The sequence below is a fragment of the Lepisosteus platostomus genome, chromosome 21 (genome assembly GCF_059453375.1).
Source record: "Lepisosteus platostomus isolate fLepPlt1 chromosome 21, fLepPlt1.hap1, whole genome shotgun sequence".
In the NCBI taxonomy this organism is placed as follows: Eukaryota; Metazoa; Chordata; class Actinopteri; order Semionotiformes; family Lepisosteidae; genus Lepisosteus; species Lepisosteus platostomus.
In genome coordinates this window covers 2,586,959-2,713,106 of record NC_142631.1, presented here as the reverse complement: position 1 = coordinate 2,713,106, position 126,148 = coordinate 2,586,959, and the positions used below count along the sequence as shown (strand labels likewise).

General features: G+C 52.2%; 4 long non-coding RNA genes across 4 annotated transcripts; 3 read left to right on the top strand and 1 right to left on the bottom strand.

The window, feature by feature from the left end:
* Positions 1-15,410: 15,410 nt before the first annotated feature.
* On the top strand, positions 15,411-22,625 carry LOC148643861 (uncharacterized). Its single transcript, XR_015928855.1, has 2 exons — positions 15,411-16,170; positions 22,447-22,625. It is a non-coding gene; the product is annotated as an uncharacterized LOC148643861 (long non-coding RNA).
* An 11,293-nt stretch (positions 22,626-33,918) lies between these two features.
* Positions 33,919-117,918, bottom strand: LOC148643859 (uncharacterized). The gene is made up of 5 exons (XR_015928848.1): positions 117,788-117,918; positions 70,262-70,400; positions 68,221-68,346; positions 47,984-48,107; positions 33,919-35,599 (listed from the first exon to the last, which is right to left on the bottom strand). It is a non-coding gene; the product is annotated as an uncharacterized LOC148643859 (long non-coding RNA).
* On the top strand, positions 86,390-91,494 carry LOC148643860 (uncharacterized). The gene is made up of 2 exons (XR_015928892.1): positions 86,390-86,584; positions 89,733-91,494. It is a non-coding gene; the product is annotated as an uncharacterized LOC148643860 (long non-coding RNA).
* Positions 117,919-123,689: 5,771 nt separating the features above from the next.
* LOC148643858 (uncharacterized) lies at positions 123,690-125,845 on the top strand. The gene is made up of 2 exons (XR_015928852.1): positions 123,690-123,817; positions 123,902-125,845. It is a non-coding gene; the product is annotated as an uncharacterized LOC148643858 (long non-coding RNA).
* Positions 125,846-126,148: the final 303 nt, after the last annotated feature.

The window sequence follows — 126,148 nt, the reverse complement described above, 5'->3', positions numbered from 1 at the left end:
TTTTGTTTTTTTTACACAGAACAGCAGTTAAGGGAAACTAATGAAGCCCAAAAGCACTTCAACTTACAAATGTTATTTTTTTCATCCAGCAAATTTTACAACAAGAGCTGTGTTTTCTTTTTTGTGTTTTAAACTGACTTTTGAATGAAATGCACCTCATATTTTAAAAAAATAGAACAAAAGTAGTTAGGTCATCATTTTGTTTCTGTGTCGTTTCCCAAATGCTGCTTCTGCGCTAACAGCTGTGTTTTTTCTCCTTCTGAACTCAATCTCACTCTGACACACACACACACGCTCTCACAAACACACACTCACTGTCCCACTCACACAACCATACAACCTCATACAGTCTCTCTCACACACACACTCTCACACTGATTAACACACTCTCGCAGACACACAGTTACTCTCACACACACAGACCCACACTCTCACACACACTGATTAACACACACACACCTCACAGAACCTCACAGATGCACACACAGTCACAGTCTCACACACTGATTAATACACTCTTGCTGACACACACAGTCACGCACACACTCTTGCAGACACACACACTCTCACAAAAACACAGATTAACACACACTCTTGCAGACACACACACTCACACACACACTGATTAACACACACTCTTGCAGACACACACACTCACACACACTGATTAACACACACTCTTGCAGACACACACACTCACAAACACACTGATTAACACACTCTTGCAGACACACACACACTGATTAACACACTCTTGCAGACACACACACTCTCACAAACACACTGATTAACACTCTTGCAGACACACACACTCTCACACACTGATTAACACACTCTTGCAGACACACACACACTCTCACAAACACACTGATTAACACACTCTTGCAGACACACACACTCTCACACACACACTGATTAACACACTCTTGCAGACACACACACTCTCACACACACTGATTAACACTCTTGCAGACACACACTCACACACACACACTGATTAACACTCTTGCAGACACACACTCACACACACACACACTGATTAACATACTCATACAGACACACACACACTCATTAATACACACTCCTGCAGTCACACACACACACTAACACACACTCTTGCAGACACACACAGCAGTCTCTCACACACACTCATTAACACACACTCCTGCAGTCATGCACACACACCAGTCTCTCACACACACACACAGCAGTCACACACACAGCAGTCTCTCTCACACACACACAGCAGTCACACACACACACACATTCAACTCCATCGCTCTCTTCACCTCCTCCTCGCGCTCGGCTTCTATAATTCAAATCCTGTCAGGACCGTTGCAGACTGCTGGCGCCAGCCTCTCTCTCCGGGAGGAAAACACCGCCGGGAGAGAGAGAGAGAGCCGGCAGAGCCACACACAGGCACAGGCGCGGGCAGCCTGAGCCCAGACGGGGAGAGATTTGTTTCTTTCAGAAAAGGACAAGCCGCTCTCTCTCTCTCTCCTTGCCCCTGCGTTCGCTCTTTTCTGTCTTCAACCCCCTTTTTAAAAAAAAAACAACAACCCAACGTGTACTGTCTCCCTTTCGCCTCATGTTATAATAATTAATGACGTTTAAAGCCTTTGAAATACGCAGCGCTAACCTTCGCTAACGTATAAAAACCGGGAAACCGGTCCACCTTGAGGATTTAAAAGTAGAGTATATCTGTGGGATTTTAACAAAGTTTTGTATTCCGATACACGTCTGCTCAGACCGTGGGGCTCAGTTATTTACTAATCGGAAGGTGTCGACCAGGCGCAGTTACCTCACCTTGGCGTTTCAGTTCGTGTTTTTGTGCGGCATTCAGCCCAAATGTTTGACGTTTGTTTGTTTGTTTTTCTCGGAGAAGAAGGAACAAACCGAGTTGTTAACAACTTTTAGTTTTTATATCTCGGTAGCCATTTTTTAATTAGCGCGGCGTCTTTCGTTCGGGGTCGATTGTTTTGCTCCTAATTATGTTTTTTAAATGCGAAACAAATTCATACACTCTCCCCGTGTTTCTTCTTGTTTTTTTTAACCGAACACAAAGAACACCACCTTACTTGTTATGACAGAAACACTATAAATATTCATTACATTTTTGATGATGAAGATGATAATAATAATAATAATAACAACAACAACAGTGGCAACAACCTTTTTATACCAACTAGAAAGCACATCAAGTTACAATTTTAAAACAAACGAACTCTAATCATTTGGGCACTTTTTAATTTGATACATTTCTGAGCCAGAAATAGAAAAGGGTTATCTTGTTTTACACAGAGGTAATTTCTCTCCAACTTTTTTGAACGTGCTATAAATTCACTAGCACACAGGGGATATCTGTAGGTCCTAACCAGGTGTCTGTGTCCCTATGTGTGTTTGTTAGTATGGGGTACTTTTCAATGAAGTGGTGACCCCAGTTTCCTTCCTCTTTGGGCCTAGACAGGGTCAGATCCTACACCGTAGAAGTACAAGCAGCACGCTTGAAACTGCCCTACCAAAAGTTTAGAAAATACACCTGGGCAACGTGTTCCAACAGGTTTATCCATCTCCAGATCTGATCACAGCTACAATACGTATGAACATCTATTGCACTAGATTCAGGGATCTCCGAATCCGAAGGGATCTGGGAGATGCAGGAGAGCAGTATTTGTAGGATACCATGAAATCACCAGTTTCTATGGCATGAAACGATTCCACCGTGATCTGTTACACAGGTGATTTGCTACACGGAGACATTTAGAGATCACACAGAACTAAAATCTTGAGTACTCTTGCTACCAATGTTTAAAAACTGACGATTTACAAGACCCGCCTTACCTTGAGGTACGAAGGTGTTCATGGGCGATATGGAGCAGCTCTGTGGTCTTCCCGCAGGATGTGGGAATTTGTCGTCTCTTACTTTGGTTCCGTAGTTTCCTGCAGCCCGAATTATCCTTCCTGGTTTGGTTGGCTACATCTCATGGCTCCTCTCTGTCAGGAGTAGCTGTGTGGCCTCCTTCAATCTGGAACCAGACAAAGCTTTAATTAAAAGATGCAGCCGGTGTTTTTTTGTTTAATCTGGCAACCGCTGCCTGTAAACACTGTAAACGCTAGAGATCATCTGAAGTCACACATTAGCCAGGTCTGCTGCTGCCTTGGACCACAGACTAGAGGCACGTGCACCAACAGTCACGTTCTTTTGCGAGGTCACTTTACACCAGCTTTCTTTCCCCATCGCTCACCAGATTGAGAAAAAGGCCTCGTCTGCTACTACTAAATAGTCTCGGAATTGTAGGGATGTAGCTTGTGGTGGCTTATTCTCACTGCTTTGGGCAAGAGGGGTCACCCCATTTTGCAATTTTATCAGGGAAGCATATGTCATCATCATCGTCATCGCTGTCATCATCGGCAGCTGGAGAATGAAGGGACTTTACCCATTTTCCGGGTGTTTTCCTTGACCCTGGGATCGTGCCTTCTCCTTCCAGAGTGCTCTCCCCTGTTCCTCCCCCATTTCCTCGCTCAGCAGTGGTTTTACGTGCTCATGCTTGCGAACCCATTCATGCAAGGAACAGGCGTCTCGTCCAGCCTTGTCCCAGAATTCCCGGACGGGCACCCTTTCCAGGAATCAGACTTTCTGACCACAGAGGGGTGAACAGATATCTATCAGAAAGCTGGACACCTTTTAGGACACTGGTTCGAGTACACAGGGGGGCACAGGAGGTCAGAAGAGTTGATATTGAAATGATAAGATAATACTTTACGGGCTTGATTTTTCTTTTTTTAGAAATTTGTCTTGCATTAAAGCAGCTATGCTCTACATACAAACAGTGCAAATGATCTTTACATTCCAAATAAATCTAACATTACATAACAGACATTTACCCATTCGTGTTCATTTCACACCTCTCCTACAGGAATCCACACAGTTACACCAGAACCCTGCAAATTCTCTCGCTCCACAATTACAGTAAGCCCATAGAATTACACATTACCCCATACTTTTGCACATAATCCACTCATAAGTCTCCAGAACCTTCACAACATTAAGTCTGATTTTCCACTCTCCTATTTCCTTCATAAAGTGTCAAGTGGTTGATCCATTTTTTGGGGGGGAATTTGTTTCTGTTGTTCACACAACGTTGCCAGGTATGATTTACGCAATCGCAAAACTGGCCGAACACAATCGGCTTCACCTGTAATCGCCAAGTATCTGGTGGATGGTATGAAAAGCTGCAGACTGTATATGTGTGGTCACTGGCAGCTGGGAGGAGAGCTGTTTCTTAAAGCTACAAAGCTGATTGCAGGAACATCCAAAGCCCATGCCAACTTGCCAGTCAAAAGCTGTATTTAACGAGAGTCTCAGTGAGGACAAACTCTCATATCCCGTGGTGATCATGCAAAGAGACTGACACGAATGCCGAAGCAGCGAAGGTATGACAGTGCACTTCAGAATCAAGACAAGCACCATGTAATTAAAGCCGTTATGGGGTCATTCCCAGTAAATCAGACATATAAACAAAACAAAACCTCTGAAGTGCCTCGAGTACAAATGTCTGTTATCGATGATGCTTATATCCCGCAGCTAAAAAGGTTTTGCTGAACAATTTTTGTTTAATCCACAGAAACAGAAGTCAGTTTACAAGTCGGTGTTGCAGGAGGGACTGAAAAGGTGTTAATTGCAGGCTTGTAATGGCTGCAGAGAAACAGTACAGCCAACAGTTAAGGCAGGAGTTCCAAGCCAGATTAGGTCCGTTTTTCTCTTAGGTCAGAATTTGATGGCCAGATAGCAGGTACTGTAGCCAGCAATTTGCCTTTGTTTGGATTAGACAAAGGTCAACGACCTTCTGTTTGACTGACTGACCACTTTTTTTTTTGCTACTGTTGCTTATTAGTCCAGAGAGGAGGAATTAGATACATTCCTGGTCTTAAGGGGACCACCTGCAGTCTTTTGTTGGAGGTGACGCATTCAAAAAAAAAAAAGAGAGATCCCCCCGAACTCCGAAAGAGGATGGGCACCCTAGTTCTGGTGCTGCGAAACCTTGGGTCCCCCCCAGTTTTGAACGGACAGGAGGCAAAACTGGAGGCAGAACTAGGGTGCACACTGGCAGACACCATGAAACATGCTAAGGGTGGCACAGCGACCTGATGGTGGGGGCTACTGCCTCACAGCAGTTAGGCCTGACCTTGGGCAGCAGTCTGTGTGGGGCTTGCATGTTCTGCCTGTCACTCCCTGAACTGCAGTCTGCACCTCAGGACATGCACGACACATTTGACTGCCTGATGTGAAACGACCCCACCCCACCCTGCCCCCAGGTGCTCAGTCCCCGTCAGGAAGGGAGGTGGGCGGCCCCACCTTATTATCCAGCGACTGCGGTGCCTCTCTCCGTCTGGCATCAGGTGCAGGTTGCACAGAAAGGTTCAGCACTTTGAAACCTGCTCACGTTACTAAAAAAAAACAACAACCCCTGATGTCACAAATGTGAACGAGTCTCTCCGCATTAGGAGGGAAGAGGGGCCGATTTGTACAACGCCAGAACACAGAGGCGGGCAGGAAGGATTGCTGATGACCCCACCCACCCAGGTCATCACCTGTTTCACCTCGAGGAGCATACACTGAGTTTCGTCAGCTTCCCTCAGGAAGATACTACAGGTCTATTAAAACCAGAAGCATATGGTATTTAAACAGCTTCTCTGCTCGTGCTGTCTTGTTGCTTAGTTCAAGTTCATTGTCATTATACTCATACACAGGTATATGGTGTAACAAAATGCTATTTAGCTAGCTCTCAGACGGTTAAGAGTACAGTAAAACAACAATACAACTGTATAAGAAAAGAAAGACAGAGACAACAGGCAATTTGGAAAACAACAACAGGGAACAGATAATGTGCAAAACAACATCAGCTGTGCACAATCATACGTCAACAGAATGAAATAAGGATACAAAATTATGGGGAGTGAACTTCTTGACCTGTGAGGTAGAGGTAGATTTCAATGTGTGTTTGAGTTTTGATAAAGAGAGAAGGCACTGTGAGGGTTCAGATCGTAGGTGAGAGAGGCTGGGAGTCTAATAGTTTGATAGTGCGGGAGATTAGTGTGAGGAATTACTATTATCATCAGAATTCCTAGTTGTATGTGCGCTGTCTTAATGAAGTCCACTGCCTTCTGTGTGGGATATACAGAAGTACACATGAGCAGATTCCCTGACTGCTGCAGGAGACTGTCTTTTGGCAGACCGAGGGGGTACGCACGAAAGCCCCCCGATTTTGCTGCCATCCGGTGTGTGACTCTCCCCTCTCTCCTGAGAATAAACTGGGGCAGACCCCCCCCCCTCCACACACACACACACACACAGAGGGACTACTGACTCTATGGTGGCAAGCAGGCGCCTGGAGAGTAATGGCAACATAATAGAACATTTTCTGTTCCCAAGTCTGTTCCATTGCCCTTGTCACCCTCCAAACAGCTCCAAAATAGCCCTCAATTGCATGAAATACTACGGGTTTCGGGTCTTTTTTGTTCCTGCCCTTTTCTTTTCATCTTCACCGGCAAACTGATTGATTGCCTGAGCCGTCTGTGCACAAATAAAGCACCAGTTACCCTCAATAAGCGCTCTGTGGAAACATGTTTATTTTCTAGCGGTTCTGGAAATAAAAACTCTATTTCGACGCACGAGCCCAAGAATGGAACAGACCCACGCGCCACGGGCTGGTAACGTTTTGGATTTTTGGAATTTTTTTCCCCCTCTGCTTCCAGACAATTTATACCATCTTGGATGACATGTTTTACTGTATTTGAGAGGAAAAAAAAAAGTCTCACAACCTCCTTATGAAGAAGCAGAAACAGGATTTTATTACAGCTCATGCAAAGATCTGCTGTTTCTCGTCTGACTGTTTGCTTATTTATTTATTCTGATTTTAGAGGACACTCTGCTATTTCAGTCAAGCTCAGCAAAAAAATGTTTGTCTGCAATTTCAACGATCCAAAAAGGTCTCTGTGACATATTTGTGGGGCAATCAATTCAAAACCAGGAAGAAAGCTTTACAGAAACATCAAAAAAGCAAGTCGTTATAGGTTTTATTAATTTCTGCCACAAACTAGCCACTGTAGAGGTTAATTTGGGGCAGAAAGCAAAAAGGTCTTGGCGCTTTAGAACCACTTTTGTTAGACTGAAAGGACTACTAGAAAAAAAAAACAAGCACATTTAAAACAGAACAGTAGGGCACTGCTTTACACATAGGGTTGTGGGTGTCTGGCACAAGCTCTCCAGCTATGCTGTGAAAGGCAATACCCTGGGTTTCTTACCCCGGATCAATCAGCTACCCACAGCAAAACGAGTTCCTGCTGCTTGTACTTTTTTTTTGTGTTTTTATCAAGAGAAACTGTAACATTGAAAATATTACAAAAATATTATCCTAAAATATTGAAAATATGGAATACAGTGAATAACTATACTACATGACACAACCTCCAGCACTAAAACAAACAAAGTTTCCGACATACTGCATACATATCACTGCTCTAGACCCAAGATGCTACTGGCTCACTTATTAACCGGAACACACAGTGCTTGTAATTCAACTGAACATTCGTTCACCACACCAAGAGGAAGTTAAGATTTGCTTATAAAGTGGTGCCCAACTCTAGCAGATTTTCCCATTAATCCATGGACAGCTTAAGGGGAGAAGGGTTAGATGGATCCAGCTGAACCTCAATTGCCCTAATTAAACCCTTCTCCCAGTTGTAAAAGAGGCAGCAAGAATACCTGCTGGATCCAGGAGCTGGAGACTAGTCAATTAGTGATGTATAAGTGTCTGAACCCCCATATGCACAGGAAGTGTTATGAGCGCCTGTAAATGGATACTGGAGCACCAGAGGGGAAAGTACCAGACTCAGCTCAGGGGCTCAGGAGCTCAGGAAAACAGAGTGGGGAATGGCCTGCTCTCGTCGGTACCCCCCCCTGCTGACGAGTGGAAAGGGAGTAGGCTAGACGAGCAGTCCAGAGTACTTGCTGTTCCTTGCCTACAAATATATCTGGCCAGAGCTTCTGTAAACAGACAGGGCTTAGCAAAGAAGGATTATGCAACGTAGTGTCCACAGCGCACGGACAGGAAGGGAGAGAGTTCCCGTTTATCGCCTCTAAATAGACATTTGAAATGTTCGGCTCTCCCGAACTTTGCCTTTCCCTTCACCCTAAGCCTAAGCCTCTTTGCAGATGAGCTAAAGAGACGGTCTCTGCTACTGAAGGGTAAAAGAAACAAAAAAGGAAGGGGGGGAGGGGGGGAGTCTCCTCACCCGCACCCCCCCAGTTTGAGATGCGGACGGACTGGCGAGGGGAGGGGGAGGGGGTAGATGGGGGCTCAGCCATGCGTCTCCTTCATCAAACCAAAACCTGACCTCGTGCCTCTTCCAGGAGGAGCACGCGCGCCGGCGCTAGGGTGTGCGCCCCCACCCCCACCCCACTGCCAGCGCAGACGGTGACAGGAGCAGCGCGAGAGATTTGCTCCGAGCCCACGCTCCTCCGCCGAGACGCTCGCATTTGCATACGGGGCCCTCCCTGGGTCACTTCACCCATCAGAGGCGGCCAGGAGAGAGGCCCCGTCCTGCCAGGGGGATATCTTCACCGGGGCTGGCAGCCCCACACCCCCTCCGTCTCGTCCCGCTGGTCTTCCCTTGCTCCTGCCTCTTGCTTTCTTCCGGCGGGGAGTGCACCGGCCTGCCTTCGGGCAGGACCCAGGCAAGCCGGAGCCTGCAGACCAGACAGGCTCCGGAGAGCTGAAGTCACCCAGCCCACCGAGGGGTGACCAGCTGGAGGGGGGGGGGTACCCCATTTCCCCCACTTCTCGGGGTCCGCCCCCCCCCGTGATGGTCCGGCGCGGCGTTGAAACGCTGGACGACTCAACACACCGTGGTAGCGAGGAATCAGAAAGTATCCGACCATCAGGGTACGATTATAATCCCGACTTCTTCCCCATTCCACTGCTGGTCTTCCAGACAATGGGAATCTTAGTGACGCAGCTGAATTCATTCCGCACCAATCGGGCGATGAGCGGACTGGCTGCCACAATCCTGCAGAGGAAAGGCGGGAAAGGCCTGGATTGTCCACTAAAATGGGAATATCTTTGGGAAAAGCGCAGCAGGCCCAGGGGGATGTATTAGGTGCGTCCTGAGCTTTCGGGGTGACCTCACCCCTTCTCTGACTGCCCATGTCCTGCCAGCCTGCCCACGCCGGGAGATTTTAGAGAACGAGAGAACAAAAAGAAACTGGAAAAAAATCTCCTTTTCTTCCTTTTCCCCGACTCCATCTTGCTGGCTGCCGGAAGACACACCACAGGGATGAACTGCGAGCTGTGCTGATGGCGCGTGCCGTGCGGTTGTGTGTTTTTAGAAGCGATTTTATTATTGATCTCGCCCGCGAGCTGCTTCTCCGCCCACTCCTCCCCATCTGTGTGCCCCTGGAAGTGCTCGCCCACGGGCTGAAGCAGGCGGGGTCGAGCGCAGGTCACAGTCGCTGCTCCCCGGCCCGGCGCAGGCCACAGTCCTGGGTTTAGAGTACGGCACCACTCCGGCTCGCCCGGTCCCCGTCTTCCGCGGAGCTCGCTTCAGACAAAAGAGGCGCCCAGAAAAAACAGTGAGCCCCATCTGGGTCTTTCCAAGTCTCCTGGAGGCAGCCACCACCACAGACGAGGGAAAAGCTGGCAAACTGGAGCAACTGAGGTGCTAATGGGCAGATCGGGACCGGGACTGGATTAACTTTAACTTTCCTTCCCAGCATCCACTGGTCAAGACCACACCCCCATCGATGCCCGTACAGGGAGGGATCGGCCATGGTTCCAGTTATGGCAAATCCCCTGGTCCAAGGGATTTCCTTAAATTCTCCTTGAATTCCTTGAATTATTTCCTTCAGCTCTCAATGACTCAACCCTCAAATGCAGTGACTGTTGGAAGTGCTCTCTGCGTGCACTGAATTAATCGTAATCGTCATCACTGTCATCCTCACCCCCACTTGGATCTCAGATCCTGGGCAGCTGGGGTACAGGAGATTTGGGGCTATTATTAAGGCACACAGTTCTACACGTCTGTGGTCAGACACTGCTCCCACATTCCAGATCATCTGGCCCATTGCTTGAGAGGCAACCCCAGCGCAGGTCTAGGGCTTCAATCCGCGACAGGCACCCTCATCTCCTGCAGGCTCTGGCAGTGTGGAGCGTTGATCCGACTAATAACTTAATCGCGTAATTAAACCTTAATTCCTTAATTGGCATTCAATTGCTGCATTGATCCTACCTCTGAGGCTCAAGGCGTGAACAGTTAAAGGTGACTTGGAAGGAAAGCTCTCACTGGAGAGACACTGGAGCGTCAAGGCTGCCCCACAACGAGGGGCTTTTCTTTTTAAACTAAAAAAAAAGACGGATCTGAACAGTAGGGTAAAATTATGATGCTACTTTCCTTCCACAATCCCTCAACGGCAAGCCAGTTAGTTTCCTTGGAGCAATCCCATTACTGAATATAATAACTTTAGAGGAGTTCCACACGAGGGGGGTGGGGGTCATTCGACCCATCTAGCTCGCCTGCTGCTTAGGAGCCGATTGATCCGAGTATCTCATCCAGCTGCTTCTGGAAGGAATCCGGGGAATCTGGTTCAACAGCGTGGAGGGGCAGTTCACCCCAGGCTCCCACAACCCTTTGGCGCTTTCCGAGGCCAATCCTAAATGCGCTCCCAAATCTGAAAAATATATTTGTGCACTGGGAAAAGAGCTGCTTTCCCTCCCAACATTTCTTCCCCAACGACTTAAATCGTTACCTTGATTTCTGTTTTCGTCATGAGAATTAAGTCAAACGATGAACCAGCTTTTGTAGAAATCTTCACTGTACCAAAAGAGAGCTACAAGTATTGGATACATTTACGGAAATGTGTCCATTTAATTAAACTGCAAAAGACTGTCACTAATTAGGGGGTCTTAAGTACTACAGAGATACCGAAGTGCTCAGTAGGCCAAGCACACTGCATTACCGGCCAACTGGGATGAATTGTAAAAGCGTTTTTTAAGCACTGACCGTTTTTAAACCGCATGTCCAGGAAGGTTACGACACAGCTCATCCATGTATGAAAGGACCGACACCATTCTGGTCAAGTTGAACAGAAATACACATATTATTTTGACCCCCCCCAAAAAAGTTAACACAACCCAAGTTTAAAGCAAGACTTTGTTCCGCTTTGCAGCATTAGCCCTTGTATTGTGTTGAAAAATGGTTACATCCAGAATATTGTGCGTCAAATCAACCCCCGCACAGTTTCAACCTAGTGAAAAAACAGTCAAATAAGCCAAAAAATAGTGCAAAGGTTTATTTTTATTGTGGCTTAATATGGCCACTCGCGAATTTTTATTTCAAACGCCGAACCTAATAACTGGGAAGCATTTTTGGGAAACAATTTTGATGCCATGCTTTCCAGGCTTCTGCCTGAAAGGACAGCGTCCTCTGAATGGAACAGGGCGTTTTGTGCCAGGACAGTACACGAGAGGCAGGGTCCTGAGCCACTGACCGCACACATCTCTGACGGCAGTCAGCTTGTCTCCTTTGCACCGAGCAGGTCTGGTATCGCGGCTCTCGAAACGAATCGCCCTAGAGACGACGCGAAATGATTCCAGTGACGTGGCTGCTGGGGGGGAAAAAATTGTCCCTTCTGCTCTCTGTACACTCCAGAGACTAGCAGGTGCTTCTACCTTTGATGGCCAAGCACCAGCTAACAGCAGCCAACCTATGTATGGCAAACAAGTGGGTCCAGTCCGTCCCAGTGACTTCCAGTCCTCTCGAAACACGTGCCTCCCCTCCAAACTGGTTGCGTCCTGTACAATCCTCACTGGCGCTTGAGGTCTAAAGAGTTCAAGTGCTGATTATAGGTTGCAAATCTTGTAGGGCCTGGTACCATTCGGATGAAATTGGAAGCTGCCAGTGCGCCTTCGCTCGGTTGTGGTGATCCAGACCACTCTGCATTCCCATCTGGAGAGTTCCACACCCCTTCCCTTGAGGATGGTTGCGTTGGCCCGATGTCTCATTTGAGGAAGGCACAGCCACGGGAGAGACTCCTCATCCGAAGGAGACACACAGTCGGGAGCATCAGCACCACCTATGACTTCTGTCTCTGAAATGTCCTCCATCCCTGAAAACTCCTCCCCCGGAGGTCACCCAGAAGCTCACTTTCGAGAGTCTCTGTTTGACCCCTGCCGATGCCATAATGAGTACGAGACAGCTCAGGAAAGCTCTTTTTATACAGACAATTTCTGAAGGAGTGCAATCGTTTATTTTGGATATTTCTTTGAACGTTTATACACCCACGAAGGGCTGTGGGTCAAAATGACCCACAGGACCATCTTTGTACAGACACCCCAAAACACATCAGAGTCCAAACACTCCACAGGAGCCTATGACCCCAAATGAGGAAAAAAGAGATTCAGTTGTACAGAGAAACAAAGAGATTAACTAGTAACACTGTCAACTCCTGCAATAGAATACAAGAGTTAAACTAAATTGCAAAAGAGCCTCACTGGTTAGAAGTCTTAAACAGCACAATGAGAAGTGTTCACCAGGCTTGGCCAAGCACATTGCGTCGCTGCAAACCGGCAGTAAAAACTTTTTTTTCTCCACGTTGACTATTTTCAAACGAGGGAGGGTTATCACACAGCCCGGGCAGCTCAGCACCGGGATCCACGCCGTTCTGTTCCGATCGCGCAGTGAGACACAAATAAAGTCGGGTTCCCCCCCGCCACCAGCAAGGAAGAAAAAAAAAGGAACATAACCCTCGTTTAATTTCAGTCAAGGCCCGCTTTTAATGACTTTCCGCTTTGCAAAATTAAAAACACCCCTCTCTCCCTCCGCAGCTGGAGTGTGCGTTTTCACTGAGAGCTGGTGGTGGCGGTACTGGGGGGGGGGGGGGAATATTATGCAAATTCAAAAGGCAAGCGTGGAGGGGTGGACAGGGAACACAACAAAAATTAAAGGCAGATTAAAGCAATACTGAGCGCTGGGAGAAACGCCACCAACACCTCGGCTCCTTGTTTGCTTTATTTCCCCCACAATCTCTCCTTGCCTTCTCTCCTCTCTTCCCGGCGAACTGGGGGGGGAGGAGGAGGGGGAGTGGAAAAAAAACCCCCATGCTGCACAAAAGCGAGAGCTCTCCATCGCTGCCTCACTAATCGACCTCTTTGTTGTGCTCTATGCATGCCTGTCCCCGTCACATGACCGCGTTGCCATGGCGACCGAGCTCTGAGTAATCATTTGCGCAATGACCTTTATTCCCTGGAGGGAAGAGGAGGGGGAGAGAGAGGGAGGGGGAGAGCAGAATGAAAGCAGGAGCAGCAGCAGAAGAAGAAGAACAAGGGAGGGAGAGGAGGGAGAGGGATGAGAGGGGGAGAGGAGGGGTGGCGGTGGGGCTGGAGGGACCCAGACGAGAATGTGGAGACTTTTTTTGTTGTTGCACAGTTAACGAATAGCGCTGGCAAAATATATATATATAATAATAATAATATAGTAACAAGCCTGGCGCAAGTGAAGAAAATGTAAAAAAAAACCCAACAGACGCGTCCACAGACGTTTCTCGCTGGGAGTCTGAAGCGAGGCACGGTGCCGGCGGGGCGGGTAGAGGCGTTTCCTTCACCGGGCAGCTCGGACAGAGCCGGTGCGGTAAAAAAATAAACAAAATAAATCACAGGACTGGTGACTCGAGCGGGTTTTTGAAGAGCCACTGGAGTCTTTTCAGCGTCCCACCGCCCCAGTGAACGCGCAAATACTTTAGAACAGGGAGGAGGGGAAAGTCATCGCCTCACCTAATTCAAGCAGCCTCGATGAGCCGGGTCCACCTGCTCTTCCGAGGGCGGCCGACGTGTCCCCCCGCCCGGTAGCGCCTCCACCTGTCCAGGCTGTGAACGCACACCGGAAACGCCGGGCTGACCTCGAGAGCCCTCGCCCCGGAAGTGAAAAACAGCGAGGAGGCCCCGCCCCCTCCCCCACAATGAGAGAAATATGGCATCCCTTGTCCTGGAGCAGTGCAGTCCCCGCAGTCTATGTGCTCAGCACCCTGACCCTGGCAGGGGGGTCTTGGAGTGTTAAGGAGTGATTTTGCAGCCAGTGGCCAGTTTTGCCTCTGTCACCACCGCCCCCATGCCAGTCATCCCAGCTGTCTGCAGGAGCGTCTGCGTCCGGCCCGGCTGCTGGGTGCCAAGCTGGTGAGCCCCTTAGAGGTCTATCATAATACAGGAGGGCTCTGTGCTCATTTTTCCCTCTTAAAACGTTTGAGACGAGCACCGGGTCAGCTACAGCACGCATTGGAACCCTCTATTATAATGATAATGGACAAAACCCTCCACATGTTTTTTATGGGTCTTTCTTCCATGGTGGTAAAGCTGCCCTGTAGCTGATCTTCCAGAAGTCATGGTATTGGCTTCAACTACTTGTCTGGGTTGCTCGTTCCCCACTTCCGCAACCCTTTGTGTAAAGAAGTGCCCTGAGACCCCCCCCCCCCTTCAAGACATTAGTCAAAAACAGAAAGTTCTGTGTCTCTCATCGCCAACCTGCCTTCACTCCAGTAACAAACTTTCGTGGCCGGACTGCGGACGCAGTGGCCTGGCGGCTGTCTGTCGAATGACGCCCCTGCTCTGCAGATCTACGCAGCGCCTGTTCACATGCGGGGCGAGTAGCCGCTGCTAGGAGCGAAGGGCAGCTGTTGAAGCAAGCTTTAAAATGTAGAAACATAAACAGCGGGCAAAACGGAACGTGTCTTCTGAGTCATATTTCAAGTCCTTTCTCAGCGCAGCACGCTGAACACGACATGAACAAACTGAAACCGGTTCCTCCACAGAGACAGCGGCGCGCAGTCGAGCTGAAAGATTACTGTACTTTTAAACTTAAATCTCATGAATGGGGGATCGCTTTTTCTCGTCATCCAGTGTTATCCGGACAGAAGAGCCATGTTCATTTAGCTAGAAGACCATCAGGGAATGCTAAACACATCTAAAAAAAACCCAATAACTTTCCTGAGCTGCATCCTCCTTCACACAAACCCACAAACAATTAAGGCCAAATTACTGCTCATTCCACTGGAGCTGGAGAAAATCACGTCCTAATAGGGCTCCGTTATTGACTAACAGCTTGAAGGACTGTGAAAAAGGCAAATGAAGGATTTCTGTGCTTTTTTTTTTCCAGATGAGCTTCTTTTTTTCTTGTTCTGTTTGTCCACAGGGTGCGGGAGGAGCGCAGAGGAAGAGCGGGAGATTCTGTCCTCTTCATCGATTGGGGTACCAGCTGTTATTTCGCCGACCGATTTCCGGCGTCTCTTTTCCGGGTCGATTTCGGTGCTTCTTCGTCGTTCCTGCTCCGGCGTGGCCCGGGCCTCCACGGAACCCGGAATTAGTAGCTAATTAAACCAAGGATCTCAGACAGACATGTTTTGAAAGAAGACAAGGTTTTTGTTTGAACGGCACAGCTGGGTCAACTGCTCCCCGCTCCCACCCCCCTTTGCGTAAAGAAAAGAGGCCCCCCACCTCCCCTATTTCAAATACTCTTCCTTGTGGTTTCCATTCGGGCCCTCTCACTCACGTTTCAGTGTTGGGAGGGCCCCTTCGAAGTCATCAACATGTTTGCTTCGGAAGGGGAAAGAGAGCAGTGTGTGTTATGGATTGTGTGTCTCACCCCCTCCGCTGCGAGTTCACACTTCTCTGTGTCCCCCAGGCGCGATACTAACAGACACAGGAAATCTTTCAGTCCCACTGCAAGATCTCCTTCAAACGATGTATCATAACTATCTTCTCCCTTTAACCATAACCCTGTCGCACAGACTTCTTGGCTGGAAAGATCTCATCTGTCACTGAGTTGCGACGTCGGGAGAGTGCTGTAAAACACCTTTCCCCAATGGGACGATAAAGCTGGAACTGGATTTTTTCCAGTCGGCTCATCTGTCGCCCGTGAACAGCGCGACGGCAGGGCGAGGAGGAGGGGGCTACGCCCTCAAAGACGAATGGGCTAGTTACCCACAATGCCGAGGGGGCATCCGCCACACACGCACAACGTTGACGGCACAGCGCTCCAACTCTGAGGTCATCAACGGAGAAGAGGAGGCAGCTGGGGTGCCAGACAGCTCCAGAGCCCGGAGACCGACGCTGCTCAGAGCCTGAGGTGAGAAAGTAAAGAATTTGCAGGTACCAAATAATAATAGTAGCGCCAAAGGCCAACAGTGCCCATCCTTCTTTGCAGTACAGACACATGGCTAAGATATAAAATGAGACCGAATTAAGAACATAAGAAAGGGAACTAACGAGAGGAGGACATTCCAGGCATCCTGATGACTTGGCCTCCGGTATCCGATTAATCCCAGGCTGCCTGCTTCAGCTAATGGGCTAGACGGGCTCCTCTCGTTCGGAATTGATCCGCCACTCCCACATTTCCAAATCCTTGTCCGCGCTCCTCGCGGGGCAGCAGCCGAAGCGATCGCCCGGCGAGCACCACAGGCCCCCCGCCCCTGTCGCTCGTGCCGCCTCGAACCCTCCTCCGAATCCTGCTCTGCGCTGCCCCCTGCTGTCACCACACCCGCCTCTGCACAAGCCTCTGAAAGGCACAGGGCGTTGAGATCCCACCCCCCCACCTACACACACACACAAACACACAAACACACACACACACACACACACACACACACACACACACACACACACACACTCTCGGGTCAGTGTGTGTGTGTGTGTGTGTGTGGGGGGGTCAGAGCTTGTGTGAGCCGCCCCTCTCCGACTGACAGATCAGACACCAGACAGCTGAGCGTCGGGGTGAGAGAGGGAGGATGAGACAGCGCTGAAGACAGGATCTGCCCAGAGGTCCCCGCTCTCTCTAGCCAGAGCGCAGCTGTTCAATCCTCCCTGCTCCCCCTCCCTCCGCCGCCCGGCTCAATCAAATCAAGGCGGCTGCTACCGCCACGTGCCTGTTCAATACTGCCTCCTGCTCCCCCGACAGATGACAGGACCCCCCGCGCCAGGGAGATTAACCCCTGCGCCGCCAGTGGCTCTGGCAGCCCCCTCCCTGCTTACCGCCGGACGATCGAAGCTGCGAGGCTGCGAGGCGGAAAGACGAGACGACAGAGGGGGTTCGGGGAGAGGGCGGGACCGCGCCGCCGCTCTCTCGGGGTGAACGGACAGGGCCAGGCGCGGGCTGGACAAGCGGGCAACGACAGATAAGATAGATAAGATCAGATAATTTTATTGGCCCTATACAATTTCTCGCATTAGGAATGTGTCTTTTCGCAGACCCCAGCTTGCTCTCCATGAGACACACAGACAGGGAGAGAAGCTGGGGGTCAGAGCGCAGGGTCAGCCCTTTATATGGGGCCCCTGGAGCAGGTGGGGTGAAGGGCCTGGCTCAGGGGCCCAACGGAGTAGGATTCCTCTGCCGGCCGCGGGATACGAACCGGCAACCTTCCAGCCACAGGAGCAGATCCCGAGCCACAGAGCCACCGCAGAGCCGGAGCTCAGGAAGATCCTAGAGATTCCTGGCTCGGCCTCCGGGTCCCGGGGAGGAAGCACGCAGCCTCCCAGTTGTTCCCAAATTACCGTGAAATCGCGCTTTAACAGACGATTAAGATCATCAAGCCGCAAATCGGCGAGAGACAAATAAACAGGGCATTAGACTCTATTTACACATTATTAATCCCCACGAGAAGGCCTTAATAAAGTCCACATGTAGAAAGAGCTCTCCTCATTCCGCCACAGAGCTCTCCTAGGGAAGACTCGAGCCGGGACAACAGAACGGCGTGGGGAACTCTGGCACTGTGACACAGGGTAAGGGATGATCCGTGCTGGACGGGCCAGACGCCCTGCGGTTTTTCCCACACCTTTTTTATGTTCCGACAGCGTTCCTAATCCACAGGGCGCACCTTGGGGCGTCACTCGTCCCGACACGTGAGCCTCTCGGTCTTTTCTTCGCTTTATTCCGCACCCCAGCGACCCCCCACCCTCCCCACACTGGATTTCGGAATTCTGCAGAACTGCGGGTGCCATGTGCCCGCTGGGGGGTGGAAGTGACACAGCAGCACGTATTCCAGAGCACGCGGCCACAGTGATTCCCGAAGGGACCTGCTGGCCGGACAGGGGGAAAGGCCACTGCATCTCTTCGGTCCTGAGCCAAGAGGATCACGAGGCGATCCGATTAAAAAGACCCCGAGCCCTGACAGGTACTGCGGATGAAATGAACCAGGGGGCGCCACCCTTCCGAGCTCAGCCGTCAGACACGGGCACAGAGTCACTGCTGGGAATTAACAGCAGGGCCCCCCCGAGGACTGGCAACAGGAGGCGGGCCCCTACACAGAGAGCAGCGGGGGTCTGGAACAAACGACTCAGCCTCTTCGGGATTCATCCAGAACATCAGGGGGGGGGGGGGGGAGGATGTGGGAGGGAGCAGGACCCAATCAAATGAGCTGGACAGACTGACGGACCTCCTTGTGCTTCATCCTTCTTCACCTGAGCTCTTCTCCTGGTAGCAGGCTGTGAGACAGATCACTGCATGAGCCTCTTGCCTCCCTCTCTTTCAACCCCGCTTAGAAAGCAACGCAGATGCAGGATTGTGCACACAGCCGACGCCATGTGTAGATCGGCCTTCTGTCTGCTTCCCATTTCGAACAGAAATAAACGTGCATCGTTTCTTTAAAAATTCTTCTTTTTTTCTCCTCCTCCTTCTACCTGAAACGGCGCCAGTTTCTTGAGAGGCAAAAAAGTGGCCAGTCACCGTACAGACCCTTCCCGGGAGGGAATGAAGTCTGTTTCGGGGTTCGGGGGGGGGGGGGCGAGAAGAAGACATGTCTCTCAGGCTGACAGGCCAGGCAGCTCAGCCAGGAAGAGCAAAGAGAAAGAGAGAGGAGACGGAGACTCGCCTTCGAGCACAGAAATCCACCCCCGACCGGGAGAAAGATGTCTCAGATGTTTCGAAAAGAACAGACCTGGGAGAAATGTCCCAGCAGGCTCTGGAGCCCCAGACAACACGGGAGCTCAGGAAGAGAGTCAAATTAGTCCAACTTCTACCCCCGTCACTGGTCCAGATGAGCCGGTGACCTGCTGGAGCAGGCTGGGCAACCCTGGAACTCAGACCATTAAGGAGAAAATTGTTGGGGCGGAGTGGTGGCTCTGTGGCTCAGGATCTGCGCCTGTGGCTGGGAGGTTGCTGGTTCGTATCCCGCAGGCGGCAGAGGAATCCTACTCCGCTGGGCCCCTGAGCCAGGCCCTTCACCCCAGCTGCGCCAGGGGCGCCGTGTAAATGGCTGACCCTGTGCTCTGACCCCCAGCTTCTCTCCCTGTCTGTGTGTCTCATGGAGAGCAAGCTGGGGTCTGCAAAAAGACACATTCCTAATGCAAGAAATTGTATAGGGCCAATAAAGTGATCTGATCATATTTATAAAAAAGACACTGAAGGTTCTGATGCATCATTTTAAAATGATCTCTACCAAGAGTCGCTGCTCTCAAGGCGTCCTCTTGTCCTCTGCAATAACTGCAGGACACCGACCTCCAGCTGGGAGACGGGGGACAGCCAGGTGCAGTCCAGCCCCCCCCCCCCCCCCGCCCCCGCACAGAGGACAGGAAGCGTCCAGACGTGGCGGCCGCGCCCGGTTCTCACGCAGGCTATTTGAGCAAGCCCAGATCGGGACTGGTCCGGCCTCCGTGAAGTTAACGAGGGCTACTGGCACAGAACCCCCCCAACATAACACAGCACGAAAAAAAAAGAGAAACCGCAAAACAAGGGAAACTTTCTTGAAAACAGTACACGCGCGGCGCTTTGATTCTGCGCTCTTCCTCAGCGAGCGCCGCACCTCCTGTGGAAGAGATACTAATTGGAGCGCGCGGATGGAAAGGAATATGGCATGTATCTTTAATGAGGGCCTCGGTCTGCCTCCCCCCCCCTCCCCTCCCCTCCGCCTTCTCTCTCGCTGGCTGCTGTTCTCCTGGAGGGAGCACTGCGCTGCAGCACTACTGCAGGCCTCAGCAAAACCAGATTCTATTTTCTGCCGTTTCCTGTTCCTCCTTGCCACGTTGCCATGGCGACCGCGCGGGCCCATGGAGGTCTGTTTCCTGTCTTAGCCACAGAACCCCGGCCAGATTCATCTCGCCGCCTCTCTCGTTATTTCTCTCCCTTTTCTTTTCTTTTTTTAACTTTTCCCCTTCTTTTTTTTTCCTCCTTTTTCTTCGCTGCCTCTTTCCGCGATTTAATTTCTGTTTTTCCCAGAGAAAGAAAGAAAACGGCGCTTCTTAACGATTCCCTCCAAAGCCGATCCCCCCTGGCGCTGAGCGGCTTTGTCTTTTTAAAGCGCTAGAGGAGCCGCAGTCGTTCAGCTGTTTGGAGAAACTTTGCCCTTTTTTTTTTTTTGTTTTGGGCCGACGAAGCCCGTGCTTTCAAAGGGTCAAATTCCAGATGTGCTGTGGAACACCTGCAGCACGGTACCCCAGAAACAGCCCGTCAAATAAACGTGGCTGAGTACTGCTGGGATCCCCAGCTAAATTACGGCTGTAGGAGACCCTTCCCAAAAACAGCTCTGGGACTGGAGCGGTCCTCCAGCTTTTTCGGCGATTTGCTCCACCCCTGGTTCCTGGAAGAGACCATTCGGTCATTCTTCAAGGTCACCTCTTCCTTCTGATTGGCCTCGCCTGTCCGTCACTGTCCAGATCAAGCAAGCGGCCCGTTCTGTGAAGAGAGCTCTGGTCCCGGAGGGCTGAAAGGGGCTTAAGATTTTAGTCCTCAGTCCTCTTTACCCGAGTTCATTTAGCGAATCAAGACTTTAGAAACTGGCGATTTCATGGTGACCTAAAAAAACCTGGCGGATTTGGGGCTCTCCAGGACCTGGTGGCTCCCTGGAGATCCCCGACTCCTGAAGGTGCTTACCGTTAAAATCAAGAAGACTGTGGCCCTCGGGGTAGTTCCTGTGACATCCCGGGAATCATGACTTCGATCTCCCCGATTTGAAGTTCCTCAAACCAAGATGGGCGCGCGAGCTCCCTAAAAAAATAAAACAAAAAACACTCCAGCAAAATCGTGGGCAGAAACACAAGAGGAACGCAGGAGCAGGAGCAAGGAGTGTGAGTGAATCAGGTCACCGAGCGTCTCCTGTTAAGCCACAGATCCAGCACAACCCGGACAACACATTTATTGTGCTGGTTGCTGTTATTTCTTGTGCCTGTAATGCACTGTCTGCATCGTGTGGTGCTGTCAGGCGCGCTGTGTCGCATGTGCGTCCCGAGAGATCGGCGAGAGAATAAGGATTCCAGTGGACACGTACATATGGCGATGAACATCACTCCTCCACTGCCCTCGGTGGAAAGACCACAGGCACTGATTTTAGGATCAACGCTAAACCCCGGTGTCTGTGGCTCGTCCCCGACCTGACCTGGTTCTGACTGGCCGGCGCTGCTCCACTGCTTGGGGTTTTGGGGTTGGAACGTCAATAAAGGCGCCGGGATGAAGGGGCCAGGCCAGGCCGAGGCTGACGTTTCGGGACGGGAGTGAGACGCATTCCCTCCGGCACCGGGACCCGATCGGGAAAGGAGGGGCGAAGGAGAGGAAGGGAACGGGAGAGGGGGATACAGGACGTCCCTTCTGTGGAAGCGCGCAGATCCCCCATCCCTGTCCATGCTGCCCCGTCTTGAGCCAGGCAGGAAGGGACTGGGAGAGAGGGGGAGGGGGGGGGGGGTTCCCCCTTTCTGCATCTTGGTTTAATTTTTGACTTAAACTCACCAAAACAGCCTCCAGGCCCGGCCCAGCCGTGACTCAGCAGGAGAAAGAGCCAGGTCATGCGGTGGCCCAGCTCCGGGGGGGGGGGCGTGGCGTTCCCGGTAGAGCGCATTATCGGAACAGGCCGTCCGGCCCCCTCGGAGCGCTCTGCTTTTCCCCCGTACAGGATGTCAAGGGCAGGCATTCTTGGCTTTTCCATTCCAATCCATTCCAAGTCATTATTTCCGCAACTCCTTAATCACTGAAGTGCTCTATTAAGCAGCGGGGTCAGTTGAAGTAGCTAAAGATCAATTAAATAATTAAATGAAGCACAGAGGGCCGTCACGTATCCGCCCCCCCCGTGGGACCGGAGTGCAGGTGGGCGACTGACTGATGGGACACGTGGGATCTCAGCTGCCATCAAGACTGTTTGAACCGTGTTTCGGGAGGGACCTCTGCGCACGACTCCAGCCCAGAGACGTCGCCCGCGCGAGCTGAGAGAGTCCGCTCGCTGATCAGGGAGACGAAGCAAACTGGGAGCACTAGACGGAAACTCGCTGGAACTGAATACGCAGCAGCGCCACCTTGTACTGACCAGTATAGACAGCGTGTTGCCTCTTCCTGTGCTGTTTAAAGGTCTACTGTAGCAGACTCTGTCCCCGACGATGTCGTGCTTTAATCTGAGGCCTGGCGGACCCTTGTCCTCATGCTCCTCAGGTGGGAAGCCGGACCGAGCAGAAGGTCGGACACGCTGGACACTGATGGGTGATGGATGACCAGTGGAACCAGAGAGTCCAGACTAGGACTCCGAAGGATCCTAAAGTCCTACTCTCTGCAACACGGCTCAGCAACTAATTACATGCATGAACAGCCCTCAGAATAAAACGACAACAAAGCTTCTGGTCTCTCTTTCTACTTCACACCATCTGGGTACAGAACCCAGTCTGAGCATGTTTGTGTGTGTGTGTGTGTGTCTTTACATCCTGCGTGCTGACCTTAATCAGAAAGCACCTCAAGACCCAAGACCTCCTGCTGAAGCCAATACCCCGGCTTCTCTCAAGAAACAGCTGGAGGAGACAAAGACCTCTGGGCGTCAAGCTTCTGTATGAAAGCAGCCGACTTTAGACTAATTAGGCAAAGAATCGGTCCAATCCAGCCACGCGGAGCTCAGCGGCAGCACAGACCAGCAGATCCAGTAGCTATCCTGCCCCCGGGCTATGTGATAAGATCAGAGGAGATCCACTGATCTCCAGTGCTCCTCCAGGTCCAGCCTTCAGAGAGGATTCCAGGTCACAGGGGGAAACTGGAAAGCTGCATTCTCTAAATCGAGTCCCCCGAGGGCTGGCAGAGGGCTCAGATGGGGCCCTTCTCGTTTATTGATGAGGCCGGGGTGTGCGTGTGGGCGTGATGGTGGGGGGGGGGGGTCTGATCTCCGGGATCGGACAGAGGATCACAGCTGCACAGCGAATTTAGGGCCTCTGGTCGGTTTGGGTCTGACATTTTTTTGTTCCCCAAAGCACACGATCTGGGTTTGGAGTTTGGTTACACGGCAGAATTTGCAGCTCACGCGCGGGTTTTTGTTTTAATCATTTTTCAAATTATTTTGCAGCAATTTAAAACGTCTTAATCAACATAATTCAACAGTCTGCTACAAAATGGTACCTTTATCTTGCAGGTATAAATGCACAATAGTTCCAACTATTGTTGGCCGAACCGAAGTCAAACCTGCTTTCGTATTGGAAAAAATAACAGCTTGTACTTGCCTGCATTCTTCAGTGAAGTGACTATACTGTACTCGTGAGCAGTCACAGTGAGTGGAGAGCTCCCCTAAACAGCAAAGGGAAACCTTTGATAAATATAATACATTTGCACAAGTAAGCTCTTATTAATAATTAATATAACAGTATCTTCTCTTCTTCGTGTGCGAAGCTGTACAGTAATGCAAATGAGTCCATCTGAGCCCATGCTGAGCTTTTGTTTCCACTGCTTTTAAAACTCCGAATGTAAACAGATTAAACAGATTTCATTAAACGGAATAATATATGAAATTAAATTTTCGACTACCGGCCCCAGACGTCTTCAGAGCGCGGCCGAGGCGTCAAAGTGGGACCTGGCGCACGCGGCGCGTCCCGTTCCAGCGGGACGGCGGTAAGGTCGGGCGCGCGGCCTTCACACAGCGGCTTCTGCAGGCTCACGATTCCACTCTGGGGTCACGCTCTGCCCCCTGTTGGCAGACGGCAAGGCACAGACATGATGAAAGCCACAGCCCGTTATAAGAAATAAAACGTGTTCTCTTGGCCGCATAACGCGCGAGGTTTGCAAACCGTACACAACTCGTCCCACAGAGAAATCGCAAATCCCCGCCAGGCGACTGAGCTGGAGAACTACACCAAATGTGACAACCAGTGAACACACTGGGTGCTGACCGGCTGTTGCCAGTCTGGCACTGGTCTCCCACTGGCAGGCATGGCAATGGTACATGACCCAGGTGGGCGTGTCAGAGGAGTCCTGTCACATGACCCATGTGGGCGTGTCAGAGGAGCCCTGTCACATGACCCATGTGGGAGAGTCAGAGGAGCACTGTCACATGACCCATGTGGGCGTGTCAGAGGAGCCCTGTCACATGACCCTATGTGGGCGTGTCAGAGGAGCCCTGTCACATGACCCATGTGGGTGTCAGAGGAGCACTGTCACGTGACCCATGTGGGTGTGTCAGAGGAGCACTGTCACATGACCCATGTGGGTGTGTCAGAGGAGCAGTCCCATGACCCGAGAGGGCATGTCAGAGGCGCAGTCACATGACCCAAGAGGGTGCGTCAGAGGCGCAGTCACATGACCCAAGAGGGTGCGTCAGAGGCGCAGTCCCATGACCCAAGAGGGTGCGTCAGAGGCGCAGTCACATGACCAACGTGGGCGTGTCAGGGGAGTGAATGTACCTGCTTTCCCTCTGCGTCGCAGGGTTTACAGTGGAAAAGACACTGGCTGGTTAACAACTAACACATCCAAATCTGAACGGATTCCAACAGAAAATAACTACAGATTCACATTTTCAGGAAAAAAAACCCCAGCAAAAAAAGGGAGTGAAATATTCCTACCGCCAGACTACAGCTTCACTGACAGCACAGCTGGAGATGAGCATGGGCTGTGCATGAGCTGCACGTCCACTCAACTCACCACTCCCACGCGAGCAGCTCTGGATTCCTGTTCCCTCCCCAGCTGACAGGGCCTTATTTATTCACCTCCAACATCTCTGTAGCCTCTGGAGAAACAAAATCAGGAGATCAGACCCGAAGAGGCTCAAAGGTTCGAAGTTTATTTATCCAGTGTACATCGGTACAGCGGTACAGCAGTATTTGCTGGCGATGAAATGTTTCTTTCCGCCAGCACACCGGAGGAAATAGAATAAAAATGACACGAGGCAAAAGTTACAATATAAAATGACATCATACAACCGGGGGTTCAGTATCTGTGGGGCTGATTCTAACAGCCCCTACAATCGAACCGCAGCAGGGCTGACCAACAGGCAGGTGGATCACCGAGCTTCCGCACGCGGCCCGGCGGGGGAGGGTCTGGACCCCAGAGCTCCAGCCGCCCGGCCAAGCCAGCAGACAAGCGGGCAAAGCAGCCCTCGCCCTCCAGCGCTCCGCCGGGCCCTCAAGCCACGCCTTTCATCGCCCGCCACAAGGCCCGCTTCCGGAGACCTCGGGCCGAGAGCCCAGAGCACCTGCTGCGCTCCCTACGCCCTGCGGGAGGGGTCGCACGGCGAGGGGTCTGTCTTGGCACCAAACTGTACACAACTTGCACTTGTGCGGGTGTCCGTCCCACAGAGGAATCGCGAATCCCCGAGCTGAGCTGGAGAACCACACCAAATGTGACAACCAGTGAACACACTGGGTGCTGACCGGCTGTTGCCAGTCTGGCACTGGTCTCCCACTGGCAGGCATGGCAATGGTACATGACCCAGGTGGGCGTGTCAGAGGAGCCCTGTCACATGACCCATGTGGGTGTCAGAGGAGCCCTGTCACATGACCCATGTGGGTGTGTCAGAGGAGCACTGTCACATGACCCATGTGGGTGTCAGAGGAGCACTGTCACATGACCCATGTGGGTGTCAGAGGAGCCCTGTCACATGACCCATGTGGGTGTCAGAGGAGCCCTGTCACATGACCCAGGTGGGTGTCAGAGGAGCACTGTCACATGACCCATGTGGGTGTCAGAGGAGCACTGTCACACACACACACTCACACACGCCGGCGAGCCCAATGGCAGCGCTGCCGGTCCACGAGGAGGGAAGAGCCGTCTCAGGGCCGGCAGGGCTGCCATCAATCTGAGCGCTGGGGGCTGCTGGGAGCTCCCCTCTGAAGGTTATTGTTGCAGCGGTAATAGATATCCTTCGGTGTCTGACATTCCCCCCCCCCACACTGCCCTCCCCCTGCCCTCTCCCAGCCTGCCTCGCTCACAGCTGGTGCGGTGAGGCCAGGGTGCGAGCCCGACCCCCCTTCCCCCTCGATACCACCACTACCACCCCCCCCCCCACCTCCACCTTGCTCACGGCACTTATTTCACACATCCCACCCCCGGGGGGTCTCCATCCAGGGGCGCAGGGGGGGCACTCTTGGGCCGACCCCCAGGGGGGAGCGCGGAGACCCCCAAGGTGCTTCCAGCGGGCCCGCGGTTTTCCGCGGTCGAGGGTTGTGGCATCTACGCGTGTGAGCGGCTTCTTTTAAAGTTGACCTCCGCGCACGCTTCGTTTCAGCATCTCGGACAACAGCAGCAGCAACAACGGCAACAGCAGCAACAGCAGCAGCAACAACGGCAACAGCAGCAACAGCAGCAGCAACAACGGCAACAGCAGCAACAGCAGCAGCAACAACGGCAACAGCAACAACTGCAACAGCAGCAACAGCAACAACTGCAACGGCAACAGCCCTGTTTATATCTCAGGCAGGCTTTGGAAAGCAGAAAGAACCGTGGAAACAGGGCAGACCGAGGCGCCACACACAGGCCAGAGGAGCTGAATCTCACTCAGTTCAAACAGTGGGGAGTATCTCAGGATGTGGCAAATGTGCACTGTCCTGCTTCTTTGGCTGTTTGTGCACCTTAATTGCCCAAGAACCCCAGCCAAGCTTCCTCCTGAAAGGCCCCAGCAAGTCAGTTTCTACGGCCCCGCTGCTCGGCTTGTTCCAGACACCCACCACTCTTGGAGCAAAGGGGAGCCCCTTCTCGTCACCAGCCTGAAAGCACCTCCTTCCAGACGTCCACTCGTGCCCTGCAGGTCCCTGCCTCACTGCCGAGCTTGACGGAGCCCACTGGGATGACTTAGTCTGTACTTCTCAGGATTTTAAATACTGGTACGAGGTCCTGCTCTGATGCAGTATTCCAAAGGAGGTTGAACTCATCTGCTGTTTAATTTTGGCTCAACCAGGACACAAGGCATTGAGCTGGATCAGAGCTAATAGACTTCTCCCGCTACTCCCCAGCTGGAAATCCTGAAAAAAAAAAACCTGAATCGAAGTCTTAAAACTCTAGAGCGATCAATGCATTATTCATGCTTTAGTTCTAACTTAAGAGTTCAGATAGGAGAAGCGTGGAGGCTGTTTTAATTAGGATAAACTCTTCTCCACGCGTTCCGCGCTGGAATAGTATGGCCTACAGCCTTCATTAAAATGGATTTGCACGGGAGGCAGAATAAAGATTATTTATTTATAAGCTAATGCGCCATGCAGAGTTCTGCCAGCAAACCTGGGCTGTACCTGCCTCTGCGCGGTGAAGGTTCGGAGAGAGCAGAGGGGGACACCCTCTCTCCTGAAACGCCTCTTTTCTCCTTTCATTTTGCTCGTCCGTCCGATGATGCTGCAGCTCGCACCCGAGTGGGGAGGAGGGGATGGGGGGGGGGGGTGGGAGGCACGGGAGACAAAGGAGTGGGAGCGAGCTTGGAGAGAACATGCGAACTCCACACGGACAGTAGCCCCCAGGGACGGAACCAAGCACAGGACCGTGGTGCTCTGTATGGGAGACCAGACCGTGACACCGCCAGCCCAGCCTGCGTGTCTTGTACAGTGGGAACATGAGGCAGGCAGCCCGGATCCTTGTGGAAGTACATGTGCTCACAGGCCAGGGCCCGTTCCAGCCGACAACAGCTGCTTTCTTACAGCTGGAGCTCGATGACACTCGACTGGCATCCCTGCGGCTCAAGTCAGGTGCGGGTAGCAATAACTATTTTTGCCCTGCGACTCCGTGCTGAAGCCGGCAGGGAGAAGCTGGAGGATTGAGCGTGCGCCGGATGTCACACAGCGGCGCCGGAGGCGGTCCGCGGTCCTGCTACCAGACACGGGCCGACAGACAGAGCTCCGCTCCATCCCCCCCAGCGTCTCCCGGGAGCCGGCCTGCCCTGGCTGCGTCTCCCGGAATGGGGGCAAAACTTTCCGCCGAGAACGAGCCGGGAAAGGGACACGGGGCTGTAATTTTCCAGGAGCTGAGCCCTCACAAGGCCTGGCCTCTCCATGACGTCAGTCTGGGCCCCTGGCCTCAGCCTCTCCTTATAAGGCTGGGCTGAGGGCGCCAGCGAGGCAGGGCTCGGGGCCTTGTCAGCGGGGCTCTCTGAGCAGAGCGCGGCAGCGGCCGTGACAGGGACTGGGAACGTGGAGCCAGCGAGCAGGGGGGACGCTGGGAGAGAGCCCAGGGCTTAGCTGAGCAACCAGAGCAATCTCACATTCGCCCGCTGTTGTAGGGGTTGATTCTTTAGGCTGTCCGCACCCTGCAAAGGCAGGTCACCTCAGAGCTGTGACTGCTGGGGGAAATCTAATCCCTTCTGCTTTCGCAAGACTAATGTGTTTCATACTCCCAGCAAAGGGCACGTCTTAGCCGGACAAAAACCTGTCACACTGTCCCGGCCTCCTCTGCGTAGCGTCTTGCATTAAAGAAAAAAAAAAACAGCAACAGCATCACAAACGGCAAAGCTCCACTACCAGCTTCTGAAAGCACACAACTCATTCCGGTGCCCGCAGAGCGGACTTCTACATTCCTTCCAGCGGCCAGGCCACGCGTGGGGACCCTCACCCCTTCATTTTCCTTCTTCCCAGTGTTGTCATTTTCACGCCGGACTTTTAGCTGTGCCAAGTTTTGCCTTGGCGCCGGGCGAAGTCCGAGCTGCGTACGTAAGGGTGCGTTTCTGCTGAGGCACGAACCCCTGAACCCCTGACTCCTCCGGACAGGCCCGGGGGAACCACAGGAAGTCAGGGCTCGGCATTGGAGGCGGGGTGGGTTAGGCGATACAAGCCAGGCGCCGGCACAGGGGGGGCGCTCTCCGCAGAAGACCCCGGCCGGGCGGAGAGGGGTAACACCGGGGGTCTCGTTCCCAGGGTCTGGCGGGGCCCCCGGGGGCCCCCTCTTTGCGGCGGCGGTGGCGGCGGCGGAGAGATTCTCGGGCACGCGTGCGCTCGGGGCGCCGAGCCGAGATGAAAGAGCCCGCGCCGCGCTCCCCTTCTCCCCTGCGCGGCAGCGGCGGGTATGCAAATACCCCCCTTCCCCCCCTCCCACCCAGCACATCTGAAACATTCTTTAATTTGACGGATTTCAATACATCGGCCCGCATCGCACCTCGCTGCGGAGGAGAAAAACACCGGCAAGCGCTCCCACAGTCGCTCTCGCTATAAATTTTAAATAAGCCTTTGCACACACAGAGGAAGGGGGGAAAAAAACAGACGACGTTTCTCCAAAGCTGGCCCCCTTATTTCAATATTAAAAATAATATCCGCACTGAACTGTTATAAAGACGTTCTCTCTCCACCCCCCCTCTCTGAGAAATCTGCATAATTTCCTTAAACATATTCTGATGTATGCTTGTGAATAATAAGGCTGATGGGCGCGCGCGCGCGTGTGTGCTGATGGGCGCGCGCGCGCGTGTGTGTGTCGCTGCTCGTTACCGTGGCGTCGGCGAGGCCGGGGGTTCTCGTTAGCCATGCCGAACGGGACGGAGCTCGGCCCCGGACACTCCGAGCCCCGGCCCGGCCGAGCTCGCCGTCCACGCGACACCCCGCGGGGGGGGTAGAGAGCCCGCAGCGGGGCTGATTATTCCCCAATTATTCAATCAATCAATCAAGCCATCAGTGAGGCCTGGAGAGGTCTCTGCTGGGAGCGTGGCTGAGCAAGGTCACCATGCCTGGGACTTACAAAGGATCTCCGTCAAGACCAGCAGGAGCTGAGGGCTTCCTCATGCTCACTTATGCATCGTCGGCGGCCCTGGGGTCACGTTCAGGGGCTGCTGGTCAGGCAGACCGTGTTTCCTAAAGGCAGACCCCTTCACTGCAGTCTCAATATAACCTCCATCACCTACCGGCACCTGCAGCGCACATAACGTCTACCAGTATGCCCCTCGCCCACACGCCAGGCGCGCTCCGCTCTGCTCTGGGGGGCTGCAAGAAAAAGAACGGGGGTCCTGCCCGGCATGACAAGCTGTCCGAAAGCACCGTCTCGGGATGAACTGCTGCAGGAATGGCAGGAATGGGGGGGTATTTTCGTGCGAGCTTGTACGCAGAAGACAAAGGGCCCGTCTCTGCTGTCTGCACAGAAGACGGCTCTCTGACCCCTGCAGGAGAAATCAATTCAAACGCAGTTAGCGTCTGGGAAGCCTACGATTTCTACAGTCAAGACAAAACAAAAAGACTTTCTCCAGCCCCGCGATTTGTTATTGTGACGAACCCCCCCCCCCGTAACAAGGCAGGATGAATATTCCTCTTGAGGGGGTGTCCGCAGACCTGCAGTGACCAAACCCCAAATTCCTTGGCCTTTTGGTGTCAGCGGTGTGCTCCATGTGCTGTCGCTGTTGAGGACGACCGCGTTTTTTTGGGGAATTTGGCAGCTCGAACCTGTGGCCGACGGACGGGGAGCGGGGGGGCTCCTGACCTCATTTCCCCCACGGACGGAATGTTGCTTTTGCTCACAATCTTTCCCCAGAGACCGCAGGTCTCCCTCCGAAGCGGCTCGCCTCCCGCTGGTCCAGGACCAAATGGCTGGACCTTCCTGCAGCCTGTGAAGGGTTGGGGAGCCCCTCTGGGGGGTAGGACACCCGCGGGGTGAGAGGAGGAGGTGTGTGCCCTCTGGCTGGGCGACCTCTGTGGCGTGCCCGATCTCGCCCTCCCCCCACCCCAGCCCGAGCCCCCCTGCTTGTTTACTCTGGCCTTCTGCGGCCGAGCCCACCCTCTGCAGACAGATGGTGCCGAGAGATCAGAGCCCTCACCGTTTGCTCAGCCCTGCACCGGAACACCAGCGGCTTCGCACTCCTTCTGGGGAAATCCCAGGCATCCCGGGAAAAAAGGCAGATCCATTCTCCAAAGCCAATGGGAGCCAATGCCGGAGTCTCAAGGAAGTCCTGTGTCAAACCCGTCTCAAATGAAAATCTGATTTTGCAGTGAAAGCCCCAGCCTGGTCCGAGTGTTTTTCAAATTCTCATCGCGCAGCCGGCTGGTTGAAGTCAGACCTAGGAGGTTTATCTCATCTGTAATGCCCTAGTTATCACAATTTATTAACAATTTAAGGTGCTGCATAGAGAACACAGCAGTCAGTCCCTGTGTATGAGGCCTTTAGAAAGTTCTACAGTTTACTTTGAGGGCAGCACAGTGTACTGGTCAATATTCTTAATTCCTGCCCAGAAGGTGATGGGTTTGAGTGCCTGTTGAGGGACTTGAATAAGGCACTTCACCCCCCAATCATTGCAGTCCCCCCAAAACCTCCCAGCTGTACAAATGGGCAAGAGGGCTGCCAGGTCATGGGTACGAGCTTCATTATCGATCCCTTAACATTTACATGATTATCAATTATATCATTAATCCCAGCCTGATGGCAGATGTCACCGGTTCCTGTTCATGTATGTGCACGCTTAGACTGAGGCCATGCTGGGGAGAGTCAACCTGTAAAAATATTCTCTTACAGTTTCAGGTCAGTGTGAAAGACATTCCCATGTAAAATGTACAGCAAACAGCGAGGGGGGGTAACATTGAAAAGGAATTAGTTTCAGTGATCTATATAGTTTGTGTACAGTACAGTATGAAATAATACATCACCCCTAAATGAGTTTCTCCACTACTTTCCAAGACAGCAGTGTGTTACATAAGCAGCTCATAACTGGGATGCGTTAGTCTTAGAAGGTAACGTTCTCCAGCCCACATCTGTCTCTCTGACCCGGGAGGAAGGCACACAGAAACGGCGGCGGGCTCGTCTCCCATCCAGGGGGAGGGGTCACAGTTTCACGAGCCGGAGGGCCTCTGTTAAGCCGCTGGCCGCTGGCTCAAACCCTCCAGCACAGCCTCCACACGGCTGGTCCCTGACAGAGGAATCAGCACCGCGGGACGGGGGGCAGGCAGGTCGGGCCGGGAGCCCCCCCGTTTCAGCAGCAGCTTCTGCCCCCAGGGATCAGCGATCTGAATTTCGAAATATAACTTATTTATCGACGCTCAATTCACTGTTTTTGCACCGGGACCGTTCAGTTGCACTATGTTTTCTTTGGCTTGACCAAAGGGATAGTGCTTTCTTTCCTGTTCTGTTCAAACGCAGCACACTGACTCTCGCGAGACATTTGGAGTCGCCACTCCTTCTGGCTGTGGCCGCCCGCCAGTTGTGCGCGTTCTGAAGGTGTCGGCTCGCAGCCGCCAGCCCCAGAACTGCAGGCGAGAGGGCAGGCTGGCCCCGCCCACCTTCTGTACACGTGAGAGACGACACCGGCTCGGACCCGGGCCCGGGTGGTAACAGAGCTCAGCCTGGCGGTCCAGATGCAACAGTCGAGCGACAGAGAAGTTCAGACACTCTCTGCGAAACATTCACATGAACCTGGTGCCTTAATCACAGTCCCCCCAGGACAAAAGGAGCCACCATTTTACTAGAATCACAGGAGCTGTGACTGACTGACTGCCCGACTGATCGACTGCCCGACTGATCGACTGATCGACTGCCCGACTGATCGACTGCCCGACTGATCGACTTGATTGACGAGAATCGTTTCCCCGTCACAAAGAGGCTGCCCACGGACAGTTTCAGGAAGTGCGTCTCCGTCCCCCCCGTGAGCATCAGGCCACACGACGGACCCCCAGGCCTCCCTAGAGCGCCGGACGCCGCCCTGAACGAGACCCCGCGGTCCCCCTCAATCACTGCCAAGTGGTAACTCCCGAAGCGGGGCGCCCTTTTGTCTTTCGGGGGTGCACAGACCCCCTGCCCTGAGCCCGGACCAGCCATCGGGAAACAAGACGCAAACTATCTTCCTGCTCTTGCCCACTCCCTCTCTTCCTCTCCTCCACTCCCTCTCTTCCTCTCTTCCTTCATCTCCCTCACTCCCTCTCTTCCTCTCTTCCTCTCCTCCTTCATCTCCCCCTCCTGCTCCCCTCCCACCCTCCCCTCTCTCGCTCTCTCTCCCCCCCCCTCCCTCTCTCCCTCTCTCTCTGCCTGTGTCCCTGTCTTTGCGCTTGCATCCCTCTCTTCCCATATCCCTCTCTTCCCCTCTCTCTCTCGGCTGCTGTCAGCGAGCGCGCAGAGCCGCGGGGACCCGTGGGAACGTCGCCATGGCAACGCCTGCCACTCAATCCCATCTCGGATGTAAATGACCTCGGATTTTATTAGCGCACAATTTCAAGAGATCCCTACAGTTCTTTTTTTCCATCCCTCTTTATAACACCACCTATCATTATCTCTTTTTTTTTGCACCCACCGCCATACCCCCCCCCCAGCTCCTGGTTTTTGGAGATCCAGAATTTGTTTTAACATAAGCGGAATATCTTGCAATCTGCATGTTTTTACATATTCATTCCTTTCTTTTGTTATGGTGGAGGGAAAAATAATGATTTGCATGTGCTCAGAGTCACACTGGCAATCCAAGCAGCAGCTTGTATAAAGAGAGGATCAGGAGCTGATGCTTGCACACGTATGGTCACACAAGCTCCGCACACGTGTGGGCACACAAGCTCCGCACACGTATGGACACACAAGCTCCGCACACGTATGGGCACACAAGCTCCGCACACGCATCGGCACACAAGCTCCGCACACGTATGGGCACACAAGCTCCGCACACGTATGGTCACACAAGTACCGCACACGTATGGGCACACAAGCTCCGCACACGTATGGGCACACAAGCTCCGCACACGCATCGGCACACAAGCTCCGCACACGTATGGGCACACAAGCTCCGCACACGTATGGGCACACAAGCTCCGCACACGTATGGGCACACAAGCTCCGCACACGTATGGGCACACAAGCTCCACACACGTATGGGCACACAAGCTCCGCACACGTATGGGCACACAAGCTCCACACACGTATGGGCACACAAGCACCGCACACGTATGGACACACAAGCACCGCACACGTATGGACACACAAGCTCCGCACACGTATGGACAAGCACTGTACACAGACGCAACAAACTCGTCTGGACAAAAATGCATCCTTAAATATGGGCCAGCGCAGACTTTGCAAAAGACGAAAGCAACATTTTTGCAGTTAAAATGCCTTCATGAAGGTAAACAAACTCATTATTTCCTTTTTAAACAGTGAGAAATAAGAAGAGCCTGAGGAGCTCTTGGAAACACAAGCATTGTTCTGGGTATCTGCTGGTCACTCCCTGGCCGGACTGGAGCTGGGCGGACAGCCCGTGGTTTCAAGCTCAATGAGCAGCCTTTTCTGCAAGAAGAGCTGGAACAATGCTTATTTGAAAGAAGATTCAAGCAACACGAGGAACATATTAGCGGAACAACATAACCACCCGAACTGCACAACTGATACTACTGTGACTTCATGCATTGTGTGTCCGTGGTGCACAGCACTCTTATCATCACCCTTGTGTTGTACAAGCTCTCACACATTGCGCTTCCTTGTCCTTGTGAATTCTGGCCAAGACATGAATTAATTACCCACTACAGCAGAGCAACTCAACTCCCAGCCTCTGAAACACTCCTCTGCAGAGCTGTGCTCCAACCAGCCCCTTAACTGGTGAACTGACAGACAGCAGGAGGAGTGTACCAGTAAATGCCCTTGGTGTGTCAGAGTGATGAGGGGTGGAGGGACCTCACTTGAGTAACATTGGACGTCACTTACAGCTCGAGACGCGTGTTTTCCAAAACGGGGACAGTTCATGTTTATTGGTGACACTGGAACAAGAAAAGCCCTTAGAGATGAGGTTAAGGTGCATGAGACGGCCATCTTTTGAATCGAAAAAGAACTTAAAAGTCATTCTAAGTGACTTTGTAAGGGCTTTTTTGAGCAGTTGGGCTGATAAGGAGGTCTCTGAAGTGCAGGCGCATACTCGCCAGAAAGGACTGGCATCCTGGGTGAAAGACGAGTTATCAGAGCCAGCAGGGAGTGTCTCAGGGTGTCCGGCCGGCCGGCGGTGAGGTGGGAAACCCTGTCTCCCTTCCAGCCGGAGAGTCTCCCCCCTGCAGGTTTGATCCTAAACCTGCTCCTCTCCTCTCCAAGCACAAGGAGCCACCGAGAGCGATTACAGCTCGGGACATCAGGACGGAGGTGATCAACCCCAGCAGGGGGTCCCCGACTCTGGCCCCGGGGACCCCCACGCCTGCTGGTTTTGATCCTCCTGAGCACCCCATCAAACACTTCAACCCTTGACAGGCTCGTGCCCAGTCCCTAAACGCGCAGGAAGTCACCTTTTAACTCCGATGCTTCATACGTAACCCAAGATCTCCCGCCTCCGAGGAGAAAACATACTTCCCAAGGTTCCAACTAAGCCTGGTGTCTGAGTTAGGGGCTTACTTCAACAAAGAGCTCGGCTCCGATGGAATCCAGCAGAGGTGTGGATCTTTAGGACCAGGGTCACTGGGTCCTGCAGGTTCTACGGATACTATCCAGCTTCCGATCTTCAGACCTAAAAAAAAAACAACATAGAGGCTGATTCCCTATCAAGACAATTAACGAGTTTAAGTAATTAAGTTCAGAGGTGGAAAAAACACCAGGGGTCTGTAATCCTCGTGTTCCCACTCCCAGATTCTGGAATCAAGACACTGAGAGGTCAAAACAGCCTGGTGAGGTAACAGTGGCTGAGGGGCTCCGTTTCGGTTGTTACTGAGCCTACAAACACGATCACCCCTGACTCGCTTTCTTTTTAAAAAAAAAAACTTTTCAGAACCTCACCTCAAGGGTATCGGGTTCTAAAGGCAGCTCCGAAACCGGATACTTTAATTCTGGGCTCCGATGACTAAGCTCTTTTGAAAAGAGAAACTTCTGCGCCCCTGTCCTGCTCCCTGAAAACCGCACACGTCTCGGAAATCTGTTCAAAATCCTCTACAGAAAAATCCCTGCGAGAGGCATCTAGCATCGAGGAGAGCTGGGGCTTTGTAATGGAACCATTTAGTGCTTTGATCCCCACGCAACACGTTAAACACCCCACCCAGACACCTCAGAGAGGGTCCCGCCACACCAGGGCACCTTCAGCAGTGTCACGGGCCACTTCTGGAGCAGCAGAGGTGTTTGACCTGGTTACATTCGAGTTTCTGTAAATAAAACCCAGGGCAGGCCGATTTAACCTGCGAGCTGACAGAACACCAGGCTAAGCACATGCAGGGTGCTGGTTTAATACTGCAGCATTCGGGACTCAAGCCACCTCTCTCACGCACTATTTTTAACACACTGTCAACACACAGTGCCTTAACACACACTGTACAGATCCATTCCTTTTTTAAATAACCAGGCACTGAGAGCTAGTCAAATTCCTCATTTATCAGGAAGAAGAGGTTCATTTTATTTTTTCAGATAATCGGCTCGTCCTGTACCGCAGGAGAACAATGCGTTGAAGTTACACCCTAACAGATTATTTTCTGGTGGTGTCACAAAAGTGTTTTTTTTGTGTGTGTGTGCTGTATTTAACCACCTTCTTCATATTTCCATCTCCAAGTTTAAGCGCCGCAGACTGAAGATATCGGTGACGAAGTGCTGCCCTGCTGGGGAGGAATTCTGCTTTGTAGCTAGCTGGGCAGGAAATGTGTTTACTGATTGGGGGGGGGGGGGGAACTTTAACACTTTGCCAGTATGGAAGACAAAATTATTTAATAGATACACTCTACATTTGTATGTCCACCTGCTTGCCTTAACAAAGCAACTGCTCGTTGCTCGTTAGTCGCTGCTGGAGGAAGTGAATTTCGATGGCCAGCTGGATGGCCAGTGTGTTGCGGAACATGGGGAGGATGTTTGTGGCCGTGAACACCAGGGAAACATCGTGGCTGGCCACCGGAACAGGACCTCAGAGAGTCAGGATACAGAAAGGGGCCATCCCTTCATTCCCGGTACTGCTGCTATCTGCACCTCCCCGCCTGGATCTGGGAACTCCCGGGGGGGGGGGGCACGGGGGACTCTGGTGTGGTCTGAGCTCGTTTCATCACGTCTTCTGAGCTTGACCTCTCGGTCAACCTTGGTATTTTTCCACAGTCCAAAATAACCGTATCGAGAGACCAGACTAGTCCTGTTCCAGACTAAAGAGATTCAGTTCCCCTTGCCTGTGCGGGACTTTAAGGCTGGGCACTAACAACTTCTTCCTTCTCCGCAAAGATTCCAGGGCAACCCAATCCCTCTTCGCATTGGGACCCCAAAACGAATCCGATAACTCCAAAACCATATCCGATAAGGAATCGCACTAGAGCTTTGTGTAATGGAACTTTTCCCTACTCTCTCGCACAGTGGGCATCTCTTAGGCCGAGCAACGCTGTCACGGCTGGGTCTATATGGTTCTATGGACCAGAGTGCAGACTCCGGTCCTGACTGGGTTCCAGCCAAACTCTTAACTGCTGAACTGATCTCTGATTCTTGGATGAATCCGCCCAGTTCAAGGCCCTAACTCCACGCCGTTGTGTGCTGGAGGAGATATAAAGAGAGAAGAGGTGGGGGGGGGGGCTGTTGGACCCCACCCCTCCATGACCAGACCCGCGCAGCTCCGCTCCACAATGGCGGACCGGAGACCAGACCCGCGCGCGGAGCGGCGGCCTCCTTTCCTAGCAAATACTCCGCCCCGGCCGCGCGGATATTTCCCCCAACACGGACACGAGGCAGAGACTGCAGCGGATAACAAGGGACGGAACTGAAAAGGCCAAAGCCCACTGCGACAGAGCCTGTCCAAAGAGCAGATGGCTTTTTGTAGCTGGAATGGATTTGTTTAGAGGGTCAGATTAACACAGGCTAAATACAGAGCACGCACACACAAGCAGGCACAGACAAAAACCCACGAGCTCAGATTCCTCTGTCAACACTACGGCTTCTCCTAGTATTGTGGAGCACTGGTATTCAGACTGGTAGCAGTGGTATTGTAATACTAGGGGTAGTTCTATTTCTATTGATCTGTTGCACTGATGTTGGGCAAATAATAGTAAAACAGTAAAAACTATTCATTAAAAGAACAAAGAACACAGAATGGAGATATAAAGTGGGCCACAGAAATCTGATCTTCCACATGTTCTCTTGAACTGGCAGTGACTTCAATCAAATTCAAAGCACAGTCTATCCTGCTTTCCCATATGATTCATGTACATTCAAGCACTGCAGCACAATCATCTTCATGATTGCGATGCATCGATTAAGGATGAAGTTAGCGATGCTAACAAAACGTTTATGCTTGCCAACGAGGTGGCAGGTCTCCCTGCGGAAGGTGTGCATGTTCGCTCTTCTCCGCCCAGGCTGGTCTGCGGCTCAGACGTGTGCGCGCAGATCCCAAAACACACACCTGGAGGAGTCACGCCCCCGCGGGATTCAGTCATCCGGGACAAAAAAAAAGAAATTCCCCTTGAACGCGCGAAATGTGCTGTTTTTCAAAGGATCTCACTGGAGTGCCCCGCGGTAGGCTTTTCACGGGCTTGCAAATTCCATGTGCCCGATTTACCAGCATGCCGGGGCAGTGTTTGGATGCTGGGGGTCGGCAGGAGCAGGCTCTAGCCCAGAGAGAGAATGGGAATTGTGCTTCCAGTTCCACGCGGCTCCCAGTAACCTTATTCAGGGACACCGGACCATGAGACAGCCAATCCCGGCCTCTGCAGGGCCATTAACCAGCTGATGCCTTATCCTTTCTGTGATCTTCTTTATAGCTGCAGGGTCAATTAAGTCACTGAGACTATATTAAGGAACTGAGGACCAATTAAGCGACAGGAGGGCTGGCTGGCTGGAAGTCCTGCGATGCTGCGGCGTCAGCGAGCAGACACGGGTTTCATTGCCCTGGACTTTTCAAGAGCGCTACGAGAAACCAGCCCTGCGTGCCCGAGATCCAAGCCTGAATTCCTGGTCTGTCTGCCCGCGCTCCCCTCCTCAGGCCTTTGGTCTGTGATCAACCTGGAAGGGGGACCGGCCGGTTCAAGCAGGGGGGGGTGGGTGGATTGTCCGCTACGCCACCTGCACTGCTGCAAACCAGAAACGGGAATATAGCGTCTTTTGTTCCGGCCCGCCCTTTCACGGAGCACCTGTCTGGCGTCCCCCCCCCCCCCCGATCTCCCTGCAGGCTGGCTCTCGCGTGTGCACGCAGGCGGGGGACTGGGGCAGTCTGGGGAGCGGAGGGGCAGACGGGGCAGGCCGTGCAGAGATCGGGTTACTGCAGCTGCTCGGGGGGGGAGGAGCCGGCAGCAGCAGCAGAGAGGGGAAGAGGCAAAGGGCGCGCTGGGGGAGAAAAAAGACCAAGGAGAGGAGGAAAAATAAAGGAGAACGACAAAGAGTGACAGGCATTTCAAAAAAGGGGGCATTTAGGATTCGAAAGAATTTTAAAAAAGTAACTGCGTACCGAATAAAGCCAAAACCGAACGAATGCGAAGGGTTAAACCCAGATAGGAGGGCTTGTGGAAACATGGGGGAGATGGGAGGGGGGCAGGGCGGAACGCCGGCCTCGGACCCGGGCCTGTCCCTCCACGCCCGGTCCCGGTCCGGGACACAGTCCCCCGCTCACAGCGAAAGGTTGGAGAGGAAGAGACACCCGTCCCAGGGAGGATCTGCGCTTCCCCTGCTCGCTGACACACACCCAGGCCATTAGAGGAGCGCTGCACTGACAATTTATAGCCGGCCTGATATAAATAGATCCATCACTGGATCTTCCCCTCGGCCCGCGCGCAGAGAGGCTGTCAGAAGCACTCAGCTCAGCCGAGCAGGCGAGGCACAGGAGAGCAGCATCTAGTGAGGGAAGGAGACAAAAACAGACACTCTCCCCCTCCCTCCTCCCTCCTCACTGACGGGCACTGCTGCAGAGCTGCCTGCAAACTTCCTCGCCTCTCTCTCCCTCCTCTGCCTCCCCTTCGCGCGCAGCCCAGTGAGTTGCAATTAAAAACCTCGCGAAACTTCAGAAAGAGGGGCTGTCGAGGCTCGACGCGCTGCAAGCCCGCGCCGGCACGCAGGACGATCCGTTGGGTTAAAACGGAATGAAAAAACCCAGCTCTGGTAAAACCACTGCGTTTGAACAAGAGAATTCATCACGATGGTTCTCGTGCTTTTTGTCTGTGGGTGCTGGTCAGTTGACGTTTCGGCCACCTGACTTGTTCCTGGACCAAGGATCCCTTCGAATTCAAATGCTCCATCATGAATAATACAGTACATGGCAATTGCTTAAAAACTACAAGAGCATTTATTTTGCCATATAATATTTCTGGAGCCCTGCCACACTGAACTGAGCTCCCGCAAGCTTCTGGCTTTCCCATGATGCTTTTCGGCCTGAGCTCCTGCTTCAGGCCCTACATTACACACAGGCCTCTGCGCGGAGCTGTGGGTTTCTGTCTGATCGCTTTTGTGCTTGCAGTTGTGTCAAGGACATTGCTGCAGTAGAGACAGCACAGACAAAAATGACTAATTCCTACCCAGGAAGGAATGCCTTTCTCAGATAGGAAGGCGAAGTCCATTTTCAGGCCTACCAGCTCATTAAGCGAAAATAATCCTGTGGTGTTAAGTGACCTGAGAGAAGAGTCCTCCCGGATGAGATGCTGAACAGTTATTCGGATACCCCTAGCATGGCTGGCACTGTTTCACACAGCTGGGCGTACTGCAGAAACTGGGAAGAAACTGAACAGTGCACAGTAGCACTCCTTGAATCCATCCATCGGCCTCTCTCCGGGGAGAGACAGCCATGGTGCCGAATGTTTTAGAAACGGTCCTAAACGGCCAGAGAGCAGAGATCTGGAAGTACTGTACGTCAGCCCATCCTAGTTGAGCAACTGATTGCTCCAAGTAACGCACTCGGGGCTCAGCAGGAAGGAAAGGCAGCAGTGGGACCCCCGGTCCCTCTCCAGCGTGCAGACTCATGGCTGCTCACGAGGAGCGCTAGGTATTGACAGCGAGCATACGGAGACTCCGACATCCACACGTCAGGCCAAGGCAACAACCTCTAGCAGACCAGGGAAGCCCTCGGATCTGCCACCTGATTATGTCTGCATTTTAATTCTCCCCTTTATCGAACAAGCCAGGGCTTATACTGACTCTCCCCTAAGAGTCAATTAGAGCAGAGAGAGAGAGCTGGGAAGACAGGGGTCCTGAGCGGATGAGAGGTACAGAGCAGCAGAACACGGGAGGGAGAGGCAGAGAGAGAGAGAGAAACAGAAACACAGTCCAGAGAGGGAGGGAGGAAGGCGCGCAGACCCTGAGAGTGGGGGGGAGGGCGTGTTGCCCTGACTGGGTCAAGGCTCCAGCCTCTGCAGCTGCTGGGAATTCAAACACCACCTCGCCTGGAGAGGAGACAGAGCTGCACTGGGGCTGGAGGAAGCCCAGTCTCACTCTCGCACACTTCTACACACTGACACTCGTGCACACACACTCACACACACACTTCTACACACTGACACTCGTGCACACACACTTCTACACACTCACACACACTTCTACACACTAACACTCGTACACACACACTCCTACACACTAACACTCGTGCACACACTCACACACACACTTCTACACACTAACACTCGTACACACACACTCACACACACACTCCTACACACTAACACTCGTGCACACACTCACACACACACTTCTACACACTAACACTCGTACACACACACTCACACACACACTCCTACACACTAACACTCGTGCACACACACTCACACACACACTTCTACACACTAACACTCGTACACACACACTCACACACACACTCGTACACACACTTCTACACACCAACACTCGTACACACACTCTCCTGGGGCCACATTCGTGACGCGAAGGCAGGACGCCGCCGTTAGCGTTCAGTGTACCGACTTGGAAAACCGGAGTGAGGAGGAGATGTTCTTTAGATTTGAAACTGCTCTCTTCGTCTCCGCGTTTCCTTCTCTAAATTCCAGCGGCAGAACATAGCACCGGAGGAGAAAAGCCTTCAGAAAGCTCAGGCTGTCTCTACGTGCCATTCTGCAGGTGCTGCTCTGTGCAACCAGGCGTCAGTGCGGCCTGACACCTGCCCCTGGCTTTAATCCACTACCCCTGTGCCAGTCAGGTCCGTTCCTCACGGAGAAGAACGTTATTTGGCGGCCTTTTCATCCTAACCCCCAGAGACACAGAACCAGATCAATACTCCCCGTCTCCGCGCGCACACACGCACACCAGCTACAAAAGAAGTGACCAGAACTGCTAGCCTGCTCGGCCTTTTCCACTCTCCTTTTGCGTGCACGCACCAATCAATCCGTTTCCCCCCCCCTCCATCTCCCATCCGCGCGGTAATTAAGCGGCGCTGGTCGCTGCCTTCCTCTCGTTCGCCCAGTGAAAAAAATAAACGCGCAGCGAGGGGGGCCGGTCGAGCTGTCAAAGAGTTGGGAGCGCGCGTGTCCCCGCTGGAGGTGCCCGCATGTGTTACACGGCTTTTAAAAACCCGGGGGTCCCAGGGCGGGCGGGCGCGTCACTATGGCCGCGCTGCCCTTCGGGCATCTCCGCCGCCGCGTCAGGTGGGAAATGCGTTCACATGTGCACATCTTTCCCAAGCGAGGGACACCGCCCCACCTGTGTGTCTCACAGTGCCTCTGCTCAAGGCTCCAGGGAAAGCCCAGAACAGACTCCTGCCAGGAACCAAACCGACAAACAAAGGCTTTCATCAAGCCCTCTCCCTGCTCCCGGCTGCGTTTCTGCCCCTCTCCTCCTACTGTGGGGAAATTACAATCTCCCATCTCCAGACCTCCCTCGTGGTCGCGGGAGCACCCCTGCTACAGCCCCCAGACGGTAAACACAAAGCGAGACAAGCCAGGCAGAGACCGGTCGAGTTGAGCCCCTGTCCGTCCTACGCGGGAAGGATCGGACCTGAGTGGGTGTCCCAACGACTTCAGCCCGTCAGGGGCATGAATAGGGAGTTCAGCTTTTCACTCCAGTGGAGCTTCTTACTGAAGAGCCAGAAGTAATCATTTACCTGCTCCAGTAAGGCGCAGAAACAGGTAGGACTGTATCGGCCCAGAATACTGAAGCTGAGGACCCCTGGGCTGGGATACCTGCAGAACATCACTTCCATTAACTTTAGCATGAGCAGCCAGGTGAGGCTGAGCCTGATAACTGACCTGCTGAAAGACGGACCGAGCGCAGCTGTGCTGCAGTAGAGAAGCACTGTCTAACGTGGGGATTCAGTTCCCTGGGTCTGTGACCTGTTGTCCCTCCAGTCAGACCTGTGCCTCTGCCCCAGTGGTCTCACTTGCATTAGCACGGAGATTCATCTCTCCGATCCCAGCTGCCTCTGTGGCCAGTCGGACTCGCCGCGGGTTTGCTTTCTTACGGACTCGGAGCAGAACTCCAAACCTGCAGCGGCTCGGGCTTTCCGCCTCTAGCCGATCTTTTTTCTAGCGACAGAGCGGCTCAGGGAGGACCCCTCGGCGTGCCGGTCTCACCTCCCGCCCCGCGGTGACAAGCCCGACCGAGGGAAAAAAAACGCTGTTTCCGTTCCGGCGCCTGGTCGCCTGGTCTGTGGCCTGGGGTTCCTGGGCACCAGCTGGGGCTGGTTTCAGCCCCCACTCCGCACCGCCTGGGGCAGGGCTGGAGACCGGAATTCCTGCCGCGGGCTCGCGGTGATAAAGAAGCGGTCTGACCCAGACGGACTGCCAGCCCCCCTCGCTGAGGCACAGCGAGCCAGGCGGATTTGCGGACATCAGGCTGTGAGATGACCCTCTGACTTTTACCTCCCAGGGAGCTGCTGGAGGGGCACAGACAGGGCGAGGGGGCGAGGGATGCACGATCCTGTTGCACGAGGTGACAGGGGTGCGAGTATAAGACCAGATCACTTTACTGGCCCTATACAATTTCTCGCATTAGGAATGTGTCTTTTCGCAGACCCCAGCTTGCTCTCCATGAGACACACAGACAGGGGGAGAAGCTGGGGGTCAGAGCGCAGGGTCTGCCATTGTACAGCGCCCCTGGAGCAGTTGGGGTGAAGGAAGTTAACAGAGTAGGATTCCTCCGCCGGCTGCGGGATTTGAACCGGCAACCTCCCAGCCAGAGGTGCAGATCCTGAGCCAGCGGGTTCGAGGAGGTCAGGCTGTTTCTATTTGCACCTCCCCTCAGTGCCTCACGGACTGCCCCCCCCCCCCAGCGGTGAGGGTGAATGTCAGCGCTAGCAGGCCAACGGGGTTACCCACCCCCTCCTACAGACCCACACAGGCAGCCAGCGCCCAGGAACACCTGCAGCAGATCGGGGGGTTTGGCAGCAAGACGCCGGCTGCCCCCGCAGACGTTTGAATACTCCGGAGGGAAAGGAACAAGTTGAAGGTTTATTCCCTGCTGAAAAGACAGGAAAGGAAACACGTTACAGCTGTGTAGCTGCTCACACCGGGAGAAGGCTCCACAGCCGAAACGTTGCGTTTTCTCTCTTCTGTCCTCAATAGGGAATAAACCTTTAACTTGTTCCTTTGCAGCCTACGCGTGCTGACGCAGCTGTGCGTCTCGGCCAACGCCTGCACCGCGGTCCCAAACCAGACGACAGGTCCCGGTCTGAGAAGCACGGTGGGCGACTTCTCCAAATGAGCGTTGGACATTGTAGAAGAAGAAAAAAAAAGATAAAAGACGCGCATTTCCGGCCCGAACGAAACATGCGTTTGTTTGTTTTTCCCCTGCTGGTGCTAAAAGAATAAGGAGCGTGTGTTTAGATTTAAGGGTAGGGAGGGTCAGGGCTTCATTACGGTGTGTGCTAAAAGTGGGGGGTGGGGGGGTCGTCTCATTGAAACCCGTGCTCGATTTATTTATTTTTTAAAAGAGAGAAAGAAAAAAAAACACCCTCTTCCTTAGCACCGCGGCTCGCCTCGACATGAGCGTGTTCTCGAAATCGCTTCCAGTGTCCAGCCGGCCCAGTGTCCAGCCGGCCCGAGCAGACGGGCGGCTCGGCTCCCATCAATGGCCCATTAATCACCTCGCGCGTACACGGGCCTGAAAGCTCTTTCCGCGGCGCAGCCAATCCGCGACGCGTTGCCCAGGAAACAACCTCTACCCTTGAGAGGTTTTTCATGGATTTTCCCCCCCTCCCCTTTCCCTCCTCTGTTGTGGATGTTCCCTCGGCTTTTTCGTTCCCGGAATCGGTTGGCAGCCGGGTTTTTTTTTTTTTGCGTTCGTGTGTGTGTGTGTGCGTGCTGAAGAGATTGCGAGTGGGAGAGAGGGAGAGAGAGAGAGAGAGATGGCAAAAAGCAAAAGCAAAAAAAAAAAAGACGACACAGGAGGAGAGGAGAGAAGGAAAAGGAGAGGGAGAGAAACTTAAAAAATGAAAGCCAAGCTTGGCCGGAACGGCGGCAGTCTCCTAACCCCGCTAGCAGAAGCGGCGTCGCTTCATAAAATGCGCCTTCCTAAACTCCGGCACAAGACAGACTGTGCAGTCGTTTCCCCGAGCCCCCCCTGCTTTTCCCAAAGACGAGAAGCAGGAAGAGCCGACATGCAGGCCGCTGGGCTGACGGCTACGGCTACGGCTACTCCTACTCCTCAGGCTCGAACCCAGGGCCAAGCGGTGACGCACGTCCCCCTGCTGTCCAGCCCCCAGCGCGGCGCGGCGGGGCCCCTGCCTAATTTCACACGTTTTTGCCTGCCCGTGCGTGCGAGAGGAGCGCCAGCCGCTCTCCTCCGGACAGCTTCAACAGTTGCGCCTGGTCTTTGGCAGCTCCCCGACTTGTCGAGGCGTCTCGATCTGCGGGGCTCGACTTCCGCCTGTGCTGTAAACAGACGCTTTTTCAAGTCCGGATCACAGCGCCTCGGTGATGTTTCTGCAACTGCGCGTAACCGTCCCGTATATGATCATGAATTATCTTTCTATCTATATTTCACGACTATTATGTCAGCTTTTGTTTTGTTTTTGTATTGTTTTTTTAAAAAAAAAAACAGCTTTCTGCTGTCGTGTGAAAAACTTGAAACCCTGAGTTCACTGCTGAGCTTGGTCCGTTTAAGGGAGCGTCGAGCAATTCCGACTCTCCGGTAAAAGTGAAGGGCTCCCCCCCCCCCCCCCCGCGATGCAATCGACATTTTCGGAAACAGAATTAAAGTGATTCTTTGAGAATTCACCCTATGTTAATACGCAATAATAAAAAACAACAACAACACAACTAATCAGGGCGCTAGTCTTTCCTTAACACGACTGGCTTCACGTTCAAACACGTAGCAGCGCGTCTGCGCAGTGACAGCTGGGCTTGTTCTCAACTGCCCTGGCACAGCGGCCCACACGAATCCCAGCGCGGTCTCTGACCTGCGAGGGACAACTACACGCTTTCACTTGACTGTACCACACCTGGGTGCCCGGCCATGATAGGACATTTCAGGCTTAACTGCCCTTTCTGGGAAAAAAACACGAACGGCCTTAATTATAATAATAATAATTGCTTACACTTATATAGCACTTTTCTGGACACTCAACTCAAAGCGCTTTACAGGTAATGGGGATCCCCTCCACCACCACCAGTGTGCAGCCCCACCTGGATGATGCGACGGCAGCCATAGTGCGCCAGAACGCTCCCCACACACCAGCTCTCAGTGGGGAGGAGAGCAGAGTGATGGAGCCAATTTATAGATGGGGATTATTAGGAGGCCATGATTGGTAAGGACCAATGGGAAATTTGGCCAGGACACCGGGGTTACACCCCTACTCTTTTTGAGAAGCGCCCTGGGATTTTTAATGACCACAGAGAGTCAGGACCTCGGTTTTACGTCTCATCCGAAGGACGGCGCCTGTTTACAGTATAGTGTCCCCGTCACTATACTGGGGCATTAGGACCCACATGGACCACAGGGTGAGCGCCCCCTGCTGGCTCCACTAACACCTCTTCCAGCAGCAGCCTTTATAACACACCTTTTCATAAACTAGCACCCGACTCCAGGCTCTCTCTCCCCCTGGTCACCCCGAGGAGGATGGGAGAAGAGCCGCAGAGGGGTGGGCAGGGCCACTGTGAAGACCTGCAGCGTCCGTGTCCACCCCTGGGGGGGTCACAGGCCTTGACCGGACCTGACGGAGGGAGGGTGATCTGGGAAGGGGCCCAGGGATTGGAGCCCCAGCCGGGTCAGGACCCTGTCTTATGTGCTGGTGTTGTTAAGGCACTTCCCAGCCCCACCCCAGCGAAGCACGGTTGTCGTGAGGGAGTGACGCAGGCAGGAAGACGTAAGAAACTCAGGGAAGGGAAATGGTTCGATTGCAACGCGTGCAGGGTCACGTGTGTGTCGTGTCTTCCTACACACATCAGCGTTGAGAGGCAGTACACAGCCGCCTGCGTTTCCAGACACGAAGAGGAGGGTCAGCCTGAACGGGCCCGGCCCGCTGGGGCCGCCAGCTGGGAGGACACACTCCCACACTGGGCGGCTGGTCCATCGCCTGGACATCTGGGGGTGCGGGGCGCAGGACGGGGAGTACCAGTCAGAGGCCGGGCCTGCCCCGTCCCGACTCTGCAGAGCCGCACTGTGCCATAACACTGTGCCAGCTATCACCAGAACCGAACCCTTCTTCTGTCCCGCCTCCCGGCCATCGAACGCACCTGCCCCGCCCGCCCACCCGGCACCGGCACCGGCACTTCATCTGTGCTCGGCGATTCATAGCGCTGCCCACCTTTCTGTGCCGCTTACTGGATCGCCGTTCTGTTAAAGAGCGACTCCCACCATTCTGTCATACGGTAGCTGCTAATATACAGCTCCTCCTGGTGCCTACAATTAACGCTTTGATTTTTTTCTGGGTTATATTAGTTGTGGACGTGGCTTAGGCACAGACAAAGAGACTGAAAGCTTATATAACTTGTGTTCTGGGAGCCTTAAAAAATGTTATTTTACCATTGGAAGTAACAGAATAGCTTATATGAAGACTAAGTAATGAGTGATTTCTATTTACCTTACTGGTTTCCATTCTGCTACACTTTGTTTGACTGGGATGGACTGGCGTCCCGTCCAGGGCGTACCCTGCCCTGCGCCCCGTTGCTTGCTGGGATAGGCTCCGGCTCCCTCAGGGCCCTGTGCTGGATGAAGCAGCGAGACAGTGGGTGGGAGGATGGACGGATATGCTTTGCTTGACGACAGTCAGACAATGTTACACTGTATGAAACTCTGCTCTGTCTACTGATCAGGCGCCCGAGCCCAAGGAGAGGGAGATTCAGCCGCGCTCCTCTGGCATGAGGGGTAAGCTGAGAGAACTCGAAAGGAATTTTGTTCAATAAGGAGGGGAAAAAAAAAGGGAACAGAAAGGCCAATGTCTGGATATGTTCTGCTGAGAAAGAGCTGTGCTGTTGGAACAGGACATTTGCAGGAATTAAATTAGCTGGGAAGCTGCAAAACCCACAAGACCGTTAACCCTCTCTGTGGTGTAGCTGCACAGGTAACAGGTCTGGAAACAGCTGCGATTGGCTCTTCCATGCCTGGTCTTGTTTCAGCCTCACCTGCTTGCTTACGTTCGGTTTCATATCATGCCCAGTGCCCCTCGCACCCTGTACTTTGAGCGACTCCGCACACACCTTCGTTATGGATTTTGCATTTCAGATCACGCACTTAAAAAAAAAACAACAGGTCGTTCAGGCACTAGTTCAATGACCAGCATCTGAAGTTGTGCATTCAGGGTTTCAGATTATTTGTGGTCTTTCCTCAAGGCAGTGGCAGAGACGTGCAAAAAAAAAATGACAGTAAAGATTGTCATGAATGAATGTGAGGAGAGCCTGTGCCAGAGAGCTGTGTCCAGTGGTTTAGTCTTCACGCTGTTGACCCAGATCTCCCTGCCTGTGGGCAAGCAGGTATCTCCTCTCCACAGACTCGCCTACTGCCACCGTCAAAGGGTTCAGGACACAGTGAGGCTTCATTCCATCTCTAGGTGTAGAAGAGCTTGGGTCTGTGTGACCAGAAGCCTGAGGCTAGATTGAGGGACCCCCTCCCCTGTTGAATGTGCTCCAGCAAGACTCTGCCAGATTCCCATCCCAGAGCTCCGCTACCCTCACCAGAGGCGGCTCGGCTGCAATACAGCGCAGTACAGACCGCTCCATGCGTGATCCCTTCGCCACCAGCTCTTCAGAAACTCCCGCCAGCTCCAGGTCACGCTGGGCTTAGAGACACGCTACTCAAGGCTCTGGTTTAAGTCAGGGGGCAGGCCCATAATTTGCATCCCTGGAGAAGTCGGGAATCTCCCAAGGTCTCCGAATTCACGGCGAGGGAGAGGGTGTACAATGAAAGCAGAGCCACCAGAGACCAGTGCCCGGACTGCACAGGACACATGCAGCAGGGCCCCAGGCCAGTGAGTGTGGCAAACCGCAGACAAGTCACAACAGTGCCCCAGAGTGCCAGCAAAGTGGATTTCACAGCGAAATGAACTTCAGAGCAGCGATCAACCACAGACCCCGAGTGTAAAAAGAGAAACAATGCAACGTACTGTACAAACACACAGGGTGAAGCAACACAAGTGCTTGATCACACAGGCGGAAGACCAGACTGCAGCGGATACCTGGTGGGATGGGCTTGCCGTGTTTGACAGGGCAGCAGACTGCTTTGGAGACGGTAGTGTTCGGTCATAACCAGGGATTGACAGCTCTGCTCAGATTCAGCCTGTTATTGACAGAATTGTATTCTACTGCACAGGTACCGTACGCAAACATACACCTTGAACACTTTGTGTTCCTTTAAAAAATACCCTAAACATATAAGAGAATATTAAGGCACCATAGAAGAAATATACTAGATGCAGAACAAGGAGAGAAGCTAAACAGGGCTGGGCTTGGTCAGCACTAGAATGGCTGATCTCTAACGAAACCAAGCTGATGCTGTAAGTGGTGCTGGTGGACCAGTAGGGGGCGCTCTTCCCCCCCCCAGGCCAGACTTTCTAAGCCTGCGCCCCAGTATGGCAACTGTAGACACTGTGCCATAGGAAGTGCCGGCCTTCAGATGAGACATTAAACCGGGGTTCCCCTGCTGGCTGCAGCAGTTTCTCCCCCCGGTCGGTCAGGGGGGCTGCCGTGTGTCACCCAGGTGGGGTGAAGTGGGTCCCCCCCCGTGTGCAAAGCACTCTGGGATCCTTCGGGATGAGAAGAGCCACATGAATGTGATGAATTATTACTACATACATCGATGGCACCTGTACCGTATTTCAAAGGTACTGTTAGGAACTTCGATTCCCCCTCATGCGCGATCTACCACGTTGTCAGAGCGTGCCACATTCATCTTCCTCCTTTGAGGCGAGAGGCTGAGACGCGTTCCTGTTGGAAGCAAGTAAGACAAAGGCAGGAAGGAGAGAGTGGAAGGGAGCGTGCGGAGAGACAGCTCAGGATGGCTCGCGGGACGCGCATCTCCCCGATGGCGCGCAAGCGATTTTCAGCTCCAGTCGTCTGTGCCTATCTCGGCTCCCCAAATTCCAGTCCCCACCCAGCCCCTCTCCCGCACGGCGCTGGGAGGGGGCGCGCGCGGGTCTGCTGCGAGTTACTGGCAGGGACAGAGCCCCCCGTAAACACAAACACTCTTCACACCGGCTGACTGCTGGAAACCAGGCAATTAAGGGATGGAAGACTCTGCATTTGCATACATATTAAAGTGAAGCCTTAAAAAAAAAAAAAAAGAGGGTGAAAGAAAGCACGGATCTCTCTCTCTCATCAGAAATACAGGACCCGGCGCTGCCGAGGCAGAAATCTGCATGACTTTACCACCACGCACGCCCCAAATCAGGGAGCAGGAGAGGGTGCCGACAGCACGGGGCTAGGAACGGTGGGACTGTTCGCCAGGTCACTTCCTGTCCAGATCAGACTGGATGTGAGCATCGTGAGTGTAAGACCGGACCCCCAGCAGGGCTTGTGCCGACACCAGCAAAGGGTCCCTCGCGCCAGAGCCGAGGCGAAACTGAAAGGGGCGCCCCCGGGAGGGATCGGGGAGACCCCCCCCCTCGTGCCCGCCAGCGCTAGGGCCGGGAGACCACGGCGGCGCCACCAGCAACCCAGCGGTCGCTCCGCATGGGGTCACTGGGGTCCTCCGGCGGCCGTGAGGCCCCCCCCGAGCCCCGCGCAGCGCAGTGCAGCGCAGGCGGCCACTGCTCTCCACCGATGAACCCGGGCGTTGAAGGTCAAGGGTCGAGGGTCAAGAAAAAAGGCAGTTGCTTAAGTTAAAAAAATGGGGGGGGTGCCGCACGTGCACGATCACGCCCCAAACAAAAGACGCAAAAACTGGAGACAGAGGCGATCACTGCCAGGACTGCATAAATCAAATTCAAATATATTTATATATTAAACCTAATGAGTCCTTCCCAACAGTAGCGTTGTAATCAGGGGTCACGTCTGTACGAGTGTCACTGTCGCCCCGCGTCGGCAAGCGGGTAACAAGCGGGAGAAGAGCTACGGGAGAAGAGCGGGAGAAGAGCGGGAGAAGAGCTACGGGAGAAGAGCGGGAGAAGAGCTACGGGAGAAGAGTGGGAGAAGGCGGCCAGCAGGAGCCCCCGAGCTGCAGGAGGAAGGAAAGCCGGGGCGGGAGGTTAACGAGAGGATCTGGGCTCAGCCCTGACAGGAGCAACCAGCTGGGCCACTCCTGCTGCCACCTCCTCCAGCTCCGCACGTTCCTGCACAGCCTCGGGGAGGCAGAGAGAGAGAGGCAGAGGGACAGAGCGATGGGGGTGTGAGGGAGGCAACACCGAGACAGAGATGGGGGTGGAAAAAGAAAGGAGGAAGCAAGAAAGAGAAGCGCCAAGAAAGAAAGACAGCAGGCAGAAGAGTGGGTGCAGTAGACAGGCGGAGAGCTCTCACACGGAGAGGAAGCGCTGCACACACAGGAGACACTCCCTCCTCACACAGAGCCTTGTAACAATACTGGGTGGTTTCAATCAAGGGCTTTTTCACTCCTCTTGCATCCACTGTAAAACAAGGAGCTCGGTTTTACCTGTGGGACAAACGGGTGATCAGCCCCGCTGCACCACTGTCACACTGTATAGGGGCACAGCACTCAGATGGCACACGGGGTGTCTCGAGTTCAGCGGAGACAGAAAGCAGAGGACTGACCCTGGCTTGACCACAGGCTGTCCACCTGGAGCTAGCGGAGCCTAGAACGTGAACTGAAACAGAAACCTCACTACTTCTCATCTGAGTATGTACAGAGCCCCCTTCCCCAAGGCACACTTGCATAAACATCAACACACATCTACACACTGATACACACTGTAACCCTGTGCACAACACTGTTACACACTGTAACCCTGTGCACAACACTGTTACACACTGTAACCCTGTGCACAACACTGTTACACACTGTAACCCTGTGCACAACACTGTTACACACCATAACACTATACACACACTGTTACACACCGTAACCCTGTACACACACTGTTACACATAGTAACTCTGTAGACACAGTTACACACCATAACCCTGCACACACACTGTTACACACTGTAACACAAAACATACACAAGCAATGAGGCAGTGAGTCAGAGACAAACAGACATCAGTGAGGCAGTGAGGCAGAGACACACACAGACTCTGCGTGAGAGACACAGACTCTGACTGCAAAAGCATTTCCTGCCACAGGAGTTGAAACTGGAGCCTCTCCAGCTGTAAAAGTCTGTAGGCTGCATACAGAGTTACCGAAAACACTGGGGCTGGGAGGAGGATTTCAAATTAGGAATGAGTCGTCTGGCCCCAAGCAAGGTCTGCTCAGTGCGGCAGGAAACAGCAGGGCCTGCTCCTTCTCAGGGTAGGAGAAGGACACAGCTGGAGCCGGGGGGGAGAGGGGGCCGACCAGCCCCTCCTGCGCAGGCAGCTGCGAGCAGCCTGCTGGTCCCACACGCTCTTCCAATGACACTGCGCAGGACCTGCCTCCAGAGCAGCCTCGGCCCGGCTCACACCCTGTCACCCACAGCCCTCCGCCTGGCTCGGCCCCAGAACCGACACAGCAGAGGCAACTGCACTACTGTCTACTCGACTGCACTATGTCCACCTCTCCCCACGGCACGCTTCCATAGAGATCAACACACTGTTACACACAGTAACCCTGTACACTCTATTAGACACTGTAACACTACACACACTGTTACACACAGCAACCCTCTACACTCTATTAGGCACAGTAACCCTGTGCACAACACTGTTACACAGAGTAACCCTGTGCACACAGTTACACTATGCAGTTACACACAGTAACCCTGTACACACAGTTACACTATGCAGTTCCACACAGTAACCCTGTACACACAGTTACACTATACAGTTCCACACAGTAACCCTGTACACACAGTTACACTATACAGTTACAGACAGTAACCCTGTGCACACAGTTACACTATACAGTTCCACACAGTAACCCAGTACACACACAGCTACACGCAGTGACACAGAGGGTCTGCCTTGGTTCGGGAGCCTGGATACGAGCGAGCCATCCTGCTGGCTGGGGGGGTCCTGTACTGGACTGGAATAATCCCAACGATCTCGTCCTTTCACAGCCGTGTAACCAGAGCACAGGAAACACACTGGACTAAACAATGGGGCTAATTTTAGAACATGAGCCACTGAAGTATGATACATTTCTCTGGAAGAACCTGTCACAAAACCGTTCTGCTGGAACTTGCCGAATGTGTTGGAAGGGTTGAAGTTGCGCTGTGTGCCAGGCAGAGGCACAGTGCGAGTTCCCACCCCCTGCCCGCCATCACCCGCACGCAGTGAGGAAGGAGCTCAGCCCGACCGGTCAGCAGGCTGCGGACTGTGATCTGGAATCTCCCTCCTTCGGCATCCAGCTGACGTTAATCCTGTTTCCAATGTGGGCCTTCAGCCAGCGGGACCAGGTCAACACCCCCCCAACTCACTGCATTATAGCTGGCCTGAACCACAGAGCTGCACGTCCTTGGCGTTCATTCATTCTCATCTCATCTCTGACGCCATCACCTCCGTCTCCGACTGGCTCATTATCAACGTTATCAGTTCAGACGTGTTTCAAGGGTTTCCAAAGTGACGCACAAAGCGCCAGGGACTGAACGCTGGCAGCTGGCGCATCAGGGCCGTTTACAATACTGCGAGTCCCGCGGCACAGCTGGGACATGAACTAGGAATCTCCTAGCGAAGCGAAGACACGAGGAAGATTATTTCAGACTGAGAGCAGGTGGCCCTCGTTTACACAAAGGATTGTGGGAGTTTGGAAGAAGCTACCAAGGCCTGTTGGCGAAGGCTTCCTTCGAGAAAAGACTAGTTGATATCCTCCGATCAATTAACTACGAATTGATAAGATTCTTGGTGCTCTTGATGACAGCAGTCCTGAAGTTATTGCTGGTCTGAAGGTTGACACAGAGCCCCAAAGCCAACCTGATCTGAGCTCAGTGTGCCAGGGACAGGACCCAGGGTCGAACCCTGGGCCATGGACCTCAATCACTTCCCTCCCCTCACAGATCATTACTACAAAGCATCAGAAAAAACGAATTATTTTAAACTCCTCATGCTCACCTACAAGGCTCTGCATGGCTTAGCACCTCAGTACCTGTCTGAACTATTATCGCCCTGCTCCCCACCTCGCAACCTTCACTCTTTTAATTCTGCTCTCCTGTCTGTCCCCCAAGCCCGTCTACATTCGATGGGTGACAGGGCCTTCTCCTGTTATGCCCCCAAGCTCTGGAACTCTCTCCCCAAGAGTCACCTTCTCTAAACTCCTTCAAATCCAGACTCAAAACCCTCTTCTTCAGAAAAGCCTTTACTGAACTGGTTCCATTCTTCACCCCTCTGCTTTTCTTAGTACCACCATCCACGGTCTGTATATTGTTATTGTGTTTTATCTTGTGTATTCTTCTTATTTATTGTTGTTGTCATCCTGTAAAGCTCTTTGAGAAGCCACCTTTAAAGGCGCTATATCAAATAAAGATTATTATTATTATTATTATTATTATTATTATTATTATTATTATTAAAATCCGACCCCAATTTGTTTAAGGTCGCTTTCCATCGCTGAGACACGCTGACCAGCAGATTGCGAACAGAAACCATGAAAGAATAATACTGGACAAAGAAATAAACAATATAGGAGAAAGACATGAAAATAATTCAAGCACACATTCTTACCGACGAGTGAAAATGACAGGATGAAAGTCAACCCGGCACTCAAAAAATTCATTTCAGTAACTTACATTTCCCCTCAAGCTTTCAAAACCACGTGGCAGAGAGGCCGTGCGGCTCATTATGAACACTAAACACTTTAATTTCCTTCACACAAAACTAGAAGTAAACAATATTACACAACATTTAAGATGAGGGTGGTTGTAAGCTGTTGGGTGGATAAGAAACAAAATCAGTTTCAGGTGTTAAACAGCAATAGTGCAGAGAGTTTTCCTTTAAATCTGACACAATGCTCTGTAATCTTGATAATTAAGTATCAAGAGCTTTCAAGTGGTCAAATAGCTGTAACTTCTCTAAGCAACTGAATATGCAGCGATGCACCTGAGTCAGTGGATATCCATTATTACAGTATTCATATTTTTAATTTATTCACAGACATTTGCAGAGGTTGCAAAAACTGTTTTTTCCCCACACAGAAATGTTGGTGCCAGCGCAGACAGTTTATAGATACGGCTTTGCTGGGGCAGTAAGGGGAAAGAGTCTGTCTCTAGGGTTACAGCACTGTGCCCCACTCAGGATTTGAACCTGCAACTCCCCCGGCCTGGTAAACACAGCTATTACCACTACGCCACAGGAAAGCAGGCTGGGACTTTTATTTCTGATACTGCCTACAGAATTGCTGCTATTAACACTGTATGCATGATAGCACCACAGGCACCGCCTCTCCCATTTTACACAAATCTATACCCTTGATTTTGCTTCCTATGCTTTCAACTGTGCCACAGCAACATCATATCAAATAAGTATTTTAAGGGTGGCATGGTGGCACATGGCTAGCACTGCTGTCTCGCAGCACTGGGGCCCCGGGTTCGATTCCAGACTGGGGCTGCTGTCTGCGTGGAGTTTGCATGTTCTCCCTGTGTTCACATGGACTTCCTCTGGGTGCACCGGTTTCCTCCCCCTGCAGGAAACTGGCTCCTTCGTGGGGTTAATTGGCTCCTGGGAAAACTGGCCCTGGTGTGAGTGTGTGCATGCCTGCGCCTATGTGTGCCCTGCGATGGACTGGCCTGTCCAGGGCGTATTCTGCCTTGCCAAGACAGGCTCCGGCTCTCCTGAGACCCTGTACTCCTATACTGGATGGATGGATTTTCACTTAATACATAACAGCTTCCAGAGTTCATTGAGTTCACTTGCACAGACTGATACACAGCTCACAGCCCAGTTACTGCCACAGCTGATGTGTTGGGCTGAGTCCTTTCTGGTGCTTTCTGGGCTCCTACACCCGTTGTCCAAAGGATCAAGACCCCGGGACGAAAGAATACGCCTCTCTGCGGAAGGGAACGCGTGGTTACCCCCAGGAGCAAAAGATGGGACTTTTCCCCTCCCCTTCTCCCAGCCGGAGCCATCCCCAGTTCTGTCTGATGGAAAATGGAAAGAACTGGCACAACGCGCAATTCAATCCCATAAAAACAGGATGGGAAGGGGCTGTGACTATTTCAGCTCCTGGTGGAATACAGGTCACATCCTGATTAAGGTGCCCCTGCTGCTCACAGAGGTCCAGCACCAGCACGCTTTGTGCCTTGATCATCACCAGTGAGCTTTGTAGGGCAGTAAGCAGGAGACCCAATAAGGGAGGGGTTGTGTGGATCTATGGGACTTCTGCTGCAGGCATTAGAGGGTTAATTAAAGGAGTAGCCAGCCCAATATGGGCTCTGTCTGGCTGCCTCTCAGACACTACGACTTGAGTCACACCACTCGAATGCGCACCACACAATGGGGGGATTCATAAAGACCCCGTGATGCTAACAGCTCGCCTCTCTGTCTTTTCAACTCCGAGGCTCGTAATGCAACAGCAGGCAGACTATTTTGTTTATGCATTTTTATGGAATAGAGAAAGGAATCTACCAATCCAATGGAACGTCTTCTTGGCTTACGTGTCTGCATGCAGCCATCCAGAAAATCCGAGCTGGATTCCCACCCGGAATGATCCAAACACTCTGTTGTTTCACAGGAGATCCCGATCGGAACCCAGGACTCCAGAGTGTTGCCCAGCTTCCGAAACAGAAGCTTGGATGATCCCTGGGACTCTTTCTGTTGTCTAAACTATTGTTGACAAGACAGAGGACAAAACCTCTAGCCCGTAGACTAGTCCCAGGGGCCGGCCTGCTGCCAGGGCTCTGCAGGTGAGGCGCTGGCTCTCCTCCTGTCCACGCAAGCAGTCTGGACCTGCAGGGTGGCAGCGCAGCTCTGAGAATAAAACCACTATTGCCATGAGGTGAAGCACTTCACCTCAAGCCCCCCCCCCCCATGTAACCCGACATTGAAATGGGTCTGGAAATCCTACCCGTGCCACCCACTGCACAGATGCCCCATGACATGGGCCTCATTCATCGCCGTAAGCCTTCAGCAAACTTTGCATCCTGCCATCACCTACAAATGCCCTACCATTGCCCTAAGGTCACCCTGACATCACTTTACCATCACCATTCATCACCCTTACATCACCCTTATGACAGCAAATCCAGAATGAAGACGCTGGGGTAAAGAGACCCTGGCAAAACACAGTCAGCGCACAGAGCGAGCAAGTTCACACCAAGAGGAAAAATCGGGCAGAGGCGGCATATTTCAAGCGGTCAGCTCCCTTCTTTTTCAAAAAAGTTTAGGAGTTTTTCGAAAAGTTTTCGTCGGTGTCAAGTTGGTATTGAGCATCATGGTTCTCCTGGAGGACTAGAAGCGCGATGACACCCACTGCCATCGAGCCAGGGAGGGAGTCAGCCCTCTGACCAGGGAGTGTGGCCCCACTTGGAAGATTGTTCCCAGTTTGTCGTTGCCATCTTATCTACAAGCAGATGGATCCCAAAGTCAATTAGAAGAGTCAGACTCACGGGCTGGAGCCAGAAGTCTGTAAGTAGATGTACTGTAGATCCAATTAAAGGAAGCATTCCTTCATACTTCAGCACATGCACGCCTGTTCAGAGCCTACACACCGTCATGTGATCTTCAGTCATGCAAGAGCCCTGCTGTCACAAATTACTGTGTAACTCGACGAGATGGGGCTCCTCACAGTTGGTTAGCTGTCTGTGACGCGCAGGAGGAAATAGTATATCGTTTGCATACTGTACTGTCCCCAGCTTGAACCATTAGCACAGACCACATGAATCACACCATTGACGTAAAACAAATGCACAGGTCACTGACGCGTCCTCTGCTTTAAAACAAAACCAGAAAAGTGGTGGACGCAGCTCTGTCCGTCAGGTGTCGGTGGAACAAACGAGACGAGACCATTTAGCCCATATTGTTACTGATTAATTAGCTTGATTGGTAGTTACCAGCTAATTGATCCAACTGATCTTGTCCAGCCATTTCTTGAAGGATACCTTCAACAGCAAGCCTGGGTTGCTTGTTTCATATACCCACAACCCTTTGTGAAGTTTAGAACTTCTTACTTCCTTAACACTCGTGTCCCTGTTTTGTTTCACTGTTGATTCTGAAGTCCACAGGAGTGGGTTTATCGAGGTCTTTGAGGGTTTTGAATACTTGATTCGGGTCCCCTCCTAATTTTCTCTGTTCAGTCCCTTCAGCCCTGGAATTGCTCTATTTGCTCTTCTCTGGATGGATTCCAGACTGGCAATATCTTTTCTATAACATGGTGACCAAAATTATACGTCATATTCTAAATGAGGCCTTACTAGTGCCTTATACAGTTTTATCATAACATTTCACTACAGTACATGTCCTAACACTTCATCTCTTTTACTGCTTCCCCAAAGTGTTTAGAAGATGTAAATGATGTGTTCACATAAACTCCTAAGTCTTTTTTCATAAGCAGTTTCTTCAAGCTCAGCCATTTCCCACTTTGTATTTATAGTTTATGATTTTGCTGCCTGCCTGTAAAACCCCACACTTGTCTATATTAAACATCATCTGCCAGGTGTTTGCCCACTCTTGAATTTGATCTAAAGCTGTGAATTACGTGTGTTGCTTGTAATTTGTTAATCCTTTTCATTTGGTAGCTTCTGCAAACCCGACTAGTCTGCTAACCATACCATAATGTAGATCATTAATATAAATTAGAAACAGCAGTGGTCCTAGTACAGACCCCTGTGGCACTCCACTAATTACATTACTCCAAAACACAACGATCCCAGCTCGCCACATGTCATACTCTATATTATATTAACTACTAATCTGTCTGATTTTTATCTAAAGATAGATTGCTAAGGAGCATTGACCCAGCCGGGATTTTAAACACAAGACCTTCCAGTTACCAGTCCAGAACCCAGACCATTCCTCTAAACAGCCTGCTGGCCCACAGGAACCTTAGGAGTGACAGGGGTCCCTTCTGCACACAGCTGGTTGGGGAGCTCTCTTTACAAAGGGGATTGGTAGAACGGCGGCACCCTGATTGGCCAGCAGATGTTCCAGGCAAGGTCAGAAGGTCAGAGTAGCGGGCCGCTTCTCTGCACCTGAGAGAAAGGGCCATCCCCAGTGCTGTCGTTTCTCATTTGTGTGCAGGGATCAGGAAGAGACAATACCCGGTGCAGACCATTCAGGCTTCATTGCTTCAGTAACAGAATGACACGAGTCTCACGTCAGGCCTGAGGTCCCTTAAGAATAGGGAACTGCTGCACTCGGGCTCTTTGCTCTAGGAAGCAAACCCAATCGCGCGCCCCCCTGACCCCAGCGCCTGCAAGTGTTCGTTTCAGCTGAGCTCTCAAGGACTTAATCGACTCCATAATTGAAGCACAGCCCACTTAGTTCACCCCCTCAAGATTGTTTTCAGCCCTTAATCCGCTGGCCATTCCCCCTGAACTATACGACCGCGCGGGGCATGGGAAACCTGCCTGCCTTCAGCCGCTGAGAGATCGACGCAGAAGGTGTCATTAAGAAAATCGTTAGTTCAATTAAGGGATCAAGGAGAGCTCGGCCATAACAAGGACCGGTAGGAACCAGGGGCGAGGTGATGGAGGGGGTGATGGCTCAGGGGTAGACCAGGCACATGGCACGCCTGGCGACACGCTGAACAGTGTGCAGTGTTCGGCCACCAGCGGGCTTCCGACAATATCCCCGGATCCAACGTGCATTTTCCAAAGAGCTGGACCGCTCTCTCCCTCAGCGAGAGGCGTCGCCGTCATGGGGAGGGCCACGGCCTGCAGGGGTTTCCACGGCCCGAGATGGGCTCGGCCGCTGGGGCTCCCAGCTGGAAGAAGCTGGGAAAAGACGCGGGACTTCGGCAAGCGGCACTGGCGGGATGCATTGGAAAAAGCCCGGAAAAGAAAAGACTGCTCAGCTTTCCAGCACGTGCAGACATGTGACTGAACAAAATGAACAGAGATAAATAACTTTGTCCCTGCCTCTCAGTGCTTTTTTTTTTTCTGGAGCACCTCAAGCTACTTGCAGAACTTACATGCATTGCCTTTCATCAACAACAAGAAGAAGAAGAAAGAAACACATTTAAAAAAAGGAATATCATGTCAACGCCAAGCTGGTTTTAATTTAGCATCGGAGCTCGAGTCGGTTTTCATACAGAGACTCTGAACGGATAGTCCTGGAACGCCAGCAAGATTATCTAGTGTCACATCCACGGAAGATCAACTTCTGATTTCGGCCTGGAGAGGAGGTCCGCACAGGATGACCCACAAAGCGCACCGCGTCGTAGATCTAACGCGCACGGCGCACGATTACCACTCTGCGCTGCAGAGGCGTCAGGTGTGGCTTTGGAGACTCGAGGGCTGCCGCTGGGATAGCGGCAGAGTCAGAGTCTGGGGGGAGAGAGAGCTCTGGAGCAGAAGCGCCCACAGGCCCCAGCTGTTGTTCTACCTGCTTTTGTAACCACAGGGGTCGCGGTGTGCAGTAGTGGGCAGGGTTCCGGACTCCTCTGAAACTCATTGGGAGGTTGCGGGTTCCAGTTCCAAATGGGGCACAGCTGTGGAACCCCCGAGCAAGGTTCTTCCCTTCCGATGGCTCCCGCGACAGGCCCCCCACTGTTTAAATGGGGGGGGGGTGGGAGACGCGAGTCACCCTGGATAAAAGCGTCAGCAGGGTAAATTAATGACCCGTACGTGTGCCAACTTCCACTTTATCGCCTTTCCCAGTGTCCTCGGCGGAAAAGGTTCTCGCCACGCCCAAACCCGAGCGGCGCCGCCTTTCACCGCCCTTTCGAACCGGCGGCCTGCGGATCCCACGCCGTGTCTGTCCGGCCTGTCCCGCGGATAAACACCTCCGCTCAGGAGTCTAGAACAGGCCCGCTTGTCTGCTAAACCCTCGGTAAAATCGCCAGCAGATCTGCACGACAGTTCTACAGCCCTTCGCTGGCAGGAGGTGGGGGGCTATACTGGCAGCTCTGCTATCACCTCTTCCTGGGTGGTTATGTGCCCGTTGAAGAGAGCAGGCTCTGGGGGGACACTGCTCAGCCACGGGCCTGGAAGCTCTGCGCCACACTAATTGGCCGCCGTGACTCCCAGCACTTCTGGGGGAGGAGGAGGGATTTTAGCTGGAACAGCTGCCAATGGCGGATAACATAAAACAGAGCTAATCAAAGCCGGAGCAGGACTGAACAGCGCCGCCCGGGATCCTGCTGATGGCTTCACCCACCCATGTGATTTTAATGAAAGTCGTCTCTTTTGATTGGTAATGAGACTCTGCTTTCCCAGAGATAAACCCAGCAATACCTTCAGACCTTTACCTTGATTAATCACCTTTGGTAATTAAAAAAGGAAGACTCGTCTCTTTCACCCTGCGTGGAAAAGTTCAGACTTGGGTTTTTGAGAGAGGACATTGTAGAGTGCGAGAGGCCTTGGATGGGAATTCTCATACATTTAGATATTCAACCAAAATCTACACATACTGCATGGCAGAAAACAAATAACAGTACAATAATAGAGAAAATAAATGCATACTTGCATCAATCTGATGTCGAAACACATGCAGGAAAAATGCAGTGGTATCCTGTAAATTTAAAAGAGTTTATTTAACTTAAAAAACATGTGTCACCCCTTGCATGGGAGAAGAAGAGACCAAGAAACTCAGATAAGGGAAATAAAATAAACACACAGTTTTATAGACAATATCTATCAGACTTAATAAATGGCCAAATAACCCTGAGCACTTTTGCCTGCTAAATATACTCTGATATCAAAGTCAAATAAATGAAAGTTAAATGAAAGTTAATGTATTTGAAAGTGAAAACTACGAAAGGGTTAAAAATAACATCGGGCACTTGTTCTTTTTCTCCTTTTATTGACTGGGGTTTGAAAATCACTGTGTGGCATGGGGAGAGGGTTACCGGTTGAATTAAGTTAAACAAATCCTGAAATAAAGACTGAAGAAGGAGCTAAACGAAGGGAGGGGGGGTTAAAGTTACCCCCCAAAAAAGAGAACAAAATAAGCAAAGCGGAGCAAGAAAGGAGGGAGAAAGAGCAAGGGACCCATGAGCTGAACCAGGAACAGAGAGAGGCACAGCAGGGCCTTCGGCCCTCGATTTTAATGTTTTGTTTTTTTTCCCCAAGAAAAAAAAAAATTGCAATGAAATTGGCCGAAAGGGCTTTTTTTTTTAGAAAAAAAAGTTCTTGTTCTCTAGCAAAGCGTTTTTTTTTTATTTGTATTTTTTTTAATTCGGTCCCTCCTGCTGTCTGTAATAAATCTGCATGTTGAGTGTTTAAAGATTAATGCATCATCCTTCTCTCTCTCTCGCAGAGCAGTACCCTCACGTCTGCATATGTAAATGCAGGCTTGAGCTCTGTGGAAGTAATTGTATTGCATTTCTTCCTGGCAAATCCGCTGACAGATCGGCAGAGATTGTCTCTGTTCTTTTTTTTTATTTTTAGCGCTGTGCTTCCCCCTCCAGATGTAAAGAAATCATTCTGTTTGCCTGTCTGCTGTTTAGTGATTAGAGCTGGGCTGCTCTGCCCGTGACTCTCTCTCCCTCCCTCCCTCCCCGTCTCTGTCGCTCGCCATAGCCAGAGCTCATTCTGCGGGAGTCAGGGGGTCACAGCGTCTGCTGGGGGGCTGTTTTTGGGGGGGATGTCTGGAGGATCCGGGGGGCATGTGGGCTGGGGAGACAGGAGGGGAGGCTATGATGCTTGTGTGTGTGTGTGTGTGTGTGTGTGTGTGGAGGGACGATTGCTTCTTTTCCTTCATTTCTGCTTTCAGACAAAGGCAGAAAAATGTCCTCAACGACTTCACGTACGGGCAAGAATTGCACAGAGGTTGCTCCACATGTGTATTTTTTTTTTTTTGCTTGGCTCGTGGGAGTCACGGTCTGAAGAAAAAAAAAAAAGAACTGCAAAGGAACTATCCTCTGGCTCCCACTTGTATGTATTTAATTCATACCTGTTGCTGGAGAGAAGGAGAAAGGAAAAAGTTACAAGGCTTGTACTGTAACCTTTACCGTGGTAAAATATGGTACAACCAGCAAAGCGTAGTAAAGATCAGTGAACTACAGTTAAAACTGTAGTTAAGCCCTGTACAATCATGGCAAAGGTACGGCAAATTGTGGCAGGGCTCAGCAAAATCATGGTAAAGTGCAGTGAAGTGGAGGAAAGTTTGGTTTAATTGTGGTAAAAGCCTGGACAGATCATGGTAAAAGCAGAGTGCAGAGTGGCATAGCAGGGCATGCCGCAACGCGTGTCCCAGTCTCCGATCTCACATTACTCGTATGCTTAGGAACAAATTCATCTATTCGGCAACAGAGCAAGAATGACACGCTCTATAATAACCGTGTGTGTGGCAGTGTGGCCACGAAGAACACTTTTGCCTCATCCTGACATCACAGATAATGTTGCCGTGATGCAAATCCCGTCGCCACAGGGTCTGCAAACGCACTGACGTCACGCCTGGCGAGAGGAGTTCCCGCAATCACGCGACTTAACCTCTGCCCTCGCAGCCCAGGGGACAGGGGTGTCATCGCCGACGCCGTGCAGTGGCTGGCCAAGCCACTGGGGTGCCAGTCTCGTGTCGGACTCCTTCAGAGGAACCCAGCCCAGGAGCGCGCCCCCATTACCTCCAGAGTGGCCAAACAGGAGGGACGGTTTTTCAGAGTGATGCAAATAACGTCAAAGTCCTAATTCTTTCATTCTTATAAGATGCATAGGGAACTGATCATACCATTTATGATGAGGTAACGGACAGCAGAGCTGAACAGGTGCAGACAAGGCACTTTATTTCGAACCAGGACCCACCGGATGTAAATATGGGGCTCCTGGGGTTCCCCCAGGGGTGATGCATCTCCATGGATGAGGCTGGAGCTGGGATAAGTCAAATCGGGGAGGTTTGCAAAGAGTCTGGGAGCCTGCAAGCCCCCAGTGATGTCAGCAAGGGGCACGCCCGCCGCCTGCGTTTAGCAGAGCTGGCAGCATGTCAAAAGATGGGGTGCAGGGGTACCCCCCAGGCCGTTGCTGTAGGTTGAGGTGGAGAGCCGCAACCGGTCATTTGAAACTGCTGCATTTCGCATGAAGTCACCTAAAATCTCCCAAGCTTCTGCTCACTTCCTGCTGCAAACAGCTTTAATTAAGCAAGGTATTAGTTTAATTAGGGGCTCGATGAAGTGAGAGTGAGAGGAGATCCAAGACAGGTTTCAGAACAGCAGTCATCACACACAGACACACAGACACACAAAGACAGACAGACAGACAGACAGACAGACAGACAGACAGACAGACAGACAGACAGACAGACAGACAGACAGACAGACCATCAACATGACGCCCGACAGACAGACAGACAGACGCCACAGTCACCTGCCGCGGACCGGACTGGGTGACCTGATTTCAGCTCCGTGTGTTAGAAGAAGATCTGAATCCCTGGCTCCTGGGAAGTGCATCAGTTTAATTGGCACTCCCAGCTGCTCGGAAATGAAAAAGGAGGAAAAACTACACAACGGCTCGTTCCAAGTTGCAAAAAAATATCTGCACGCTATAATAAAGGCTGGTGGGAGCCATTTACTGCCTAAACCTACAGTGTGTGGAAACATCAGTTTGCAGGTTTACTTATTTGATATTGTCTTACTGTTATGTTGCTTTATTTGTTTCTTAATTAACTGTGAGCGTGTGATCTTGAATTGTATAATACCGTACATACTTTTACACAGAACTGTGATATAAGGTACCTTTGACACAGCAGCTAGGCTAGGTTGGAGAAATACTGGGTCGTGCTCACATTTGGTACTTCATGAAGCCAGCCCTTTCAGTATTACAGACAATATTCTTTCCAGATGAGCGGCGCAACTGAAATTCAAAGACGTATTCCGCCGTACAGATTAAAGAGCAGAGGAGAAGGAATGTGTCACCATAGGAATGAAGACGTCCACCACAAGGCTCAGCCACGCAAAACTGGCGCGCGCCCGGAAAAACATAAACAGCTTTTTTCAGAAACGCGTGTTGTGAAAAACAGCCCCGGCATTTCCCAAGACAGGAAAAGCTGTTCGTTTCCCAAACGTTTGCTTGTTCTCTGTCTGGGTGACACAGCGGCTGGAGCCTGCTGGAATGCGGAGCATGATGTCAGCGGAGCAGAATGAGCTCCGGAGCTGCACGGTGGCCATACTGTGGCTGCGGAAGGCAGCCTGGTGGAGTAGGGCTGCGGAGCCCAGCTAGAAGATAGGGAGGCTGTGGTTTTACCATGATGTAAAAGAAGAAAGGAGCACGCAGCTCCTGTCCAAGGACAGCTCTCCCAGGGTGCCCTTCCAGCGCAGACGGGCCTCATCCATCCCCCCCCGTGTGGCAGCACAGGTCCGACCTGCTGTCCCAGAAGCAGACACTTCCAAGCCTGTTCAAGTTCAAGTTTCTGAAGTTGTACATGTCGGGCTCTGGCACATCCCATCCGGGTCTGCCGTGCCCCTGCGGAGCTCTCTTTAAGAGCTTCCCAGCAGCTGGCAGACCCCTGACTGGACCCCAGGGCGAAGATCGCAGACACCAATGGCTCGGGTTCGACACTAACCTGGCTCCGTGCAGCTGCGCCATATTCCCAGCCCTTCGCCACAGCGCAGCCTCAAGCACCTCTGGACACCCCTGGATAACCCTGGACACCTCTGAACACTCCTGGACACCACTGGACACCCCCAGAGGACCCCTGGACACCTCCGGAGCACCTCTGGACAACACTGGACAACCTCTGAACACCCTCTAGACACCCCTGGACACCTCCAGAGCACCTCTGGACATCCCTGGACACCCATGGACAACCCCGGAGCTCCTCTGGACAACCCGGGACAATCCGGGAGCACCTGCAGGCCATGGGGCCGTCACACCCCACAAACGGGGTACAGTACAAATGTGGCTGCCCGTACATGTGGGGGATCCCGGAACCATGGTCTCGTGCAGGAAACAGCTGGACGAGACCCCGAGATCAGCGAACTACTAACGACCGCGCGGCCCAGAGGGAGGCCCAGCCAACTGACCCAGGAAACCCTGCCCTGATCATCTGCCCTTTGACCCCGACACCGACTAGCCTAATACCGCCCCCCCCCCCCCCGAATAAACAGCCAAACACTACAAAGAGAACCAAACCTGTTTCAAACTATTTAAGATTTGTTCATTAAAGCCAATGTGGTTGATTGCTGTGTTGGGGCAGGAAGAGAGGAGGAAGACATGACCCAAACGGTTCGGTTTTTCGGGAATTCTGCCTGAACAAAGTTAGTCATGGGTGAAAGAAAAAATTAAACAAAAAAAAGAGGAAAAGATGAGCTCAGAAGCTCTGCACTGTGGAGAGATGGAGTCACTGTCCACCCCCTCTGGGCACTGGACAGCTAGACCACACAGGACAGAGGACACTACAACCCCACCTCCTGCAGCCAGAACGATCAAAGACATACAAGCATTCTACCGGGCTGCTGATACTGAAATAAGTCCTGCATTTAAATAGAACTCTTTCTCACAAAAGGCACCTTCACAAACCTCTTTACAGCAAGTTGTCAATTAATATCAGCAACCAGCATAAAGTTCAGTAAAAGAGTATCAAGGAAGATTCAGACATAACTATTGTCGCCCATCAATGGATCAATGTTATTGGTCAATGGATTAAATGCTCAACAGCTGAAAGATAGTTTGTTAGACTATCAGGAATAGTTGAGTAACTCCTCAGTAATTTCTCTTCTGGGGTTACTGGACACCTGTTAGTCCAAGTGGAGTTCAGATGTTCTTGTGGAATGGAATACAGGACCTAATCAAACCCACAGAGCTTCAGCACTCTCCAGGCACTCCCAGAGCTGCAGATGGGAGTGTTACTCCCTGTATTATAACACATCTATCTAGATCTTTGAAGTCAGGACATCTCCACCATCTCAATCTGCTTCCTGGAGTTGAGAATCTTGGCCGTTTTAGATGGAGAGGACAGCAGAATATATTTATTGCACATCTCTCCCCAGCAATTAATTTCCCCCACATTAATACAGTCTGTTGCTTCTGAGTATTAGACTAACTGCATCTACCTGCCATTCAGAGTGGCTTTATTCCAGGAAATCTAGAGTGTCTGACTCCCCTGCAGCCCATGATTAAAACTCAATTAATTACTGCACTGCACTCATTCTGATTCGTAACTCCATTTATATGAAAGACATTTACAGTACAAATGTGATCTTCCTGATACACTGCACAAGGATTTGATATATGGGATGCATTTGAACGCCTCTAATTTAATGTATGTATGTATTTAAAAGTACCTGGAGGCAGTGAATGATGAATGGTGGCCTCCCCTTGTGAAGCTGGGCTGAACACACCCCCAGCTCCGGCGATGACATCACCGGCCCACACCATGTGACACGCAGGCTCCCCCTGCCTCTGGATCCCTGGGAGCAACCATGAGGGGTCAAGGGCAACTGCCTGGTGGCTCAAGCAACTGAAAGCTCCTCTCATGCATCGGTTCTCCATGACCACGCTCCCTTCGTACACCAGCATGGTTTGGGCTTTTTTAGACCGGTTTTCAGACAAAGGTATTAAAACGGTATCAGAGTGGATGGTCACAAACAACAAACTGGCCGAAGTCTGCTCTTCACACAAACTGCTCAGAGCATTTTTTAATAGAAAACCCAGTGAGATCTAGCCCGGCTGATCAGGACCGTGTCTCTGTGAAGGTTCAACTGAGTCTGCACACTTACCACGGGGCTGGCCTGCAATTCCAAAGACACGGAGCACGACCACAGGGCTCCCCCCCCACTCCCTCCGCGCAGATCCCTACAGGAGCGACAAGCGCAGCGTTTACAGACCTCCAGGGACCACAGCTCCTTTAAGGTATAAAGGGCAGAGACCATAAAAGGCTGTAGGAGCAGTGAACAGAATTTTAAAACCTGTTAATGGAAGCTGTTACTTAAGACCGTTCTGCATTTCTTCACCAGGCTGCCTGCGTAGTTTTCATAAAGAAAAAAAAATATTGAGAACATATATCCAGGCAGACCTCCTCCTAAAGATCTCCTATGCAGCAGCTATTTATAAATCCATCTGGAGAAGAGTGGCTCAGTCTGCACAGCCATGGAGTTTGTTTCTATTTTGGGAGACAAAGGCTTTATGCCGTTGTAAAGATAATTAATCATCTTGCAGGGGTGGCTGACTGCAAATTGAAATTAATTACTTATTACTCCGGGTAAATGCAATTGCAGTTAAGCGCGGGGCTTCTGCCAGGCCTCTGAACGCGCGGGCCGCGATACTCTCTCGCCGAGCGCGGGCCCCGCGTGCCGACCGCGGCGGGCTTCCGGCCTCTCCGAGGAAGGCTCGGAGGTCGCGCTTCCAGCAGACCCCCTGCGGGACGCGGCCCCCGGCGGTCGCCACACCCCGCGCGCCCCCCCCCCCACACACACACCCCCCTCCCTCCCGTTCGCGGCGCCGTAATGGAAACGGGAGTGTGCGCCGCGGCAGGCAGATGCCGGAGCAGCTGGCGGCAGCCCGAGCAGCCTGGACCGGCGGAGGTGCGTCTGGCAGCTCCGGGAATGCCGACTATCAGCCTTTCATCCCAGGAAAAGAGCATCTGCATACTATTACCACCGCATCCCGAGATGGCTCATTCATAAATTTATGGCCATCTCGTCGCTGCCAGCTACAGGAAAGCACCACTTAACCAAACCCCTCCAACTGATATACAGCACCCGCTGTAGACTGAGAAATAACCTAGCGTCTGAGGAGTGCTATGCAGACAGTACCTGTGGCCACCTCTAAGACGTGCAGGACACTGGAGAGAAGCCCTTTTCTATCGCTGGAGCCCGATCAGTCAAACATCCCATCTGTGGGCCCTGGCCTTAGGAATCAGTCATAATAATAATAATAATAATTGCTTACACTTATATAGCGCTTTTCTGGACACTCCACTCAAAGCGCTTTACAGGTCATGGGGATCCCCTCCACCACCACCAGTGTGCAGCCCCACCTGGATGATGCGACGGCAGCCATAGTGCGCCAGAACGCTCCCCACACACCAGCTCTCAGTGGGGAGGAGAGCAGAGTAATGTAGCCAATTCATAGAAGGGGATTATTAGGAGGCCATGATTGGTAAGGGCCGATGGGGAAATTTGGCCAGGACACCGGGGTTACACCCCTACTCTTTTCGAGAAGCGCCCTGGGATTTTTAATGACCACAGAGAGTCAGGACCTCGGTTTTACGTCTCATCCGAAGGACAGCGCCTGTTTACAGTATAGTGTCCCCATCACTATACTGGTGCATTAGGACCCACATGGACCACAGGGTGAGCGCCCCCTGCTGGCCCCACTAACACCTCTTCCAGCAGCAACCTTAGTCATGTCACAGGGGTGGGCGCCGAGCTGGGTGCTGCAGCTTGGCGTCGCTGTTTGCCCCCCCCACCCGGCTCCAGGTCCAGTTCAAACTGGACGTGCTCGTTACCTGGGGCAGCCCCGCTCCGCGGATCACCGAGCTCGTTCCTTGGGCCCCGAGAGCCACCGGCAGTTGAGAGCTGGCCCAGTCAGAGCACCACCGGAGCAGGTCTTCCACTGCTCAGGGTTTCCAGGGGACTGCAAACCCAGCAGGGTGGCGGTGGTCCTGGGAGAGGAGGACTCCGGCACAGGAAACTGGTCGTACAGAAGCGCGCTGCCCCCCCCGCCCCCCGGAGAAATCCAGGCATGACCGAACAGTGCTGTGAAACTCAAGAGCTCCGGGTTCACCCACAAAAGAGTTCCCCACAACTTCACTCTCACCTTCCAGCAGTCTTTGAGAAGGTAGGAAATGCTTCAGATGCGAGGAGGCCATGTGTGTGAAGACTCTCTTCAGCTGCGGAGGCAGGAGGCCGATTTCCACCACTTTCCCCAGTTGGATCAGGCATCTGGGATCCCACTGCTGCTGAACGAGACACACACGGTTACCCACCCCCCATCACAACCCCATCGCCACAACCCTGTGGGCAGAAAGAGATGAGAAGGAGCCACATTCGTGTCAAGACCTGGTGCAATACAGGCGAATCTGCTGAGGCTGTCCTTGATGTGGTGGCTGATCTCAAGAGGCCCGTCACATAGGGACACATTTCAGACGCAGTCCTGCAGGCCTCCTCTGGACAACTCACCTCAAGAGGAGGGTCTGAACGCACGTGCTGCTCAGAGTGTCACTCAGTAGAACAAAAGCTGCGTTTTCTTGAAAAAATCATCTTAAAAGAGCACCCATACCTCTCCTATGGCAGGCGTTATATGGAACATTTTTAAAAAACAAACAAACAATATTGTAAAAAATACACTCCAAGAGGTGTTGAAATCAACTTTTGCAAATTAAAGACAAGCCTGCCATTCCTTAAAAAGTCTGCCTGCAGCCTTCATGCTCGAACACCACAGAAATTAGGCTGTGTGATAGAAGAACGAAGCAAAGGGTCTCATCTTCTTGTTTGGCTACTTAGTTACTTTTTGACCCTTAATGACATCAAGACAGGAAGAGGCCTGGGGACACACTTCAGTGGTGCACATTCCAGGACTACAGATATGAGCTGCAGGCACATCTGCAACCCCCATCCCTGGAGTGTGTGGTATCACAGTTCTGTTGTGCGCCCAGTAGTCTCATCTCATCGGGATGTCTGACACCTCTTGAACCCAAGGAGGGCTAAAGCAGAAGTACTGGAGGTCCCAGCATTCTCATCACCAGCACTGTGACCACGGGGTCCCCGAGGAAGTGGAAAAGCTCAATGCCCTCAGGGTGTGACCCCGACCCTGGTCCGGATATCAGTACCTTATCTTGAAAGCGCACAGAAAGGTCAGAGCTGTCTGCAGCCTGTTTTACAGGCACCCAGCAGTGTCAAAGGGGTCAGAGGTCAATGGGCAGCCCCATTATGGTTCAGCCAGGTTTATATTCTTTGTACATCTGCCACATGGTGCTGTGCTTCTCAGACTCTTATAGACTGAACTTGTCACACTCATGGGACAGGGATACTCATGGGACTAGTGCACGGGACAGGGACGAGTACTAGTGCACGGGACAGGGATGAGTATGTTAGTTTCATTAGTCTGTAATTCTTCTAAAAAAATCACTTAAGTACTGCTCCTCTGGAAAAAAAACTGTCTAGCTTGCACACTTCTTCATAATTAAAAATAATTTAATTCAATTCAAAATACTTTATTCATCCCCAAGGGGGGTAATTTAATTCCTTAACCGATACCTCTTCATAATCATCAAATAATGACGATCAGCCTCAAATCCTAATTTCAATTACTTATGTTGCGAGTCAAACATTAAACGGAATGTTACAAAAAATAATAACAAAAATATGAAGAGTGCAAAACTGGAGACCGTGAATGTAACACTACCTGCATTGTTACAATTTGTTCTGAAAACAGCGTAGTATGGGGTCTTTAAAATCACTCCAGCCAGAAAAAGAGTTTAAATGGGCCACTAAAAACGCAACCATCTAAGATGTTTGCTTTAGAAAACTTCAGCTTGGAGGTGTGAGTGCCACAGAGCCCGAGCAACTGCAGCCGGGGGCTGCGAGTCGGGGAGAGGAAGGGAAAAAAAGGGGAGAGTGCATTTTTCTGCCTTGCTAATGTACAACCACTGTGACACACAAGGTGTCATCACGACCACAAATCACTTCCCCGGCGAAGGCTGGGGCCGCTCCTGAGCGCTCTCGCGCGCTCGCTGCTGTCGGGATCTCAATTAAAACACTGGGGAGCGCAGTGCCAGGACGCGCCGCTCTGCTCCAGCCCTCTTAAAGCCGAAGCAGGGGGCGACGGGGCCGCGCAGGCAGACGGGAGCCGGCCTCCTCGCTGCCGGAGGCCTTTTATGCAAATGGACTGGCTAACATGTCGAGATTTGTGGGTTTTTCTCAGCTTTTGTTCCCTCCCTCCCCCCCCCCCTCTGCCTACCCTCCTTCCAGACAGCTTTATTCTCTTTGCAGGGAGACAGACGCTGTCAACAGGCTGCTTCGCTGCTGCTGCAGCAGGGCCTGTCCCCACCCGGCCAGCCCTGACCTGCCCTGCCGCCCGGACTGCAGCGCGGGACTGGGGGACAGCTGTCCAGCTGAGGCCCATGGACTAGCGTCAGGGAGACCCAGAGAGAGAGAGGTCCTGACGAACTTCTTGAATTTAGTTTTGAAGATCCTGCCCGTTTTTTTTTTCCTCCGGCCGCAAAAAAAGTAATCGCTTAAGCCACTGCCTAAAAAAAAAAAATCTCACTGAAATATGATTCGCCACCTTGCGCCTCTTTAAAAAGTGTCTGACCTTAGAGGCACACGCACTTTTAGGATACAAATGTACACGCACACCCCCTCGAAACCACTGCATCAGGCCTCAGGATCCTGACACACACCTGTCACTGACGTTCTGAAACAAAGACTCCCCTGACGAGAGCTCAGGTGAGGGGCTTCGCGTGCATGGGGGCATAATTTGAAGGAGTACAAGGGGGCTGTGAAACAGACGTGCCAGCGTGCGTGTACAGGCCAGGGGGTATGTTAACCCCCCCCACAGAGGGGATCCTGGTCCATCACAGGGCGACCCCCCCCCCCAGCACTGCCTGTCCCCCCCACTTATGCAGCTGGGAGGACTGGAGCTGCCGGTGGGGTAAAGACCTCTCCCAGGGGTACAACAGCAGTGGGGACGCGTACGTACGCATCCTGGGTCTGGAACAGAATTTGTTTCCCAAGTTTTTTTTTTGGGGGGGGGGGGGTTTCTACTTGCAAAAAGGATTTGGGGCTTCATAGTTTTCGATGATCTAGATCGCGAAGGGAACCGCAAAGCCTGGTTTCCTTTCCTGTGAGGCGACTCGAAGACAGAAAGAGCCCCGATTCCCAGGAAGCATGGCTGAAAGCTACACAACCAAGGCACTCCCTTGTCCTCCCTGCTCAGTGGCCAGGTATGATAGTACTTTATTTTAACCAGGGCTCTCAGACTCAGTAAATGGACCATTTATTTAATTAGTTGCATTATTTTATTACTGAGGGGCTGAGTTGATTTGTAGGCAACCGTAGGCTTAATGCAGTGCATGTCTGATGTAATCAGCTGTAAAGGACCTTATGAGAAACCCTAGACGTGTCTGATTTGGAAAATAATTAGGTTAATTGGTTAATTGACTACTCAGGTGGTTGGAACAAAACCCAGAAGACACCAGGCCCTCCAGGAAGTGAGTCTGAGAGCCCTGATTTAAGGGTGTTTAAAAGACAGCTGCGTTAGAAAAGTGTCTCTCTGACTTTACTCTCACACCTCCTGCCAGGACTCAATTCATTCACCTGCAGTTCTACAGCTTTGCCCTAGAGTGAATCAGCATCCAATCAAATAAAATCTATCAGGATTATAATCGGATTAAAGAACAGTACTGAGATGAATGGATGGAGAACAGTTTCCCGTAGAGGGTGCCAGTAATTTTGTCTGTGGCTAACAGAGAGGACAGGAGTTTGACTAGTATGCCTGCGCTAAGTGGTCTGGACAGTGCTGGCTCGAACCCGGGGTCAGTCAGGCAAGCACCCGTGATGTCATCGGCGCCCCAGCAGGCAGGGCGTGCGTGCGTGTGTGTGTGGGGGGGGGAGAAGCGGATGTGACCTGGGGGAGCCATCATATCCGGACCACGTCTGGAGAATGCCTAACGGCTGGACAAGCAAAGTCCAGAGCAGAACCACAGAGGCTCACTGGGCCAGAGCTCATCCTGGGTCCTGCAGTGTCAAGCAGACCAGAGGGCATGTGACCCCCCCCCACCCACACACAGACCGGATGCTGGTCCATCACCCCCCCCCCCATTTATGCAACTAGGAGGACTGGAGCTGTGGAGACCTTGCTCAGGGGTACAACAGCAGTGTCTCCAGTGGGGACTCGAACCCACAGCCTGTCAGTTACGAGACTCTCTAAAGGAGAGTCTAAGGGCTCACTCGCTATGCTGTGCCACCCAGAAACCGGGAGGGTATCCGCTAAAAAAAAAAAGTTGATTCCGAAGAATAAAAATGGACACAGACGAGCGGAGGGCACGTGGCCTGCCAGCTTGTTCCAGACACCCACCACCCTTTGTGTAAAGAAGCGGCGCTTGCCAGAGCAGAAGGACAGGAGCGTGGGCCCTGTCCCCTCTGAATGACACGCAGGGGCACGATGAGGCACCTGAGGGCAGGTCAGCCTCGCCGTTCCCATCAAACGAGCACCGTGTCCAGAACGTCTGCTTCCTGTCGCGCCAAGTCAGCCCTTTCCGTTGTAATCACCGTCATTACAGTGGCGCCGCGGTGCCGAGAGACAGTCTGTGGACGGTGCCGTGACACGCTACTGCAGCCCGACGGCTGCCGTTGGGGAGAGTGGCACCGCCGGCGGCCGGCGGGGAGGGAGGGGTTCTGGAACTGTGGCGGACTCGCACCCAAACCGCCTGGGACAGAGAGGAAAACCCCACCGTTCAGACCCTGCGCCGGGAGAAGGACTGGAAACCCCATCCGGACTCCTGTGTGAGGGCAGCGATCCCGTCTACAAGTCACAGGTCTGACCGCATTAAACACGGGCTCCTCCCAAACTTGGCCAGCAGCTTCCTTCATTATTATTATTATTATTATTAACCAATAATATTAAAGGCTATAATCTGATAGGATAGGCTTTGTTCAGGGTGGCTCTTGTAAAAGAACACAACAGAGTACCGCAATCTCACCGACCCCGGTAATTAAGTCATGAGGCAACGTGCAAAATGTTTATAGTAGTTCAGCCTTCGCTGCAGCAGAAGCTATTCAAAAACCCAAGCCACAAGATACCAGAGGAGTTACAGATCAGATGAGCAGCAGAACGGTATCAGCAGGCAAGCACGTGGGTTCGTCTCTGCCTGCACCGGCCCTGCGATGGACTGGTGTCCTGCCCCGGGTGTACCCTGCCTCGCGCCCGTTGCTCGCTGGGATAGGCTCCGGCTTCCCTGGGGACGCTGAACTGGAAGCCTATAAAAGACGGATTGATGGAAGACCACAACAGCGTCTATTGGGATTTCCTCTATATTTACCTCCTACTCTCCCACCTCTCCCTCTTGTCTCCATCCCCATCTCTCTGTTCCCTGTCCCATCCCCCCCTCTCTCTCTGTGCTCCACTGTCTTTATATACAACGGAGTTCCTTTGCTCACAGTGTTCCAGCTTTCTAAGTACTTCTGCAAGGATCTGCAACTCCTGTTACGCAAGACCTAATAATAATAATAATTGCTTACACTTATATAGCGCTTTTCTGGACACTCCACTCAAAGCGCTTTACAGGTAATGGGGATCCCCTCCACCCCCACCACCAATGTGCAGCCCCACCTGGATGATGCGACGGCAGCCATAGTGCGCCAGAACGCTCCCCACACACCAGCTCTCGGTGGGGAGGAGAGCAGAGTAATGTAGCCAATTCATAGAGGAAGACCTGACTCCTTCTTTGCAAAGCCTCACTGTGCTGTCCTGCACCGGCTACCAAACACGCTTCTTGTCATCCAGCAGCACCACACACCGGCACCGGCCTGTTGCGTTTAATTATTATTACTGCAGAGTCTAATAATAATGCTAAGAGCCAAGCACTTTCGGAGCTGTGAGGGAGGTCCCTGATGTGAAGCTCCAGGACACTCCTGCCTTTGGCTTCCTGCTTTCTCCATCCCTGACAGCTCCTGGCTTCAGGAATGAACTCCCCCCCCTTATTAAAGGCCTTGAAAAAGACCGGAATGTAGCATGAGGTGACATCTCCGGCGTCCTCCTAGCTCAGAGGTTTATAAATTGACATTTGTAACGCACAGACCCCCCCCCCAGGACAGGGTTCTCTTCTTCCAAATGGCTCGGGGAAGTGACTGAGGTCGATCTCCGAGGTTTCATCTGCGCGACAGCTCTCTCTGGGCTGTTAATGACCAAAACGAACTCCTTAAATCAAGACCGATTGACTTGTTTATCACTTTATAAAACGACCATAATGCAGTTAAACAACATTAAGGCTTTGAGAAATGGCCAACGAAAGGCAGTAGCTGTAGTCGTGTGGGATCAGGGAAGATTCGCCCGTGAAGTAGTCTGAACTTTATGTTGCAGAGCTTTTCTCCGTGATTCCGTCAATAATGTTCTTAAAAAAACACTTGGTATGCCACATGATTAACCGTTTCCCCGGGCTTCACTTTGCACTAGGGGTCTCAAACTCACTTCCTGGAGGGCCCTGCCTCTCGACCCGAGGAGTCAAATCAACAATTAACCGAATTAATTTGTAAATTATACGCACGCAGGAGTTCTCTTCTTCAGGCTCTTAACGGCCAAGTACACAAGACAAGTACACAAGACATGCGCTCCATTCACTTCTTGGTCATGAGCTGCCCGTAAATAACCTTGTTCCCTAGCTAGACGTATTACTGCTAATTATTAAATAATTATCCCAGCTGTGTAATTGAGCGATCTGGCTGGAACGAACCCCAGAAGACCCCCCTCTCTCCAGGACCTGTTCCAGCCCCCTCTCTTACAGCTTTGGGGCTCAGTGGTGGGGAGTTCCACGCTGAAGGGCTTGTGGGCACAAATCCCAGGAAGGGCATTACTCCTGTACCCCTGAGCAAAGCACCCCACTGGGCCTGCTCCAGTGGACGCCCTGGTGCACTCTGGGACCCCAGCAGGCCATCGCTGGCCTCAGGCACCGATTCACCTGGTTCTCCGGGATACAGGCTCGGCAGGCGCAGCGAGGTTTGGGCCTCTGCAAATCTTACTCCCTCTCGTGTGTGTGTGTGTGTGTGTGTGTGTGTGTGTGTGTGTGTGTGTGTGTGTTGCTCTCTGTTGATTTAAACATGGTCTTTCTGCTCTAGGTGACGCCTGCTTCCAGTCCCCAAATTTCCCTCATGTGCACCGAGCTCAGGTTTTGGAGGGGCAACATACTCTTTGCATTGGGGCTTTAATGGTGCTAACTGTCCAAAACAAAAAAAAATTACGTGGAAACTATGAAACGAGGAGTGGTTGAAAGAAAATCCACAGTTCTCTCTCGTTTTCCTCTTTCACACAGGCGCTGCTGCAGAAACCCCTCCGATGCCTCTCTTCCTCCAATGACCTGTCAGTTTTGTGCAACTTTTTTGGGGGGGTCTATACGTATAAAAAGTTTTTTGTCTCTGCGCTTTCTGAGGCAAGTTCGGTCTGTGTGTTTTTCCCACACGGGATCTGTCTTCCCTTCCGTCAGTATCCCCGTGTGCAGCTTAGCTTCCCTCTCGCCTTTTTTTTCTACCTTCCACGAGAAAGCGGATTTTTTTTTTTGTTGTTGTTCCTGCTTTCCCCCTGCCCGAGTCGTGTCGGGTCAGGCCGGCTGCTCTCAGGGCGAACCGGGTCGACGCCAACACCAGCAGCACCGCCGCCGCCACCCAGCTGCTCCACACGCCCCCCCCCCTTGCAGGATCTGCCGTCGCCATGGCAACGCAGGCCAATCGGCGCGCCGAGCTACGACGGGGGCGGGGACACAGACACAGACACGCACATTCGCGCGGGTGCGCGCACGTACGTCCAGCGGCACACCGAGACAGGGTCGGGAAGGGCTTCGCGCAGGCGCACAATCGGGCAGCGAGGCCGGCCAGGAGTGTATATAGGAAAAGCACCCACACGGAAGACGAAATATTTCTCACAGAGATAAATGAAAAACAAACAACTCTTCCTCAAAGCCCACTGTGTAATCTCACGTGGCGGTTGTCGTACAGGGGAACTCAATGATTTTAAAAGCACATTGGTAAATTAAATACCACATATTTTGGATAAAGCAGAAGAGCCCCTGTTACTGGAATAGAAATCTGTAGGGAGCTGGTAGCTTGTGTACAGTCAGAAAATTTGTAAAGAGCCACATCACAGAACTTCACCCTTGCAAACTTCAAAAGGGCACAAACTTCATGCGTCTCCCGACAGTAAAACAACAACACACAAACGCTAGCAGTGGCTAAGATTAAAAAAGGACACCTGGTCTTTTGGATAGTGGCGTTGACAGGACATTGAGCCTCATCACAGCAAACATCCCAGGCGAGTCACAAGAGAGGCCACCTGTGACATCCACGGCCCACTCTTCATGTAAAGCTACACCTGGTCACACCCGTCCAGTACTCTTTACTGCATTCCTACAAGTTGTGTGCGACCGGGCAGCCGTTGTGGTGTGGGACAACGTTAGCGCACACTGAACCTGAGCTCACTTTCAGGCAGGCGGCCTGGGGTCTGTGGATCAATGACAGCTGGAAAGACGGGATTCGGAAGACCCTGCCCCCACAACACGAGCCGACCGGAGGGCAGAACCGACCCAAACACACGAGCACCCCCACATCAAGTACGCCGACGATACCACAGTCGTGGGCCTGATCACTGACAACGATGAGACTGCCTACAGGGAGGAGATAAAAAACAACTTGCAGCCTGGTGCCGAGCCAACAACCTATGTCTCAACATCAGCAAAACCAAAGAGCTGATCGTTGACTTCAGGAGACAAGGAAAAGTCCGCTCCCCCATTTACATCGAAGGGACTGTGGTGGAGATGGTGAGTAACTTCAAATTCCTAGGTGTTCACATCTCTGAGGACTTCACACGGGCACTCAACACCTCCAGTCTCATCAAGAAGGCACAACAGCGGCTGCACTTCCTGAGCAGGCTGAAGAACATACGCCTGCATCCGCGGATCCTCACCAGCTTCTACAGATGGACGGTGGAGAGCATGCTTCACAGTCTATTACGGCAACTGCACTGCAGCGGGTGGTCAAAACTGCCCCACACATCATCGGCAGTGCCTTACCATCCATCCAGGAAATCGCCAACACCAGGAGTCTGAAAAAAGCCACCAAAATTATGTCTGACCCCACTCACCCCAGTCATACCTTGTTTGTCCCCCTACCATCTGGTAGAAGGTTCCGGACGCTCCAGTCGCACACAACTAGACTCCAAAATAGCTTCTTCCCCAGAGCCGTCAAGCTGGTGACCCCCCCACTCCCTCCCATCATACTATGAGCTCTCCTCACTTCGTCCTGTACCCACAACAACTGTACCCCTACACCACTACAGACAACTGAATGCAAGCCGAAACTGGACTTAAAACTGTACTAGTTGTACTATTTATTAATTGCTCATTTCTTTTGCACTGTTTTTGTCCCGTTTGTATACTTTTCTCTGTTTGCGTATTTGCAGTTTTTGACACTTTTGCACTGGTACCATACTGTCGTTTACACTGTTATTGTCTTACTGTCTATTGTCTTGTCTGCTGTTCTATTTATATACTGCACCTGAGAGACTAATGAGAAACACTTTTCACTCTACTTTGCACCCGTGCAAGTACAGTGACGGATAAAGTTGAACTGAATTCTGCTTAATTTGACTCAAATCCTGCGTTTTGTTGTTTTTCTCTCCGTTTTTTCTTTTTGAACGGGGAGGTTCTCCGTGGGTCGGTGAGCCAGGCCCCGGGGGTCACGCTGGGGCGTCTTGAACACGCCTGGGATTGAATCGCCAGCGGCAGTACCGCCGGCAGGAGTGGACCGAGCCGGAACCGGGGCTGCGAAACCAGGAGGGCGCCTGTGGGCTTCCCGGATCCGCGACCACCGTAGGGGTCCGTCAGCCCCGGGAGGGTGCAGGAGCTGCAGATCGCGTGGCCGAGCGGCGTCGAGTCTGAGAAGTGTCGGTTCGCGGTCGGACTCTTGAGCACATCGACGCCTGGGAATTCGAAACTGGCGAGTGAGGGAGGGGGGAAAAATTCGAACAGTCAGAATGTCGGGGCTGGTGATGAGGTCAGACCGGGGTGACCGAAGCGAGGGAGCTAGACTGGGGGGGACACACCCCTAATTCCCCCCCCCCCCCCCCACCTCTGGAATTCCAGTGCCCGTGAGTTTCGAAGTGGAGCCCGTGGGTCCCGTTTTGGGGGCCGTGGGAGTGGGAGTGGGAGCGGACCAGCCAAGCACCGGCTTTGTGTGTGTGTGTGTGTGTGTGTGTGTGTGTGTGTGTGTGTGTGTGTGTGTGTGTGTGTGTGTGTGTGTGTGTGTGCGCCACACCACCAGGAGTGCAGCCAGCAGCCTGAGCCCCACCTGCAGCCCCACAAGGGCAGGTGTGTCACACGTGGCGGTGCTGAAAAAACAGCCCATCCGTCAACCTGTCACCCAGTGTTTGCTGTGAGCACCTTCTCCTCTTTGGTGTGCGACGCTGTGAAGCTGACGGGAGAGGTGCGAGGGCTTTTTGGGGGGGGGGGGGGGGGGGGGGTTGTTTTTTCCCCACCAGGCAGTCGAGTTGAGTCGGCTCGGAGACCGAATCCCCGCCCCCCCCCAGCAGGACCGAGGCCTGAACGAGCACTGGGCTGTAGCGAGAAAATAAAAAGTCCTCTTTGCAAAAAAAAAAAGTGTCAAGGCTGGCGGATTCCCCCAAACCGGGCTTCAGACGGAAACGACCCGGCGTCTGGCTGCTGCACTGTGACAGCGGCGGACCTCCGGGGGGACCCGGCTCCTCTGTCCGGGGGGCCTGGGTTCCTGGAGGGGCAGGGCGAGAAGCCAGGTACGCCGGGCCCGAGCTCCCCGGGAGCCCGCTGGCTGGTTCGGTCCGAAGCCCGGAAGTGGGGTGTTGGCCTCACCTCCCTTGCAGCCTCTGACTAAAGAGGAGCAAGCGACCGGGACTAAAAGTTTGTGGGCCCTGATCCGCGCTTACGGACGGGGATTTTCCAGTCCTGAGGCTCTCGGATAAGCAGGAGAAACCGCCTGCCTGTCTCGCGTGCACGCTGCCCGAACGGAGACCGATGCGTCTTTAAAATATAGGGAATACAGGAAAAGAAAAAAGCCTTCAAAGGGTAACCTCGTAGCTTCACAGAGGTGCCAATATGAGCAACTTCTGTTATTTAGAAGCAGGAGCTAAAATCAGTCAAGTAGATCTGAGTGGTGATCTTCCCGGATGAAGAACGGGACACAACACCTAGCATAAAGCAGAGCACTGCACGCAGGCTGTGGAGTTGACCTGGAGGAGCTGTGATCAGGTTTCTCAGTGACAGATCTCCGAACGACAAGCTGGGGTTCCCCTCCTCCAGACTGAGCTGCGCCAGTAGAAACAAAGAGGTTCTGATGGCAGAACACACCCAGGACCCTTCCTCCCTGCAGCCCCCCCGCTGCACTTCTCCCTGTCCGTGCGTCTTGTCCCCTTTACACGCCCGGACAGCGTCCCACTCACCGCGTCCTGTGGGGAAACACCAAGCGCAACCCGACTGCCAGAACATCCCAAGCTCAGTGCTGGAGGGGCGCATCGAATGCCACCCTGCAGTCACAGTTCAAAAAGGCTGCCGTTGTTGAAGCAGGCCGAACCCGACTCTGATAAGGGAAGACAGAAAGGCCATTCAGTATATAAAGCAACAGGTAACGGGTTTATTCCCCGCTGAGAGGAAAAGGAAACAACATTTCGGCTGTGGAGCCTTCTTCAGGTCTGAGTCTGAAGAAGGCTCCATGGCTGAAACATTGCGCCTCCTTTTTCTTCTCAGCACAGAATAAACCTTTACCTGTTCCTTTGCAGCCTACGCATGCTGACGCAGCTCCCTACTCGAACTATATTTAGTATATAGCCCAGGAGTACATAACAGCAACGCAACTATCATCCATCCCTCTCGAGTAACTGGCCTGCGCAGTTAAATTGAAAATGTGAACTTTGTTTTACAGGGAAAATGGATTAAAAGAGGAACCGATGACCTGACCTAAACGGGCCAGATTCACAGACCATTACGAAGGCCAGAACTGACCGACCTCGATTAATTCCACTTCACCGCTGAGCCACTATGGGCAATGACGGGTACAGTGTCTGAATATAAGGAGAATGGAGCAGTAACAATAGAGCTGAAATGAGAACAGGGTTAGTGTTTTGTCCAGGTACTGTTAACAAATGGTTCAGAACCACTCGGAAGGGGGGCCTGGGCCAGACACTGGGGATTTCACCCGCGCCTTGTGCTTCATCAGGAAACGGATCGTGTCGACATTCCCATCGGTTCACTGTCCCCAAAGCCAAGGGCTTTTCCCCCACCCTCACCCTGTTCCTGCCCCCCCCATCCCTGGGAGAGACGGGCACTGCGGCAGAAAGGAAGCCCATGCAGCAGGGATAACGCACGAACGTCCGGAATTATCTCCCAACGTTGGACTGTACAATACCATACACCTGTTTGTGCAATACCAACAGGTAAATGGATCCAGGTTTTAAGATGTGACGCCACCTCACTTTTAAAGAGAAAAATATTCCTGGTGAAATTAAATCGGCAACCGCAGAGTCAGTTAACTTAGAAGCAATGTGAAGGCACTTACCAGTTTAGAAACGTTGTGCTAAAGGCTACAGGTATTTCTTTTCAGGGTATATATTGCTAAATATGCATGGCAAGTACATAAATATGTACACACATAGCACCAGGAAAACTCCGATTACGGGCGAGCTTAAAGCGCCGCTCCTATTGTGTCTTTCAAGACAGACAGCTGAGAGAAGTGGCCGCCGAGCGAGAACAGGAGAAGAACTCGCCGTTGTCAGCAGTCTGTCGGCACTTCTCATCTCCCAGGCTGAAGGCACTGCGTGACGCTGCAGCAGTGGGCTGTTCGGCAACTGGAGATGCCAGGGCTTTGGTCATTTTGAAAAAAAAAAACACGAAAAAGAGCCAGCAATTTGCCACTCCAAAAAAAAGGCAAAAACACTCAACAGCGTGCGTATTAATTAAACACGCTGTGACTCTACTACAGAGGAAGCCTTAACCTCGATTTTGTCCTAAGCAGTTATCACTTTTAATTATTGGATTATGGGATATTAAGAGGTCACTAATGCCCTATCCAGTTCTAATTATTGTATAATACAGCCAGCACACACTGAGCACCAGCTCTGTCGATGGCTCAGCTGCAGATTTCAATCAGGGCTGGCTTGGCGGTACTCCCATCCGCGGGGCTCGTTTTGATGCCTTCTCCTTCCCGAGCCCGCGGTCCTGGGGGAGCCCACGGAGCAGGTTCGGAGTGATTAGCGAGATCCGCTCCCCCAGATGAGATTTGTCCATCAGTTAGCGGGGGGGGGGGGAAAACGAGCTGCAAATCCAGGTAATTTGCTCTCTGTTTGCCCGTGCAGTTGTGTAATTGCATGCATCTGTAATAGCTGCAGTCTCTTGACTGAGGAAATGAACTACTTCCAGCCAAATGCGAACAAGGCTACACTGCAGAATTAGACAGTGGAGGATAATACTTGCAGATACAAACGTATACCCCCAGGCAGAATTTATAGACTACCCCCAAAACGGGTCTGTAAGAGACAGTAACGCAGAGACAGTTTAACATCTAAAACTTTTTACTTTCGCTCTTACTTTCAAAGCAAATACCCCTTGACGGGTTTCTATTTATAGCCGGGCGGCGTGGTCCCTTTCAGGTGAGGGAGGCGTGCTGCTCCGGCCCAGGGCCCAGCTGCAGCGATACCCCAGGATGGGGTCGGACGGGGGGCCCGTGCGGTCCCTTCAGATAAGCCAGTGACCTTTTCCCAAGTCGGAAAAATCCTGTCTTGCAGAAACCATCCGCCGTGGAAAAAAAAAAAACAGCACTCACGATAATTGTTAAACCGAGGAGCGAGAGTTCTGGTTTAGCAAGGAGCCACTTGCTTATAGAAATTTAGAAAAACTACTGTATGTACTACTGAATAAATGTCTGAGACATTTGATATATAATGTATATCTATATAAATACACTATATCAATTTATTAGCTAATATAAATATATAATAGTCTTAGACTATCTGACATAGTTAAACTGCCTGCACTCTGCACTTTCCTTCATTTGTAGAGAAAGCACAATCCTACTTGATCTTTTGAAATTGTAATAATTTTGCTTTAAGCTAAGAACTGTATTTAAGCTAGTATTGTATCTGTATTGTGTGATAGAAAGTGTAGCCTTGTGCTTTCATGGATGTCTGGAGAGGTACAATCAATGCAATGACATATTTATATATTATAATGCCTGATTATGCTTAAGACATTTGTACAGCAGTATGTATTTAAAATCGATACAGTAGCTGGTACTTCCATTTCTGAAGGCATATAAAGTCACTGTTAGTTGTAATGTTAGACATCTTCTACAGAATGAAGTTCGAGGATGGAAAAGGCAGTTCCATCTCTTGTAGCGCCGTGATTGGACGAGAGCTCATTAATATTCATAACTGCATTCCATTGCAACTGCATGTTCTCAACCTACTCGAACCTGTAAAGTTTTTAACCCATATATTGTATGTAGCCTGTTTCACTGGGCAGGGTTGGCTATGCCGTGCTGATGCGCCAGATGTCCGTGGCTTGTAAACGACAGATTCAGAACTCTCTTTAGATAATTCCTACTGCCGTGCGTTGTGAAACAGTGGGAGCTAATTAATATTCATTCACTGCCGTAACTTAAATCTACTGCTTGCTCTTAAAACGCACTTAATACTAAAAGACATAAATAGTTTTACTGATATTCTCTGCATGTTTTGAGTTTTACAGTTTGCTTTAACTAAAGATATACAAGAGATTTAATGCCGACACTGTAGTGCTGCATGCTCTATTGAATCAAACTCACAAAACACTTACAGCAGTCCTAACTGCGTGCGTTTCTTGCACACCACAAATAAACTGCGAATTAAAAAAATAAAAGATACTGACAGCCTGTAAACTATTTCTTTCCCCAACATCTGTTGAAGAACATCCTAATGTGTTGGGTCATTATTACTGCTCACATCCTCAAAGGCTCCTTATATACATGTTGTATTTACCAACACTACTCACTAAACCGCAGGTTGTAAGGCAGTGATGCCGAGACGTGTTGCGTTAATTGTAATTAAAGTGGGGGAAGAAAAAACAAAGCCAGATAAAACAAGCCACCAAGGGCAGGAGAGAGCCCCTGTGTTAAAAACAATTGCTGAAAGACTTAAATAACTAAGACTCCAGGGCATGAAATTAGCGATAGCTGGCAGACAAATTGCTGCTGCTGATGTCGTTCAGCTCCTGAAAATTGACATTCTCTAGCCAGGCCTTTGTGCCCGAGATTCTCCAAGCACTTTATTCATGGCGTATTTTAGAAAGAGCTGTGTGTGTGTGTGTGTGTGTGTGTGTGTTTTCTAGAGCTGTTGGCACCATTTTTTAGCAGTTTAGGGAAACACACAGTTGAGAGCTGTGACTCAGTGAAATAACACCGTCTTAAAATAACACCTGCATAGTTTTATTAAAAGGGATGACCGGTGTACACAGTTCTCTCTTTAACAATGCCAATAAGTGGGGCATTTGTTTGATTTTCTCTTCTGGGCACTGGGAGAAAGGGGCTAGTTAAGATAAGATCACTTCATTGGCCCTATACAATTTCTTGCATTAGGAATTTGTCTTTTCGCAGACCCCAACTTGCTCTCCATGAGACACACAGACAGGGGGAGAATCTGGGGGTCAGAGCGCAGGGTCAGCCATTTATACAGCACCCCTGGAGCAGCTGGGGTGAAGGGCCTGGCTCAGGGGCCCAACGGAGTAGGATTCCTCTGGTGGCCGCGGGATTTGAACCCACAACCTTCCAGCCACAGGCGCAGATCCTGAGCCACAGAGCCACCCCATTAACACCTAACGCCTTTCTCCTAACGCCCCAGTTAGGAGGAAGGGGCTTTGCTCTTGAAAGTGCTTCTTCCTCCTCCTGCGGCTCCAAGCCTGGAACCTCTGCAGAAAACCACTTCTGCCTTCCCAGGTCTGTGCTCTCCAGGCAGGAAGGTCTGCGCCACTGCATTGAGCACGTGGTGCAGACTCCACACATGGCAGGCTTTCCATGAATGAGTAAGGCAAAGGGCATCTGCGACAGAGAATCAGACCTGAAGGTTCTTCTCACTCATTACAGGCCGGCTCATTTGGCAAAGACCTGATTAAATTACATTTTTAATAAGGCTCTTAAAAAGAAGGGAGGGGAATAAGGGGGGGGGGGGGTGGAAACTACCAAAACAAGATTAGCTGTAACATAGCAACAATCGGCTCAGCTCGCGGAAGTTATTTAAAGATCTGATCGCGCCCGAGTCTCAGCGCAGCTCGTGCAGGAGAGAGAGCCCAAGACTCGTACTGTTTGCAACCACCCCCCAAATTAAAACTTGTGTGCGTACAAGGATTGAAGAATTCCCGAATTGACCCCGGGTTGAAGTAAGGTAAGAACAGGTAGGAAGCGCAGAATTAAAATGAGCCCTTCATAAGACATTTGATTTATCTCACTGAAACGCTAAGGGACTCCTGAGAGGGGAGGAAGAAGGGCCGAGCCTGCAGGAGAGAGAGTGCGAAAGAGCCGGAGGGCGGGAGGAGGTGGGAGGGACGACCCGGCGTGCACGGGGGGGGGACTGGGAGCGCAGTCGCTCCAGGCCCGGATCCGGCCCGAACCTCAACCCGCCCACTCATCTCACGTGACCAACCTGGGCCGCAGGTGAGGCCGCAATGCGACGTAGGCCCGAGATGGGTTTGGGCTTGGCGCACTGCCCCTGGGGCCTGTGAGCCACAGTTGGGCTTTAATCCAGGCCCGTGAAAAAGTGGGGGTGCTAGGTCTTGCATCCACTCAGCAGGACAGAAGAAAGACACCCCCTCTTCCTCTAACATAGCCCCCCCGATCCCGAACCCAGAGCTCCCCTGACCAGAATCCAGTCCCACCTCTGGTTCTTGGTGACTTAAACACATCGTTAGTCAAACTTCCCGTTTGCCTCATTACCTTTCAGTTCTTACAAAGAATGTGATCGCTTGTTTACTGTATCTAAATCGGTTCAGACGAATCCACCTGTTCGAAGTGAGAAATGATTTAAAAAGGTCTGAGGCAGGGCAGCTCATCCCTGCAACCTTTCCTGTGCCCTCGGCATTGGGCAACTAATCTAAACCTAGCTCCTCGGTTCTTTAATTTACAATTAGCACGCTCACTATACCCAAGGGCACTCACGAGTACTTGAAGGTCAATTAAGTTATTAAGGCATCAATTAAGTAATAAAAAGTGAACATAGCACTGGTTGCAGAGTCCTACACTGGACTCTATATCCTGCCCCTGTTCTACATCCAAATCATGTGAAAAATCACGACATGACCCCTGGGGGCTTCTCTCCGGAATGACTTCATGACTGTTCATGGCTCTGCGAAAGAACACCAGCTTCCAGAGCACGAGCCAACCAGCCAGGCTTAAATAAGGCCCCGTTCGTTCCAGGTCCCCCGCTGTTGGAACTTAACAACAGCCGAAAACAACAAAAAAAAAGGAAATTTCTCAACCAGAACCTGCCAACGGAGTCCGGCGGAGCCTTTGGGAAACAGGCCAGGACTTGACCCGGACGGGCAGTAAAAGATGGGAAAGCGTCTTTGGGAAGGGCCGGAGCTGTAACAGCAAAGTGACAAAGCAGGCGACACAAGTGGAAACTACGGGGGAGTGCGTTTAACAGAGAGGACAAAGGCCGGGCTTCACGCAAACGTACAGATAGGTAAAGGGTGGGAGGATGGAACACACTGCCCAGCCGTGCACTGGCGTCTCTCAAGAAACAGCTGTACGAGATCCCGAGATCAACGAGCTACCAGCTACCACAGAAGAGCAGAAGACCTCTGATTTGGGAGCAGTCTACTGTCCTGGCAGAAGATCCTGCACCACGTGCCCTGCTGAGGTATTCCAATCTTGTAAATCTCTACCTGGCAAAGATTCTCGTGCTCTGTGGGGCCCCGCGTGCAAAAACACGGAGATGCAACCAAGCCCAGGGCTTCGGCTCGTTTCCAACCCCCCCGTTACAGACCGTTAGTAATCATGAGATCTTAAGAAGGTGGATCTAAAAAAACAGCCCGGTTTGCATGCCAGTCATGCAATAAAACCAGAATTAAAGCTGCAATATACTCTATATTACACGAAGTTATAATATATGTGAGAATGAGCTGCAAATTGTTTATTGTATATTTTACAGCCTAAACACACCAGCAGATTAGCAATTTATGCCTCTCATAATCTACAAAAAGATATCCGCTATCATTTCTTCAGCTCTGGCAAGAGATTCCGATTTTATACCATTAAGCAAAAGGACCATCTCGCAGACACCAGTGAGCTCTTCCGCGGCGATGGAAATTCACAGGACGCATTCGGCAAGTGCCGAATTTGGATCCCACTTTGTCATGAAGACCTAACCTCACACTATTAGGCTTGTCCCATAGCACTGAACAGCAGGCAGTCAACAGAGCTCAGTTCAACACTTAAGGTACCACATGAGCAATCAGAAGTGGATGCAGCCCTGGTAGGTTCAAGGCACTGCACTGGCGTTTGTGCTGCACTCTAGCACACTCAAGGCCATGTGTTAAACTTGCCTACCCATCGTTTCCCTCTCTGTACCATCGGAAACCCAAAGGATAATCCAGACCTTTGAACTACAATATTAAGAGCAGGGAAAAGACATTAGGAGCGATGTCATGTTAATATTGTGAATAATAAGATTATAATAATTGCTTACACTTATATAGCACTTTTCTGGTCACTCCACTTAAAGCGCTTTACTGGTAATGGGGAATCCCACCGCCACCACCAGTGCGCAGCCCCACCTGGATGATGCACCAGTCCGCTCCCCACACACCAGCTCTCAGTGTGGAGGAGAGCAGAGTGATGGAGCCAGTTCATAGATGGGGATTATTAGGAGGCCATGATTGGTTAAGGCCAGGGGGAAATTTGGCCAGGACACCGGGGTAACACCCCTACTCTTTTCGAGAAACGCCCTGGGATTTTGAATGACCACAGAGAGTCAGGACCTCGGTTTTACGTCTGATCTGAAGGACGAGACGAGTACCTTCGCCAGAGAGAACTTGGAACGTTGTGTTCACGCTACGAGAATGATATTGCCGTGACAGAGGAGGGCAGCAAACCAAAGGAGAGCAACCACATCCACTCCTGGGCCAGAGGTGAGGCCACACTCACACGAGCCGCCCTCGTCCTTCGGTCCCACCAGGCAAAACCATCCTGGCTCTTTCTTAGGCGTGCAGTAGCAGCAGGCGGTTTGATTGGCTTCTGGATTTAATGCCTTAAAGCCGCGGCTCGCGCTGTGCTGCCGGGGCTACCGGGAGCCGGACAGGAATTCCAGAGTGGGGTGATGCCGGTCGTGTGAGGGAGAGATTGATTCAAACACGTTCGAGCACCTGCTCGGGGCAAACCGGTCATAAATCTCGGGCTTTTACTGCACCACCTGTAAATCCGGCGCTGTTCAATAGAAGTGATTTAAACCGCCCCCTCTCTTCGGGGCAAGAGAGAGGGAGCGGAAATGGCAACAATGCATTTTGCCTGATGGTTTCCTTCCACTTGGTCTCCAGGGGGAGCTGAAATCAGGGATCGGCCGGTGTGATCAGAGCCTAGCAGCCTGCTCTGCGGATCTGTACACGTGCGGCGCTTTCATCATTAACGCCAACGACCCCTGGGGATGCTGAGGAGAGGGAGAAGCTGAGAAGGTGTCCACCACCCGGCGTACCCATCCGTTGTCCTAAAGGAATACCTTTTGGAAAGGTGGGGGGGGGCGGAATCACGGAGGAAATCCCAGAAACAGAGGGCACAAGGAGCAGAGAGGAGCAACTCTCTGGATGGGGTGCCAGTCCACTGCTGGACTCGCACACACAGGGACAACTGATAGAAACCAATTCGTCCAGCCAGCATGTCACTGCAGGAAACCACATGGGAAGAATCCGACGCAACCAAGGCAGGTGTGAGAGGAGGGGGGTGGGACCCGCACAAACAGTGGCATCCCAGTCTGGAATCCTAGCCAGGACCCCGGGAACTCCACAGCACCATGCAAGCACCTCTTTCTTGGAAAATGAAACATGGTGATGGACATGAAGCGCACCCATGTAAATAATTACAATACTGTATACAACGTCGATCAGTAATGTCAGTTGGGGAATAATTCTGCCACAGTAGGAAAGACATTAAGAGTTGTGATTTGGGAAAATGCATAATTAGCCATATATTTAATTAAAGCATATAGAGAGCTGGAATTTGCAACCTGCTCTTCCAAAACCAGGCTCCTAGAGGTCCAGACTTCATTTGAAGGTCCTAATCTTACAGATCAACCTTAAGAGAGTTTTTAAGGAGTCGCAAAAACTGTTTTTTTTTTACTAAAGCGCCTTTGCATGCTGCGATATGATGAAGTTCGAGTGGGGAGCTGCGTCAGCGTGCGTAGGCTGCAGAGGAACAAGTCAAGGTTTACTCCCTGCTCATTTCACGCCACGAAAGGGAAAGAAAAGAGACGCGATGTTTCAGCTGTGGAGCCTCCTGCATGCGATTTCTCTTTTCCTGTCAGTGTAATCAAGACAAGCGCCGGTCTGCCAGAGCCTAGAACAAGCGACCTGATTTTAAACCTCAGTTGGTTAACAGACCGGCACCCACCCGCCGGCGAGCGCAGGTTCGATCCCGCGCCACTCCTGGCCCCGCAGAAGGGCTGGCTGTCCGGGAGTCGGACCCAGGGACAGGCAGCTTCAAGCAAATCCAATCTGACTGTGGGAGAAGGGGAGGTGGGGGGGTGTGCACTGAGGTACCCCATAAAAAAAAACCCCGTGAAAGCTGGGGGTGGGGTGGTGGGGGGGGGGGGACACGCAAATTCCACCCGGAGAGGCAAGTCTGTAACAAACGCAGGAGAAATCCGAGTTGGAACGGCGGGGCTCGGCTCTGCGGGGCGCAGAGAGGCTGGGAAAGAGCTCAGGCCCCGGAGGTGCGAGGCAGGCAGGGTGGGCTGGGCGCGGAAACACACACACGCAGGCCCGCACGCACACCCGGCCTCCCACCGGGACACACAGCGCCTCTCTCTCTCTCATGCGCACGCACACACTTTCTCACTCGGCTCTGACTCAGGCTCCCTGAGTAAATGTCAACCTTATCTTAACGCTCCAAAAGCTGAATTTTTATTTCCAGCTTTACTTTAGTCCCCTGTGAGGGGGGGGGGGGAAGATAGAAAAATTTCATGCTACAGCCACAGGGGATGAAAGAAAGTTACTGATATTTTACGACTGTTATTATTATTGTTATTATTTTTTAACATTCATAGCTTTTTGTGAAAAAAAATAAATGCAGCGTGGTTTTTATTTACTCCCTTTTTAACAGAACTGTGAAAAGGTAATATTTCATTTCCATAGGTTGCTTTCTGATAACAAGCTTGGTCCCTCATCGCCTTCCCCAGCTCGGTAAAAAACGCCTTTTCTCTCTGCTAGGCTCTGCTCGGAAAGTCAAGCTTTAAGAGAAGTTCCCAGGTGGCTCAATCATTAAAGAAGCTCGTTCAGAGAGGCAGACGGCAGCCTCTGTAGTCTAGAAATTATGTGTTCAGATCCAGACCTGGTCTTTAGCAGGTTCTGACCAGGATAATGGTACAAAGGCACAGTGTTACTCAATGACCATGAGTTACTGTCAGCATTAAAGCCTGCAGTGTCATCAGACTCCTCAGACTGATGCTGTCTCAGCACTGTGTGGACTGCAGGACTCACTGCACGAAGCATGAGTTACTACCAGCACTAGAGCTTGCAGTGCTATCGGAGAGAGCTGCGCCTCTCCTCAGACTGATGCCGTCTCAGCACTGTGTGCACTGCAGGACTCACTGCACGAATCATGAGTTACTACCAGCACTAGAGCTTGCAGTGCTATCGGAGAGAGCTGCGCCTCTCCTCAGACTGATGCTGTCTCAGCACTGTGTGCACTGCAGGACTCACCGGGTGAATTATGACTGTCAGCCTGAGAACTTGCACTGTTATGAGTCAAGTCTGCCTGAAATGATTTGTTTCGGCCTGGAGGGAGCCTATAAAGAGGACATTCTCAAATCTGAGATAGAAAACAGAAAGGATGGCTCCATTCGCCTTCCTTTTCTTCGTTTCTTCGTCCCCAAAACTAACATCGTCTTCTTTCCATTTATTTTCAAAAACCCTCAGTGCAATACAGGAACCAGGATCAAACCCAGAGCCTGAGAGCTCTAAGGAACGTCTAAGCCAAAGTCTAAGGTAAAACAGGAACTCTAACTGGTACAGCAGGTCCCACATCGGCATCATGTTTAAAACCCACAAACCTGGTTTACATTAGTCTTCGAATATATATATGTTCTGTAATTAGATCACATTAGTCCTCTATAGTTGTTTTTTTATATAACAAGGTAGGGTTATATGAAGGATTGAAAATATCCTCTTTTTAGAGGAAATAAATGCCATTCAGAAAACCCAAGCTCAGATCTGATTTTGGGCTAATTACCGTTGTTAACAGAACGAAATTGCAACTTTTTTGTTTTTATTCCTTTCACTTTTGTGGCCGAGAACCTCCGTAGAAATGAGCTGCATTGCTGTGGAATAAGGCTGGGAACCCATCCCAGCCACCAGATACACAAGGGCTCTGTAGGACAACGCTTAGAACAAACAGCCAACACTTGCAGGGGTCAGTAAATAATTGCAGTGCCGTCCAGATTCTGTCAATTACATTTCTAACTGAGTGGTGTGCAGTTAGCGCCAGATAAATAAAAAAAAAACACTGATATAGAAATTCCAGAATAAAATTATTCTAGACTCCGCAAGAGCTTCTTCCTGCAGGCTGTCAGGCTGCTCAACACCCTGGAATCTACTTGCACCCACCCCAATTCCAGAAACAGAGTGCGTTGTGGAGATTGTATAATGTATTTGCACCATCTGCACTTTGCACTGTGTGCATCCTGTCTACAATGCCTACGTCAGTGTCCTGTCTGTATTTGCACCGTGGACCGGGGAAGAAAGATATTTCGGTCCACTGTATACTTGTATATGGCCGGAATGACAAATAAACACGAACTTGAACTCGAAAATATAATCTGCAAACCGTAACTGTTTGCGAATCCCCGTTTCCCTACAGTTGTGACTCTTCCAAGAGCGTTCTCCTTTGCGAGACCATAGCTTTGAGAAACCCAGCGAGTGCACCAGCTGTACTATTTGCCCCCACACCTTATTGCTGATTGCGACGCTGTTAAGGAGGTCTTTTCCCACTCAGTCTATCAACTGTGTTCAACCACAGCTCTTGAGTACCGCTTCTCTGCTTCCTGCCAAGAAATTACTTCCAAGAAAAATAATTAAAACCAGGCAGAAATATTCTGTGCCAAGAGCAGGTGATTACAGGTGTCACTAACTGACTTAACTGACAGCTAGGCTGCTGGAGACATATGCTGCCTGGGCCCAGTTACTGTTACTGTACACTCCTGCCTTGTGTGAGCCTGGTAGAGCAGGCAAAAAGAAATGCAATACCGCACACTGATCAAACCCCTGACAGATGGAGGTCGGCAGGCGACCCACCCGGCTGAGATCGGGCCCTGCGGTGGCAAGGGTCTGGCCACGGCGCTGAGAGGATGCCAACAGGGCACACGCCGGAGCAACACGAGGGGCCACCCAACAGCCAGAAGCACCTGTTGGGGCAGGGCAGTCAGGCCGGGTGTTGCCAGTTCAGATCCAAGCTGTGCCACGTGCAGACTGTGCCTAGGGGTTCCCCAGCGGGGGCGGGGTGCCAGTCCCCCGGGCACCGCCAGGGCTGGGGAAGGTGATACAGAGTGTGGACCTCGTGGACCAGAAGGAGGTGCTGTTCTTTCAGCCAGCAGGAGAGCTAATGCCAGGGCTAATCCAACAGAGCCTGTTCCAGCCGCCAATAGAGAAGGCTCTTTACGGGTGGAGCAGTGTGTGTGTGTGTGGCAGCTGGGAGAGCCTGACCTGCGTGACAGACAGGCAGGCAAGCTGTGTGTGAAGGAGACAGGAAGCAGACCTGCGAAAGACGATGACAGGCGAGGAGCAGGTGGGGGGGCGGGGGGGGGGGGGTGGTTGTGCGACCGCTGTCACACAAACTGCTCTCACCGCGTGGCCAGGCTGAAGGCGAGCCGCCTGCAGAAATCCAATCCCACCTCCGTCAGCGCCAAGCCCCTACCTGGCCCTTCTGGGTGGTCAGCGGGCGGGCAGAGTCCTGCCAGACCCCTTCCCCCCCTTCAGCCTCACTCACACACACACACACCCCCATCACCTTTTCTGGGCCTGTTTCTTCCTGCCCTTCCTGCTCGCCCATTTAGACCCCCCAGCGGAAACAGGCCCAGCTCCGCGCTCTAGAGAACTGACCCTGAACGTCACCTGGCCACAGATGACAGCAGCCAGCGACTCCGGGACGGGCGACCGACGACGCGGCCTTTCAGTCGCGTCGTCGGTCTTTTAAAGGCACTCTGGTCCCGGAGCGAGCGGCTAAGTCACGCGGGAGCCGGGATCTTTCCCTCTTTCAGACACGAGCTGCGCGCTGCCTTCCTCGGGCCTCCGCCCCACACCCGGCGCCAAACTTCCCGCCATCCCGCTGCCTCCTGCGGCCGCGCGGCAGGCCGGGGCCTGACCCAGAGGAGCTCCATCGAGCGCGCGAGGGGTCTGCACATTAATCGGCACCAGGAGCAGGACCGACGGCAGGTGCAGCCGGCGGGAAGGGGACCCTGCGCGGGCTGTGTGGAAGAGGGTAAGAGCACGAGAGTGCAGGACAGCAGTCCCCGCGGGGCAGCTCCTAGCCAGCCAGCGAGGTGTTTTCCCCAGGACACTAATGACCGCCTCCAATCAATAGTTTGAAAGAGCCATTAATCAACACCTGCAGGCACTAGAGGCACGAGCGCTTGAACACCGCGTGAGCAGCTCAGAGCTCAGCGCCCTGGTCCGATCCCCGGCAGGGCGTTCTCGGGGTCAGAGGTCATAGGCCAGGCTGGGCTGCGCTGGGGAGAACAGTCTCCCCTGAGCCCCCCTGCTGCGCAGAGACACCGAGGAGCAGCGAGCAGCGCGTTCGCATGCTCCTCAGATCCAGCTGGACTGAAGTGCACGAGGAGCTCAGCTTACAGCAGCACAACACACACACAAAACAACACCCAGTCACAGTCACCCGCACGCACACAAAACAACACCCAGTCACTGTCCCCCGCACACACACACACGCACACAAAACACCCAGTCACTGTCCCCCGCACACACACACACACAAAACACCCAGTCACTGTCCCCCGCACACACACGCACACAAAACACCCAGTCACTGTCCCCCACACACACACACAAAACAACACCCAGTCCCAGTCACCTGAGTGCACACACACGCGCACACAAAACAACACCCAGTCACAGTCACCTGAGTGCACATACACGCGCACACAAAACAACACCCAGTCACTGTCCCCCGCACACAAACACGCCACACAAAACAACACCCAGTCACAGTCACCCGAGTGCACACACACGCGCACACAAAACAACACCCAGTCACTGTCCCCCGCACACACACACGCGCACACAAAACACCCAGTCACTGTCCCCCGCACACACACACAAAACAACACGCAGTCGAAGTCACAGTCACATAACACACCACCCAAAACAACCTGTGCGCACATATTCGACACAGCCACACGTAAACACAAAATATAGCCACACAACGCACGCAGCCAGACACACAGCACAACTCCACAAAATAATTTGCACACTCACAGCCTTCCACGTAAAACCACACACAGGGGAGCCTGGAATCAGAGAGAGAAGGACTGCAGAGCATTTTTGTTTAAAGCACATATCAATGTTAATTAATTAAGCTAATTAATACATTTTATTACTGTAATTAACAGTCATTGCTGTAATTGAAATTGTGACACGAGGGCCCAGCACAGTTGTGAAGTACTGGACTGATAGCACCGGCAATATTTTTCCATTTAAAAAAAAAATGAATTCACAACTTTGTTCTCTAGATTTTCATTTACTGGGCTGTGGCTGCATTATCAACACCAGGACCTCATCTGAATCCGCTCAGATGGCAGTAAACCTTCCTGCAGGTTTACAACTAAACCCAGGAGCTGGATTTTGAGCGGGAAACCAGCAACCGGCTTGTTCCAAAACACAGCCCCCTCGGAGATAGCACAGTGTCAACTCCGTGCAGGAAGTGTCTTCCTGGAAACTCGAAGCACTATTCATCCATGCACGCGTAAAACACACAGAACAGAAGTAAAAACATTAAAATGTACTACAACCAAATCAAACTACAATATACTAGAATATAGGAATATTAATACAGTTATGCTTAATGCAAAGAATTCAGCACTAAGTAACAGGCACACCGACCAGAGTATTTACCTGCTAACTGCCTATGCTACAGCCTCCATAGCCCTTAGAGACGAGGCCCAGCACAGGGACTGAGAGAGCTGCATGGATCGCGCTAGCTGGGGTCTGGCCTGGTTTAAACCCCGTCGACAGGAGGCCTGTAACACGCCCCTCTCTGCTTTCAGCCCGAGCGCCGGGAGAGCGAAGCTGTGAGCCAGGCCGACTCAAAAGGTCAGTGAGAGACGCCCGAGGTCCCCGCAAGCCCGGCTCCTGGGCTCCCCACCCGCGCACGCAGCCCGCTCTCCTGGGGCTCGGAGGGGCACCCAGCACCACGCTCCTCGGCTCCAGAAACACGGCCCTCTCGCACAGCGGCGGAGGAGGCGATGAGCGCGGATCACCACTATCGCAACGACAGCAGTCTGGGTGTGTGAAGCAGCGCTGACACCAATACTGTGATTCATATATATATTTGCTGCTGCTGCAACACATTCACTGCAGCTGAGGTGGCAGTGGGCTTCTGGTTCCTCCCCCAGATGCAATGTCCACGAGCCCCCCGTCTGAACACTGGCATGCTTTCGGTACTCAAGACACTCAAACTACAACGTGTTTCAGTAACCTTTAAATACATTTTAAAATGAATCTCTTCTGCGGTAAAACTCTTGATTGGCTAAGGTCATCAAGGTCTGAGCTGGAACAGGCACCTGAAACAAATGTGACACTCTCGGACTAGGGCTGCCTACCCCTCCGTCGTACAGACTTATCACAAGGGCACAGTTACAAGCGAAAAGCTGAAAAGAGACTGAGCATCATGTCCCATTCAAAGCGCAATACCGAGATTGTGAAAGACGAAGGTTTCTGCTCCTAGGACAAAGGGGAAATGACATCATGCTCAGTGTCACATGGTCAAATGACCTCATGCTCAACATCAGATGATCAAGTCACATCGTGCTCAATGTCACATGGTCATTCGACCTCTTTTCCGGCACAGGGAGCTCCTGTAGAGACCCTTCATCAACACAGATGTTAACTAGAGTGAACCAGGAAGACACAGGGGAAGACCTGGGCCTGAATTCTGTCTTGTTGGGTGATGATCTCATTTCCCGGGGAATACCATTTCCAAACCGATTCTACGTTACTGCACAGCACAGTTGCTGTTTGGTAGGAAGAGCTCAAGCTGTGTAGTGCTTGAAGTCGAATGCACGACAAATTTAAAGTAAAGGGCAACAAATTCCAACACCTTTAAGCCCTTCATTCTCATACAGAAAGCGACAGGGCGTCCGCTGCCCACAGTGTATGTCGGCCATATACAATTTCTCACATTAGGAATTTGTCTTTTCGCAGACCCCAGCTTGCTCTCCATGAGACACACAGACAGGGAGAGAAGCTGGGGGTCAGAGCGCAGGGTCAGCCATTTACACGGCGCCCCTGGAGCAGGTGGGGTGAAGGGCCTTGCTCAGGGGCCCAACGGAGTAGGATTCCTCTGCTGGCTGCGGGATACGAACCAGCAACCTTGCAGCCACAGGCGCAGATCCTGAGCCACAGAGCCACCACTCCGGCCTGATCTTCTCATTCCGCGACAGGGGCAGCTTGTCCTCCGCTGCCACGAGCCCATCTCGCCATATGACAACGAAAATGACCCCAAAAAAAAAAGAGCCCGGCTCCACAGATATCAGGGGGCGTCGTGTTGGAAACCGAAAGCAGGCGCCAGGAATCAGTCCTCCGTGGCCTGGCCCCGCATTCACAAAGATGATTCTTACGCAAAGACGTACATCTAGACGTGTCTTCCAAGTGGAAGAGCTTTTAAAACTGAGAGCAGGAGGAACTGCTGTACACAAAGGGTGGCGGGGGTGTGGAACAAGCCGCCCAGCCATGCTTTGGGGAGCCGATACTCCGGCTTCTCTCAAGACACAGCTGGATGAGATCCTGGGATCACTTAGCTGCGACCAGATGCACAACGCGCCCAACGGCATCTTTGTTTTGCATTTCTCATTTCATTTTGGAAAATAAAAGAAATGATGGGGGGGGGGGGATTTAGAGAATCGTGGATGTTATTGCGAAAGGCGTGCGAAAGTGCCTTGGTAGAAAGCCATGGCCATATCAAAAAGGGAGGTGGGGGGGGGGGGTGGAATCTGCCATCCACAAGACATGGGGCCTAGAAAAACATCTTGAAGTTTATTTCCTGGGATTCTTACCGGCTGAGGATGCTGAAAGCAGGAATGAAACTGCCCTGCGAAAAACTGGAGAGAAATCAGAGCTCGCGCCGCACAGCCGAGTGAAGTCATGACAGAAGAGCGCAGAGCTCCGAGGGGCTGTCAGGTAAACGCCAGGTCAGAGCACGGTTCCACCCAGGCCTTCGTCCCCGAGCTCGTCTCACCAGGCTGGGACCTCTGGCGGCTTCCTGACAGCCAGCTGAGCAAGCAAGGCGGGCAGCGGGCCCCGCCGGCAAGCCTTTCATCAGGAGCGGCGAGGAGAGACGAGCGACAGGCGCGGGGCTTGCCCACACACATCCCGAGCACCTGGAGCGATGGGGCCCTTTCAAAAGGGCCGGCTGGGGCTTGCGTCTGCTCCCGGGAATGGGCGGGCGGGCGCGGCGCGCGGCCCCCCGGAGCGGCGAGAGGCCGCCGGCGCTGGCGGAATCTGTCGAGGCCCCCCAGGGGGGGCGTTTCCGTGCGCCTCCGTCTAGCTCTCTGAAATCGCCCTTTCGGTTTGATTGTGGCAGCGCGGGTAACCTACTCTCGCAAGGGAGTTTCCTCGGCACGCTGCGCTCCCTCGCTGGCCCTCTCTCTCGCAGGCACGCACACGTGCAAACACAACCGCAGAGAAGACGTGAGCCGGACCCCCCCCGCGCTCGGAGTCATACAGCAAAAGTGAGAACAATGCACGCCCGACCTGTCCGGGTGTCAAACTGAAGGCAGATGCTCCGATTGTCTTCAGGTTTTGTTTCGTTTCCTCCAGATATCTGTTTTTATTGGGATGGCACATCGCAACAGCAGGAACAGTCAGAGATGGGCTGGGGAAAAGAAGTTACCACCCCAAAACAGGTCCTCTAACACAACTGTTTATACCCATATCTCACTATATCCTACAGATTTTTATAAAACTTCCAGAGAAGAACAACGCAGACTAGTGTGAGCGGACCTTTGATCTATTAAGACGGTGACCTACACCTGGCCCTGCTCTGCAAACCTGCACTACCATCAGACTCTCGTTATCGTGGCGTCTCCAGGGGTCTACTGCTCCGAGACGGGAGGAGGAGAGGTGCCACCCCACAGACTCTTCGGTGGCGGCAGCTGTGGCAGAGCACCCCCAGCCCGTCTGTCTACAGAGCAGAGGGCAGGTCCCCAAGCACCGCGCGGCACACAACCCCAGGAAGCGTACAGCACACACCATTCCGCAGCGGGTTATCACGCCTGGCACGGACACGGACACATTTCATTCCCGGGCTGGTCCGCCAAACACTGCAGAATTTTTGGGGGAAGGCTTTCCAGCACAGACTTCGGGGGAGGGTTAGATAAGGCTTTCCCAGCCCCGGCCCTGGAGGACTCGAAAGTTTTCTAGAATTCCATTCCCACTGAGTTTTTTTTTTTTTACAGGGGCCTTGAACGACCTGGTAATTTGCTCAGTTAGATTTTTTTTTTCTCACCCCACAGCCCGTTATAAACGAACCGGACTACAGGGCCGGGATTTGAAATGGCTTTTCAAGCTCGACAGGAGCTCCAGCCGATTTCCAGCAGACAACAGTTCAGCAAGGGCTGCTCCCGGTCGATCACAAGTTCGCTGAAGGCGTCTGCCCAGCTCAGCTGATGGAAAAGAAACTAGGGCTCCAGGGATCTGGAGTGGGACATGGAGAGCCTCCCAGTCCTGGACTGGACTTCACGATTCCAGTGTCTTCTGCCTTCGTCACCTTTGTGCAATCGAAACCTCTGCCGGCCTCATTTGCAGCAAATGTTTAAATTGGACTTTTAAATGAAGAACGATATAGCCTGCCAAAAACTTACCCTAAAATATGGGCGTCGTGAAAGGGTTAAATTAAGCACAGGAAGAGATCAACAGGGAAGAGCTGCAACAGCACTGGGAGGCCGGAATGAGCAAGATCACCAAGAATTTGGACAGATCGATGCTTCGCGGGAGATTACCAGTTCCTTGGCCTAGTGACGATACCGGTATTAACACAAACATTGTGATGCCCGGCCTGCAACTACACACCAAACAGCAGCCCCCTCGCTGAGTGTCTGTGTGCAGAAAGACCTCCTCATCAGTCTCAAGTGCTCTGCTCACCCTCGTCGCGCAAAGGGGCCCAATCAGTCCAAGTTCAAGCCGTGGGTCTTCAGGCTGAAGTGTTAAATCACCCCGATCAGCCCCGTCCATCACCCTTCAAATCACTCCCTGCCCCAGTAATCTCCTAATGCGGCTCTGCTCAGAGCGAGCGACTGAGATATTCCTGTGGCTTTCTTGCACTTCACATCCTCCAGACAGGCATCTGATGCCCTTCCTCCATTTCTGTTTCTCTATTGCAGGCTTCACGAAAACCCTTCGGCCGCTGTGACTACATGAACCAGGGGCCCCCAGTGCTGCAGGTGGAGATGTCTACTAGGGCAACATTCTACACAGCGTCCAAGAGTCCTGTCCATCTGATGACCCATTTGAAAGTGAACCCACGTCCACAATGTCTTATCTAGTCTCTACCCCCTTGTCCTCGCTGTGTCCAACAGGCTGGGGGGGGGGGGGACCTTTTTTCTCTCTCTCTCCGTTTTGGGAATGTCCAGACTGGGATTCTCCCCGTTTGCTTCTCCCTGCTAAGCAAACGGCTCTCGGAGTGGCAGGTGCAGGATGTTTCTGCTAGGGGAGTAGGGCAGGCCGGGGGGGGGAGGTTTGGGGATTCTGGCTTCAGGAAAGGAGGTGCATGGTCCTGACGGCGCACAGCTCTTACTAGAAGAGCTCACCCCCTGAGCGAGCCAAGGGGAACGGCACCCGTCGAGAACGGCTGGGCACGCACTGGACGGGGCATGAACAGGAAAGCAGGTGGCAGCTGCAGAACTGGACAACCCTAAAGGCATAAGGGACAGGCGGGTGGGTTTTTATGAGAGAAACATCCCTGCAGCAGCGGCCCTTCTCCTCAGCCTCATGTCTCCCCACCACATGCTGTACTTCATCGGCGCAAGACCGGAGGAACAACGCGGCTCTCGTCGCGCTCTTTTCTTTTAAGACGTCTCCAAGGAGGCTCCTCGGGTGTTTCTCCCCCCCCCCCCACTCCACAGGAGGGCAGTTCCCCCTCCTCCCATGAAAACAGCAAGTACAGCACGGCTTCGCAGCAGCGACTGTCTGCAAGCCGTTTAAATTCTCTCCTCCTGCACTTCTGCTCTTGAATTTTTCGCCACTGTCCCCCCCCTCCGCCCCCCCGCCCTGAGTGGGTGGGGAAATTCCCCGGCGCAGAACTTCAAAGGATATCCTGAGCTCGCGCTGCATTCATGTCGAACTTGCAGCTTAGCCGCAGAGTTCAAAACGGCGTGCCCACGCCCAGTGAGCACAGCCTCTCGAGCAGCGAGAGAACGGCGCCCCAGTCTCCGCAGCTCCGGATCGGCTCACAGGAGCTCTTTTTAACCCTTCTGCCATGCCTTCATTTCAACCTTCGGTGCCCTTTTGCCTCCCCCACCACCATCCTCTATCTCTGACCAAAAGAGTCGGTCAGCTGCACTTGCTTCAGCGCCGAACAACAGAACAGAACAGAACCATAACAGCTGCTGGCAGAACGTCACAATTACCTACATGCAGGCACCCCTCCTCCTTTCACTGTGGTTTTCGATACGTCAGAATGCTTGCGAGAGAGAGGAGGTCTCTCGCTCGTCCACCCCGGCTCGTCTGGGAGCCATTAGCCAATCGATCGGTGGGTCTTGTCCAGCTGTGGCTTGAAAGAAGCCAGTGGATCGCCTTCAACAACAGAGCTGGCTAACCTGCGGCCCTCATCCCCAGTACAACTGCCTTGCAGCTGCACTCAGCCACAGTGCCAATCACATAGAGGCTCAGTCCATAAGCCGCAAAGAAATCTGTCAATGCTGAAGCTCAGCACCTGATTCTCCCTCCAAGACAGAATGGGGAGATCCAAGATCTTCAACAATGGTATTTCCAACTTCTCTTTAAAACAAAAGACCAAACAAAAGCACAGACACACACAGACACACACAGCAGTAACTACCCACGGCCATGGCATTTCTGCACTGTAAGAATCCATAGGGAACCTGACACAACGAGGTTCTGAAGTGGTGACCCAGTCTGTTTAATAAATGGTCTGGCTGTGAAGTTATGAGGTTCAGACCAACAGGCCTTGGCCCTGGGTCCCAGTGGAATACTGCCATGTGTGCTCCCCCTGTCTGGCGAGTGGCATTCACTTTGAGAGCTCCGTGTTTGTGCCCAGGCTTTGTAATACGCTGTTATCACAGAGATGGGACAGTGTGACGCGATACATGCTGGTACGGGACCACACAGAGAAAACGCCAGCAAAAACGGCCGAGCTCGTGAACGCTCTCCCGAGTCAGCGTCAACAGAACTGAGAAAACAGTTACAAAGAATCAGAAGCCGTTTCCTGCGCCAGTGTCAAGGCAGACAAATCGGGTCTGTCTGGAGGTGTCCGCGAGTGCGGTGCTCCTGTCCCTCTGTAGCCACAGGAACTCCAGGCTGACAGTCACAGCACAACTCCGGCGCTGAAGCAGCCCCGCGCAGCTGCTAAGTCTGTGGGGGCGCCTGAGCAGGTGAGAGGAAGGCAAATGCCACAACATCCCTTGCAAGCGTTTGCTATGGTAACTACGAACCATGAACCCCTCTGCCCTTAGCACATGCTCCTGTGGGATGAGAATGCTCTTGCTACGTTTTTCCCGTGATTTACCACAGTAATTGTGAAACCACCCCCCCACCTCATCATCGGGCCTTTGCAGCCCCACTGCTGCCGAAAAAGGCGCCACCACACCCATGCTCGTCTGTGTCACAGGGCTCAGGGCTCAGAAGTGACATCGCCCCCTCTGACATCAGGGCAGGGCAGAAGGATCCGGCACGGCGGCGCTGTCCGCTGCCTAGGGATCGGCGCCGTGTGCGTGTGAGCGGACGGGAAATAGGACGCCAGGCAGGGGCCGGGGAGAGCAGGATTCTGGCCCTCAAAAGTTTCAGCTTCCCGGCCTCCAGGCGGCCCCCTCCCGGGCCCGACCCAGTCTTTCCGGTTCCGTTCCCCGGCAAGAAGGCCGCGCCCCCGCGTGCCCCGCGGCGTGCGGAGATCGACCCTTCGCCTCAGGCTGCCGGAGGTCCTCTCCGTGATCTCCATGAGGCAACGCGGTGAAGAAGGTGGTCAGTCAAGGCTGAGCTTGATTACGGCTTCAGCTGTGCTGCCGACTGCGTGGCTTCGGGACGCTGGTGCCGACGGGCTCAAACAAATCAGACCAAATCGGAGCTCGTGTCAGTAACCAGTTATACTGTGGATAGCACACATAGCCGTGCTGAGGTTATGTAAAGTGTAGATTTGCATGCGATTGGAAACAGTTGGATTTGTACTGAAGTGATGCAAGAAGGGCACCATCCCGACTGCAGCCCATGGAGCGCGGAGGGGTCTACTGGAATGGGACAGGGTCACCGATGGAGGCGACTGGCTTTGGGAAGGTGACCCATCACCCAGCCAAAGGCATTTAAATACTGCTGAGACCAGAGAATCAACATAATCAGGATGTCCTTTATCGCGCTCAATCAGAAACTGAGAACTTATTTAAATTTCGGGACTCGTCAATACTGTTTGTGCAGCCAGCCCGACGCTGCGATTAACTCGAAGGTTAATTAAGGTGGGAGACGAGCTCTGACACCAAAAGCTGAAGCTGGAATCTTTTTTGACAAACTTTGGGAATTCTCCCTTTCAAAACAATCTACTATTTAAAAACCAATAGTCACCAACTTCATTGCCTGCTGGCTTGAAATGGAAAAACACGTCTGTGATGGAATCTCTCACTAACTGAAGATAAAGCACAGTTACTCCACATAGGTTAGGTTTATACCTAACTTTTTTTCAACTTTTTAGCACCGTGAAAAGTTGAAAAGCATTTTTAATGATTGATTAAAATTTAAAAATGGGCACAGAAAACCATGCTTTTCTAACCTACTAAAACTAAGAATAAAACTACATTTTAAGACGTGACTCAACAAACCAAGGGTCTCCAGTACACAGAGCCCTGGTGCACACTGAATAGATAAACAACTAAATCATCCTGATGGCATTTCTTAACAGCAATCCTGAGGCACATGGGCAATGAACATTCGAGAGCTGAGGAAAACAACAGCAGAGGCTACTACCAATCCCATACTGCACAACCTCCAGCAAACAGCCACATTACTACATATCCCAGAGTACACTTCTTCCAGTGACACATGCTACTACAAATCCCAAAGTGCACCTCTTTCCAGTAAAATCATGTGGTGCCTTTTTTCTATGCATAAACAAGAAATGTGTGTGTGTGTGGTACTGTTGTTAATAGTGGGGGAGAAAGCAATTGAGAAACAAAACTAACACAATATACTCATACCCAGCATGAAATTTTAAATCAACACAAGGTTAATAAAATCAGCTTCTTGGCAGGAAGCTATCTGCTCTGCCTGTGCTACACTCTCTGGAATGCAAGGCATGAGCAGCAGCGTTCCAGAGCTGATAGTAAGAGACGCAGACCAGGCTTGACTTGTTTATGGTCACCGGAGGACACAGTCTGATCACTCCAGCTCGGGGTGAAAAGAATCTAACTGGAGCTGTGGGCAGAAACCTGCTGCAAAAGTGTCTTATTTCACAGAACAAATCCAACCAGATCTAGCTCAACCCACTCCGAGCCGTGAAGGGTTTCAGGAAGGAAGGAGACTGGTTTTGAGTGAACACTCCCACAAACTTAAGGCCGGTTAGAACCCCAGTCTCCTCTCCCGAACACACACAGCTCCTGCTTAAAGAGATCAAAACACGCGCACACGTTCACGCAGTACCGAGCCTTCCCACTCATTCACTGGAAGCCTAAATACAGGCTGGAGCGCCGCAGAACACGTGGGGCCCCCTTGTGCTTGTGTGAGCGCGCGAGGCCATGTGTATTCGATTAGCGCTCGCTGAAATATTTGTTTATGGAGCATCTCTCCTCTCTCCTGTTCTCCCTGGCTTGCAGGGAACTTAGGATTCCAGAACACGCTCTTTTGGAATTGGGTAAAATTCCCTCTCACTACAGCCCTGTCTTGTTTTGTTGTGTTTTTAATTTGGGGGGAGGGGGGGGGGTTAAATCAAATTTTAACACATTTAAGAAGTGGGAAAGGGCTGAGCTGACAAGAGACCTAACACACAGAACCGCCTGGCCGAAGCCAATGATGAGAAACAGAGAGAGATAAGCCCCCCCCCCCCCCCTTCTAAGTAAGGCAAAGTGCTGAAGAGGAGGCTTGTCCTTGTGTGACAGGACACCCCACGGATTTAGATAAGCCAGCAGATTCCTTCAGTTCACACGCAGGGCTCGCCCGGGACGGCGTCTGGGTCAGCCGATTCACAGCAAAATGCAGCAGGTTAGCCTGACCGGGCCAGCTCCGCAGCACGGAGGAGGAGGAGGAGGAGGAGGAGTGGAGACTCTTGTAGGACCCGCTGTCCCGCTGGACTCGGGAGCCCATCGACTCTAGAAGGATTTCAAATTAGAGCCCCCCCGACAAGGTAGGCACGTCCGAAAAGATGGGGGGGAAATGCTTGAGGCTGTGCGGTTTTGGTGCGTCACTGTTTTCGTGCATTCTGAAGAGCTGGTCCCATTCCAAGGACGGCACTTCTGTCGAACACTAGGAGGTGAAGGAGCAATGAGAGGAGGGGAAAAAAAAACTAAAAGAACAGGTTTGGAAGCAACAACTGGCCCTTGAAAGCCTCCATCCCCTCCTGGGCCCCCATAATTTTCAGTTTCTTCTGTTTACACCAAACACAACTGAGCAAACAGACCGCGCAGCTGGCTCAGCGTCGCCCTTTTGCAAGACATCTCGTTTTCTGCCAAACCTGGAAGGACTTGAGCACCAGAAATAAATAAATAAACAAACAAACGCTAAATACGAAACCCTTTGACGGCTAGCAACGCGAAACGGAAGACCTGCAATTTTGGCCCTAGGTTTTATTAACACCACTCTGAAAATTCATGCGGGAGAGGAGCCCTACTTAGGAGAAAAAAAAAAAACGCCATTCATGCAGCAATGATCATTAGACGCATGCCCACTGTGCACGTTCCTCCTCAGAGCCACTGGGTGCTGCAGTTCTGTCTTTCTCCTGTCCTGCCTGTCCTGCTCCTGGGGCAGTGCTCTCCACCTTCAGCAGGGAGGGACGGGAAAGAGCCAAGACTCGCTTCTGGAGCCAGAGTCCCGTCCTGCAAGGCCACAGTGCCTGTAGGCTGTCGCTCTGCCTGCTCCCCTGAGCGCCTTATCTGGTCTAAATAAGGCTTTTTACCTTGCCACCGGCCCCAAGCTCTTCAGACGGCTGGAGATATGAGGAGACTTGCCAGCTCTCCAGGGCAGGAGGCGGGACCCGTTCTACCGGACCCAAAACGGGCCCATCCGCAAACCGAGCCACCAGAGCCGGGCCGCATGCAGGCCCACGAGAAATCCGGGGAGCGAAATTTGCTTGAACACTTTGCCACACGGGAGACAATCGTTTTTTTTTTTACTTCTTGGTCTTATTCCACTAGACCAGGTAGGGCCAGAGGTAAAAGATCCAAAGGCAGAGAGATGGAAGTTGTGAAACTTTCTCTGATCTGCACAGCGACTATCTAACCACGATGTAGGAGCAACGTTTGCTGTCCATGACCTCCGGCTGGACCTCGCTGTTTATTTCTTGAGTATGTTCCGCCTCCTCCTGCAATGTCCATTTGAGCCCGATAAAAACCACGATCCGATTGGAGTTGACTAATCCGCTCAGCAGGCGCGTCGGGATACGGAGCGAGCTTCCAGAAGGAAGCTGTTCTTTTGCGCGGAGAGAATTGCGCGGCAGGCCTCTTTAATTAACCTGCGCCTTTTCCACCTCTCCCGAGCCCCAAAGACAGAAGGAAGGAGCACGGAGCGATCAGCGGTCAGCTGTTCCACCATCAGCTCTCAGGCTATTCCTGTTACACAACAGACTTAGATTTTCTACTTTAATTTATAAACATTCAGGTAGGTCCGACAGGCAGAACCTTTAAAACGCGACTGCATGAAGAACTTTGTTCCTCCCTCTCGCCAGGTGAAACAGTTCAGATCATTTCTAGATAAGACAAGATCACTTAATTGGCCCTATACAATTTCTCACATCACATTAGGAGTTTGTCTTTTCGCAGACCCCAGCTTGCTCTCCGTGAGACACACAGACAGGTAGAGAAGCTGGGGGTCAGAGCGCAGGGTCAGCCATTTATACGGCACCCCTGGAGCAGCTGGGGTGAAGGGCCTGGCTCAGGGGCCCAACGGAGTAGGATTTCAGCCACAGGCGCAGATCCTGAGCCACAGGGCCCCGGCTCCGCCCATTTCTCACCCCCAAGTTGGTGCACAACCACTCTTGCAGGTTGTGTTCAGTTTTAAAATGAATCATCGCCATTAAGAGTCCCGCTGCCCCAGAACCTCAAAAATACAACAGATAAACCTCAAAAGATACACCGCAGGTCTGAAGAGGATGCGTGAGGCAGACAGCCACCTCACGCCAAGATGCCTTTCGGCTGAACCTTAAACTGGCAACCGAGGAGCACCAGAGGGAGGTGGAGGGTTTAAATGGGTCCTCCACTGGGATTTTAAAACTCACTGGTTTTAACTGGAACCGCCGGGAGGCGCGATGTTAATCTGCTAGCAGCCGCCCGCATTGCATGGTGTACTGCCAGATCTGAATAATAAAGGCGACAAAACAATGACACAAAATCCGCACCAAGTCCAGAATAAACGAAAGCCGGCAGCGACACGGGGTCCCAGACGCACCCCCCGACTCGAGCCCGACAGACTGCCCTCTCCCGTGGGCGTGACGGGGGGGGTCTCTCCAGTCCGCTTTTCCTCACGGCGCAGAGATGGAAGCGGAGAGCCGGCGCGCGGCCCGCGATTCCGCTAATAAATTCTGAAAGGCAAATGCCAGGGTGTCAGTTTTGCCAGCGATTCCGCGCGATTGCATATGTAAATAACGTCATTTCCACGGTCATACTTGGCTGCTCCAACAGCAGCACCTATCAACCCCCCCCACCCCGTCGAGCATCAGCAACTTTGCCTTCGGAGGGTGCAGGGGGGGGGGCGGCGGGGGAGGCCTGGGCTCTGCGGGTCTGTAGCTCTGGCAGCATCAGTCTGTATCTGGAGTGGTGGTGTGAGGGGGGGGGGGGGGGGGTGAGGCAGAGGAGGGTCATCGCAAGGAGACGTCTTCATGCTGGGGTCCCGGGACAGAAAGATAGGGGCGCACAGGCGAGTGGGGGGCCCCAGCTCAGAAGTCCCCCAGGAGGAGACGTCTTCATGCTGGGGTCCCGGGACAGTAAGACAGGGGTGCGCAGGGGTGAGGGGAGCGGGGAGCCCCTACTCAGGGGTCCCCCAGGAGGAGACGTCTTCAAGCTGGGGTCCCGGGACAGTGAGACAGGGGTGCGCAGGGGTGAGGGGAGCGGGGAGCCCCTGCTCAGGGGTCCCCCAGGAGGAGACGTCTTCAAGCTGGGGTCCCAGGACAGTGAGACAGGGGTGCGCAGGGCAGAGTGGGGAGCCCCAGCTCAGGGGTCCCCCAGGAGGAGATGCCTTCATGCTGGGGTCCCGGCCCAGAAAGACAGGGGAGCGCAGGGGAGAGGGGAGCGGGGAGCCCCAGCTCAGGGGTCCCCCAGGAGGAGACGTCTTCAAGCTGGGGTCCCAGGACAGTGAGACAGGGGTGCGCAGGGCAGAGTGGGGAGCCCCAGCTCAGGGGTCCCCCAGGAGGAGTCAGCGGTGCAGCAGCAGGCCAGCAGCGGAGCTGGGAGCGCAGACGGCAGGACGTGACGCGGCCCCGCGCTGCGGAAACGGGGGAATCCCCCGGGGGGGAGGGGGGCCCCCAGTGACACACGCGGCCTTCAGGGAAACACAGGGCCTCAGCGGAAGTGTCTGGTTTGATTTCTTAAAACTCACTGACTGGAAGGAAGTGTGAGGATCACACAGTTTCTGAACGTCTCGGTCCCGAACCAGCTGCAGGTGCCGGATTTGGTATCAAGGAGGAGGGGAAGTGGGGGGGGTCTGGCTGCAGACCGGCAAAACCCACAAAACTCGCTGCCGGGCCAGTCTTCTCGCAACTGGGAGAGGCCGCCCCTGCCTGCAGACCGAAGGAAACAATGTGCAACGCTGACAGAAACGCCTCCTTACCGTCAGCGTGGAACCTGACGAAGTTTCGCTTCAGAAATGACAAGCGGGCATCCCCGCGTCTGGAAGAAAGAAAAGGCTGTGCAGCGCGTAGCTCCGGCTCCTTAAGGGAGTGGGAGGGCATCGGAAGAGCCCCTCCTGCGATATGAAGCCGTACATGTGGTTTCGCATGTTTACCTGCAATGAGATTGACGTGCCCGTTTACTACTGAAACTACGTGTAGAACTGAGCCACGGTTTCCTTCCCTGCTTATCTTTCTTCTCACAGTGCTGACCCCGCACTGCCCTTCGGATACGGAAGCAGACCCGGCCGTTTCCAGCCTGAGCCAAACACGGAACTAGAAAACGCCACTGAACACCGATGGACGTGGGGTTTCTTCTCTGATTTACAAAGGGGGGGGGGGGGTGGGAGGGCGTGTGGTGCACCTCCAGCAGCCCGGGTTCGAAACACACACGCGGCACAACTTAAGTGACTCGCGGTCGCAATGAGTCAGTGAGCTCCTCTTTTCGTCTAGAGGGCAGACCAGGAGGGTGGCAAAGGGAGAGCTGCATGTGTTCTGCTGCCGTTTTTTTAAACAACATTTACTTGGATCTTTGGGGCTCCAATTCCTTCCCAGATCACCCTCCCTCCGTCAGGTCCGGTCAAGGCCTGTGACCCCCCCAGGGGTGGACACGGACGCTGCAGGTCTTCACAGTGGCCCTGCCCATCCCTCTGCGGCTCTTCTCCCGTCCTCCTCGGGGTGACCAGGAGGAGAGAGAGCCTGGAGTCGGACAGCCGGGGCGACAAGACTGGCCCCCCGGAGCTGCTGGGGGGACCATCTCGCGGGGCCTCTTGGGAGAGAACACGGATCGGGATCCTTCCGTTCTTCCACTTGACCCGAAACTTCCAAACGTCTTCCCAGCAAGCACTCCATTCCAAGATGTTAAGTTTGAGCTGGCACCCTGCAGGCAGCAGAAGCTACCATTGACACAACGCTGGGTGCAGAGAGAAAGACGATTTCTCAGAACGCCACACAACCTGGAGCTTTTTCTTTTCTTTCACTGAAAGAGGTCTTGGCAGCAGGGTGTCGGTAAACGTTTCCAGAGGGGCGGCGGCCCTGTTGCTCTCCTGGAAGCAGCTCTTCTCTCTCTCCCCTCGAACCCTTGCCTGACGCCCTCTTCTCAAATGCTTTAAGCTGCTGGAGGGGGCTCAAGAGCAGTCCATCCTCCCAGGAGCCCCCTCCAGAAGAGACTCCCATTCCTCACTGCCATCGAGGTGGAAACCCTCTGCTACCGAGAGCCATCATTTCAGTCACACAGCAGGGCGCTCAAGACAGGTTTAATTAGACAAAGTGATTTAATTAAGACAATTCAATGGCTGGTAAGCTAGGGCGTTTTCCACTTTGGACAAATAATGGCTCCGTCCGAAATATGAAGAGTCCATTTAGCCCCCAATTCGCATAACATGCATATTAATCACGTACAAACACCCTTATCTTTGCAGGTTATGGCAGCTTCATTTGCATGGAATTAAATCATGGGCATTCAGGTTTGTGTCCAGCAATATTCTTCACCATAAAGCTCCAGCTAAATTGCATCTCCAATAAGTGAAAAAGCATATTTCAAAGGTAAAACTGCATGAGAAGATTTATCTTTTAAAACCAAATTACATAGTTAAAGGGCAGTTTCCATTGCAGTGGAATAGTCTATTGTTACTATAAGAAACACCCCTTAAATTCTGGAGAAATTGACTAGTAAGTGAAAACACTACATTCCTGGATTCTGCTTTAAAAACCAGTGAATCCTTTCTGTTTAAAATGGGGGGAACAGTGCAGGGATATTCCTATGAAAGATGGCAACTGAAAGAACAATGAGAAAAGCCAAACCGGGTTCAAAAGAACATTTCCACTACCCCTATGTCCATCGTTACTATTAGTAGTAGTTTGGGATATAAAGTGTTAAAAAGAAAGAAAAAAGAAACATCCCCATCTTAAAAAAACAAAACGAGGAACGCTCCGGTACCAAGGCCCAAACTGCTGTGTGAGACGGAGGGATGCCGATTTCAACTCTGTCAGGACTTTGAGAAAGAAACAAATGTGACCTAAAATAACGTAGTGATGACGACTCGATCTCTCACTCTCTCTCTGGGCATTTCCACAAACCTGACCCCCCCCCCTCAGCTTCACGCCCCCCGAGTGCCCACTCCACTCCTCTCCTGCCCCCGCCTCCTCTCCACGCCCGGCTGTTGCACTCCCCTGCTTTACCGGCTGCTGCTTTTCCTCTTTTCTCACACGAGGAAAAGTTGTTTCTCCTCTTCTCTTTTCACCATGGAAGAAACCTTTACTTGTTCCTTCGCATTTCTACCAGCCTCCTCCTCGCCTCTGCTCTGAGGGCCCGTCACGCCACCCCTGCTCCTGCCCTCTGACCTCCACCGGTCAGCTGACACAGACAGACAGACGGCCAATCGCGGGCCGGGATTTTCGCACCTTAAGGCGCTAAGAGCTCTCAAGGGGCGGAGCTCTTCCTTCGCTCAGTGGGCTCCAGTCCAGGAATGACGCTCAGATTGTGCAAAAGACAAGGATTAGGAAAAGTCCTGGACTGAATCATCACCAACCGAACATGAGGTCAGAAAGCCTCAAACCACTGTCCTTGAGGGCTACAGTCCCTTGTTAATAATTGAAAGCTTAATTTCTGCAAACAACTGAACTCATTCCATCAGGCCTTGAGCCGTGAATGTTTCAACAGACCCAGAAAAGTCATCTTGATTGTGACCCTCAAGGCCTGGAGCAAGAGACCCTACTTTAGACAATGTAGTCTGAGATGTGTGCTAATGAATGTCTCGTGTTTACCAGACGCAAACCCTGAATTCCTATCCCAAAGCACACTGTTAAAATAAGCAGGAGCTTCAGAGCAGAGCCCAGAGAAATCCCTGAACCCTGAAACCTTAGCTCCTGACCTTGCAGTCGCTGTCCATTTTATATGGAAGAAAACTGCATTTAAAACGCTGATGCACAGTGGTACAGGGATACAGTTATTATCGCAACCGGTGCGTTCTGTGGTTGTTACTCTGGAGGAACACCTGGTAGCCTCTACCATGCCACTTTTCAAATATTCCATTTTAAAATGATCCTGTATGCTACATTCACCACACCAAACTGGCAAAGAAACCTTGGTTTTCATCACACTTGTTCCTGACCTGAAAGAGAACATTAATCACTTACTGCCACCACTACTTCTACAACAACGGGGACTTTCACCAATAAAATAAATAACAATTAGAGATGTAAAGACTGTTTCTTATTAATGAATCAGAACTGAAAGGGCCTTCCTCCCACATTAAAACTGGTGTCCAACTCCGAGATCAACACCAGCATGACATTCGCAGAGGGAAGTGTCTCGTTTGTCTCCTGCTGCTGCGTCACACCCCTCGTTCAGAGCACGGCCGGGAACAGTTCTCGGCATCACCCTGAAGTGCAGGAAAGGGAAAACGAAAACTGGAAAACAACACTCCGCGATCACGCTGGATCTTCCACTGCGGGCGCGCCGTTTCCCCAGTTTCTAATGGGATTCTAACTCGGAGCCCACAGCGACGGCGGTCCCGATAAAGGAAAAACAGCGAAACGGCTTCTGTCTCGCCCCTGCGGCGGCTCGTCTCCTCGTGTCGAGATCGCAGCCCGCGCCGTCAGCCGCCGGCACAGCCCCCACGCTTAGCAGGCAGGCGAATGCTTAGCGAGGCTTTAAAAAGGAAAACCCACAGAGGAAACGCAGGGCCTGACACAGCTGAAGGCAGATAAGCTCTGCAGATTGGCCAACCTCTGAGTGTTGCAACGCTTCTGAACAACAAGGCCGACAGAAGTCACTCTCAAACGCTTACTAAGCATAAACAATCTCAGGAGTGTGAGTATTATTCCCCACTCACAGCAAAGTCACAACAAGCAAGAGCACTCTTGAAGAACGCATGCGTCACTGTGACTTTGACATCACTGATGGATCCAGTGAACAGTCCTCCAAGAGACACAGAGCAGACTGGTTATCGTGTCCACGCATCTCGAAAACCCCTGCCATCGGGAACAGGAAAAGATGACCAGTAATGTTTTCAATCGAAACGTTAATCAACAAGACACCTCATATTTATCGGGGGGGGGGGGGGACATGTGATATTTCATTTTCTCCAACCAAACCTGACCAGCTGGCTCAACCCTGCCAGTGGTGGGGCTGGGGTTCACTGTCCAGGGCTCTCTCTCAACGCCATTTTTGATAGAGCACCCCTTACAGGTCCTGTGGGCTAGTGCGGATGGTGGCGTTGTTCCCCGCCAATGTCGCACATCAGGTGGGTAAGGAATGAGAACCAAGTGGGAATTTCACCAACTTGTTCAAGGGACAGAATTCACCAACTGCTCAAAAACAATGTTTTATTAAATAAGACACCTCCCCATAATAGGTGACGAAACTTTGCTTCTGCAGCACATTAAATCAGAACTCATCGTGCTGCTGTGAAATGTTTTTTTTTACAATACGCGTGCCTGTGTAAGATCACCGAATTCACCAACTGCTTAAAAATAATGTTTTATTAAATGAGACATCTCCCTTAAATAAATGACAGAGCCTCCTCTTTGCTGATTTTGCTTCTGCTGCACACTAAATGAGAACTCGCCCCGTTGCTGTGAGCCGAGCGGTTTTACAACAGGCATGTGCGTGTATGAGCACTCGTTCAAACACTAAAACACCAGGCTGGCTGACAGTCCTGTGGTATTTAATGAACAGTGCCTCTTGTGACCAGCAGTCGTCTGTATTTAACTAAGAATTCATTGTCTTGCTCCGAGATGAAACGGGCGCTTTTGAGCAGGTTTTATTACCACTTCCCTTCCTGCCTGTGTGTGTGCGCGCTCGCTCAAGCCCAGAGCAAGGCCCCACCCCCAGAGAAGGAGGAAGTGATACTACTAAAATAGTTCTTCTTTTTAACAGACAAACACCACCAGCACAGCTAAAGGTTACTCTGAACCTCTCCTCCGCAGGCAGCGCGCACACACACACACAGAGACGGCAGCCAGCCAGCCTGAGCGAGAGCAGAGCTAGCCAGCTACACGGCACAGGGAAAGAGGCCGACATTTTCCTGCATTAAAAAGAACAAGGACTGTAAAAGGGAGGCAATTTCAAAATCCGCCGCACGCCACGCGGAAATTCAGAACAAAGGCAGGATCGCTCGAGGACGGCGCTGGGAGATCTCACGAACCGCGCCAGGGTGAGCCAGCAGTCCACGAAGCAGCTCAAGCCCCCTTATCAGTGCTGACATTCCCCAGACTGAAACAGCAAACCTGGGAATCCCACACAATAAGAAAGCACAAACCCTGTCTTTCTATACTGAACATCTCTATCTGAGACTCGCATGCTTCACCTTCCCTCACTCAAGTTTGATGTAACGCACCCGAAGAAGGCTCCACAGCTGAAACACTGCATTTCTCTTTTCTGCAGGGGATAAACCTTGACTTGTTCCTTTCCAGCCCACGCATGCTGACGCAGCTGCCTGCTTGAACCACGAAAGTCTTACTGCCTGAAACTCACCAAAGCAATTCAACAACACGGACCACTGCGATTTTTACCTCGCCAGCTTCCCAGAACATAGATGTCCCACACGCAGCCCTGAACAAGGCCTTTATGGCCCCCCAAATAAGGCTTTCTGGCCTGGTGCTATTTTAGTTTGCATGCCTTATGGGACTCAGATTGTTTCATTTTCACCCTCTGCCGACAAAAACCACGCATCACCCCAGAAATCGGCTTGCATTCGCACCTGACCAGCTGCGAACCTGCCCAACATTTCCTCCTTGCAGCCCGACCCAGAGCAGAATCTCACGTCCAGAGCCAAACCAGTCTCAATCATGTGTCTGTCGAGCCATTTTCCGTGATGTTTTTTAAAAAAGGGTTATTTCCCTGACGCAGCCCCGCAACCTGTCCTGTCCCCTTCCTGCTTTTCCACTGAGCCCCTCCGCGGCACGGCCCCCGGGCTGCCGACGGACTGCGGACCAGCGAGCCCCTCGTCCCCGGGCCGGCCCGGCGCCGTTTCTCCGGGGCAGCAGGTGTGGGCTGGCTTGGCGGCAAGCACGCCCGCGCTCCCGGGCACGGAGATGAGTCTCAGCAGGTCGCACGGGAAGTGAACATTCCAGTTGAGCTGGGAAAACCACACCGGGCCTGCTGAATGGAGGCATTGTGCACGAGGCTCCCCTCGTCATGACATGACGGCGCACACCAGTACAACACACATCACTGCTCATACTTCACCCAGAACTGCTGCCAATTCATGAGCGTCCTTCCAACCCCACTACAGCTGCTGCTGCTGCTGATGCCACTGCAGCCAGTCTTAAAACCTGCACGACTACTTAGAACATCAGTCCTGCAATCACGTCTACTACTGTTACTGCTCGGGGCATGAGCGCAAGGAGGAAGACGCTCATTCAGGTAATGGCTGCCCCAGGTGAGCTACTCAACAGGGAAACAGCAGGCAGTCAAATCTGAAGCGTGAAACACACTTTTGACATCATAAGCTCAGATATGTGCAAAGGGCTGCAGGGTGGAGCTGGGGGTGGCATTGCCGCCTGGTAGATGTGGGGCGCCCGGGTTCAACTCCAGACCCGCCGTGCCCCAGTATCTGTGTGGAGTTTGCGCGTTCTCCCAGTGTTCCAGGCTTCCTCCATCAGTCCAAAGACAGGCGGGTAGGGCGAATTGGCTTCTGGGAAACCAGACTCTGGTGGGAGTGTGTGCCCTACGATGGACTGGCATCCCACCCAGGGGGGTACCCCACCTTGCACCCCTTGCTTGGCAGGGCAGAATCCCAGCTCCCCCACGACCCCGCACTGGTTGAAGCAGCTCAGGAAAACGGATGGCAAAAGATGACAAAGACAAAGATGAAATCCCCTGACTATCGCAGGCGGGGAGGAAGAGGGTCGGCCTCGGCCGGGCACTGCACTGGTCAGGCCGCGCGTCAGAAGTGACAGGTTTGCTACTGTGGTGAAGAGGGCCGCCGGCGATTCTCAGGGCAGGCGCTCGGCTTGGGAAGACGGAGCGAATCCCTCCGCCTGGATAAGTGCCAGCACATGACATCACCGCATTCCAGCCCGGGAGAAGGAGCACGCACAGGTATCCGGGAGCAGAGGGAGGAGCCGGGATACAGCCACATTTTGCAGAGAGCAAGAGAAACTCTCAGCGAGTTGCTCTGGCCTTTTCATCATCATCACATAAAATAATTGGTGGAAAGTTATGTATTGCGGGGGGGGGCTAGAGTAAACCAGTAATTCTGAAAATGAACACAGTTCACAAACTTCACACTCGGTGGCCCGCACGACGTCAATTAAGCGTGTAACCCTGCAGCCCCCACCGACTGAAAATTGAACTGCCCAACATGAACCGACTCACAGCATTCAAACAGGTTAACGGCGATACTGAAGGGTCACATTCATGACCCCGAATACAGGCGGCTTTCGCGCTCCAACGGCGAACTCAAAGAACATTCCAGAAAAGATTATTCCGCAGAATTAAATTTGACGTGCACACAATTTACAGTCAATATCTCCCTCTGCAAATCGCTCTTAGTAAGGTTTGCGCCGGTGACTTGAGATTTCCGAGCACCTTGACTCAGGTGTGGGGAAATTAAAAACAAAAAAAAACTTGAAAAACTGATTCCAACATTCAAATGAACGTGGAGATTTCTGATCACAGTAATCCCGACGAGGATTTCAACTCTGCCCCGTACTATAGGGAATGAATGTCTCCTATCCCTATGTCTCCAATACATTTGGTATCAAGACAGTATACACACCTCTACCAGGCACCTCAGGTTAACTGCAGTACTACACTAGGGTGTGACAGAATTGCACCAGAAATAGTACCAGCTGAAACACTGCAACTCTTAATAAAGGAAATAGTTTCTTTGTAATAATGATTTTTACCGCACATTACATTACATTGATAAAGATTCTGTGGGCGTTGTGAGGGTCCTACCTTGAAAACGTACAGGGTGAGCTGACGGCAGGGCAGGTGTTGTGGGGTGTCTCCCCAACCACTGTCTGCTATTTGTGTTTCAAACCGGTGTGGAAATGAGCCCCGAATCGGCGAAAACGGGGCTCGCCTTCACGGCTGCGTTTCCCGCGCCGCCGGCGGTGACGTCATCAGCCGGTGCCGGGCAGTTCGCACGACACGGCCGGACCACTTAACAACATCTACATAACGGATTGATATATATATATAACAGTGACGAAAAGACCTCGACTCAGCTGACAAAAGCTAAAAACTGTCAAGCTCAAGTTTGTCTCGGGATTTTTTATTTAGTGATTTTCAAAAACAACGTCTTGACGCTCAGATGAAGTGACCAGTAATTGCATCCATAAATAACGGGGAGCCCACATGCATCAAACTCGTTAGAATGTTTTAACAGTTTTTTTCATTTCTCCTGAACTTGCAGCACTTTTTTTTTTACCAAAAAAAAATCTGCCGACCACCTAACTTCCTAACCGTCTCCCAGGGAAACAGAACAACCTTTCCGACGTCCAATCAACCCACTTTACGGGAAGCTGGAGAATACTTTGGAGATCCAATTATCTCCATGACAACGGAGCCTTGCCAGCGGTGGAGAGGGGGGGGCGCCACAACTGGTCTCCTTGGAAACCACGCACATCACTTAAGCCCAGCGTCCGCCCCCTTCGCCCTGTGGCGTGTGAGGGGGGCTCTTTAATTGGCTGAAATTCTGCCGCTGGGCTTGACCCCTCCTCCCTGACGAGGAATCATTCGCTCTTAAAGGTAAAATATAGACAGCCCGAAACCGACTCCTTAAAACGCACGCTTTGCGGTACTGCGAATATTTGTCGGAGCATCAGTCTCTCACGAAAGTGGTTAATGCAATTTTCCGCAGCCACTTCTTTTCACCCCCATCGCGAGTCTTGCAAATACCCCCCAAAACAAATATGTATATATACAGTTGCAATTCGATATGGGTAGATGAGACTGTCAAGTCTCGTTTCTTGCAAATATATGCATGCATGTGTCATAGAATAGAGGCTGCAGTCGAATATAAACAGTTCTAAGGCGCTTGGCTGTTTTGTTTGCGGGTTCCACTGTTGTCTTAGTGGTAGCGGGGACTCTCTCGTCTCGAAATTACTTTCATTGTAGATCTCGGTAATATCATCAGCAGTTTTGTCAAAGAAGACAAAGAAAAGGGGGTGTTTTATTTACCTGAACTACTCTCGATCAATTGAGCTTTCTCGGTTTTTCTCAAAGAGCCCCGACCAGAGGTGTTACCTTCTTGGAAAGTAACTGCAGATTGGGGCTGAACGTGCCACTCTCCCTGGTTTGGGTTGAACAGTTTGTCGAGAACGAGCCCCTGCCCCCGGACCCAACCCCTGAAAGAGGTGTCGGTGGACTAATTGGATGATCGGTTATCGGTCGATTAATCAGTTAATCGGTGATTGTTTGTCGGTGGCGCTGAGGTTTTGGACTCGTCACTGGAAGGTTGTGGGTTCAAATCCCGAGTGAGACTGCTGTTCTTCCCTTGTATCTATAAAGGATGGTATTGGGGGTATGTCGCTCTTGCTAAACCCACGACACGGGAAACTGTCGGCCCAGGTGTGCGGACTGAAACGAGGAGGAGGGCGACCCCGTTAAGCTGCCTTGCTAGTCGGAGAAGTGACTTCACAATAGGCGCCGTGATGAACTATTAGTTGAATGTTCAGACAGTCGCTCGCTGAAACGCTGGGCTGTCGTGCAGAGCGGGTATGGGTTAGAACTCAGTCATTTCCATGTGTGTGGACGCCGTGGACTGTATAAAAGCCCAGGGCCTGGGCGACTCTAGACACGGCCACCCCCGATTTGAGCAGAGCGATAACAGCATTGCAGCTCAGCTCGGAGGGAAGAGGCCCAGATATTCTCAGAAAAAAAAACAACAACAACAGATTATATACTTCTTGGGGAAAAAATGTATTTCTTGTTATTTTAAGGAGATACAAGTTCTAATCGGGTTGAAACATACACATACAGCACTAGCATGCGGGAGAAAGCCCAACGAGGAAACGGGATACTCGGCATATTTCACTGATCAAGCCCGGTGTTACAAACCAAACCCTTTGTTTTCCCTTTAATGCGGCGTTTGCGAACGTATTCGAAAGCCACGCGTTGGATTCTCTGTTTATTCCTCCGATTCATTTTCCCCCCCCTCAAACTACAAATAACTTTTGCAAAGCAACTTCGGTTGATCCAGGACATGTCTCCACAGAGCAGAGGAAAGGCGAACGGTGCCCGGAAAGCTGCACACAGCGGATTGATTAAAGGGAAAGGGGATGTTTTTTTTTCTTGCGCTGGCGTTTCACTATTAATCTAAAGGGAGCGATGGGGGCGACTTTCGGAACCTCTGGCTAGCGCTTCACATCATAAATTGATTACTTTGCCTTTAAGACCAAAAAACATCTGCCTGCCAAGAGCCGAAGGCTCCTCCCAGTGATTTTATTACCGACAGGTCCCGCTGCCACCCGCGCGTCGGCGAGTGTCCCGAGCTTCGCGACCTCAAGTCCCACAATGCTCTTCCCAATGACACCTGTATCTGGGATTTGTAGTTTTTTTTTTTTTAAATGTATTTCTGACCTGCGGTCCGTGATGGATATCCGTGCGTCAGCTGTTGCACGGCTGCGGACTTGGCGACAAATTCGGCCGATCGTAATCCCCACGAATGCATTTCATCTCTTTTATAATATGATTCGGAAAACAAGTCCCGGTTTTCCTTGATTGGTTTTGTTTTTTAAAGTTAGTTCCAGCTGAGCGTGTTCTAGAAGACTGTATAGAACCGTGTAAGCCCTTGGTACCAGTATTCATTTTTGTATTGTCTCAATTTCTTTAAATACAACTTGAGTGTTGACTCCAGGTGTGAGGTGCACTGAATGCTGGGATTCAGCGTGTTGTGAAGGTGAGATCAATAAACGATTCAGGAAAGAAGAAAGTGTCCCAAAATATTTTTTTTGGGGGGTGGTTGAGCTTTCAGTACTGCCGATGATTTGTGTATATCTCCACATGTACATGTTTTAAAAACACTTAAAATGGTCCTAATCTGTCATCACACTCGTGGATAGGGGGTTCCCACACACCTGCTGGGTTTAAGTGCAGACGAGCTCAATTACTTAATCGAATTGAACAAATAGCTGGGTTGGAGCATTTCCAAGCTGTTGTTTTTTTTTGGTCTACGTCAAAGGTGGGAGATTTGGATCTTCTGAAGAAATGGAGTCGTTGGAAGGCGACCTCCTGCGTGTTCAGGAACTGAACACAGAGGTGTTCTAATAATATTAGGTTTATTAGTGGTTTACATTAGAGTGCTCAAAAACAAAAGCCAGCTGGTGTGTAGGGGGGGGACCCCAAGACCTGGACTGGAAACCCCAGCTCTAGGAAGAATATCAGAAAGGGGCATTGGAGACCCCCCCCACCCCCAAATGAACCCCCTGGAGGAATGAGGGAATATGGCTGAGATGCTGCGGTTGTGTAGCGTGGACACGTCTGGGGTGGTCTCTGCAGAGGTGGTGGGCCTGTGGTTAGCAGGTTCCTGCGCGGCTCGCTCTGACGAGCTGTGATCCTCGCCCGGCTCCCCCGGCTCTTTGATGTGGTGCCCTCCGCGCAAGACGCCTGCCCCCCCCCACCACCACCCCCGCGCACAGCCCGTCGCAAGCCGACACGAACAGCGCCTCGCTGTGGCCGGGTTCACCCCCCCCGCGGGCGGACTGGGGTCCCACCCCGACCTTTCTGACCATCCTGGGGGAGGCCCAGTGCCTGTGAGAGACAGTTCCACGCCACGCGCTCTCTGTGGGCCTGCGTCGACTGCTCCAGAGGCCACCCCCGCCTCGATGGCCGCAGCTGTCCTGCCAGATGCCCGAGCAGGTGGGCAGAGGGAGGGACTTCTCACGTCGTTGCTGATCTGACCAGTAACAGGAGACGCATCTGTACAGTATACAGAAGTTTTGGGTGGTGGGGGGTGGGGAACAAGCCGCCCAGGCATGTTGTTGAAAGGGATCATCTGGCAGCTTCCAAAGAGCAGCTGGATGAGATCCTCCAGGCAGGACCGGAGACATGTCTTTACACTAAAGGTGGGGGGTGTGTGGAACAAGCCGCCCAGCCACGTTGTTGAAGGTGATACTCTGGCTTCTTTCAAAAAATGTCTGGGTGAGATAATCAATTACCACCTACTAGCACATGGCCTCCTCTCGTGTGTAACCCTTCTTAAGTTCTTATGAATCCAAGTCCTCTAGCCCTGTGCTGAATCCAGCTCCGTGTGATCCCTGAATCAATGGATTTGAGGAGGAATACTTGCAGCTACTTGCAGCCACACAGCCTTGTTGGAATCACAGACCTCCTCTCGCGTTGCGAGCTCCTGCGAGGAGACCAGGCCTCCTCCCCGCTCAACGACTCCGACGAGCCCCTGCGGATCGGATTGGGCCAGTGGTCCGGGCGGGAACGCGGGCAGAGCAGCTGCAGATCAAGATCCCGGACAGCGTCATTGGAGCTGGATTTGAACGGCGTTCTGATCGGACTTGGCTGGCAAGAAAAATCTAACGGTAAAGGAGATATCTTACCCCTGGAATACAAATAGTTCCTTGGCGGCTTGCCAAAATATTTGGCCTGGTGGGGGGGGAGGGTGGGGGGCTGTAGCCATTGGCCAACCCCCCCCACCCCCATTCCAGGGTGGGTGTGAGCTACCTCCCCTTCCCAAATCAAGTGTTGCAGGACATCGTGGATGATCCGAAACCCGTGTGGATTCTCCGGAGAATCCAGGCGTCTTGGGATCAGGAGTCCTCTTCCTGCAGCTGCTGATCGGAGGGGTGTCATGCCATGGGATTGGACTCTCTCTGAAATCCCCGAGGGAAAAGGGTTGGGAAAGAGGCATATCGACAGAATGTTTCCCTGTCGGAATAGACTGTGTGCTCTGGTACTTCTCCCACGTACCGAGTCTTACTCAGACAGATTAAAAGAGACGCACTTCAGAAACAATTCTTGCTGATGCGGATTTGACTTTTATTCTGGTTTCAATAATCTTACACCCTCAAAGGCTTGGCAGTGCGTCCGAGATGTACAAACCAGGCAGCCAAAATCGGCAGTGTCCAGTGCTGGTCCTGCTGGGCTGGAGTGTCCGTTTGGAAGAGAAGCTGTTAAATTGGTCCCGTTCAGCCAGCAGCTTTTGCTCGCTAAGAGCTGAGCTGGACTGGGAAACCACAGACCCACTAGTCCTCCAGCACTGGGACGGGGACGGGAGTGGACAGCCCTGTTCTACATTCCAGCATTTTCTGTTTCAAGGTGAGAATGCTGGTTCTAAATAAAGTCAAAGTAAGACAATAGAATTATACTCTTCCCCAGTCTACAAGAGCGGTGGCCCTGTGGCTCAGGATCTGCGCCTGTGGCTGGAAGGTTGTCGGCTCGAATCCTGTGGCTGGCAGAGGAATCCTACTCTGTTGGGCCCCTGAGCCAGGCCCTTAACCCTAACTGCTCCAGAGGTCCTGTATAAATGGCTGACCCTGCGCTCTGACCCCCAGCTTCTCTCCCTGTCTGTGTGTCTCATGGAGAGCAAGCTGGGGTCTGCGAAAAGACAAATTCCTAATGCAAGAACTTGTATATGGCCAATGAAGTGATCTTATCCCAGGAGCATCAAGTGTAGGGAAAAACATCACCCTCTTCGCTGTCTTTAGGTCAGCCATGTGGAGTTTGTGTCATTAGGTTGTCCAGGAATGGAAACTCATGAGGGATAGCTCATGGCGTGTGCCTGATGGGCTTTATCAGGGGGGGCCTGTGGCAGGGAACACACGTTTGTCCCACTGGATAAACAACACAATTCTGTCTGTCCCTTGTTCTCTCCTGGACAGCCAATTCAAAGGCAGCACCACTTCAGGAAGACAACGAGTCGTTTCGGACCTTTCGTACAAAGGTGGGAGCAGAACTCCTGTCGGAAAGAGACGTTCCTGTTGTCACAGGAGAGGAGGCAACGCCTGATTGGTCCCTGCCCTTGTCCAAGAGGTGAGGGGTGCGTAAATGTAATTCGTTTCAGAAATGTGCTGTGCAAAGTTTCTCTCTCGCCACTGAACCTGCTTGTCTCTTCAGGCACTGTGACCCGGGACAAACGGGCAGGTGGAAAACGTCCTTCCAGTCAGCGCGGGATAGCGACAGGATGGAGGTTGCGCACTGACAGCCACAGAACGTTACCTTGAACGTGAAGCAGGGCTTACTCATTAAAGAGCAGGTACAGCGGGGGTGGTAAGTACGCCCTTCCTTTCCCGGAGGGGAGTTCTTTCCTCGTGAGGGAGCCACAGGAATCGCAGAGGAGAGCGACTGTGCTTCCGCTGAAGGAGAACGTCTGGGGGCAGAGGAGGCCCACCCAGGGCCGACTGGCTGCTCAGTAGATCAGAGAACCTCACCCAGGCGATTCTTGAAAGAAGCGCTGTCTTCCAGGACAGTCATGATGACACCTGCAAAAGCATGTGCAGGTCACCTATCTGCAATTACAAACCTCCATTCCAAGTAACCTGGGCAGTTACCCTCCTCAGATACTATTGTTTTTAAACACCTATGTAACTGTATGCACACAGAGAGTAAATGTGTGTGCATGCACTGCCGAAAACTTAACGGTTTGATTGAAAGCCCAACCCTGCAGTCTTCGAACCTGCTCATCCTAACACAGGATCCCCTCGGCTGCTTACATGTGCACAGAGCGCCGTTTTTCCAGCCCGTTTTCCAACAGCGCGGATCCAACCTTTACTTTGCTCCAGCGCAATTGCAGAACCCGGGAGAGACACGTTTTTGCCAACGGAGAGCTGTGTCTCCTGTAGCCCACCTCAGCCAGGTTCACAAGCTCGTACCCGGTGGCTCATCACCATTCCGGCTTGGCAGCCTCTCTAACTTACTCATGCAGATATTGATTTCTCCCTCGGATGTAAGGCTAAAGAAGGATCTTCTTTTCCCAGGCATTGTTAAGATGCAGGAGCTGTGCGCCGCGGTCTCTGGCGGGAGGCAGCTCTGAAGCAGCCACCAGAAGTGCTGCATGTGCATAATTCTAATTCCGCTCCAGAACTTCAATGCAATTAGGGGGAGAGCGTGTGTCCAGTCGAATGTGCTTTCAGGACTGCCGCTGCATACAGCGTGCAACCGGGAAACAAGCGCGGAGAACGGGCAGATCCCTTCATTTCCGAAGGCCGGTGTGTTTTGGTGAAGGTCCTGGGGCGTGCTTAGGAGAACCCCCCCAGATCTCCAGAGGAAAGGATTAAACCAGCACGTGCACAGATACCGGGCCTGCTGCTCACGAAGGATCTGCCCTCTGCAGTTCGGCGGACAGGCAGCGCAGCGGACATCCTGCGGTGGGAATCCGGAAAGGGATGCTTGTCTGGATTGAGGAGGAAAGGAGACATGTGCTGGGGGGGGGAGGGGATGCAGGCCTTCAGGGAACCTCAGAGCCCTTCCTCTACCACTCTTCCACCGTCTGCCTCGCTGGACCCGGACAAGCAGGACGCGCGCAATCCCGCACCGTCCGAAGATTCCGAAGGCTGGAGCCAACGCTCTCCCAGTGGCATGCCGACAAGCGCCCCAGGCTGGCGTTGGGAAAAGAACGGCATTGCCCAGATAGGTTTGACGAGACTGCTGCTTTCCCACTGATCCGAGCGGGCCAGGGCTGGGTGCTCAGACCCCGGAATGACGTTTCCCCCCCCCCCCCCAGGAAGAAACATGCCTGCTGTACTCAGGTGGAACAGGAAAGACACGCAGGGCTCACACCCCCTCGGAATCGGGAACCGAAGAGGGAAGGGAAACGAGCCGGAGAAAGGTGGGGACCAGATCTCGCCACAGAGCGCCCCGCTCTCAGGAATCAGCATTCGGGAGAGGGCTCGGAGGGCTCATCAGTGCCACGGCCTTCTGTGGTGTCCGCGGTGCCTGTGGTGTTTAGGCAGTGTCCTCCCACAGACTGCCCACAATAAAGCCAAAGCATTTCTCTTGCTTCACAGTCAAGCAATTTGTATTTGTGATGATGAGACACAAATAAAGGACAAGGAAACGTAACTGGAGCAAAAGCATACTTGTTTCTGTAGGACTAGGCGATGTCGGTTTCGAGGCAGGTTCACTTTAAGTTCATTGCCGAATGCAAAAGCCACTAGCTGGTTGCAGATCCCCCTGTAGCACGAAGTGGTGAGCTCATTGGGGTTGGAGGATTCGTGCAAACTCTTTGGGCGATCGCTTGAGGTGTGTTGCCAGGCCCCTTCTGCAGCTAGGGTGCGTTCGTGAATGTTCTTGGGGTGTTTGGCGGTGAAAGAGGAAAAAAACACTGCTCGGGCAGATTGAAGTCGGGTCGAGGGACGTGGCCCG